At 38.3% G+C, this 144,179-nt stretch overlaps 3 protein-coding genes across 5 annotated transcripts; 1 reads left to right on the forward strand and 2 right to left on the reverse strand.

Moving 5' to 3' along the window:
• Window positions 1-7,349: 7,349 nt before the first annotated feature.
• PRRG4 (proline rich and Gla domain 4) lies at window positions 7,350-15,880 on the reverse strand. The gene is made up of 5 exons (XM_008928325.3): window positions 15,728-15,880; window positions 12,541-12,704; window positions 11,303-11,351; window positions 10,629-10,764; window positions 7,350-9,879 (listed from the first exon to the last, which is right to left on the reverse strand). The coding sequence occupies exons 1-5, from the start codon at window positions 15,831-15,833 to the stop codon at window positions 9,651-9,653; spliced, it is 684 nt and encodes a 227-aa protein (XP_008926573.1). The 5' UTR covers window positions 15,834-15,880; the 3' UTR covers window positions 7,350-9,650.
• A 26,210-nt stretch (window positions 15,881-42,090) lies between these two features.
• CCDC73 (coiled-coil domain containing 73) lies at window positions 42,091-95,713 on the forward strand. 3 transcript variants are annotated; one of them, XM_018081828.3, is made up of 18 exons: window positions 42,091-42,240; window positions 51,485-51,556; window positions 54,802-54,873; window positions 55,643-55,678; window positions 57,402-57,476; window positions 59,249-59,287; window positions 64,865-65,000; window positions 67,810-67,889; window positions 73,171-73,299; window positions 73,632-73,691; window positions 76,248-76,352; window positions 80,439-80,549; window positions 82,058-82,189; window positions 84,368-84,403; window positions 85,814-85,982; window positions 87,088-88,617; window positions 91,607-91,740; window positions 94,576-95,713. In XM_018081828.3, the coding sequence occupies exons 1-18, from the start codon at window positions 42,109-42,111 to the stop codon at window positions 94,780-94,782; spliced, it is 3,255 nt and encodes a 1,084-aa protein (XP_017937317.2). In that variant the 5' UTR covers window positions 42,091-42,108; the 3' UTR covers window positions 94,783-95,713. The 3 variants fall into 3 exon arrangements, with proteins under 3 accessions (XP_017937317.2, XP_017937319.2, XP_017937320.2); XM_018081830.3 differs by lacking the exon at window positions 91,607-91,740 and having other exon boundaries at window positions 94,576-94,783; XM_018081831.3 differs by lacking the exon at window positions 94,576-95,713 and having other exon boundaries at window positions 91,603-91,731.
• Window positions 95,587-112,130, reverse strand: EIF3M (eukaryotic translation initiation factor 3 subunit M). The gene is made up of 11 exons (XM_018081832.2): window positions 112,021-112,130; window positions 110,055-110,187; window positions 108,463-108,601; window positions 107,927-108,050; window positions 106,976-107,070; window positions 102,093-102,176; window positions 100,650-100,749; window positions 100,148-100,229; window positions 96,911-97,054; window positions 96,293-96,353; window positions 95,587-95,869 (listed from the first exon to the last, which is right to left on the reverse strand). The coding sequence occupies exons 1-11, from the start codon at window positions 112,060-112,062 to the stop codon at window positions 95,749-95,751; spliced, it is 1,125 nt and encodes a 374-aa protein (XP_017937321.1). The 5' UTR covers window positions 112,063-112,130; the 3' UTR covers window positions 95,587-95,748.
• Between the last annotated feature and the right edge of the window lie 32,049 nt (window positions 112,131-144,179).

A 144,179-nucleotide genomic window follows, 5' to 3' on the forward strand; every position in this document is an offset into this window, starting at 1 on the left:
ATTCATAACTGAGTGCCTAGAGCCAGTAATGATATTGTATGTGCTTCTCTCTCAAGTCAGGAATTTAATATAATACATATATTTTGCTGAAACATAAGCTAATACAATTTTTCACTCCATTTAAGACCAAAATCTTAAATTGAAGCACTGTAACACAGTGTGTGCAGCACACCAGCCTGGAGCTGTGCTGAATTTTGTGTCACTCATTTCCTTCTCTGAATGAACAGTCTCCACTTGGAAAAAATAAATCCTTTGTAGAGTAAAAAATATCATGTGATGGTTAGGAGACAGATTTGAGTACTTAAGGTAACAGTTTAATGGGAAGGTCCAAGGAATTGTCTCTCCAATTGTCTCATCTGCCTAAGGTCCAAGGAATTGTCTCTCCAGGTATGGTGTGGCAGCAGGGCTGGGCTGCCTCAGCTGCTTGCTGACACCCAAAGGAGAAGGCTTTACTCTCCCTCCTTCCCTCCTCTCACTCCTGGTGATGAGGTCTGGCCACAAGGTGAGCAATGAATTCACCCCACCGGCAAAAGCACATTTACTGCTTTTTTTGCCGGCGGTCATTTTTCTGTAATTGTGCTGAGCTGAGTCAGCTTGCCTTTGCATGAAATGAGAACTGGCTCAGGGCAAGCAGTCGTGGTGTGCAGCTGGAAGGAGATGTCAGGGATGAGCAGGGAACTTTTACTTTTGATGATGAGATGTTGTCTATGCTAATGGTATATTCAATATAGAAATCTCTAGGGTCTGGGAGTGCTGGAGGATATATCTCTGTAGACAGTGACTGGCTCCTCTGCCTGTGTGCCACTTCAGCCAGAATCAAGCCAGCTCTGTTGTGGAACTGTGTTAGCTAATATACATTGCTCCCTTAGGGAAACCTTCCTATTTTCCTCTTTCAGTTTAAATTATTTAATGCTACACAATGCAGAATGGCAATATTGCTTTCTGAGGTCTGGTTTTATGTTTAAAGTGACCGTATGCCAAATGAAATGCAGGATCAAATTAATGGGGAGTTGGCAGTTTTCTGTGGTTTGATCATAATTAAAGCACTATATCAATCACAAATCCAGGCCCGGAATAATGCTCCAGTTAATGATTGACATGGATTTATTTATCTGTATCTGGTTAATTAATTAATTATTTGGTTCATAATGTGCTATAGTTATTACTCATGTTAACAGAAAAATTTCAGCCAGTGTTTGAGTGTGATTGAATGTTTTGTATGTTGTGTATCATAGAATCATAGGATGGTTTGAGTTGGAAGGGACCTTAAAGATCATCCAGTTCCAATCCCTCTGCCACGGGAAGGGATACCTTCCATTAGACCACATTGCTCAAAGCCCCATCCAGCCTGTCCATGAACACTTCCAGGAATGGGGCATCCACATCTTCTCTGGGCAACCTGTTCCAGTGCCTCACCACTGTCACTGCAAAGAATTTCCTCCTAATATCTAATATAAACCTATTTTCTTTCAGTTTGAATCCATTCCCCCTTATCCTGTTACTCCAGGCCCTTATAAAAATTCCTTCTCCATCTTTCCTGTAGCGTTCCTTCAGGCTGCAATTAGGTCACCCTAGAACCTTCTCCAGGCTGAACAATCCTAATTCTCTCAGTCTTTCCTCATAGGAGAAGTGCTCCATCCCTCTGACTACCTTGGTGGCCTCCTCTGGACTTGCTCCAACAGGTCCATGTCCTTCTTGTGCTGTGGACCCCAGAGCTGGATGCAGCACTACAGGTGGGGTCTCATCAGAGCAGAGGGGCAGAATCCCCTCCTTCAACCTGCTGCCTACCCTGCTTTGGATGCAGCTCAGGATACATTTGGCTTTCTGGGCCCATGGCCAGCTCACATCCAGCCTCTCATCCACCAGCACCAGCAGGGCTGCTCCCCATCTTCATCCCCCAGCCTGGATCGATGCTGGGGTTTGCCCTGACCCAGGTGCAGCACCTTGGAGCACCTTGGTCTTATTAAACCTCATGAGGTTCTCAGGGGCCACTTCTCAAGCTTGTCCAGGTCCCTCTGGATGGCATCCTGTCCTTCAGGAGTGCCAACAGCACCACTGAAAGACAGGAGGTACAAGACTGGCCAGGCAGGAAGCCACATGGTGTGTTACAGCTTTATTGGTACTGTGGGTTTTCCCAATGTCACTCATATACCCATATGCCCTCTTCTTTCATGAAGAGCATTGCTCCTGTCCTTTGCCTTTCCATAACGGCTGATGCCTGGTTTTGGTCTTGTTCTGGCTCTTTCTTTGTGTTTAAGTGCTAAATGTATTTTTATTTTCTTGCTTTAAGAGGCTTTTGGCTAAATCAGCAAACTGGGCTTTGCAGCAAAATTCTTAGCAAAATACTTCAGGGAAAATTTCGATGGGCTGAAAAGAATCATGGAGAATAGTCTGAGGCACATGCTGGCTCAGCAGCTTCAGCTGCTGTTGATGGAAGAGGGTGGTTAAAGGCAGAGCATGCAGTTAATGGTGCAAGTCTGAGATTACAGCTTGGTTGTTGAAAGTGGGCAAAAAGGATTGTATTTCAGTTCATGATAGTACTCTGTTTTGGAACTATCACAGTATCATAAATAGTTTGCTAACATACTCAAACATCTTGGTGGTTAGTTTTCAGTGGCTAACCATTTGTCAACGAAAGCTCTAGAAATAAGCTTAGCAAATAGCCATGTGCTGAGAGAATGAATCTTCACAATTGTTTGGAAATAGTGTTTTGGAGACCTGAGGACATTCTTTTTTGAAAACTAGTGTTTCCAAGATAAAACACCCAAATAACTTGAACGTGTCCGTGTGAAGTTTGGAGAAGTTCAGACCAAAACTGAGCTGGGTCTGATGTATTAACAGATTCTGAAAAGTGCACAAAATGAAATTTCTGCAGTGCCTGTCTCAGTTGAATGCTGATGGATGGTAGACATCCCCTTACAGATCCTGGATGCTTCACCTTTGTGGAAGCTCTGTCTGTGCTGCCAGCCTACTTGAGCAGGAATGGGTAAGTAAATCAGATAGGCAGTAATAACATCAGTCTTGGTTAGGCCTGTTATTAATCACTGACTGTGTTGTTTGTTGTTGTAATTGTGATTCTGACCAAAGCATAAAATTGCAGTTGCTTAACAGATTAGATTTTGCATTTAATTTGGCACATGGCCTCTTTAAACATAAAGCTAGGCATTAAGGAATGTGTAAATAGGGAAGAAAGTGCTGCCTTTCAAAGAACACACTTGATCTTGGAGCCTCACAGCAAATACTCTCTTTCTTTGCATTTCTTCACTTCTATTACTCTGGTCATTTATTTGATAACTTAAGTATAGGTACAAACAAATGAAGCAAAATCTTCACCATTCATTCTATTGAACTAAAGTTGATCTATGAAATTGTGGTATATCTGACATGACTAGAGATGACTGAGCTGGTAGAAAGCTCACTGCAGCAATGAGTTGCTGTGGTTTCACACCTTCCAAGGTGCCACCACTGGCACTTGTGTTGTCTCAACTCACCCACTCTTGAGAAAGCTGTCTGTGTTTTTGCTGGATGATTTATGAGGGGATCTAGTAAGCACCAGAACCAGGTATAAGGTGAGTGGGAGAAATGTGCAGTGGCGTATAGGAAAAAGAAAACTTGAGTAAAACCTTTGCTCTTGAGCAAACTCATAGTTTTAACAGGGAGTATTTTATTTTAACTACTCTTAGTAGATATTTTCCTTTGTATCATATCTGTGCTGGTTATTTAACAGTAAGTACTGGATGTTTATGTGTTTGGTACTTAGGAGTTGCTGATCTTTAGAGAAATTAAACTGAAGCTGCTTGAACTACCTGAGTGATCACAGGTGTTTCTTATTTCCTAAATGAAGTAGCACTGCATCAGAAATTTAAAACCTGTTACAAGGCCATTTCAAAACTCATGTTTAACTGTACCAGTTTCTGGTACACTGGAATATTTTTCCTGACCTTTTTGTGAAGTCTGGCTGCTCCCTTTTAAGTGTGAGCTTCTGGAGGCTCCCAGAATGTAGGCAGCAATATGCCTGCATCTGATGGCCCCTTTTGTTTCAGTGTCTTATTACTCTGGGTGCTGTGGAAAAAGGTAGGAGTGAAAGAAGGAACTCCTTTCCCAAGACTTCTAATGGGAGTGAAGCATCCATCCCATCAAGTATCAGTTCAGTTGACTGATTAAAAAGATTCATTGAATGTTCAAATATAGGAGGAGATTCTGGTATTCTGTGGGGAGTTTTAACCAGCTAGCTCAGCTCAGCTCATCTTGTGTGGCTGGGAGAAAAAACATAAATCTGACTATTATTTTCCAGAGGGCAAATCAGGAGTGACTTAATTTAGTGTAATTTGCTGTGCTCCAGTATTTGCTCTGTCCAGTTGCCCTCATCTATCCCTCCTGCCTCTGTGTAGAAGTTCATTCTCATTGCACCACATATACCTCCACTTCAGAATGAAATCAGCATTACCAAACGAGGAACTTCTGCTTCCTGCCTTTTTTGCATGCCTGTTCTGGGAGGATCTTGCTCACTTCACTAAGCCTGGCAAAGTGGTATTTTTCAGCCACGCTGTTGTTGTTCAATCTTCTCACCAAAGGCATGACAAAAGGAAGATGGAAGGGTACAACACCTGCTTGAGTTGGCTTCTTTGTCTTGAAGACTTCATCTTCAGTGGCTGCAGTTGATGGTTCAGAACCTCAGGTGCTGAAGTGGAGCAGGAAGCTTCTGTCCAGAGTAGAAATTGCTGATGTTAAAGAAAACAAACTATGGCCCTTTTTCTCTGCTGATTAAATGCTACATGGCATGAAGAATCATAGAATAGCAGAATGGTTTGGGTTGGAAGGGACCTGTAATGGTCATCTAGTTCCAACCCCCTGCCATGGGAAGGGACATCTTCAACAGGACCAGGTTGTTCAGAGCCCCATCCAGCCTGGACTTGAATGTTTCCAGGGGTGGGGTACCTACAACCTCTCTGGGCAACCTGTGCCAATGTTTCACCACCCTCATGGTAAAAAAAAGTCTTTCTAATATCTAGCTTACATCTACCCTCTTTTAGTTTAAAACCATTACTGCTTCTCCTCTCACAACAGCCCTGCTAATAAGTTTGTCCCCATCTTTCTTGTAAGCCCTCTTTAAGTACTTCAAGAAGAGGGCATGTTGTTACCAACTCCATTTAAAAGAAAAAAAAAAGAAGGTTGTCAGAGGGTTTTTTTTAATTAGCATTTTCTCTTTTGCTGTGATTAACTGGTATAAATATTTATTTGGAAATTGTTTTACAAAACAGTATTGAGACTAGCAGAGTTTAAAACATTGCTGCCCCTCACCCAACAAAATGGCAGCACTTAACATCAAAGTGAGAATTAAATATAACCAGTGACAAATGCATTCAAAAGGTCCTGACAGATAAGTAGAAGGAAATATGTTCATAAGATTAATTAACAACTGTCTATACAGTTCAGAAATTACTGGAAACAGTCAAAATTACCACTTGAATAAAGAGCAGGGTATTTGGGAAGATCTGCTTAAGATTTTTGAGAGGAAAATACATCCAAGTCCTTGATTGTGGAAATGATAGTCATAAATTTGCATCTGATAGGAATCAACTGAAAGACATTTACAGTACAGAAAGAGCATGCTTGAAGTGTTTGAAAGATGGCTTTTAAACCTTGAATTTCCTTCTTGTTCTCTACACCCCATGAAACAAGTAAGGATATCAGCAGTAAAACTTTTGTTGGCAGGTGAGACTGTGGATAGAAAAGTTTGTTTTGTTGGTGGTGTTTTGCTTTTTATTACCTTGATGGTTCATTTAAACTTTAAACAGTGTTGATAATAGCCTGATAATTAAGGCATCTTATTCACAGCTGGTAATCTGAGGAGTGATAAGGTATTTTCCTATGCTTTCCAAATTTGAAATTTAACTTCTAAGGGCTGATCAGCCTCAAACATTCTAGTTAATATAAGCAGGCATCGTTGTAACAATAGAATACTCTAAATTGGGTTTGGCAACGACATTGTGGTAAATAATTTGGCAGAGCATTATACTTTTTATTACCTGAAATGATCAGTTATCTCATTTTTTGCTGCAATCTCAGTTCAGCTGAAGCCAATAAAAAGCTGCATAGACTTTGACAGAACCTGAATGAAATGCTTCATGACTCACATTTTCATGAACTGTGGTGAGGAAGTTCACTTCCATGTGGTACTTTGGTTTTGCTGTTCTAATGAATTCACAAAAAATCCAACCAAAAACCCCCCAAAACCTATACATGCATAATGCTTATAATACTATTCATCAGAGGATTTGATAAATCAAATAGCAGGCCTTCCTATTGCAGCAATAAACAGGTTCAGCCAGAGATCACTTTTCTGACTCTCAGTTATTTGCTCTAATTATTCAACTGTCCTGATTTATAAAAAGTTGCATGCTGTAATCTTGTATGATGCTAAAATGTCTAAGTTTTGGAAAGCTGTTCAAGGCAATGGCTAACAGTATTTAGTGTGAAATGTTTAAACCTACTCTGAGAGAAACAGAATACCAGTGTTAACCAGTGTTTTGTTTAGATATTTCTTTTTTCAACTATCATAGTAGATCTCTGTTAATTCACTTAAAATCCACTGTCTTTCCCAACAGTCCTCGAAAGAGAGTCCAAAATCAAACCACTAATGATCTACATCTCTGTACAAATTAAATTGCTTTGATCCTGAAAGTCTATGTCCTTCTCTCCCTGTTGAATCATAGAGTGGTGTTGGTTAGAAGAGACCTTGAAGATCATCCAGTTCCAACCTCCCTGCCATAGTCAGGGACATCTTCCACTAGAGCAAGTTGTTCAGAGCCCTGTCCAGCCTGGCCTTAGACACTTCCAGGGATGGGGCATCCACAACTTTTCTGGGCAACCTGTTCCAGTGCCTCACCACCCTCACAGCAAAGAACTTCCTCCCAGTACCTAATCTAACCCTGCCCTCTGTCAGCTTAAAGCCATCCCCCCTGGTCCATCTACATGCCTTTGTGAAGGCCACTTCAGGACAGTTATTTGCTGTTTCATGTATTCTAAGAGCAACTCCATTTCCAAAAGAAACTGCAGGTAAAATTTGAAGGTGTGGCAACACTTCCAAATTCACAAGTCACCGTAGTGTACCTCTTGTTGATTTTTCTCTCTGCTAACCCTGTTGAATCACAAGTTCTAAAAAGAGACAAGATATAAGGTAAGAGTGTCTCAGGCCAGCAGTCAGTGTATGAAAGGAGAAAACCAAACTCAACCCAAACAACTGCTGTTCAAAGGCATTTTCTCCCTCTACAAGGAGAGGTAAGTTTACACTGTATTCAACTAAATATTAAACTTTGCTCCTTATTTATAAAGGGCAGAATGTGTCTTGCAAATTGTTATGTTACATGCAACCAATATTTGAATGTCAGTCACTGCATTTTTTCAGTATATTCAGGGTCTAAAGTGCAGACTCTGAGTAAATTTGAGTGTTTTACTCTACTGAAGGTGCAGTTTACTCCCCAGAGCACCACAGCTGATGTTTAGGTTATACCATCTTAAGGTTTTTGATTAATTAAGAGGACAAGATTTTTGCTGGTATTGCATGGAATCATTTGCAAATGATTTGTAGGAATAGCAGAAAAATGAAATTTCCAGTGATTACATTGGATTCTGCACAATTTCTGTAGTGTACTGAAAACATGACTTTGCCAGATGGTAACTGTGGTATCATTAAAGAATCTCTGAACTCTTGCAAGCCCTGTGAAATGCCTTTCCTTGAAAGTCTTCCTATCAGTTCCATTAGGTTTGTAATTTTTGAATCCCAGGAAAAATCTAGAGATAAGTGTGCTCTAAAGCTGAAAATGCACATTCACGAATTTAAAAATTGTTACCTAAATGAAAAGGAACTATGGGAGAATGTTTTTGCAAGCTTGTAATTCCATAACTTCATCATAACCTTGTATTAAGTTATCAAAATACCTCACACGATTCAGTGATTTCAGTCTTACAGAACAGTAACCTCCAAGAACTTCAAAATGACTTCACAAGTCAGGTAAAAGTGAATTCTCTCAACAAGAAAGAAGCTGCAAAGGTATTTGTGACTTGTCAAAAGCCAAATCTGATGCTGAAGTTTCATGACTAAGAACACCAATGTCCACTGATATCAGCTGTGTTTTGTGTGTTTTTCATTGTGGAGTATTGTCAATGCACTCTCTTTATATTCCAAGACTTGGAGCATTTTCTTAATTACAAAAGCATTTAAAGATCTCAGACCAATCCTCTGCATCTCACTTAACAGCCCTGTAGGTTCTAGCATGTTAAAAAACATCAAATTAAGTGAAATGTTACATATAAATATCCAGCCTTTATTAAAGTGCACTTTAGGCACCAAATTAGGTGCCTTTAGGATTTGCTGCTGACAGCATTGATCCAATGAGGGGCAAAAAGGGGGACTTGTTTCTTTTTAAAAGACTTCATTGCATGTGTGTAACTGTATAGCCACTGTCAAACAGGAAAACACCAGCCCAACAGGTTGCCTGTGAGATCCTTGGATATGGTTTCCTGGGGCAGGGAGGTGAAGGGACACAAGTGTTGGTCAGCAACTTGCTCAGCAAGATCTGAAAGCCATATTTTAGCAAGTTGTAAAATTAATGGTGGCTACAACCATAGATACAGAAACTGTGTTGATACAGTTAATCAGTAATTCCCTGAAGTCCTCCACTAGTGCTCTGTGGATACTGGTTATTCATCTAATACAATCTTTCATTCTACTTAAATGATGTTTTTGTCATCCCATTAGTGCAATAGACACTTATCAACTGCCTTTGATTTGAAAATTAAATGTCTTTTCCAACATTTTAGTTTTTAAACTACAAAAATAACATTAGCTGTGAAACCTGAGGAATTTTTTATCAAGGGACAAATCTCGAGCTCTTTGCTTAACATCCCCTGATCCACAGTACTCTACCAAATTCTCTTTTACCTGGTGTTTACTGTTGAACATCAAAACCATTTGACAAAAGTATACTTTGTCTGAATTGGTAGCGTGCCATGTAATTAATGGTTCCTTTTGATCCAAAATTATAATCACAAAAATACAACAAATTAAGTCATGTGACCAGCAGTGTCTAAAATAAACCAGTATAATCCAGAAGCAGTACTTTCTTTCTGTCTATATATATATATTTGAAAGATCAAGTCATGAAATAATTTTCACACTCAAATCAATTATTAGAATGAATAGAAAATTCACACAGCAAGGAAGTGAACGTGTCAAACAACAAAGTGGACTTCTTATGGTGGTTTAAAGTACTAAGTCACAAAAAATGGTTAGGGTCAAGAAGAGCAATTAAAATACTGTTCCTTCTGAAGAAAAAAGATGAAACTCTTAATGAAACAGCAGTAGTTTGATGGGATGGCTCAAAGTGCATATGGAAGAGGGCAGCAGTACCAGCCTTGCTCTTTATGCACTGCCTCCTCTCAGCACAGTGGCTCTGTGCAAAGAATAGTCCTGCGGCCTTTGCAACAGGTGACCTCTTTTCCCAAATGGGAACTTCACTTGTTCCTCGTTGTCCTAAAGATCTTTCACATCTCTGTAAGTCATCTTGCAATATGCAAGGTAGCACACACTTTTCCAAAAGTATGTTATGCTTCAGTAATTCCCCCTCAGGCCAGAAGGAGGTCTGTGACTACGGGGCAGGAAGAGACATGGACTTTCTGAACACCCGTGTCCCTCTCGGGGGCCCTGGGTAAGGGGGTGGTGGCATGTCATGCTGTCCATCTGAAGTCACTGCTTGCTCATAACTGGGGAGTCCTGAATCATCAGTTCTGAGAGGAAGTGGGTTTAAAGAAAACTCTTCATGCCTTCTGAAGATGTTCGACGAACCACGTCTTCTGCTTCTTACGTAATCCAAGTACCTGAACAAAGGGAACAGCATAATAAGTGGCAACTTCTGTTTTAAAGGGAAGAAAGAATATAAAGTCTTAATCATAAAATAAACAAAAAACAAACCAACCCAAAAAACTCCCCACCAAAAACCCACAACACAGGAAAAAACATGCCTTCAATGATCATAAAGACCAGAAGCCAAATACTCTCTCCAAACCACAGGGTAAGAATAGCTCAGTAATGTGAAATTTATAAGAAAGAGGAACCACAGAATCCTCTTACATTCCTTTCAAGTTTAGGATAAAGGAACAAGCAGGAATAGAGAATTGGTAAAGAAGCATTTCCTCCAAACTACTTCATCTCCCATCTGAGGTTGACTACCTGCCACGAAAGGCATTCATCCTATTTTGAAGGGCAAACAGAACACATTAGACTTTCCACTGCAGGCCCTAATCTAGTAAAATGATTCCATCTTTTTTAGTAAGAATATTTTGGAACCAACAATACACACACACAAAGAGCAGAGCCAAATGTTTGGGTGTGCAAGTGTTGTTTTAAGTTTTTGTGTTATTAACTTCAGCATAACCACTGCTAGTGCTCACCTAACTTGGCTTCCAGGCAAGTACAAACGAGAACTCCCATTAGATTCTCTGAGAATACAGTTAGACCAACCCACAGTGATTTTTAAATTCCACTCTTAAGCAAGAGTTTGTTTTGGTGTGTGTTTGTTTTTTGGTTTTGTTTTTCTTTTTTTTTTTAAAGCAGTGAAATTCCTTACCCCGGTGGTTGCCTTGATTTGCATCTACTTTTGCAGCAGTAGAAGATAACCAGTGCAATTATAACCAACAGTACTCCAGCAGCAACCAGACTGACGAGAAGTCCTGTGACATTGATCTTTTGTAGTGTCTCATCTCCTGAAGATAAAACATTGTTTATTTTCATTATGTATTCTTTCCATCTACCCGGTTTACACTGTAAAATGCTGTTTGAGATGTCCATCTTTTAAGTATTACTTCCAAGTATTACTGCATGTACTTTTGACCTTGATCAGGCTGTAGATACCAGTTTTTCATTAAACATCTGGCATCAGACTACTCTGAGCCTAATTCAGACTGTTATATTACTGTTAAAGAAATGGGGGAGGGAACAAGCAAAATAAAACTACAGAAAGCAGTCACAGAATTATTGCAAAGTTTACCAATTGTGTAATAAAGCAATGGCCAAGAAAATGATATTGTTTTTACCTACAGAGTTATAATGGATCCCATTCTAAGATGCTTCAGTGAGTACCTTTTATTGCATCAGATAATGAAATATGCTTGCACAATTCACAGTGATCTTCAGTAAAAAAATCAATTGTGATTTTGCTGACTGAATGCACAGGGTATTGAGTGTACTATTATAACAAACAGAAAATACTGCAATATAAGAAAAAATAAGAAGATAACTTACCTATTTTTATTTTAGGGCCTTTAGTTAAATAGTCTTTCCAAAAATCCATCTATGAAAAACCAAAAAGAATCAGATTTATAACTGACAGGCCTATTGACTTTGTCTTTAATATGGTACGCTGGGCAAAATTTACCAATGGCATAAACAGAAGTAGCTCCTGCTGAAGGATTTGTACTTGCTCGTCCCACAATATTTTTCTTATATATTCAAGTTTGCATTGAAATTTCACAAAGAAAAATTGCCAGTTGGTGAAAGAGAAAAGTGTATTAAACTGTCCAGTGTTACATCATATTTCTGCCTGATTACAGTAGAAGTCAGCTTATATTCTGACATTAAAAAAATGCTTACAGTTAATCTTTGTAAATGCCTACAAAAGAGTATTTAAGAGGCAAAGTTCTTAAGAATCCTACATTTGCATGAACAGTATTTGAATTCATAGAAGCTAAGAAAAATAATGAGATTTATTTAAGAGAAAAACTTTTATGTTGCGTGACCATCAGGCATTAAATGTGTTTAGCTATAATTTCCACCTTTGCTACCCAGCAAGACTCCATCAAGATTCCAGTTTAACACTTGCACCTTTTTCTTAGGAAAATGCTTAGCAATGGCCAACTAACATTTCCACATTCAGAAGAGGAGTGTATTCCTTGCTCTTTCTGCAGCTTAGTGCAGAGCACAGCTACAATCACTAAGAGATTCTTGCTGCATGTGGCAAGGGCCAGCCTTCAGCCAATCATCACATTCCCTTATTGGGCTGAAGGGTTTCTTATATTTTTTTCTCATTTTTTATAGCAGGTTTCTTCCCATGCAGGTAGAGATTCAAAAGATAATGCTTTAGGAACACTCAGCAATAGCTGAACTGCAGATTTGCTCCGTACTGGTCTCTTCCAAAACACAAGGATGGGATCTGCCAATTAGTAATAATGATGAGAAGTTACTTAAAAAATAAAAAGTCTGAAAACATATTGGAATATCCACAAGTGGAACTTTTAAAGCTTCATTTCTGTTTGTTTGCAGAATTGGAGCCCTTATCTAAAGTCTTTAAAACTTTATTCAAGTACATATTCAAGTGCATTCACTGTGTATCTTGAGTAATAACCCCATCTAATTGTGGTATCTAGCTTTAGATACTTTTTGTCATCTTTAAGTGCTGTGTCAGAGGGGCTACAGTACTTGTGTACAATAACGATTTAGTCAGTAACCTCCCTCAGTACATTAAATTCAGTTTGAACTGCTACCGTTTTATCGTGGTCTTCAAAAATTTCTCTTGCTTCTTCATAATTGCACATCTCTTCATAGCACTCTCTTTCCAGGTTATCTGCTGTGAATGCTTCAAAATCAAATCTGTTGTTCAGAAGGTGTCGTCCAATGAATAAATTGGCCTCCTTTTCAGATGTGAACACTAATTAAAAAAAATAAAGTTGATTTAAAACAAGTTAGGGAAGCTGAACTTGACATTTGTAAAGAATGGTTAAGATCCCAAAGGAGCACATTGAGATCACTCCTTCCCCAAGTATCTCTCAGCTACATACAAGAAAAAGAAACATCCAGGTCTCCTCCTAAATGTCTTTTCCACTGCTATATCTTCTAACTATGTAATTAAAATAAACATATTTTCCTTTCAGCTATCCTTTATAGTGGCCAAGAGAATTTGATTCTCATGAGAGCTGTTGGTCAAGCTTTGGTGTTGTCCCTTCTGGGATGTGGGAGATGGTTTTTACTGGAGCTCTTAAGAGCAAAGTAACAGTCACATAAAGCAGAAATTCAGTCACATACGAACCAAGCACGACACTGATGTCCTGGAGGAAGGAGACAAGGGGGAGGACAGGGGGTGAGGGAAGGGAAAAACCAAAACAACTCTTCCTTCTAAATAATCCTCAATATGCATTTGTCAATATTTGGGTATCTGTAAGTACCAAATTTTATTCATGGAATCTGGTTTGTAAATCACGGCAGCAGTCTCCCATTCATTTTTCATTTGTTCTCTTTTCACAATTGTGGCATCAAGTTTTAACGTAACAGCTGCCATACTGCCAGGTTTATTTGTTCTCAATTAATCCACAATATGGATTTTACTGACTGCAGGCATTTCTGAGGACATTTAATTCTTCTTTTGTTCACATTACAGGCTTCACGAGGCCTCATGGAGTATGTTGTGAGGTGAGATTCCAGAACAGTGAGTGAAATTGTAGAAGGCTTTGGAATACAGGAATGTATTTCCTCACCAGGCATTTTCCATAGTCAAGTTTTAGCCTGCTCTTGCTACAGTTTCTTAGGAAAAAAAAAATTTAGAACATCTTTATATGACAAAACTAGTTTTCTAGATTGGTTTTCAGTGAAAGCCTAATCTGTTTCCAAGAAATTCAGACTATTTGGTTGAGCAAAATGACTAGAGGATTACTTTTGCAAGTGTAATGCAGAAACAGCATTGTTACATGCCAAGCCAGACAGCTAAAAAAGGAGATGAGATTCAGTATAAAGTTATTCAGTCACAAATTAGCTTTGTGTTCTTGTTAGCCTGTTTGGCTGGATTATCACATCATTCAGGAATTTTTACCCTAATTGTTACTGTTAGATCTTGCAATGGTATCTCAAAACAGTTTGCTCTCTGAAAATTGAGAAAACTGCAGTGTAACTTACATATTGGTTGTTTATTTATTTAATATTATAGTATATTTAAGGAATATTACAGCATATATTTATATAATTTACATACTATTACAGTATATATTGAAGGAGCCACATGTGTGGAAGGAAGGAAGGAAAGTCTGTTATTCTAAAGTAATTGCAAGAAAATCTGAGCTTAAAATATTTATACTATACCTAAAAAGAAGGGCCTAATATATCCAAAACAAAACCAGAACAACCCCAAACCCACAAGTGGAAAGGGAAAAGAATTACATGGGAAAACATATCATCAATATTCTTGGTTCAGTGCAAATCATGAAAACAAGTTCAGTCTTCTGCAACAGAGACCTCCAGTTTTGCTCAGTGGTGTTTCACTCCTTACCATGCAAGTGGTATTAGCTATAGTTCTGAATTAACTTGGATAACTGATGCATTTTAACTAACATGGAATGCATAGGCGAGCTGCCTGGAGCCTAGGACCCCCAATTCCCAGGGATACATAGATCCTCTTCTCTTTTCAAGATTCTTTTATCCATTTATCTGCACTTTTCCCCCCTTTGTCACGTGGTCAAAATACACTTATCTCCATCTCCAACTTACTTGCAACCTGGTGATTAAGAAAGTATGTGGAGAATGAAACAGCTGGACTGGAATTCTCTCCCATACATGAGGGACCTGAATGCAGTTCTGCAGACCTTGGTTTGAAAAAATCATCCATGAAGTTTTAGGATGCCCAGCATTTAACTAGAAATGCACCCACACAATGTGCTCAGTAAAGTAACTCTGCTGGTAAAAGATGTTCAGAAAATGCTGAAGGGGAAACCTCTCAATCCCCATACCCTTGACAACTGTTCTACTTGCTAAATTACTGAATAAAGAGAAGGGCCTTTCTCTTTCAAACTCCCTCTTTAAAGGTGGAATGGCCTGGGCCTGTTTTCAGGAGAACATTCTGTGCTATGAACTCACAAGAGAGAGGCAGCCTGACTTTTTATGCCTGGAGCAGTAAGGATTTTAACAAATAATCTGTCTGAAGCATTTTTCTGCTAGCCATGTTTTCTGCTCCACAGCCTTGAAGGAGCCTCATGCTCCATGTGATGACTTTTTAAAGTCCATCTTAAGGTTTCAGCACTCCTTATGCACTGAGGAGACTGGACAGCTAAGTTACAAACTCCTTTTTGAAGCCCTGATGCTTAAAATGTTAAGCATCACATGGTTCAGCATTGTAGTGCTTGAGTCCTTCTGGGGAACTTCATTTGTTTGTACATCAGTTCCTCTCCGCTTCTCTCCCTCCAAAGTGAAGAGCCACAATAGCAGCACTATGCTTGTCCTTCCAGGTGTTGTAAGAGGATTGGGTATTGAGAAAAGACATCCGTTTCAAAAAGCAACCAAATAAACCCTTTCAAATACAAAGCCACTTCAGATAAATGTGCTCCAGCAGTACCAAAGCAATACTGTCTTAATACAGGTTTAAAATTTTTTGAATGTTGATGTTACTTAAAGGATTCTGGTTATACCAATGACAATAACCCTGGAAACCTAGAGAAAGCTCAGTTGTCCCAATCTGTACTTACTACTGGATCTGATAAATACTTCATATTGACACCCAAGTCAATAAACAATCATGTCAGCAAAAGATATTCAAATATGCTAAAATTAAGCTAAAACCGCTTAATTTTTAAAATAAAGTAAAAAAAAAAAAAAACCACCACAAACAAACCAAATCCAGCAACAAACAAAACAAATCAAAGTTAGATACAATTTTGAAAAGGATAAAGTTATGTTAAAAAACTAAGTTACCGTCTTTCCATTCAGGTTGCTTCAAGTTACTTAATCTCCCCGGGCAGTGAGGAAACGCGAACATCATCACATGCAGTTGACACAGCACTACCAAAAACGCGAACATGGCCGGGATCTGTCAGACAGAAACTCGTGTGAGTTTAAAAAAATGATGACAACGCTGAACGACACTTCTGAAGTGTCACCGATGAACGCTGGATGAATCCTAACACGTGAAGTCATCTCGCGCAAGCACCTACACGCAGCTGAGGGTAAATGGGTCCCTGGAAGAAAGGCAGCGGCCCGAACAGGTCTTGCCTGTCTCCTGCGGAGTTCTCGTTGTGTAACACCCGCACATGTCACCGGGGCCGCTCTCGCCGCCTCCTGTCCTCCTCTCCCGGCTCAGCAGAGCGGCAGCCCCGAACTAACGGGGGAAGATCCCCCCACAAGGTGCCCCAGGTGCGCTCTGAAACCGCAGAGAGCTACGCCTTAGCTGCCGGAGGAGGTTGTAAAAGCGTCCCGACGGGAACAGGTACAAACCCCCTTTTGTCAGGGGACCGCCGCTGAGACCCTCCTCGCTCCCTGCGCCCCGAGGAGAACCTGCGCTCCCCCACCTCGGGCTGTAGAAATTAGGAGTCACATGAACCCTTCGAAGAGACCCCCCCGGAGGCGCCCGGCCCGGCAGCTCCGGGGAGCCGGAGGCGGCCACGGAAGCACGCCCATCCCCGCGGGAGCAGGAACGCCGCGTCCGCATCGCCCCCCGCTGCCCTCACCTGTCCCGGGGGCTCGGCGGCGGCCCGAGCGGAACAGCTGGAGGGGCAGCGTCTCCCAGGGCAGCGTCTCCCGGGGCTGCTCCAGCTTCCTGGAAGGGGCGCGGCGCAGTCACGGGACCGCACTCGGGCTGCCCCCGCCCGCGCTGCCCGAGCCGGGATGGGGCCGCCCGGGGGCGGGGGTGGGAACGCCCCTGAACCTGGAGAGAGAAGGGTCGGTGGGGAGAGACGGCGCGGGGCGATGGTGCTGCGGCTTTTCGCCGGCCGCCAGCCCGGGCTTTGTTTGCAAACACCTGTCTGTGCCCTCAGCCCCCGCCCAGGCTCCCCAGCGGAGAAAGCAGCAGGTCCTTCCGCCTTCTGCGAACCCTTTTTACCGCTGAACGCGACTTTTTGCTGGCTGGGTTAATCGTGGCGCTCCCCCACAGCCGAGCGCTGTGTGAGGACAGGCTGCCTGCGGAGCAGGACCCGCGCAGGGTGTGCTTCCCCAGCGAGTCACGGCCGCTTACCCAACACACCTGGAGAGGCTTGTCTACACCCAGCTTTCCTAGCCCGGCAGCTAACCGCGGCGGAGAGAGGACCAGCATAAGTTTTCACGCACGTGAAAATAACTTTTGATGGGTTCGTTGTTTGTTTTTTTTTTTAAATCAGTGAAGGTAAGCCTTAGCCTTAAAGGCTAGAGAGTGGCAGGGGTGGCGCCCTGAAATGCGTGAGGTTGGTCTGCACCAGCATGCACCTGCTCCAGGGGCTTCCTTCACTCTCCTTCCCAGTGCAGAGCAGCACATGGATCTGTGGCTCTTTTGGCTTCTCCAAAGGACAAGAGAGAAGCAGTTAAGTACTTCACATTTGCTGCAAGAATTTGTTTAATACTGTGTGCTGGGAACATTAAACATCTGAGAAATTCTGGGATAGGCTGGGTTGGGTTTAAAGCTGCACACCAGAGAAACTCTCGATGCACACGACTGGAATGATTTTGCTACCAGGAAACCCGGGGACTGCCCGTGATTTGTGTCTGTGCTTGCATGTCTCCAGTAGTGACCCTGGATTGTATTTTTTTATTTAAGTGCTGGAGTGACTTGTATATACAGAAGCAGGATAGAGTAGAATGAGAGGGTATTGAGTAACACTAGTGGAAGCGATCGGATGTTCTCTGGAGAAAACCAGAAACTTCTGATGTGTGAAACAAGGAGAACTGCTTGGAGGAATGATGACTGTAGTTAAATATTTACTTTATGACATCAACACACTACAATTAAGGGGTGCTTGATGAATATGTAACTTAAAAGCCAAGCTTTTTAGCTGGTGGAGATCTCAACAGAAAATTCTGTAGTATGGTTATGTATGTGCTTATAACACAGTGGTGAACTCAGATAACGGTATTTTATAAGAAAAGAGTAGTATGGATTGTTTATTATCTAGATAATACTGAGTAGACAAGGATACTTTGTTGCTACATGTTGGAAAACAGGAGAAAACTGCCATTAATTTGTTAAGGACCTTACAACTTTCTCCCATGCACCTCTGCTCAGCCCTCACCCTGAGTTCTTGCCTGCCTGTCTCAGTGAGGGTGGTGTCAATCAGCAAAATAGCTGCTGGCAGCTACAGTGCAAGGGCATGAATGCACAAGAACTCTGTGGTGCATCTGAGTGCAAGTAAAATACCTGCATGCACACGTGGGAACATTTAATGTGCCATAACAACTTTTTGTATGTGGAACCTCTGTTGTACAAGCAGCCGGTAAACCCCATTGTATTATGCCACCACTACATACCACCATTAATAGGAGGGGAAAAAGATTTTGGAATTGCTTATGTATGCCACGTGGGGAGTGGATGTGGATCCCACTCCTAATCCCAGCCCTGCCTGTATCAGAGGAGTGGACTCTGATACAGGTGTGGACTGAGAGATGGATCAGCCTCATCCAAAACTCTCTGCTGGACCTCACCCCTGCTCTGAAGATGGAGGAGTGATGGTGTAGAACTGTGGTGGGAGAGGACCTCAGAGCTCTAACATTCACCAGTGGTTACTCAAATGTTTTTGTGCAGTTTTTAGCAGAAAACTTGTGTCTTCTCTGTGTGTGTGCATGAGTGCTTGTGCAGGTGTGGTGGAGGCTTTTTAAACCATACCACACAAAACATAAATGGTATGAATTATTTATTATTGAGGCGCAATAAGAAAATATTAAGTCGTTATACAGTGGAAATCAGGACAGGGTAGTCTTTGCTTTGGAAAAGACTGTAACTTTCTCCTATGTGTCCCTCTGAGCTCAGGCTGTGTTGCAGTCTCTGTGATCTTGAGGACTTGTCAGTGAAATCCTCACTGAGGGTGACTGTCCAGGTAAATGGATGTGTGAAAACTCTGTAACATGTTTATGTGTTTGTCTCTACAGGAAAATGAGTGAGAAGCTTGTAACAGCAAGCACTGTAACAAGTGTGCAGGAGTCCTCTAGCTTCTTATATCTTCTTGTGCTAGGCCACCACTACACATCCTTATTGAGACACAACAACAAAGAAAGGCTCAGGAAGGTTTACCCCTGCCCACCCATCAAGTGTGGATTGATTCTGTTATTCCCAAGGTAGGAGCCACCCCTGTTTCAGAACCATACCTGAATTTTTGCTGTCCCAACCTTAAGACTCAAGTTTGCTGTTGAAAGCAGCATTACCACAGCAGGAATAAAGGCAACAGTGAACACAGCTCAAGTTAATTATTACATAAGGAAATATTAAAATTTTAGGGTTATGCTATAGGTAATGACTAAAAGTGTGCTGAAGTTCTCATTTGTTTTACAGATCATAGAAAAGATAGATATAAGTATAAAAGGGTGCAGTGAGTGCTCAGGGTAAATGGAGTGTTTCCTGTGTGTATGCAGTTTTTAACATGGCAGAAAGATAAGTATCTTCTGCATGTTACTTTCCTACTTGTGAAGTAATTTTTCAGGTAAAAGAGCCTTGATTAACAAGCTATCTGATGAAGAAGCTCAGCAAGATGGAATCACCATTAAAGATGTTATTTTCACCAACTTTTTCAGATAAATGCCAACGTACAGTATAGTAGATGTGTAATTAGAGGTATTCTGAGAGATGAAAAATAGGAAATTAATTTATATAACTTGATTTTAACATTGGGAGAATATATAATTCATATTTCTAAAAATATCTCTAATTTATTTGCCATACTAGCTAGCATGCTTGTTTACCTGTATTTTAAAACTTCACTTGTTACAGTGAAGTTTGGTAAAATAGTACTGGAGAAACCAAATATGGTGCTGTTGAATTGAACCAGAACTGTTGTATCACCTCACTAGAGGAGGATGGTGCCAATCTAAGATGTCTATGCACCAATTATTGGGTTTTGCATATATTGATTACTTTGCTGCAAATGAATAGTGGTGTATTCATTTTTAGTATTCATTTTATTTTTAGTATTCCTGTTTTATTTTTAGTATATTAAAGAACAATATGCTTTACTGATTTTTGATTGGGAGAACTTTGGGTCAGGAATGCATCTAATTCCTTGCTAGCAGTGTCCCATTCAGATCATCCTATTCAGGATTTTTTTTTTTTTTGATATTTGATATAGAATGATGAAAATTAACACCCTTTATCTCACCCCAATATGCAAATATATCCTACCATAATCTGAGTAATACATTTCTTATTGTTCAGTTTCTCATGTAGTATTTATCAGTTGATATGGTAATGAAATAACACAAATGTATAATTGAGAATGACCCTTCTCATCAAGGAAATCTGGAACTGAGTATATCTGGTTCATTCTTTGTAATGGTTTATTTGATGTCCTGAACCAAATGGTACAGATTTGTACTTTATTCAAAACTATTTGAAGTTCTTACATTTGTTAAATCAATTTTTGTCCGGGTAGCTCGATTTGGGAGTAATGCTTTTTTACTAGGGGTAATTGAACATAACAGATTTTAATTATTGATTTTATACAGGTAACATCAAAGGGCTTTGACTATCATATGCAGCAATAAACATGTCAACAAGCAAGTGAACCATATCAGTATCTTGGACAAACTTGTTGCCCCATTCCTCACAGAACATGTTCTAGGGAAGGGTTTTTCTAGACCAGGCCATATTTGAAAAAGGCAGTTTCTTTTTCAGGTACTCCCTGGTGTCCCTTATACCTTCCTGTAGAAGTGACTGTTTTTCCTGTTTACTGGTTGGTCTAATAAAAGACATGATAAATTGTTATATTGTTTGACAAACATATAATTGATTAAATCTTTACTTGGAATCAACATTATTATTGTAATGATGTTATAATAGATGTAATGATGTTATGTGTATTGTAAATGTGCTTTGATTTCAGATACACACCCTTTTTAGTTGAGGCTGTCACTTCATCCCCACAAGACATGACAAAGTCTTTTAAGTGTTGGTCATGAGATTCTTTGCAGTTAAGTTGAATTTAGCTGGTTAACTTTTGCTGAAGTTATTGCTTCTCTCCTTCAGAGGACTGTTGGTGATTTTTCTAATTGAAAAAAAAATTGTTGACACGAATATCCTATGGCACTGTAGGGGGAAAAGAAAGAAACATGAAAAAAATAGGGGTTTAGTAGCAAAATAGCTGATTTTAGGGACAGGTTGATAGATAAGTGTCATTTGTTAACTTTTAGGATGAGGCAGGATTTTTCAAAAACAATAAAAACAAAAGAAAGCCTTTACACAAATTTAAATATTTAATTGTTAACCACCAAGCTGTCAAGATAACTTTTATTGCTTGGAAATAATCACAGAAACTTGTAATAGCGCATAAATAACAAAACATGCAATTAACAAAGTTTGTTATTATCATAATACTAATCTTTATGGGAAACTTTTTCAACTAGAAATGCTTACAGAGGGTCAGTAAAAGCCTTGCAGGGCTCAGTTTCACACGTAATTGCTTTTGTGTTCAGCTGTTTGAAAGGAAATATAAATGTCACCAATGCTGAAGGGGACAGGAACCCCCACTCTGATTTCAGTGCTGTCAGCTCCCACTGCAGGCACTGACAACTCTGCTCATCCAACAGGATTCAAATTCTGCATTGTCAGTTGCTCAAAATATTTTTAGGTTGCAGCAAGTTTAATAAAGCCAAACTTTTTCTTGCCATAGGAAAGGCTAACAGGTCGTGAGACTTGTATGTACGTGAATTTTGATGCGAGAATTCCAGGAAATGCTCTCTGGAAAACTGTCAGCGTAAGTTGGTTCGTTTGGAACAATGTGCTCCCAAATTTACACAGGGTAAAAAAATATCATGTCAAAGCCTTCTAGCAGTGTAATAAAACTCTGCTCCTGGCTTCTCTTGGTACAGTTTTGTCTTGTTTTGGTGAGCTGCTTTTGGATTAGTGAAATGAGCCTCGTTGGGTTTGGTATTTAAGGTCGCTGGGCAAGGACAAAAGTTCTTGGCCTCAAGAGGTGGGAGTCTCATTGATGAAGGGAGGATGTAAAGCAGATGGAGCCAGGCTCTCTTCAGTGGTGCCCAGGGACAGGACCAGAGGCAACAGGTACAAACTGAAACATGAGAGGTTCCTCCTGAACACAAGGAAACGTTTTTACTGAGGAGATGATGAGGACTGGCACAAGCTGCCCAGGGAGGTTGTGGAGACTCTGGCCTTGGAGATATTCAAAGCTGGCAGTAGGTGGTCCTGCTATGGGGGGACCTGGGGACTAGATGACCAACCTCCAGAGGTCCCTTCCAACCTGAACCATCCTCTGATTCTGTGATACTGACTTCCAATAGAGCAAAACCCCTGATTTTTCCCCCCTTACTCCAACTTTCTGAGATCTGGGGCTCCTATTTAGCTCCTGAGCTATTTCTGTTGTGTTACTTTCTTGCCTCAGTGGCCCATTTCTCTGTACAGTTGAGATCTTGGACTTAAACGATTTCCTGTCCCTGCTCACACTAGAGGGAGCTCGGTGGTGGCCTTTCAGCTTTCTCCTACAACTCCACTTTCATTCGTGATTCTGAATGTTCCTGCTGAGGATCTGTTATCAAAGTAGACAAGACAGAGCTGTGCCTTGAAAAGGTTCAATTTTCTAACAAAACTGAGCTTTTGAGTTGTTTGTAGGTAAAGTAAGGTAAGAGCAGATTGATAGCTTTGGCTGTGTTTTAATTTTGCTCAGCTGCAGCAACAGTGCAGGATTCTGACGTGCATTGATGCAGCAGATATTGATATTTCTGTTATGCTTGGCTCTTATTTTGGTAGCTGTGGAGACGTATTTGTAAACTTTGTGTTTGTTGCTGTGATACAGGCAGTTTCTATCTGGTATGTATTTGGTTGATCCACAAGGAACTTGTTTGTGATTGTGGTAGGGCTGCTTGAAGGCTTAAGGTGAGAAAGGGAATTTTAAGTTTTCTTCAGACATGTAATCTTAAAAATTCAACTTATTTTCGTTGATGAGTAGAAGCCAACTTTAACTGCTTATTTTAGGTGCTTTAATCCAAGTAGATAGAATGATTTTTAGGGTTGATAACAGATCATGTTTTTACTGTTTTTCAAATTTAACAGATATTGGCATTAACTTTTTCTTTCCCCTGCATAGTGTGATATTGTGCTGCTCTTTTTATATTGATTTATATTGATTATAGTTTCTGGAAAATGGCTTAGGATGTTAAACCCAGATAAAAAGCAAAGTGAATATTGTTGAATTTCAGGAAGCAATCAGTGAGAGTCTTTGTGTTTTTAGTCCAAATGAGAGAATGCCCCATTTGTGAGGTAAAGCTCTGTTGAGGATGCAGTCATTATTTGTTGTGGTCTAAAAGCTGATTCTAAACACCCTTGAAGACTAGACAGAAGTTTTTCTGAAAAATGTTATTAAGATCAGTGATGACAAGCTGCCTAAATAGTCATTCTGCCCAAGAAAATATGCAGAAAATTTAGGTAAGCAATCTCCCTACAAAGACCAGTCCAGCAAGAAGCACTGGTACAAATTCTTCTGCCTCTTTTTGCTTTATGGATCCCACTTTGTTTCCAACAGAATAGTTTTAGTGACAGCATCTCAGGTGTGTATACAATTCTTGACATTTATATCAGAGGCAAAATATTTCAGAGTGGATGGCAAACTAATGCTTGGGGAGTGTTTCTTCTTCCTTGATTCTTGTTCTTGGGGAGCAATTTTTTGTAAATTTAACAAAAAATTACTGGAAGAAGGAAATAATATGGTGGGTTCTGTCAGACCTGTGACAGAAGGAGTTTTTGTGACATGGAGCATTGCAGGGCCTTCAGCAATCTCCTCCATGAATGCATTAAGCAATTAAAACAGCAATATTGGTGAAAGGCTATATCAGACTTCCAATTTTGGTAAATGCTAAACCATTGGAAAGGGCTTCCACAACAAAAGTAACCATTTTAATTATGATGTGGATCATAGATTTTTCTTCTGTAAGGAAGAGGGGCTTTGGTCATGCTTTCTTTGATTATTTCACCATTACCTCATTTCTTGAGGTAGTTGAGATCTTGTCTGTTACTTAAGTTTTATACGGACTTCCTTTTGTTCTGCTTCTTTCTGTTCCCCTAAAAGAGAGTTAGAGCTGAAGTTTGTTTTTACATCTCTATGCATTAATGTTAAATTCTTTCCTTGGCAAAGAATGCATCTTATTTTGTCTTTGTAAATTATTACTAACATATTCATGATGATGCTGGGTGGACTCCGATTTTTTTTTTTTTCTTAAGAAGTTACTAATCATGCAATAAATTACATAAGCAGGTGAAGAACTTGTTCTGCCTCTTCCTCTCAGCTGCATTTTGCCACTTCATTGTCAGCAGTTTTGAAAGAGCAGAGCTATGTCAGTGGAATGGATTAAGCAAGTAGGTTGAATCATGGTGTGTGAATGCTTCTGAGACAGTCTTGCTTTTGTTCAACATAAATCTTGTATATTTAATTCCTCTGCTCTCTGTGTCTACAATTAAGATGTTTGTTTAGTAAAACAAACAAGAACTTCCTATTAACTTCTCCTAAGGAGACCAGCTGTAATTTCCCCTCATTGTTTAACTACTTGCTGTTTTCCAGCTTTTTATTCTCTTACAATTAGGTTGGGTTTGTAGTAGCTGCAGTGCAATTTCAGAAATAAATGTCTTCTGATTTATTTATTAGATTTTCTTTAAGAGAAGAATAACACAGTAGCTCATGTGAAAGTTGCTAGAAGTCGAAAAGTTGGCCAGTTGAGTTTAAAAATAAAAAAGATGAAATTATAATAACCTGTGTCTCTATTGATACAGTTTGGGCCATGTTTACTGATTTGTGCAGGGAGGCAGAGGTCCCATGAAATATCGTGGACTTCTAATTGTCAATGAACAAGGCATGAGAAATTTTGTTCCCTGTTTAGTGCATTTGAAATGGAATGAAAGCACAAGAAAATTTAAGTTGTAGGATTCTGTTATGAATCTGTTATGAATTCTCTTACTCCTTTGAGCCTCTAGGCCAAAAGTGCACGAAGGACTTGCTGGTTCTAAAGGACTGACAAATCTGACTTCCCTTGTGTTGTAAGCTCTTGGATTCCACTGTGGTGGAATCATTATTGCCATCAGTAGTTTTTCTTCCAATGCTGAAGTGTCCAAGTTCTCTAGGAAAAGGCTTATGACATTTTTTTTTAGATAAGAAAGATGTTATATAAAATGATTATGCTATTTATGCAAGAGAAGCCTAAATTAAAAAATCCTGCTGGTATAAACTTGCTTTGAGTTTGTTGACTTTGCATAGAAGAGTATTAAAGAATAAAAATAAAAGAATATTGTGATGCACTGGTGGAAGTGCCCCACATGAAATAGATTTACAGTAAAAACAGATATAAAAACTGTGAAGGCACAGGAATGCTTTTGGATGCTTTGTAAATTCCTCTAAGTACCAATATGGACATGATGACACCTCGAGGTGCTTTGCTTCATTCTTCAAGCTAAGTCCATGATGGTTTTTAAAGCTATGGTTTCTTGTTAGAGCAACCAAAAGACATTTTTGATGCTTATGTATGAAAACACAGACACTTAGGTGCACAATACAAGCTGCAATAACAGAGGTACTAAAATAATACCGAGTAGGAAGAAAGGAAGGCTAAACAATATGCTATTTAATGGTACAAAAATTACTCTATAAAACTGTTTTCAGATACTTTTTTCTATAGACAGCTTTATGACATTGGGTTTATATGATCACTTTTTTTTTGCATTTTTTTGATAACGTCACAATATGAAACAACAAAAAAGTAACCACGTACTACCACCAAACTGCTTTGAAAATGTCTGTTTAGGATTAATTTAGAGAATTCTTTCAACCAAAAAGTATGTGTATATATTTATCACTTTAATAAAGATATATTCAATTAATTTTGAAAACCAGAGTAGAAAATTAATTTCCCTCCCACAGTCTTAATGAAGAAATAAAGAAACTAATTTCCCATTGCTGTTAGAGGGGTAATCCACTCCTTCACATATTAAGAAATTAATGTAACGCATCCAGTCAGCCCAAGAGCCTCTGATTCTTCCCCTTCCCCCAACCTCTTACACCAGCTTATTTTGTGCAACACAATTATGGAAAACAGAACTGAAGGAGACTTCAGTCTTTTTAAGTCTTTCAGATTTCAGTCTGGGCTAATTTGAGGTCTGGTGCTGTTTCCAACCAAAGCACCACCTGAATGTTATGGTACTTGTTAGTTTTGGTTTTCTTTTAACAAAAAAGTTAATAAATTTAATACTATTACTACTACTAATAATATAAACACCCCATACCCATTTTTTAAAAAATGCTAGAAAATGTTAAAGAAGAACTGTGACTGACTTTATATACCTTTGTGGGGTTTTATATGATAAAAAGTCATCCTCTTTATTTGAGCTAATTACAGAAGAAATATAGTTTCTTACCTTTATTTAATTTTATTTTAATCTGATGCCATTTTTTAAGGCTAGAAATATGTTTGAGCAGAGTTTTATTACTGAAAAATAGGTCAACATGTTATTTTAAGGTATTGGACATGAGTATTTGAGAGATGTTCAGAATTACAGTACTAGAAATTATGTTCCTAAGACAGACTGTATTTTACACACATAAGCAGCTTTATTTATTTGTTTATTAAATGACACTCCCTGCACAAGAGAGGCACCAGCTGACAGCGTGAGTGCAGTTTATGTCCTTAATGTAAGAAAACTATGAGATTATGTTCGTGTTCCTTTAAGGAGGCAGTTTACACTAAAAAAAAAAACAACTTGTTTTGAAACTTGTCGCTTGGAGCAGACATTTTTGAGGGCTAATCTTTTTTTGATGGTGAGTGTTCAGTGGAGCAGTTCATTGTGTGCACAACTTGTGAATGGCATCACTGATAGCAAAAAGCTACAGGGTAAGTATACATTTAATTGATTTCTTGATCAGAATTGCTGCTGCAACAGCCAGAACAATGGAGCTTTATTACCCATCGCTGGTTAGTTGGTTGGTTGGTTGGTGTGGATGTGGCATAATTCAGAGAATGGGGAGATGTCCAGAGCAAGGAGCAATGAAAATACAGCTGCTCTAAGATCATCTAGCACATAAAGCTTTTTGGAAAGACTTGAGACTGTAGAAACAACAAGGATTTAAAAACCAAAGATAGGAGTCCATGGACAATTTTTTGGTATGGAGAGATGATGGAAAGAAATTAGTTTCCCTCCTTTTTTTCCCTTTTTCCCACTCCCTGGTTTGAGCAAAAGTAACCAAAACAGTGTAGGAAGAGCTACAGACGTACAGAAAAGGGAAAATAACAACACAAAGGTCCATTGCACCAGACAAAGGGGTGCCTAGGCTGTAATACATTAATTTTATTCATTTGGGCTGTCGTGAATGTGAGGGGCTAGTGCAGGGGAGTAATTGTGGTACCTGCAGACACAGTCTCTTCTGCAGAGGCAAAAGGAGAAGAGAGGCTAAAGTCAACCCCCTCTGGTAAATTCTCAACAAACAATTCCTTCCCTGTGTGCCGAACCAAAGGAAGGCAAGACTTTTTGAATCTTACTTTCTTCTTCAAAGATAAGTATTTATTCTCTCCATTAAGGGAATATTTTCTTTAATTTTCCCTCCATAACATGTGCAACATTATTATGTCTCAGCAGTTAACCTTATCATCTGTAAGAACCATTGATTCCAACAGGAGTGCTCTATGAGAAGAGCACCGTGCCTTTCAGGACTGTATTCCTGGTTTTGCTCTGTTATTGTTTTGATATTTGTGTGCAGCTGTATTAACTATTTTCAAAAAATAGTTCCAGTGGTTAGTTCTTCTAACATCTCTGGTAGATCTTGTTCACAGTATTTCAGTCTCTACGTGTTCTGATATTTTCTTCTATAGATTTATTTCTTGTAAACTTATCTTAGTTATAAACCATCACAAAAAAGCTGATGCTGAATTAAGAAGCAGAGGTCTAAATGCAGTAGTTAATAACTTGGAAGAACAAATCAAAAGTGTTTGGGGACAAATGTTCTGTTGTGGTTCTGAGAGCTTGACACAAAAAAAGGTGAAAGTCTGGGGAACAGTCCACTTGCTGCAGTCCATCTGGAATGGAATTTTCCTTCCAGATGCATTGGTCTGATCATGTTAAGGAGTTACAGAAAAATTGTTATGAATGGGACAATAAAGTTTTGTAAACACAAAACTTTTGTAAGTAGGAGAACTGTTCCCATTTTCTCTCTTGGGCATCTTTCACCATTTGACCAATTGTATGCACCAACTGCATTTTCTGTAAGAATTTGTGGTTCCATGCTCTAATTTTAAAATATATTTTTAATATTTTCCTTTAGTGTACTATGTTCAAATTACCTCAGAGGGATAAGTTTGTGCATAAGGAACTTTAAAACAAATCAACCAGTGCAACACAAATGGATATAACTGCAAATATCACTTTCTAAAAATATGACTTGATGGATTCCAAAATTGCTAAATGAATGTCACATTACTATTTTATGAAATATCTCACGTTAACAATGATACTGTCAGTTTTAAGTGTAACTTAACTGAATTTGGGTTAAATCTAGCAATAGCATCTGCTGAGAAAGAAAAGGCATTTATTGAAACATAGCCTGTGATTGGCATATTTCCTTATCAAGTATACATTGTGCTTAAAACATGGGCACATGATCTAAAGCAAGTATTTACAATAGATGGATGCAGATTTGAGATGACACTGAAGATTTTAAAATTAACTTGTTTTTCCTTCAGAAAGGGATTTTTTTCTTTTTTTTTTAAGTATACCTTTGCACGATTAACATTTGGAATTCCTGGTGAAAACCATCAGAGCAGTGATAAAGGTTCACTTAGTATGTCAATCTACTGAGACTGCCAAATGTATTTGGAAGACTGGAGTGCTGTGCTGAATCACAAACATCCTGATTTCCAGCAGCAGCCCTGGCCAATATGTGCTGATCTGTTTTCATTTGTAGCACTGTCTATAAACTCCAGTAGGAAGGTCAGCCCTCTGCTCTGTTCCTTACACAGCTTCCAGCTGTGGCCTTGGCAGGAATAAGTCTCATGTTACTGGTGACAGTCCAAATTATGTCCCCATCTAGGAGATCTAGATTACCCATTTCCAAACTTCTGCAGAAGAATGCTTTCTGACTTGCACTTCGGAAAATATTACATTTCCAGGTATCGTTGTTTCAAAGAAATATCTTTGGATTTGCCAAGTAAATCATTGGATTTTGGAGGGGGAAAAGGCAACTCATTCCACAGTGACTATGTTATTTTTCCATAAAATGTGATTTATTTGTAACACTGAATATACATAACTATTTGCTATCAACTTTCTTGAAAACACAGCATGCAATGTACAGAAATGATGCTTTCGTGGAAGTTCATGCTGTTGTTGAGGGCAGTAATCCAGGTGAAATGCAAACAATCTTGAGTTAAAAACAAGTAACTTTTTTTGTACATTTATATTTGAATTTTAGCATAGAGAGTATCTTCAAATTTGTTTTTTGTTTTCTTTGAAGATAGGACATACATTTCTGCAAGTTAGTTTTATTCCCTATTGTCCGGGAAACGAAATAGTTACTGGAAACCCATTTATTTCTCATGTTCTTCATCCCATTTATTTTTGCCTCTTTCATGTTTGACCAAGCAAAAGTAATGAATCCTAATAGGCAGTTATTGGATGACTTCAGCTTGCATTCCACGTTAAATGTAAACCCTTGATAAAGAAGTTCCTGCATACCTTTTCATTATAGCACATTGTACTCCTATTATACTTTGCCTGACTTGTATGACTTTGTATCCCCTTTCTTCCTCTTATATCTAGGCCTTCTTCCATCCAGCAGTTCAGCATTGATTAATTAATGATATGAAGACAATTATAAAGATGAATGTTAAGTTTGGCAGAGAACTGCTTAGTTGATAAATTCACAAGATGACACCGTGGTTGCCACGTAGGTAAGAACTAACAGCATACAATTTTGACACTGTTCTTAATGAAACTTTAAAATGTTGTGGTATTTCGTATATAGTATTTCCAGTTTTAATTCTCTTAGCATTTTGTATGAATATTGCAAAGCAGAGTTGGACAAACCATTTCATACTGTCTGATCTTTAAATAATTCAGTTGTATTTAATGTGTTATGCTTGTGTTATTTGGTTCTATTTATCTTGAAGTCAGTGAGAGAGGAGGGTTGATTAGATTCTTCAGTCCAACTAAGTATTTGCGTAAATAAAAGATCAATTCCACTGAAAAGTGAAGATTCCCTGGCAGATCTTCCTGAACAGATAATATATTCCAATTGTGTATTTCCAGTAGTCATCCAGTAATACTCAAAAAAGCCATGACCTATGGGGAAAAAACATTCTCAACCAACCCACTGCTCAGCTGCTCCACCAGCTGAAGCCTTGTGTGTGTTAGCTGAAGATTTTTGTTGTAATACATCTGTAAAGTCCATTTGTGACAGACAAACCCTGGGACTCTGACTCATGAGGATTAACTTGACCATGTATTGAAAAGGACATCCAGTGTTATATCGGCACATGGAGCGTTCCGGAGGGTCAGTGTCACTGCAGCTTTCTGGCATTACTGGAATAAGCCTTCTTGGGAATATTCCTTCTCCTTAGTGTCACGTGTGCTTTAACTAGCCGTAAAAACCAAATGATATTGTTACGGTTTAAAACGAAATAGAGAAATCTAATTTTTTGCGCAAAAAGAAAAAAAAAGAAAAAAAAAAGCCAAAACAATACAATCAAATCTCCGGGGAAAAATAGTACAAAGCTTGTAGTAAAATACTCATACACAAAGAACTACATACGGGATGAGGACAAACGCTATCTGGTATGTCTCAAACCCCAGACTGTCTTCTGGGTTCCTTTCACTTTAAAATGAGTTTACATGGTGTCAGCAGAGAGCAAAGGATTTGGGGTATATTAACTGTATTTCTGTGCTTTGCTACATTATGAGCGTGCCCAGCACAGAGCCCTTCTGCCCCGAGGGTGTCAGCCCCCAGCCCTTCTCCCCTCACGGCGTCTGCCCCGAAGCCTTTCCACCCTCATGGTGTCAGCCCCAAGCCTTTCTGCCCTCACTGTGCCTGTCCCAAGCCTTTCTGCCCTCACTGTGCCAGCCCCAAAGCCTTTCTGCCCTCACTGTGCCTGCCCCAAAGCCTTTCTGCCCTCACTGTGCCTGTCCCAAGCCTTTCTGCCCTCACTGTGCCTGTCCCAAGCCTTTCTGCCCTCACTGTGCCTGTCCCAAGCCTTTCTGCCCTCACTGTGCCAGCCCCAAAGCCTTTCTGCCCTCATGGTGCCAGCCCCAAAGCCTTTCTGCCCTCACTGTGCCAGTCCCAAAGCCTTTCTGCCCTCACGGTGTCCTCCCCGAGCCTTCCTGCCCTGTCGCTGTCTCCCCTCCCTTGCGCTCCCTCAGGGCGCCTTGGCCTTGAGGGCGGCCGCGGTCGGGCCTGGGAAGGGGGCGGGTGCTTGGAAATACGTCTCGTTTCCAGGGAGATTTACACTTCGGAGGGGAAAGCGTGAAGTGTTCTGTTTTTGCGTGGTGGGAGCAAAGTGAAATTAGCTGCGTTACGGGCGCGTTGCTGTCTCTGCCCGTGCTCCGCCGGCTCCCTAAGGGGGCGCGGCCCCGTTTCTGCCCTGGAGCCGCGGCTGCTGCCCTGCAGAGCTGGGTAAGGTGTCGGTGCTGTTCCTGCTGGAACCTCTGCTCCGGTGAAATTGGGCGGAACAAGGTGTGTGTGTGTGTGTGTGGTTTGGAATTTTTTTAAAAAGGCAGTTTTCCAGCTGAGCACAGGAAGCCACCACGCTCTTGGGCCTGTCCTGGAGAGAGCGGTGTCTCTTTCCTTATTTTTAATATGTAGGGCTTGGTCTCTTGCTTTTTGTATGGATTGTTTATGCAGCGCCCGTTCCAAAGTCTGGAAATACTTATTTGATCTAGTCAGGCTGCTTGATTCGTGGCATTATGAAAAGTTTTGTCCTGCCACAGGTCTGCGAGGAAACTCCATCAGCGCGTTAACTGCATTAACATCTCTGTCAGCAGCTCTTCCAAGGCTGTTCTGAATCCAGATGGACCAGAAAGTACGGGAAAGTTTCTCCTGCTTTCACTGTGAGCCTCTCCTTGCCTGTATATCCTCACACAGTTCACCTGATGCTCATTCCATTCATTGCTTGTGTCTGGTTTCCCCCATGTTCCAGCCCTCATTTGAAACCCTGGTGCCCTTTCTGGTTTAGTTTCCTTGGATGCCCCAGTGCCAGTTGTCATAACCATGGTAATGTATTTTTTTAGCTGAAAAAATAGCATGTAACCAACAGTAGAGTGCTTCGAGCTGCAAAATTTTTCTCAGTAGGAAAATTTAAATTTGTCATTCACTCAGGAATTCCTACAAATATGTAAAACATCCACATTTATTGAGTATTTTGAGTAAGATCTCAGTCGTGTGCCTCGTGTTCATGGTAAAGGCTAACAGGAAAAAAAGCTCTAAAAGTATGTGTTCAGTGTGTTTGTGTCATCTTTAAAGTGTTGCTGTTTTTTGGTTTCCTATGTCTTTTGAATTCAATTTTTTATCACTGTGTCACGTAACTGTGGTCTTCTAATGCTCTTTACAGGAAGCTCATGCATTCTGTCCTGCAAAAGTGCTGTACCCTTTCATGTATTAGGTTGGGTACCCAAAGAGGGAGGAGAACCCCTGCCTGCTTTCTTGCAGTCTCTGTTGTTCTGGAGTTTTGGGGGCGCTGTGGCGTGAGCAGGAGATATAAAACTTTTTGTTCTGGTTATAAGGCTGTTCCTTGCCTTCTCCTGCCCTTCCTGATCTCCTGTGGGAGCTGTTCCAAACCCGGTGCTGCAGAGATTTTCTTACTCTAAACAAGAGCTAGATGCACATATATAGAATTAGGGAGTCGTTTCTATGATGAGAGAGGATTTTCTTTGATCACTAGTATTAACGTTATCTATGATGCTCAGGCAGCAAATAAACAATTTTCATATGTTATGCCCCACTGAGATAATAATTGAGTTCCTTTTGAAGCTTTGCCATAGGGATACCAAAATATTTAATATTTAATTAGTTGAGGAATGGTTTGTAGAGGAAAATGTGGTACTTCTTGTCAGACACCTTTAAAAGGAAGAGGGAAGAAAAAAAAGAAACAAACCAGCCTTCAGGGAAATAATTTTTTTCTGGATATAACATAGATACTTCCAAAATGTTGGAAAGAGGTTCCATATCAGCAGTGAGTGAACCTGCTGACACAGGAGATTGTTTGCTCCTCCTGCTTCTGTGTCCCTAATCTTTTGGATTAGATTTAGGCAAGAGAGCAATTTATTCCCCTTAATGAGTCTGTCATGTAAGAAACCCTCCACAGCTCAGTGTGGTTCTGAGTGATGCAGTCAGCCTCCCTTAACTGATAAAACTAAATTTCACAGGTCTTTATGTTTCTCGTCTATGGGGATGGTTTTCTTCATTCCTCAGCGAGAATATTTTGAACGTTCATATTATATTTGTTTGGACTGATCCCTTAATTGATGGCACCGTGTCTATTTATTTCCTTGTTCTACACTTGGTGTAGATGTTTCACGACTATAACCACGAGCAAGTAGCAGCTGCCACGTGGGAATGCTGCCTGAATAAATCCGTATTTTTTGCAGTGAATCACATGTGAATGAGCTCTGAAAGCTGCAGTTCTGCTTGCTTTGTGCTGGCAGAGTGCTGCTGCTGGACGGGGAGATTAATTTGGGCTCTCATTGCTTCTAAAACCTTAGTCCTTGCACAGACGTGCGTTTGGGAAACGCTTCGATTTCTGTTCCATGGCTTCAGCTGCAATTACGGTGCATGGAGGACGGCACAGTTCGGTAGGTTGTCGACTAGGTGGCAGCATGGTGTTTAAAACGGGCATAAACGGCTTTTCGTCTCGCTAAAACTCCTCTGGCTTTTTCTGTGCCTGTAAAATTTGGGTAAATCCATGTTCTGTTAATACCTTCAACAGCTAATGCCTCTATACTAATAGTTAACGGGATGCTGATTAAATATTGAAAAATATTAGGATTGAAAGGTTAGGGAGAAGGAGAATTTAATCCCACATACAAACATGTTATAAGTAGAGAACAATTTTGCAGTCTTAATTAGAGTGCAGCTCATATAGTTTCCTCTTTTAATTTGAGCTGAAATGAGTTATCTTTTTTTTCCTAGTTTCTTAATAGTATTTTTACTTGTGGTTGAAAACACCTTCAGTTATTACCTGTGGTCTTACCATAGTATTGCCCTATACAAGACAGACACAATATATTTTGTAATTATTTTTGATTACAGAAAGTAAGGATCCTGATAATGTGTTTATGTGTTAGCCCTACTAACCAACTAACATGACATGAAAATTTTATATCACCCATTTTTGGGACATGCTTGGGCTGGCTAGCTTGTGAAAGGTTATGTATTTTCCTCAAAAGAATTCAAATTACTGAAGGCAACCTCTTGTTCAGTGGTAGGAAAAATTCACGTTCCAAGCAATGTAGTGCTTGGACATTCAGCTCCAATCTCCTGAATGTCATCCAGAATCCAACAGGTAGCTAATACAGACTCTGGAGGAACTGACAAAACATAACTCTTCAAGTTATGTTTCCTAGAGCTCTGTATTTGATGGGAGTAATCTTTACTGGGTTATGATCTAAAAAGCTGAATTGGAGCACCGCAATAATTGCTTGAAATACTTACTATCACATCAAAATGAAGTATTGCTGATTGAATAAAGACTCTCAAAGGGACTTTCCCATATGCTTTCTGGGTCATCAGTTTGGTCTTCTCAGCTTTCCTTCTTTTTTGTTCTTTTTTTGTTGTGGTTTTTTTGGCATCATATGATGAGTGTCCATATAACAAGCTTAGCTGGTTTATTTAACTGGGTATGAAAGATAGATGAAGATGTTAACCATAGCACTGTATTTTATAATAATTAACTTACCTGCACTCCCTAACAGTTAGTTAACATGTTGAAACAGAGTTGGAAATGTGGAGGAAAAAAAAGAAGAGGGAAAAAAAGAGGAAAAAACGCAACTAAAACCTTCCAGGCAAACTAGTAGAAGTAAACAACCAAACGAGACCAATTGCTTCTTGACAAAGAAAACCTGAGGGTTCTAACAGTGGAGAGTTCTTTATCCAATACTTTTCCCACAGTTTTATTAAACTCTGAAACTTTGGAAGGTGATATGTCACCAACCAGGTTGTTTCAGATTACTGGTGACTAATGATGGTTTTGTCAGCAAAGATCCTAAACGTTTTTGAGGACAGTTCTTGTGCTGTCTTGTGGAGGTAACATTGGTTTCCACCTGGACAGGACATGATACTTTCCCAGGCTTTGACAAAGGTAGCTGTAGAAGAGGTGCAGAGCTTCCACAATTAAAATCTCTACACTTATCAAGAAGTTAAACAAATGCCATTGAATTTAGGCCAGAAACTGCTGGTTCCATAGATAAGGGCAGTTTGATGTGACTGTGGCTGTTCTGTCTTTGGAAAATAAGAAGCACTTGCACATTCACAAATCTCTTCCTTGGCTAAGATGAGCTGAAGTGTAGGATGTGTACTGTCAGGAATAAGTCTGTTATTTTAAGTATTCAGCTGTTAGAGTGGCAAAGAACAACATCTTTGCTTTCTTTGGTAACAGGCTTTATGTTTTATGCCCTGTTTCAGAATTCCTGCCACGAGTCCTCTAGACAATTCTGCCCTGGTGTTGCTAAGGTAAGCTAAAAAAAAGTGTAACCTCAAACTTTGGGAAAGAGCATGAAAAAGGGTAGATAGAGCCACTTAATGAGAGAGTAGGTACAGCAAAGTGTGATGATGATGATGATGATGATTAATCCATTAGTAAAGGGATGGGGAGTGTTCTCCAGAAAAGCCTGGAAGAAACAATCTGGTTCCACCAGTGTTCAAAGGTGTATTGTCCAAATTGCACACCAATGGTAATGTTGTACTTGACTCTCACAGTATAAAAAGCAACACACGATCCAGATCTATGCTCTTGGCTCATTTAAAAATCCTGTAGTTGCAAGGTCAAGGAGAAGAATTTCTGTTCACTTTAATTCAGTAGAAGAGAATTTTTGTTTTTGTTCATTATAGACGAATAGAGAGGTAGAAGGACCCAACCTAGGACAGCTATTCTTTCATTATGTGTGCTTATGTAATGTATGAATAAGAGGAAATCCCATGGAACTTTAGTAAAAATCAATATTTATTTAGAATGAAAATTAGCATAAGGCAGTCCTTTAAAATTAGTACTTTGCATTGGCAGTACTACTTGATTTGCTGTGAAATTTCAATAAGTCGTATAATTTCCTGCATTCAAAAACCACGAACCTGCCTCATCCCTCCTCCAAATGATTTTTGATTTAATATCACCACTACAGAAATACAAATATCAGATTTTTATTGTCTTATGGTTTTGAGTCTTTAAAAGGGTCTCCATCTCGATATTCTGTTTTGAGGGAGAACATAATTGCTTGTAAATGAAAACCAATATATTTGTATATTAATCTTAGCTTTTAGAAAGAAATTGTCTTATGAGGTTGACAATACATTTTTGAAAACTGAAAAGTTTGGGATTTTTTGAAATTTGATTAAAGAGTTGCACTTCTGGATCTGTACAGATGGATTCTGGGTGGGAAAATTCACTGTGTTGGTTGAGTTTGGGTGATGTCTGGTGTACACAAATAGCTGTTTTTCCGAAAAAAAGACGGTATAACTCTTGTTGGAAGATGTAGGAGACAATGAAAAATAACATTTATCTATAAATCCCTAAATTGAAAAATTAATTAAGGCACGATTGAACATAACTGCATACAGTATTTTTCAGCCTGTAAAAGTTTGAAAATAAATAAACCTATCTACAGAAGAATGTCTGAATCTAAAGTGTATATATATAAAAAAAAAAGCCAATTGTGATAGGGAGAGTGCTGTCTTCAAAAATTATTTTTTTTTAATTCAAAGTGATCCCAAGAAATTTAAGATGGGTAAAACAGGTGGTAGGCCACCTAAAGGCCACCTTTACATTTGGGTTCTTAACAAGTCAATGGTCCTTAAAAAATGTAGCTTATTCTGGATTTCTTTTCTGCACTTGCCTTTACATGGGCAACGTACCAAGTTGTCTTATAGCCCACATTTTAGGGCACTGTGTGCCAGGAGATTTTCTTACCCAGGAATCTTACCAGGAATCCCACCTGGCTTCTGCAGCCAAGGTGTGAGACAGACATGATGTGTGGAATCTGGAAAAGGGTGAACACCTGCTTTTGCTTTCATGGTTTTTTTCTGGTGAGCTTTTCCTGGCAGAATCCTGGAGTCTGGGCTTTTAGATGCCTTTGGTACAACTGGCTGCTTGTTTTCTGATTCCTAAACTTATTGTGTAAGCTATAACTTCAGAAAATTGTAATTGAACTTGAGGATTTATCTCGTCTTTATTTTTTTGAAGATAACAGTGGGTTGTAGTAAAATCTGGTTTTAGTTCTCTCCAATAAAGGAAGACGTTTGAACAGTATAAAAAAGACATTTCCTTGGAAAGTGAAAATGTGTGTGAGACTTATTGTCTTGTGTTTTTATGAACCACACAGTGCCTCTAAATGTATTTTGGTCTTTAATGGTCATAAAGTTAACTTTATGTCGTTATTTATTTATAATACTTATGACATCTCGTATAAAACTCAGTCATACTATGCCATTTCTGTGTGTAAATATTTTTTCAAAATAATTTTATTTAAAAGCAAACAGTGTTCTATGCTCTTCAGTTTAACATGACAAAAATCTGAAGCATGATTGTTAAACTGCAATCTGACTTGATGGTTCCACAGCAGGACTGACATCTTGAAAATACAGTAACTCATCACATTTAGATTTAAATTCCAGCTCTTGACTGGACACAGCTATGTCTGTGGGTGTATTAGGTGCCCTGTGTACCTGGATGAATTTATTGCAGTTTTGTACTGTTGTACTGCAGTACTTTTGTCCTTTTTTCCCCAAACAGTTGTAGGAATGTTTCTTGCAGGTAAGAAGTCAGTTTTAGTGGGCTGCACCTGAAACACAGAGGTGATAGAGTTCATTCTTATTCCCCATTCTGCATCTTATGGGGACAGACATATTTTTATGGCCATCCCTTTGATCAGAAGTGACTGAACTTAAGCAGGTAAAGTTTGTCCAATAATAATTTCATTCCTGAGCTTCACCAAGCACAGATTTAATCCTTCTGCTCCAGTGTAACTTTTCTGGAGGCAGCATTGGCAAACGCCTTGGATTATTTTAGGGCAGATGTTTTGCCTCCTTCTTGTGTGTAAGTGCTGATAAACAAACAAATGAAAATCAATAATTACTTACCAAGGTTGATACGTCCTTAAAAATTGATCCAGCCTCTGCTGAAACGCCATAAATTACCCCGTTTCTAAAAAGAAACTCGGGGTGTTGCAACAATTTACCTGAGGGGGGTTTTGTAGAGAAATATTATGGAATTCTGCACACATGCAATATTGGAATGTGTGAAGTGAAATAGCAGGGGCACCCTATTTCCAAATAGTTTTTTTTTTAAGATATTGCTCTCAGTTGCACTTGGGGCATCTGAATGCCTTAGTTAATATCCAAGCCTGCAGTTGTTATTGTGGTAAAATGATAGTGTGAAATTGCTGCTGTTATACTATAACAATAAGGACGTGACTCATGTATTTTATGTACACATGCATTCAACTGTAGTGACAAATGGCTTCATGCTGTGTGATTAAATGCATATTAGCATTTGCCCTAGGCATTTGATTATTACCATCTTTACTTCATTACATTACCACACTGTATGGCCATATAATTTATAAGATAATACAGACATCACTTTGTTGCTGATAGGAATTATTCTGTTTTATGGATGGTGTCCTTTAATTTTGCCTTTCATGGATTATAAAATTGGTTAATATCTGCTGAAGTGAATCACTGGAGAAGCAAATAAAGATGTTGGCCTCGGGTCACAGTGTCATTTGTGATACTGGCAAAATCTTACAGCCTCATTTATCCCTGTACATGATTGATAACACCATGGGTTAAATGGAGAAAGCTTTGCTTCCATTAAAGGATCATCATGAATGAAGACCTCCCACTTAAAAGTCAGGCATGATGAGAAGACAAGAGACTATCTACAGGTCAAATTAAATAACTTAAATAATTTAAGTGGAATGACAGTGTAATTTGTTCATTCTGTGTTATTACCCTGACCCCTATCAGGCTTATAGGCTAACTTACTTTCTAGTGTAGGGTATTTAAGATGTAATTTTTAATAAGTGCTTTTCAAAGATATAAAGCCCTTTATAACACTTAAAAATGTGTTAAAATGGATTTTTTTAATGTGCTTTTTAAAAAGTAATTTTTGTCCTTATTTTGTTAAACGTAAAGCAAATAATAGGAAAGCAAATATAGTAAATGCTTCAAAATAGGAACTTCAATCTTTCCTTTTCAGACAGTTATCATATATATGCTTCAGATTTTTTTTTTTAATTATTTTCCAGGTATTCTGACAAATACCAATTGCTAAAGTAAAAATGCATCTCTTTGGAAATATCTTTTGATTACACAAGAATTTTTTTAAATTTTCTGGGATGAAGGGCATTTATTATTTATCACGTAGCTCTGCAGTGGCTCTAGAGGATTGTATTGATGTGTGATATCGAAAGTAGGCATTTTATCAGCCTGGTAGGTATTTTATTTTGTGTATTTTAGTTTCTAGCCAAGCAAACTCGTGTGCAGGTAACTGAGTTCTTTGATCTCTCAGCGGTGGAAGAGACCACGGAGGTGTCCGGCGCTGAATTCCGAGGAGGGCAGGAGGGAGTGTGTCTAACACACACTGTCCCTTGCAGATTCCAGCAGTAGGCTGGGAAGCATTTTTTGTTGCAGTTTTGGAAAAGCTGCCTGAGTACAAATTGCCCGTGAGAAAATAGTACTGTCAGGCTGAAGGGATGGGGGAAGACTCAATGAGCTTCGCTCAGGAAAGAGGGAAGGTGTTTATCCTCACTCACGGCTTAGGGAGGGGAAGCCTTGTTTGTTAAGTGCTCCTGCTGAGATCACTGAGCTGAGAGAAAGCCCATGGATGCCTGAGGCCCTTTTTCTTCTGTCCCTCAGAGTATAGCCTTGGTTTGAAAACATCCCCTTGAGAAAATAATTCTCAGATTGCTTCTGTGATGGGAAGGAAAAATCAGAAGCCCCGGTGTGTATCAGTTAATGTACATTCTTCTACTGGCTGACCTGAACAGAGATTATTTCATAGCTGAAGTTCACTTCTTCAAGTGCACCTGCCTTTGTGGGATGGATCCTTTTTCTGAGCCAGGTTTTTCACAGGCACTTTTAATTTTTTTTTCCCCTTATTAACACAGGCTACCAGGATTCTCCATGTGGTACCAGCACTGTCTTGTAGAAATCCATCGCTTTAGGATTGCCTAACTCCAAACCTGTAATGTCACCTGACAGCAATGGAATTAGAGCATGCATCATTATATTTGCAAAAGTGTCCTCTTCAGATCAAAATATAGGATGAGTGAAAGTGAAATCAAATGGCTCTCTGCCTAATCTATTGGGCATAATATGACCATTTTTATTGGATTTATAGCTATGATCATCTCCCAGTACTTGATATCAGAAGTTTGTTTGTGGTAGTTCTTCATCAGTTATTGGTGCAACATCTCAGTAAGGAAACAGTTTTGAAAACTTGAGTGAAGCAAACAAAATTTTCAATGTGCTTTTGGGAGAGTGTGAGTTCACCGATTCTAAATTCTTTGGCTAAAATATAAGTAGTGGTTTTTTTATCCTAATGTTTTTCTTTAAAAAAACCCCGTGTCTAAAATGTATGCAGATTGCCTGCACAGTGCCTGATTCATGTTGGCACATTGACACAACAGATTTGCTGCCTGAAGTGGTGCTTGTTTATACATGGTTCTTATTCAGACTTGATTTGCTGCCTCTTCAGAAGTCCTTCAAACACACACATTTTGACACCGACAAAAGAATTTATATATTTCATACTGAGCAGTTCAGTGTTGGTCATATGTTTGAAAATGAAAGGCAAAAATGAGCCTGATTTGTCTGTTTTTAGCAAACCCATTGTTTCACTAACAAAATAACTTTGGTGGTGGGGCAACTGAGCAAGGAGTCAATCTATTATCCATGACCAGCAGCTTAAACGTGATCTATGTGAGGGGTTTATTTAGACAACAGCAGAAAAAGTGGTGAGCCCTGATTTGTAGTTGTTATGGCCCCATGATACAGACCAGGTCTCTGTTCTTCCTGCAGGAATTCTTTCCTAGAGGTTCTGTGGCAGCAGCCAGGTCAGTCATAACTCCTGTACTCTAACCCTACCTCTGTAATTCTTAGTGCAGAGACACACACGGGGTGTCTCTGGGAGGGACAGGGTCCTGTATTCTAGTGGACTGGTGAAAATTCAGGCTCAAGAATTAAAAATTATAATCTGGGAAGTACAGATGAAGTGTGTGCACTTGTTCTGGTTTTGTGAATAAAATGTGAAATAAAATTTTTATGAATAAATCACCTCTGATGTCACTAACAAACACGCTTCATTCTAACAGAGGCACCTGGGGCTCATGTTAGCACAACTCCTTGCTTGACAACAGTTGATGCAGCTGGCTTAGAGTGCAACATTTTGATACTTGATCTAGTAGTAGCAGAATCAGAAAGTTTCCTTGTTAAAATTCAGAAGCAAGGACTGTGAGTATTACCTTGAGTTCTTAATTTCAGGCCAGTCTGAAGGTTTCCTTTAAAAGTGAGCCCGTGTTGTGATTTTTGAAATCTTGTAGGTAGGCAGTTACTTTTTCATGGCCTGATGCATTAACTGCAGCACCTTCATGCCAGTGCAGGGCAGGAGATCTAGAAAACAGCCCGTGCTATTTCTTTGTGCTCATAGTCTTTGTTTTTAAAACTAAAACCAAACCAAAAAATAAAGGAGAGAAGGAAAGGAATACTCCTTTCACAGAAATCACAGAAATCCTGTGGATTACTGATAAAGCTGTTTGTTTTCTTTTACAATATTGCACACAAATTTGAAATGGAAATGTTGCTAACTGCACAATGGCTGCAGTTGGTAGTTTTACTCTTTTCAAAAATGAGTTCGCTTCCATATTTGCGAGTTTTGCAGTTTGAATGTTCTCTTAAACCGGAGAGGAAATGCACATCTTAGTTTTGCAGAAGCAAGTTGGAAGAATGGATGAAGACTTCAAAGCCCAGGCACTTGACTCCACTCTGCAGAGTCCATCGGAGACGTTACTTTCCATTCGACTGTTGGACTTCAAGACGAGTTTGTTGGAGGCAATAGAAGAGCTGCGGATCAGAAGGGTAAATTTGTTTGTATTGGTTTTAGTGTCTTTGTCTTGTCTCTGTCTCCCTGTGTGTGTAATCAGAGAAAATGCTGCAGAAGTGTGCCTGTATTTTAAGTAACTCACCAGCCAGGGTTTTGTTTAAAAATATCCTAGGCTTAGGTAGTGTCTGTATGACAGATTTCTCTGTAGACACCACAAAGACAACAGGGTGGTAGGGGAATGAATTTGGTTTTCCTGTGCTAGTGTGTAGAGTTGATGGTTGATGACCAGGCTATTGACAAAATTATCTGCATTAAATTTTTGCATTTCATTGTAGTTCTTCTCTTTAAGAACAGACTTTGACAGAAAAGAAAGAATCCAAGTAATTGCCAAGTCCCTAAGTCTTTCTCTTTTCATAATTGATTTGGCATTTGGCAGAAGAGCAGTGATTTTTTACTTATTTTTGTCCATTTATTTGTGCTCTTCAGAATTACATAAGAGGGCAAAGAGCTACTGTGATAACTTTATTTCACCATTTTTAAATTGCTAGACTATTAAGCTAGATCCCTGCAATAACAGTGCATTGAGTATTCAGGGTGGGGGTATTTTTTTTTTTAACTGTGAGTTGAATCATCTTGTAGTACCAAGGTAAAATTGATTCTGCACTGGTGAAGGCAGCTGTGTTTTCCTGTAGTTAATTTTTCAGTTGTATTTTTCCCTGGTTCCTTTTTTAGTTGTGTGTGTGTGTGTAAACATTTGGTTCTATTTCCCCCCTCAGTGTTCCTGAACTGTATATTGTGTATATGGAAAGACCCAAAGTGTATCTTGCTTCATTTGATGAATTTGACCTGTTCAAAATATCTGTATTATTACTTTTAAAATATTAGTATTGATGACATGCTTGATTTATGCTTATTTTGATCTAAGTTAAATGCTATAATCCTCTCTTCAAAAGCCATAAACAAAAGAATGACTGCCATAAACAAAAGAATGACTGCCATAAAATAAAAAGTAGAAAAAGGCTGCATGATGCTGCCTTCTTGGTGCAGTATTGTTGAAATCCAGCATGGTCTGATCCCCAGACCTGTGTTACAATGGTAGTGTTTGCTCCAGCCTAACTATTCTTGTATTAAAAAGTAAAGACTGAGTAGTTTATTCTAATAATTGCAGTATATTTTCTTTATAAGATCTGTTAGCTGAATTCCATTTACATTGTTAACTTAACCTTGCATTTTTGATGCACTTGGTCAGAGCCTGCAGTCTTTATGGAGTGCTCTGGAGTTTCATCTTTGGGGATTTTTTTTTGGTTTTTTTGGTCTGTTTTTGTTTGTCTGCTATACTACAAGATTACATGACTGTGATTTTATAAAATTACTTCACCCTGTGAAGGTGAGTAATTTTTTACCTTAAAGGTATTTTTAGTTTCAAAACTGATGCAAATGCCAATTCCACAGTTAAGACGTGGCCCTAAGGTCCTAAAATAGCTGTGCTTTCCTTTACCCTAAAAATATATATATTTTTTTATATTTACCTGTTTAGGTGGAAATTTAGGTAAAAAAAAGGTTGAGCGTTTTACAGGCAGCCAGTTTGAAATCTTCAAGTATCCCTGGATGCATCTTGTTTTGTTTTGATTTAACAATCATTTCAGGGCTGCTTGCTTAGTATGTTTGAAATTTGGAATATAAAGCATTAATATTTTGAACAAGCAAGGGTTATAGAATAATATGGCTGTGCCTGATGCCATCTTTTTAAGTAGAACTTTGTATGGATGTTTTTGCCCAAAAAAAAGCCATCTACAAAATCCTCTCCTGATTTTAGGCATGAATTTTTTTACAAATTCAACCAACATGAGGTTATTCTGTCAACCAGCCCTGAGAAGAAGGTAGTACAGGGGTAACTCAGAGGATTACTGTACTTGTCCTGCACCCTGCTCATTTTTCCACGGACAAGAAAGAAACATAAAAACTGTGTCATCTGCTCCATAAGAAAGCAAAGGAAAAGTTGCAGTTCTGCAGGTTTCTTGCTACTTTTACCACTTCTTTTCCAGGTTCTAGTGGGGTTCAGGAGACTTGACAGCCTGAGGGAGGCAGCAGAGCCAGTAGGGTGCATTTCACTCTCAATTTTGTCTTTGACCTCTGGCTTGACCTTAGATGAGATTACTTTACATCTGTTTGCTTCTGTTTTTCTTCCCGTTGTTGGTCTTGCTTGTCACTTGGGAGATTCTTCAGGACAGGAACTTTTGTGTATTTTGAATTTAATAAACTGCCTTGGATGGTTGGTTAAGCTGCAGTATAAATTCAGATTAATAAAAATAAATTTGGAGATGAAATTAGCAGTGTGAAGATAGACAGATGAAAATCAAACTCTTAAATATGAAAATATTTTGAGAGACTTGATGCAGTCCTTACTTGATGTCATCAGATACTATTTTAAAGTAGAAATATCTTTTTTTTTTTTCCTGAATATGCTTATTCAAATCATGGAGTTACTTCAAAGCATCTCTCAGTTTTTCTTGGTTAAATGTATAGTTGTATTAAATTCTCAAAAATAGTTTGAGGATTTTCTCAAAGTAAGTGAGATGAAATCCCAGGCAGATGAAATCCCAGTCACTGATAGCTGTGGCTGTTTGTTCTAAAGAATAAATTGCTTAAATGCTAATACTTGATACAGCTTCACTTTATTCTTTTGGCTGTTCCATAGGGTCTTTGTTCTCAATATGAATTGACATAATATGAATATGTATGTAATTAAAACCTACCAAAAATTACATTTCTATTTCTTCTTCCCCCCCAGGGATTACTTCACACTCCAGTAGTTTGAATGTCCTATTTTTTTTTTTTCCAGTTTAGCTTTCCCACTCATCAAACACTGATCAGGGATTCTTTTGTGCTGGGTATCCCATTCACTTTGTTCCAGGTCTGCCAGCCTCGATCCACAGTCAGCTGAGTGCATCTTATTGGGTTATAAGAGATGATCCTTTGCTTAAGGGATAAATATAATCAATTTTGGCAGCATGAAGCTGTGGAGTAATAGGTCAAATTGGAAGTCTTTAATGCTTTCTGAAGTATAATACATGTAGGACAACTGACATTAGGTCTAAGAAAAATGTTTACAAGGACAAGAAAGCAGATATATTGTGTGATTTTCTTCCTTGTCCTAGATACCAAAAAAACATCCTTAGGCAGAAAAGCATGTAAACATAAGAAATCAAGGGAATTCTAACACCCTGGGGGCATGGATGGTTTTAAGTAGCAGTTGAAGCACCGTGGATGTTGATTGGCTGAACACAAGGAAGATAAATTTTAGTGATGATTTGTAAAATTTTAGTAATGTTTTATTTGGTGCAAAGGATAAGCGTCAGTGACCTGTTTCCATACCTGAAAACAAGCAGCTGTTGAGGCTCTTTCTGGTGTTAACTGAGACCTCATAAAGCCTGGGTGATGCTATAGATTCTGTCCTTTGTGCCTTGAATTTATTAACTTTGATACTCTTCTGTTTAGTCAAAGTGACAAACAATAAATTTTACTCTTTTCTCTTTGAGCAGTTATGATATAGGTATAACTTGGTAGTGCTTCTCTTTTAACTAAAATACTTAGTAATTTTTTCCAGCTCTCAAATTTTCTTGTGTTTCTCGCAAGGGTAATATTTGCCATAAAAGAAAACTGTTATATTAAAGAACATTAGATTTCCAAAGAGCATTGATTTTACCCATAAAAAACATTTTCTGTGTTCAAATAAAGATTTTAATATAGGATTCTTTAGAATCCTGGACAAACTCTCACCTCCCACCCCAAAAAACCCACGACCCTTTGTAAATTGAAGCCATATTGACTTGCTGTTACTGGTACTTACCACTCTACTATTTGACATCAAGCACTACATGAAACTTTGGCCTTGCTTGAGCCAAAGGAGTGTGTTGATGTAGCAGGTGGCATTAGAACCAGCCACCAGAAGGGGGGATAAGATGTCTGATTGGCTAAGATTTTCTACCTGTGCTCACAGGAGTTTCATATCTGATCACAGCACAGAAATGTGGGGTCTCAGAATTCATTCTGCAATCAGTTCCATGTTGTGGACAGGAATATTCTTTAAAAGCTGGTTGGTGCTATCATTTTGCTGTTCACTCACTTTCCCTGCCCTTATTGCTCTTTTCCCCTCTTTCTTTCCCCTGTTTTTCTGAGTTTCTGTTGCTTTCTGTCTTCTACCTTCTTCTGTTTTGATATGTGAGACCTTTTGGTGCTTACCCATTTCCATGCTGATGCCAGTGAGCAGCCACTGAGGAAGAAAACACAAGAAGGATATTTACTTATTTGCTAAAATAAGTAAATCCTGACTCACATCTCTTGCCATGCTGCAGACAGACATTATGGCTCTCACAACACCTCTCCTGGATTTTTTTTTCCTGGTTGCTGTTCTCAGATGCCACAGTTCACCCTGGTGCTGCAGAGCTAGATGTGCTCTTCTTTTCAGAGAGTTTTGAGCAATTTATCTCAAATTCCTCCTACTCTAACTTTGCTGTGGCTTTGGCTCTTCTAACCTGTGTCCTTCAGCACAGAGGCCTGTTTTTAGTTCTTCTTAGAGGCAGGACATGAAGGAGCTTTGCTCACCCTTGACTACTCTCTCCCTTTCCTAAAATGTGCTTCTGCTTTGCACTGCAAAATGGGACTGGAAATGTCACTTGGACCCAAAAGACAAATTGCTTTTTGAGATATTAAGTGAAGAAAGTTGATGAAACCATAAACTTCTCAGAATGGGCAAAGCAGAGGGACTGAACTTGAGTTATCAGTGGCATTACAATATCGGTGGACATGCCAGTTATGATCATAATGGTCATATTTGTTGGCTTATATCTAGACCTAAAAAAAATCCCTAGAAACATTACGATATACTAAGTGCTAAATCTTGTTCGAGGTGTGTTCTGCAGAAGAAGAACCTCCTTCAGAGGTGTAGAACAGCAGAAAAGTTAAAAAGGTCACCAGAGGCACCTGTAGCTCTGTAGGCAGCTCTGTGGCAACCATCTACAGTGACCAAAACCATGAGATTGAATGAAATTATTGCATAAATACAGATTTACTTTTTTTCTTTTTAATTAAACAGAGCTTGGTTTTAAGTTATTTTCAGGCTACTGCATAGGATAAGTATAGAATCATGAAAGAAAGGTTTTAATACTGTATGTTTTAATACTTGTTCATGAGAAGGACAATTAGTACTTTAGAAAGTAAGGGAGAAACATTTTCTGGAAATAAAGAGACTGCTATGAAAATGCAAGATTTTAGTGAGGTTTATTGCAAGGAACAATTCTAACTGCTAACAAACAATAGGAATGGTGAAGAGTTTGATTTCATTTTCTGAATGGGTAGAGAAAAAAAAGAAATTAAAGAGGGGAGAAACAATTCTTGCAGTTGGAGAGCACTAGAAGTATCAACGCAATGCATATCTAGGAATACATTTCAATAGATGAGATTTATTTAAATATAGAACAATTGCAGCCTGTGCAGTGGAGTCAAGGACAGAGCAATGAAAGATTTCCAAAGGAAAAAGGTGGTTGGGATACATTTCTGTGTCTCTGCTTCTGGAAGTTTTGAGAACAGGTTCCAAACATATGGTTGCTACAGTTTTTTGTTAACTGTCATAACTATTAAGATCCAAAAATGTTTTATCAGGAACTAAAGTTAGAATAACTCTGCTATAAATATTTTCTCTCCCTTTGAAATCTGTGCTGGAAACCAAACTTAAAAATGATATCCATAAAGTCCACTAAAAGTTATACTGCTCTGTTTAGTTCATGAAGGGAATTCTAATTATAGTATGAGACAATGGGAAACTGTAGTTTCAGTGAGTAGTATTTGATTGACCTGCATGAGAATTGGATGTGCAATTTTGTAGGAGGTAGATTGTGAGTTTGAAAAAGATAATAAAAGTACCTAGCAGCAGTTTTGGCTGCTTGGACATGAGCCAGCTGTACTCTGTTCCTAAATCTGTTCAGGGTCAGGAACCGAGGGGGCTTGACCAATCCACAGCCCATCTTGTAAAACCACAGCCTGAAGCAAACACTTTAAAGAAGGCTTGACACTTTCTAAAGGTTATAACGAGTAAATAAACCATCAAATTACTCCTCTTTTATTGTTATGGTAGTCTTTTTTATAAAAACACTTAAATCCATGTAGTCCTAAGGCGCCTAATAAAAAATGAACACTTCTAAGGTTTTGTGGGTTTTTGATACCTCATCAGAGTTATATACAATATACAATATCATTCTCCTAAGTATAACAAAAATGTTTTTGTCTTATTAAACAGCTGAGAGAACTTCTAAAAAAAAAAGTGCTTCACACAAGTTTTAAAAGCTTTCCATTCAAAATGGGTAAACTGTAAATGTCCTTTGAAAGATGTAAAAATGATGGATAAGGCTTATAACTGTTGGCGATTTCACATGAGAACGTTTTTGTCATGTAATTGTCATTCTCAGTTTAAGTATTTATGATGTTTATTTTTTTCAACAGTAGTTACATACATTCACATTTTTGATAGTTTCCAGATTTTCCTTTATAATCTGGGAGTAGGTTGGAGGAGTGTTGTTCACTTAGAACTTTGGTTCTTAGCCTGTTTAGTGCTCCCAGCAAAGGACTTGCTTAAAATGGAATTTAATGCCATTTTCTTAAGATGTTGAGCAACACTTTTCCTAATAATATATCATTTTAATAGCATTTGTTGCTTAATGACATAAATGGTTTAAGATTACACCTTTATAAGAAGCTCTAAGTCAAACTTGTTTGGTTTTAACACTCCAGGGAAATGAAGGGGATGTATTTTCATTCAGTACTTATAGATTAGTATCAGAAGACAGTGTCATTGCAACTCTGAAGTACTATTTGTTAGGGCAGAACTGGGAAGCATTGATAATCTCTCAAGTTCTCTTAATTTTAATTTTTTTTTGCCTTAAAGCATATGAAATCTTTAGGTCTCTTCTCCATCTATATTCTACTGGTACTTACCAGAGAAGCAAAAGCTAAAGAACTTTTCTCTAGTTTTCTGTAAGCCAAATTTTAATTTTGTAGTTGTGTTTAGTGTTTTGTAAAATGCAAAAATTCACGTGAGTGTTGAGGTATATTTTTAGACCCTGCAAGAATCTCTTGAAATGCTCAGGAGTAGCCTCCTGTGGATAGAAGTGTGTTTCCATCCACACATGTACCTGTAAACTGTCAATCAAGGAAGTCAGTTTTGACCCTAGACCCTCTAAAAGATGTCAAAAACCTAATTTAAATCACCCCGGGATGTATTTTGCCATTTTATTTTCTATTGATGATACAGTGGGACCATGAATCAAACATTATACTAAGCAGAAGGGGTTGCAAAATCTTCTTTAGAACTGTTTTGCACCAGTTGTTGAAGGGTTGAAAATACCCCTGTATCAAAAACTTGGAACCCTCACTTGTACTGAGTTCAGGAAAGAATTGCATTTCTTAAAGATGCAGCATACTTGATAACCAAAGCATTTGTATTATTTGCTTCACTGTGGAAGGAGAAAGAGCCCCAGTTTGTTCTTTCAGTCTGTCAGGAAATGTATTATTTCGTCCAGAGGGGATTTTTTTTTTTCCTCCTGGTAAGTAATAGTTGTTCATGGTACTGCAATTCAGTAGAATTTTACTTAAACCCCAGTTTTAAGGCAATAATTTTTTTCGAGGCCTACTTTTAATTTTTTACTAGGAAAATCTGGTTTTTTTTTTTTCTGAGATGTCACTGTTTTTCTAAGGATTATAATCACTTCTTGACATGTGAGTCATTTCAAGAGCACTAATTTATTCATGAATTTACATTGCAGGTTTTAAACTCTAGTGGGGAAGTTGAACTCAAAAGAGCATAAATGTGCACATAATATATCAAAATACACTGTTCAAGTATTGGGAATATTCTTTTACCCTCACACAGTCAGCTTGGCCCTTGTTGGAGCATGTCCAACACAAGACCTCAACAAATGTTATTAGTGCAACAATTCATCAAAGAGAAGTCTGTCTTACCTTAATGTGGTCCCCTTTTCAAGCTGATCATCAGTGTGCAGAGAAAAGGCAGGAAATCTGCCTTTTGAGGCTCAGAGTGACACATTAGTGTAGCTCCCTAGGTCTTTAAGGGATATTCATTATTTTGACTACATGCAATAAAAGGACAGTGGTGAATTGCTTATGACATGTATCAAAGCCTGTTCTTGCAAGAAGTCGTGACTGTTCCACAGGGAAACCTGGTTTTCCTTTTTTTTTTTTTTGATTATTGTGTTTGTAAAAGAAAGGCCCATGCTCATAAAAATTTGGTTCAGAAGGGAAGCTGATTCCTGTTGGGAAAATTTGACTTTAATACCAGAATGTTTCAGGGAAATTCTCCTAATTTTTTACCATCTGTGATTATCAGCAGATAAGGCTCATTTATTATCACAGTAATAGTTTGAATCTTGATAAGGTGATTCTGAAAGAACAGGGAAACTGGAGAACACACCTTCCTGTTGCTAGTACCTCTTCTGAATTGTGAAGGAAACTTCAGACTTCAGTTATGGTCTTCTCAGATTTTCTGATAGCTCATTTTATCAAAAGTGTGTTTGTTATCCATGATTCTGTTTAACTTCTTTTATTTGATAGGTCTGGAGGCTTCTCGGCACGAAGGTTATGATAAACATTTAGCTTTTTCCATAATAACAGAAGTTATTATTGCTGACACAAACCTTTCACTTGTCCCTAGGAGATGTCAAAAAGCATAAAGGTTCAAATGCTGTGAGTGGAATATTTCAGAAGTCCTGAAGATTCTGAGTCATTAACCACGATTATCTGTATCATTGACTACAGTGGATCCATAAAGCATTTTGCAGCTTGCTGAATTTCTCTTCATCTCCTTGTTTTGACTCTCTTCATCAGAATCATTTTTCAGTGGTGAAGTCAAGTCTGGTTTATTCCCTTTGAGTCTGGTTTTGTTGTAAGGTGCAGAAGATAATATGTGTGAAGAGGGAACCATTCCTGCTAATTAAGAGAGCTGTAATCCCAGCTCCTAATCTTCTGCTATGCATTTCAATAGATGTTATTTGTTCTGCAAATTTTCTGACCAAACCACCTGAACTCATCTGCTATTTTGCCATATCCAGAGAGCTTCTGTTTCCTTTTTATCTGTGTGGTGTGCAGATACATGCTGTTGTGTGTACTGGACTGTAAAGCAAGAAGAAATATGAATACATGACTTATGTTGGTGTTTGATTTGCTGGTACTGTTTTATATTTGTTTTTTTGTTTGTTTTTTTTTAACCAGGAAACAGAGACTAATTATGAAGATCAAATAAATAAAATTGTTGTAGAGAAACAGGAACTTGAATGGCAGAAGGTAACTTTCCTACATGCTCTTAGAGTTTGACCTGCAGAGATTTAATTTTAATGTATTAACATAAATTGTGATTTGCTACCATTCCTCTTTTGAAGGCTGTTGTTATTTCTAGTAGCAGAATGTGGTAGCCAGGAGTTTATTGTTTAGCCATGAACATGTGTAGCTTTTTTATTTGATTTGGATTGTGCCTGGCCTAGAACTGTGTTTAACAAAAAACTATCAAAATATTTGGCATGACTGGAAATCTCCAGTCCAGAAGGAGGGAAGTATTGAAACAATAAGATATTTAGCTTAACGTGAGGCATGTTGACATATTAGTGTGGGGGAAGCTGTGCAGCAGCTTCTCTGTATTATGCTTGACTTTGGCAAGTGCAAATACAACAAACAACTTCCCTTGCAATGTTCTGGAAGTGACAATTTTTCCAAAAAGAATTCTTTTAGACGAGAACTTGTATGTTAGACATACTCAAAAGCAGTTTGTCAGCTTTTAAACATTCAGAATGAAGTTTTTGGTAACAGAAGTCTAACATTCTTCTTGGAGTTCGGGCTCCTGAGGTTATGCTTTCATAGGAAATCCATTCCCTTCTCTAATACAATCAAACTTATGACCCCTGTCAGTGGGTCACAGGATAAAAGGCTTCACTCTGTATATTTTATGATCACAGAAAAAACAATAATTTCAGCTCTATCCTTGATCTTGGGATTTTTAACATAGTAGTAGTAAAGGAAGACTATTTCATCTTGGAGTTCATCCTAACAATCTTAAATTAATAATCCTAACTATGTGCTTTTCTTTCCTGAAAGATATATATGTGCACAGAGAAACAGGAAACATTTTATATTTGTAAAAGCAACAGTGCTTTCAGTTTGTAAGCCTTCTTTGCTTTTCTTACCTAGCACTGCAGTTCTTAATAATCTGGGTTGAAAAGAGGTGATTTCCACCCATTCTGAGACCTTAAACAGCAATTTACCATTAATAAAAAGGTGGGACTTACAGGTAATTAGGTAAACTCTCTCTTTTTTTTCCTGCACATTGGCACATGGCAAAGGTAATGTAAAACAACAAGGTGTAGATTTGGGGAACTTCGTGTGAGCACATGTTCTGGAACTTCAAAGAACAAGTTCATACAACTTTCCTGGAGATTCCAGTAAGATGAAAATTCTAAGTCTGGCATTTAAATTGAATTAGTGTCCTGATGCTTTCTGAATGCAGGCTCACACTGACCTCAGTAGTAGTTCAGTGCATAGACAAGTTATCAAAGATTCCATTATGTTTTTTACTTCAGAGATTTCCCCTTCAGTCAACATTTCTGTCATTCATTTTATTTTACCTTAAATTTAACAAACTAGTTTAAAATAAAGACATGACTTCAGCTAAGTTTCTGGTTTAACATTACAATTTCAAAGCAAGTATTTGTCTACATTTTATGAAAACTGTTGCTGCTCTTGAGAAAAATGTGCTAGAGTAGGGAAAACAGAATAACTGGAGAAAATACTGCTTTACATATAATGAGCATACTCATTGTACTTGCTATAACATCACTATATCAAAGCTGATTTTGCCTTTATTTTTAAAAAATAACTTAGTTCTTCAGTCTCCCTGCACCACGCATACATGCCATATATGGAAAATATATTCCAAAACTGAATTTCTGGGAGAGTTATATATAATCATTGTCTTTGATAGTCTTACCTGTGAGGCTTTTTAGGAAAGGAATATTTGTAGACACTCCCCTGTCTCTTTTTAAGAGTAAAATGCATCACTTGAACATACAGTACAAGGAAGTGGTATGTTATGAAGACTTCAGTAATGCTTTTTTTTTTCATTACATCTGTGACAAAATTATGTAAAGGATGACTGTTTTATGAAGCCAAACCTATATCTCCATAAATTACTATATGATATCAACTTGAATTCCTATTATTTAAAGTAGTGTGATCTTAATTTGACAATACAGTGGATATAAAATTTTATTCCTGTGGTGAGTAGGAAAAGTCCACTGAGAGCAGTCAATTTGCTGTCCCTGCTTCTGGTTCTCTTACCTTTCTCAAGACTTCTGTTTTCATGTTTTGGAATATTCATTTATGTAGTATGTATTGTTTGTCAGATGCAGAGCAAAACTTTCCCTACTTATCTTACAATGAGTTAATGAGTAAGTACATGACTGTAAACCACCATGGATTCTACTCTTGTATCAAAGGGCAACACCTCTCACTTATAGAATATGAAAGCAACACCAATTTGCTGCAGGAAAGCAATTTTGGAATGGGCTTTATGTTTAAAAAGCTCTCACTTTCTCAATTAAGGCAGAAGAAGAAATTAGACTTCTTGTGTGTGAAACAAATGTTCAATTTATTTTCTCCCATTCATTCTTTTTAATAGTCTCGATTTATATTTGGTTTTGTGCAGCCATTTCTGATTTGTTTCCTATTTCACACTAATACATCTTACCTAAACTCATCTATATTTTGAGATAGCTATTCGAGGACAGAGCCTTTTGACTACCTTTACCTAATATATTTTAGTGTCTAGGACTTAGAAAACCTGATCTTCCATATTTGCCTTCCTTGGTAAAGGTGAAGTATCTTGAACAGAAGCATGATGCTTAAAGATGTTTGAGATTTCTAACTTGCAGAGTGTAGTATCAATCTATAAGATCATGACATGAAATAATAACAAAAAAAAGTACATCCTAACTAATTTTCTTGTTTTGATAGGTAAGAGTAAAGCCAGGCAGGAGGATGATAAAAATTTTATACTATGGCCTTACACTTAGTCTTTTCTGCCCTCCCTCAGCTCTTTCTTGTAGCTTGATAAGTGACTAAAGTTTTAACTAAAAGCAGAATAACAGATTGTTATTTTAAATGGGATTATACTTTTAAATGGGTATTAAAATTCTATTATAAGTACCTGGAACAGTGTCCAGATGCTGTGTTAAGATGGCAGTGGATGTGGATTTGGATTACATCTGCAGGTTGGTGGGATGGGTAAGGATTTGCTTACAGAAGTCTTAGCAACAGGTCTGTATTCCAGGGGTGAGAATTGTTACCTGTTAAGAATTAAAAGAGAAGCTGCTACCAAAGAGATGATTATCAGTTAATAAATGCCTCTTTTAAGTCTTCAGGGTTTTTTAATCAGTCATGTCTTTCTTAGCCAGGAATCAGGTTTTTTTCTGGAAATGCTACATATATGCTTTGCTGTAAGAAAATATTTAAATAACACTGGTGTTATTTCTCGTGAGCAGGAGACTCTGCAGCATCAGACAGACACGTTGCAGCAGCAGAACAAAGAAGCTATGGCAGCTTTTAAAAAACAGGTAGCAAAATAAGACTTTCTAGGTTTGACTGTGAGATTTTTCTAATATGATGGCAACATAGCAAGTTACCAGTTGGTGTGAAAATATTTTTCTGTTGCATAGAAAATGTTAGAATATACAGCTCAGAGAAATCATGTCCTTTTCTTTTTTCTGGACACAGTATAATGCTTGTATTTTGACAGATCTTCCCAATAAGCCACTCCTCCTGGGATTTTTCTTTCTTTCCCCCCCCCCAAAAAACTCCTAAAGAAGAAAATGCTTCTTATAATACTTTTCTTGTTCTGTTTTGGTGTTGTTTTTTTTTTTCCCCTCTAAGATGGCATGACCTCTGCAAGGATAGATTCATAAACCACAGTAAAAGATCTGCCACAGAATTTACTCTGGCCAACATGTGTCAATCTTGCATTTTACTCTCCATAATATATAATGAGTAAATATTAAATGCTGAAAGACCTTGCAGAGAACAGTCATAGGAACTGAAACTGTTGCACATGGTGATGAAGAATTTATCACCAATGCTGCATCTCAATCCTGTCACACAAAAAAAGAAACTGGCAAGCAATTAATTTTTTGTCTTGAAAAAATAATTTGAGATTCACAGATCTCTGTTTGTGACTGTGGTTTAAAAAAGAATCAGATATTACACTGTGGAGGGTAATAGAACTATATTGTCTTGTCAAGTTGCATGAATAAAATTGATGTCATGTGTTGTATTGACTTTGTTTGTTTGTTTCTTGTTTTTCTTTTTCCCATGCCACTGATAATCAAGCTACAGGCAAGGATGTTTGCCATGGAAGAAGAGAAGGTACTCTGTAACTATTTGTTTTTGTCATCCAGAGAAGTGCATAAGCAAATCATAATGCCATATAACTTACCAAACAAGTATAAACGAAGTAAATTGCAATTAAGTTATTTTTCTTGCAAAAGGAATTTACTTCTGGGGGGTTTTTTTGTTTGTTTATAACCTATGGAACTTTACTCCTGAATTGTCACTTTAAAATTGGTTTATGCTAAAATTCAGTGGGGGAAAGAGTGTTCTTTGATATTTCTGTATTGAAGCTATACAAAATTTACTTTATTAGGGGTTGGGGTTTGGACAAACTGTCTTTGGCCTTTCCAAGTACTAGTGAAAAATAACATTTCTAACTGGTTTAGGGAAACCAGATTTTAATAGGGCTTTTCTTGACTTAGCTGAGCCAGTTTCATAAGAAACTTGAACTAAACTGAAGCAAGATATACTTAACCCTGAATTTATGTGATTTTTCTTAACCACGTGAGTTTTTATACCAAGTTGAGTGCCTGTTTCCTCCTCTGAATGAAGGATTTGCATTTAGTGTACCAGGAGCCTGTTTCAAAGAGTGAAATCAATGAATGTATGTGTGTGGATTCTATTGTTTCACTCAAATTTCCCAGTAGTTAAGAGCAGATGAGTATCTGCACGTTCCATAGCAGCTTGCATAGAAATTTTCAAACTGGTCAAATGGTTTTAAAGTGCATCAAAGTAAACTTTGTTTGCTGCATTTATATTTTCTGGTTATTTTCTTGGTTGTATTTGAAGTTTCTTCTTGCCAAGACTTTCTGTTTGCCCACACATACCCACTTATTAGTCTCTGATTTGTGTTTTCAGTGGCAGCTACCATTTCAGAATTAAATTGTATACTGATTAATTTTTCCTTCTAAATACTTCCATTGAATTGAATAGTACTTTCAGTACTTTTATACCAAAGTAACTGAAAGAATAAATGAAGCTTTCATGTTTCAAGACAGAGTTGAAAGACCAATATTTGCTCCAGTTGAAATTAGGTGTACTATTAATCATCAGGATGGTTTCAGGAGATTGCCCAGCCAGCACTATGTTAGAAATGTCTGGAACATGCAGGGGTGGTTGAATGGATGCATTTGTGTTCCCTGGTGTATTCTCTGATATTTGATTCTGCTCTCCACTAGATTACTGCCTAAGATTCTTATCTGATTTAATTCTACTGAGGTCCTTTGACTTTGTTCACGTGCTCATTTTATACATATGTGTGTGTGTGTATATGAGCACACATGTATTTTTATATTTATATATAGAAAAATACAAACTGTACTTAGTAATTCTGTTGATAGCAGCTTACAGTTCAGTCTTTGTGGTTTGGAAAAACTGAGGGAGTTGCTTCTGTGAAGACCCTTCTACAGCAGATAAGAAAATGGATTTACCTGAAACTTTTTTTTTTATATTTAGTGTCTTTGTTCTAAATTAAAATAACTTATTAATTCTGCCTTTGTCAGGCTTGTCTCTCCAAGAACAGGAAATTTTAAGACTTGCTGAGTATGGTCATAAGTGGTGAAAATATGCTATTGTATTTTCACTTTTCTTTGTATACCAATATATTTCTACAGTTTAAGATTATTTACCTGAATTTTTCACCAGTGACTTGTTCTGTCATAGCAGAGTCCAAATTCATTTTTGTAACATTCTTTTTGATGAATTCTTAATGTAAATGCATTTATCCCACCCAAATCCTGAAGTACAGTTTTGTTGAAAGGGAAAATACCAACTTGCTGTAGAAACAAAAGAAAAAGAGATTGATGGACTGAAAGAAACCTTAAAAGCATTACAGGTAAGCTATTATTTTTGTTAAATGACTTTTTTTTTGGTATTGCAAGTGTTTTGGGTTTAGTTTTCTTGCTAGTAAGAAAATAGTTGTTTTTAAGAGGGTCTTTAAGGCCTTGTCATCTAATCTTTCTAGGACATGTAGACATGTGACACCTGACTAACACTGAGCTTCTGTTCTAATCTTCAGTGCCAAGGCTACTCTAAGGCAGCCCCTTCCAACTAATGTTCTCTTCCTCCAGAAGAACTGCAGGCCCAAAGGTTCAGATAGTGTGTGAAGTGGGCTTTCTTTTCACTTCCACAGCCTTCCTGTTTCTTTCTGTTCTTGTCATCTTACTTCTCACCTGTCTGGAATCTCTGGCTTTGGACTCCTAAACAGAAATAAGCATTTGTTCTGGGCCTCCAACTTGCAGGGCCACCTGTGGTTTTGGGTATTTTCCTTTGTTTCACTGGGAGGTGTCTGTATTTACCACTTAATCCATGGTTTAAGACCAAAGCAGATATGTTGAAAATTGATTATAAGCATTGTAATTCATTGTCAGATTTCAGGTATTACCAGGAACTAATTATTTTTATGCTCAAAACTGAGTGGGATAATAATTAATTCTATTGAAAGCAAATTAGTTACAATGGATTATAACCATGATTTTGCAACTTGCTTTGGTTCTTATCAACATTCTGTTGTGATGGGATGCATTTACATGGTATCAGATTGTTTATTTAACCATGTAGTTAGCACTGAATGTATCTTGGGAGCAAAAATTAATTCCCATGGTTGACCTTCTGTGCAGTATCTGTAAGGATTTTGTTGCCTTGTTCAAACCCTGGCATAGCACAGATGATGTAGAATATCCCTCCATGGTCTGCTGAACATAATATGGGGACAGCAGGAGGAATAAAAGATTCCACTGGCCTTTCTCTTGTAGGATTAAACAGAAATTTAAAAGAAGCTTAACTGAAATGTTTAGTGTTCACAGATCAAACATTTGTGTTACAGTTTAGTTCATATCTAGGAAATTCTGCTGTGGCTTGAGGAAGCAGGAGGTCACAATGAGCATGTGATCCCAGGAAAATTGTTTGGAGGAATTTTAAATTTGATTCTGTGTTCCTCTCTATCCAGAGAGTCAGAATTCTACCTTAAAATGATGGTTCTCTTGGTTTTTCCTGGAAATAATGTTTTCTGTATAAGATTTGCACACACTGGGTTCTTTGAAGTGACTCTTTTTTTTTCCTTTTACTCTTCAGTGTTGTTCAAATCAAAATACTCTCTCAATGGTGTATTAAAATAGTGTTAATGGCTTCTAATGTCAGCTGAATATTATTAAAGCATGTGAGATTGATACAATATCTCTTTATAGGCTACCATTCAGAATATCTAACTAGATGGTTTGGGGCTTTTTTTTTCCAACAGGGAACAGACATATATTCCTGTAGGAGTTGAGGGAATACTTTAATTACTATCTCTGTTTTCTTCTTTCTAAGAGTCCATTTACACTTTTTTTTTATACCTGTCAGAAAACACAAGGTTTTATGCATTTTTTCAAAACTCCTCTGGTAACAAATCAGTGTAAAGTGGTTTTACGTAATTTAAATATTGAAGTGAAATTATGTAAAATGAATCTAATAATAGTGTCATCATTAATTCAAAACTAGTACTACTCTGTTGGATGGATTGGCAACAAATGCAATTGAATGTTAGGTATAACAATACCTAAATATGCAGGTTGTTGTCAGAAAAAATGTGATTACAATTCATTGACTAACTCTCTTGTTTTACAGATTTCAAAATACACTTTACAAAAGAAACTGAATGAAATGGTAAGAGATTAATAAAAGTAAGAAAATAAGGAAGAATTTTTATGTAAAGAGAATGTCTGCTTAGAGCATAAATCAATGCTAACCAACTTTAATACTTAAATGATGTGTGATAATTATTGCAAATAATGCAAGGAAGTGCCTCAGCTTCAAATGTGAAAAACTTACAAATGCAATGTTTTCAGGTTTTTATAGTGTGATAGCTACTGTTTAGCACGTGGCATTCTTTCTCATTGAATTCAAGTAGAATAGGTACATTTGTTCTCTTTATAGATTAAAGATTTTTTACAAACTGTGATTTGAATAATATAATTATATTTCTGATACGATCTAGCATATTCTTCTCAAAAAGTAATAGGTAATTCCAAGAAGTTTTTTGTTTTGTTTTTAAGAAAAAATGCTGGTTTTCCTCTCGCTCTTTTTCACTCCTTTTCTCAGAATTACTTCTTGACATCAGTTCCCCTGAACAGTTTAGATTTCGCCCAGTCCAGCTCACTCCCTTTGACACAGAGAATAAATTTATACAGAGTGACAGCATAGTTGCTCTGAACCCTGTTGTCTGTTTTAGGAAGCGAAAGAGTGAGCTGCAGAAACACTGCTAGGCTTGATTGAATAAATGCTGTGAAAATTCTGCTGCTGCTCAACTGGAAAGGATAAAGATAATATTGTCAGACCATTACAAACTGGGATTTTAATTAAGAAGCTCAAAAAACTAGAGTCCAGCTTAGCTTTAAGTACCATGACATTTGTACTGAAAGTCATCTTCAACGCTACAGTGGTTTTACACAAAATATGGTGAAATTGAATAATGTGCCCTCTGACCTGGGAGATAAGGCTACAAGTTAAAGATCAAAGGCAACATAAAATGTGGTTTGTCTTACTTCACTTTTAACTTGTATTTGTTCTTCAAATGCAGCTGATCTAAAAATGTGTTAAAAATTTACGAAATTATTGGACTTACATTTAGGTCATTTCACATATTATCTTTCTTTCATAACTTACAAGCTCAGTCTTCCATGTGAGTGAGAATATTTAAATGACAACACCTTTTCTATAAGCTGGAAATGCATCTGTGTTGCTTAAACAAATATCTTCCTTTCTTACGTTTGGAAACTTTTCAATAATTGATTATTTGAATATTTTGAAAACATTGGGGTACTGTACCTTTGATACAGAGTGTGGTAATTAAAAACACTATTGAGTGGGGCACGAGATCCTAGAAATCCTGTTTTGCAGGTAGCATTCCATGTAACATGTACAGTTTGGACTTATTTATGGGAAGATGCCCTGATATGAAATGATGCAAACAAAAAACCCACAAGGTAGACAGAAGTGAATTCTTCCCTGCAGCCTTATGCAGGTTTTAGACCAGGTCAAATTCTACCAACTTTACTCCTTGAGTAGTTGCACTGAAAAAGCTGATACGTTCAAGGTGTCAGAGTAGCAGGTGCCCACGTAGACTCTTGGTCATTGCAAATGGCAGGGTGTTTAAAAGTAAAATTGGTTGGAACTCCAAACCATTCATTTATTTGAGGTCCATTTCTAATTCAGTTTTAGCTTTGTTAAAGACAGATTGGATCATGCCCTGGCTTGTGTTTTGAGAGTAAGCAGATGTGCTGTTCAGTTTATATCTGGCACTTTAGAAACCCTGCCAGGCAGTGAAGGAGCTTCTGTGCATGCCAGGGACTGAGCATGCCTTACTGATGGAGCATTTCATTCTGGTTTTGTTCCTTTAATTCTGTTCTTCTAGTCTAATATATGCAATGTTAATACTTCACATACACACCATATTTTAGCATGCTATCCACTGAAGTTTATGTGAAAATTTAGTGCTGGTATAAATTTTACAATACACACTATAATTTTGAGATAGTGGAAGCTTTTGTTTCATATTGAAAGACTGCACAGAGACAAAGAAATAAAAGATTTCTTTTTCATCCATCTTTATTTTGTTGTTTCCACAATAGAAGTGTTGACTGTTGCATGCTGTGTAGTGGCTTTGCACCTCACTGCATATGGACAGTAGTGCTTGTGCAGTCAGGAGGCTACGGGGTGGTTACTGCAAAACCAGTTCTCTTGACAGAGTACACTTGAGTGTGAGCTCTGTATTGCATTCTTTAATTGCTGCTGAAATAAGGGCATCACTGCCCAGAAATGGCTGTGGTTGGGTTTTGGTTACCTGGCAGGTGATCCACTGTAGAATGCCAGAACTCTCTATGTGTAGCATCTGTTCTTGTCTTCCCTTAGGAACTCACGTTGGCTGATCCTGGGCGTGTCTGAGAGAGTGAGCATTTGGGGTTGTTTGTCTTCTGCAGTACCTAAATCTTAAATATATATATATATATATATATGTTGTAGTGCTAAAATGTTAAAAAATCCCAAGAATGAGATTGAGGCTGGGGTTGACTGCTTTAGAAACCAAATCTGTGCCATTCAGAAGAGCAAATTTGGAGTGCAAGATCTCTAGGTAGTCAATGAGGGACAGTGAGTACAGTAGATGGGGTGGGTGCCTCTGTGCAAGACTGCTAACTAGTCCAGTTTCACTTGCTGGCTGTATTTGTCCTGGTAAACTAAATGTGTGTGAAACCACTTTGTGAAGCTGCAATGAAATGGTCTAGGTCGAATAAACTCTATTACTCTTCAGAAAAGAGGGAAGCTGGATCTAAATAACCCACATTGTTCCCAGCAGACAGTCCCTCAACTCTGCCCAGGACCTCCTTGCATGAGTCCTACCTGGCATAGGCCAACATGTGTCAGGGATATTTTAACAACAATACTGGCATTTCCTGAGAGCTTCCCTGCCACCATTTAGTTTTCTAATACAGATGTAGTTGCCACGTGAATTGTGAAATAATTACTGCAAAATGTATAAAATATATGAATGTATTAAGTATATGAAACTTTAAAAGTTGGTTTGTTCTTAATAATCTATGATAGGAATGTTATTTTTATTTCCTTCCTGCATTTTTAGGAGTTTGCCTGTATTCATACTGTGTTGTTTAAAAACACAGTGAGAAGGCAGTGATATAGGATAAATTATTTTAAAGTAGAAAAATGGTAGGAACTAAAGGATCTGTTGTGGAAAAAAAAAAATCCCTGTTTCGAAGATTTACAATTGGTAACCCTTTGCATAATTTTCACATGATCTTGCCTTAGGTCTCCGTGCCACTACATCTCCTTTGTTTCTCTGACACTTTCACCTCCCAATTACCACCTTCTGCTTCACTGAGTACCTCTGACTAGTGACTCAATTTCCAGAATATCTTTGAGATATGAGCAATTCCCTCTTTGTGTTCCTCCAGTCACCTACTTGACCCTGAGCTATTTCTCTGGTCTGGTTCCACCAAGAAATCATTGTGCCTCAACAAACCATATGGCCACAATCAATTCCACTCCCCATCCCAGCTTATCTTTATTACTAGTGGAGGGCAGGGCAATAATTCCTGTTCTTGCAGTATCAGACGTTAGGAAGAGGAACCAAGATTCTGTGGGTCTTACTCCAGCTCCAGGGTCATCCCCTCCCTATCCTGCAGTGTCTCCTGATGTTTCTTGCTTGTCTTCTATGGAAAATATTTTATGACCTTTTCACTGTGAGCAGAGGAATCATATACTCAGGCTTTTATTTTATAGTGCACTAAGCCTAGAGAGCAGCTTGCCATCAAAAATCATATTTAGGCAAGTGGTGAGCTCTTAATAAAACTCTTGCAGAGAGAGCAGGCCAGTTCCTTTTTTTTTTTCCCCTGGAAAGAGCCTTGTGAAATAGCAAAGCATATTTCTACTTTTTGAGAGAGGAGGAGGGAGCATTAACACTGTCTTGCTGACTTAAGAAATAAATTGGGATAACACTAAGAAAAAATCCATATTAAAAAAGTGCAAACCCCCTCAGATCTTGCCACAAGTCTCAAATCAGCGATGCCTCCTGTTCCTCAGTCCCTTAGAATAAATACACCTGATGAGGGACTATCAGGAAAAACAAAGAAAATTTTTCCTTTTAATTTTTCTGTTATAAAATCCCCCTCCTGGCATTAGTTAAGCACAGTTCTTCAACAGTTAACTTCTGATTAGGGAAAAGAGAAAGTATATGAACATTCAAAACCTACATTCCTTGCAGTGATTCTGTAAGTGGTGGTGTTTCTTTACCAGTGCTTCCATTATGACTTTCCATTTGCTGTAGTGTGTTTAATTTCATACCTTATAAAACATGAGAAATTTGTATTGTATATCCTGTTTTGCTGGCCTTATGGTGGTCATTTCTTTTGATTACTCTCAGCTTTTATTATCCTCTGATGCTTGGACATGTATTGCATTTGTTACTGTGTGGAAATGGAGCCTTGCATAACCCAACCAGACTGGGCCAGATGCATCCTTGTGTAACCTGAATTTACACACAGGGATGAATTTGGCCCAAGTAATTTTAATTGCTGTGTTGCTTTAATGTAGATTAGAAATGGATTAGATATCTAAATAAATGGTTATCCTTTCTGAGGAATTAATTTAACCCATTCTCTTCAGAAAAAAATTAATTTTAAAACTGACCAAATAGTACCTACACAGCTATTAACAACAAAACAATACAAAGAGGAACACAAAAAATTTAGTACATGTGAAAGAAAGGATAACAAATAGCTTTAAAAAAAATCAGTGGCATGTGTCACTGAATAGTTTGCTGTGAATATGTATTTTCAGTTGCTCCCCACAAAATGAGAGATTGGTAAAAGTCAGTAAATACATTTTAATGAATTACCATGTGGGTTTCATTGTGGTAAAATATTACTTAGGCCAACATGTCAATAGAAGTAAAAATAAAGTGCTAGATATTTATGAAAGTAGTTAGAAACTTCCCTACAGATACATATTGTTAAAGTAGAAGCGAATTTGAGCACGTGTCAGGTGCTCAAAGCCCTTGATTACCATATTTGCAAGCACCATATTACAAAGCACCCTGTACTCTGAACAGTGCTGTTGTTGGTAAAAAACCTGTTTGAGTGTTTATTGCAATATAACCTAAAAAGTTGTCATTGTTGATTAAAAGCATGTTATGCCGGAGAGCGTTTCAGAGCATAAAAGGAAGACAGTGCTTTTACTAATGGCTTTGCAAATGTGGCTTTGAAGGATGGCTTGCTTCTGTTGTGTAACAGGAGACAATAAATGTCCATAGGCCTTTATTTTCACCATGAGTACACTGGCACTGATGCCAAAGTTTGAGGAGCTTGTTTTCTTACCTATCTTCACTTACTAGTTTGTGCCCTGGGCTCCTCTGTGAAGCTGCTGAGACAGTGGGTTGTGGGGAAAACTTGAGATCAGGATTTGAAAGCAGTTTGTACAGTTCTACAGGCATTTACATGAAGGTTCTTCTAAATATAAGGGCTGACAGACGAAAATATGTAAAAGTGCATTTTTGGTAATCTGGCACACAGGTGAAGGTCTTCCTGCTATCTGAAAATGGGAACTGATAACTAGGTATGAAGTAAACAACTGAGATATTCTGGGAATGATTTTGCATTTGTGCTGTTCCATTCAAAAGCATTTGGAGAGCTACTTACTGTCAGTAAATGTGTGCTTCATTTATGTCCCTGACAGGATCAGAAATTACAGATGCACCTGACAGCGAAAGAGGAGCATCATAAGAAGCTGAACGAAGTCGAGAGGTGTTATGCTACTATTGCATCTCAGTTTGGAGTCATAAAGGGGGTCCATGGAAAACTAGAGCACAGTGGTATGTATGTCTTAAATGTCCTCCTGAATTTGATTTTTCTGTGTTTTGACAGCACTGAGTTGGAGACACCTGACAACTCAAAAAAATAGCAGCTGCCCTGGGCCAAGTGCTGCTCTTTGCTGATGCACCACTACAGTTGTGTGTGGGACCACACAGGAAATTATACTGAGGAGCTGATTTGTGATCAGAACAATCCAGCAGTAGATCCATCCCTTTCCAAAAAAAAAAAACAACCCCAGAATAAACCCAATCAAAAAACACTCAAAAAAGCAGCTTAATTTGGACCAACTCCCTGTTGCCATTCAGCATAATCAGCTTAAAGCAGTTGTACCAGTAAAAATGAGGGGGTGAAAGTAAAGGAATTAGCAAATAGGAGAAAATGAATGCTTTTAAGTGTAGATTTAATGTTGGAAAATGGATGAAAACCATTAATGAAATAATAAAAATTATTTTCTTGTAAAGAAATATAAAATCTTAAACCAGTTCAATAAATAAATAGGGTGTTATGAATAATTTTATGCAGTTAACATTGTTATGTAGATTCTTGCTATATGTCTATTCAAGCTTTATAAATCTCTACCACATCCCCATTCATGTGCTGACACATAACAAAATTATTTGTGAAACTACCAACAGGCAAAAATACTATTCCACACACTTTTATTTTCTATAAATATTTAATTTTTATCTGTCAAATAATTACTCAGGTAACCAGGTGATAAAAATACCTCATTGAAATGAAGTTTTGTAGGTGTTAATTTGAGAGAGAGATCCTTGTTTCTCATAGCAAAGTGATAAATTTCCATGCAAACATCACAGTGTATGTTTAGAATATAGACTTTTGTATTGTTTCATGTGCCTGGAGTTTACATCCATGTAAACACATACACAGGACATAAACAAAAATAAGTGTTATTAAGGAAAAGAAGTAGTTGTATCACTGAAAACAAAATCAACCACCAACAAAAACAACAAACCCAATCAATCAAACAAACAAAAAAAACATCCAGAACACCAAAAAACTTTTCAAATACTGAATCTTACTAAATTTTTAGTTTCTACCTGAAACTAAAAATTTTATTTTCAGATCTAGTTTGAATAAACTGGTGACATATTCAGTGTATATTAGTGATATTTCAGTACCTCCAGTTATTTTTTGTATTCCATTTTTTATGATGTTAATTTTTAATACTAAAAACATATAAAGATAAAATATTGCTGTGTTTTGCTTTTATTTCCATTGGACAGGGGTTTACTGTTATATCAAATACGAAAATCTTTTTGCAATGTCTTGGAAAAATAACAATTACTCTCAGTACTTATTACATTTGAATGATAAAAAAACCTTTTTTTTTTACCGTGTTTCTACTTACATTTATCAATAATTGCAAAGTGAACCTCTAGAAAAGATTAAGTGGGTTGCTAACTGCTTCTGTTCAAGGAGCCAATATCTTCACCAGTTTGACTCTAGTGTGCCTTTACTGCAGAGAGTTCAATTTGCATGGCAGTGTGTGAGATGTGCAATAGGCATGGAGGTGACCTGTAAATTCTGAGCAAGAGACTGCTCTCAGTGGGAAGGTCAGGCAGGAAAGGGGATGAACAATTTTGTGCAAATGGTTTAAATTTATAAACTGCTTGTTCTTTATCTGCAGTATTAAAGCAATATGTAGGGACACAAGGAAGTGGAAATCGATGTGTTATAGTGCTGTAGAGGGAAAATACCAGAATTGGTAATAAATCCAGAGCTTTATTGGCTAACTAATGTCCCACTATTAGTACTGTAAAGCAAGAGAGTGAGCACATGACTCTTGTTGAAGGATAGGAGAGAGTTTTGCCAATTTTTGCTTGCTTGTATATGTATGGGCTTTTCCTAAGCTGTATCAGAAGATAGCTGTTACATTCTTCAGTATTTTAATGTTTTAAGCACATATTCTCACACAAAACTGCAAAATTGCTTCTTGTGTTGTAAGGCTGATGTCCATCTTCCCCCATGATGGAGCATCTTTAGCAGAAAAGGGAAGGACTTTCTGGGTGTGATGGAGTGTGCAGAGCTCCTGTATTCAAGTGTGGTGCCAGAAGAAAAAAGATTAGGAGTGAATGAAGAGGAATCAGAAAATAGAAAATGCTAAAGAGACACCTCAGAGGATGAAAATACTAAGATTGAATAGAGGTGACTGAAAAAGTCCAGAGGCCAGTGAATATCTTCAGTTTTTCATTGTGGAATTTCAAGCAATTTCCCAGTTATATCTTGACTTGTATAAAGTCTGAGAGAAAATTCCCTTCCCTTTCAGAAGAGACAGAGGTTACTCTTAGGGTTTTCTGCTGCATTATCCCCTGCTGTTTGCTTTCTCCCATGGCCTACATGCATATAACTCTGTACATCTGTTAATTCAATTATTTGTATGTTCTGTCCATTATGGCCCATTGTGCTCTGTGTTCCTCTGAAAATTATGACAAAGCCTTAGTTAAAAAACAAAACTAGGATTCAAAGTTCATGGACAAGCGATCCTAAAAAAATGTCATCAAGTTACACTAAAAATTAAATTACAATTAAAAACAAAAAAGGCAAACCAACACAGAGAAGAGTCTTCTCTCATTGTTTGAGGTACAGAACAACTGGTACCACCTGGTGTAATCCTCCAGTGTTGTATCACACTACACAGAAAAAGTAAATGAATCATATTTTCAGTTTTAGTCTCCTTTCCACGAAGATGTTTAGTTCTTTTATGAATTGCATATGCGTACGTTGCAGTTATAGATCAAATATTGATAGAAGTCTTCATTAACATGCTCTCACTTTTGTTTGAAGTGCAGGAAGCCATACAGCACAATAAGAAGCTGTCAGCAGTGAACAGAAGACAAGAGACTGAAATAAGTAATCTGAAGGAAGTAAGTATGGGATGCATTTCTGAAAGTAGAACCAGGATTCTCTGGGACTTCCAAAAGCCTCTGCAGTATTAATGGGAGTAGTGGGCAAGCAGCAGAGCAGTTTTTCATTCTGTGACATGGCTAAATTAGTCTCATGCTTCCACAGATACTTCAGTTAAAATTGGAGCAGCTCTGAATAATTTCTCTAACTTGGGAACTTTTATTTACCTCTACAGCATCCTGCTTGTTTCTTGCTAATTATTAATGACCTCTCTTCTTCCTGTGCTGTGTTGTCATTGCTTCTCCCATCTGATGTGGAAAGGTGTTTCCAGTCTAGTCAGAGGTGATAAACTGTGTAAGTGAATCTCTGACAGAAGTGGGAGAGTTTTGTGACAGGCAGCTGAGACATTGGATTATAATAATTTTATTTATGAAGAAGTTGTCTGGCCACTGAGCTCTTTTCTCTCTGCATCTCTTCAGAAGGTACTATTTGTCAGGTACATTTTTGAGTTACACTGTTGAACATATGTGACAGTGGGAAGGATAAAGTTCTCTTTTCCTTTTGAGCTGTTTCTTAAGGGCTGACAGGAGAAGAACCAAAGGATCCTCTTAAGTCAGACTTATTCTGTACACTCAGTATCTTACCCCAACACATCTTTTTTATATCTCCTTATCTTTCTATTTCCCTCTTCTTTTAAATTTTTTTTTCTCCCTTAGATTCTCTAATGATTTTAGATAGGGAACATGATTGTCTTGGCTTCTTGGCCTCATGTTAATTCCCAGTTTCCAGATGAATGCTTTGAGCTACCATGGAATATTTGTAAAGATTGTGATTCTTTTGGAAAACAAAAAGGGTCAGGGGAAGAAGGTAATTTGTACACGAGGAACAGGGACTATATACATTTTATATTTATGTTTATATCTATATTGATCAAAAATGGATGCTTACCTGCCACTACCTGTCTTTCCCTGAAAAATGGGGTTTGAAGTTACAGAAGTATTTGAACAGTCTCCCTGAATCTAGTGCTGGTTTTTGTTCTTAAGAGCATGCAGCTTCTTGTTGTTAAGGTTCTTTGGAGTTTGATGCCATTAAAAGCCTGACTTAAAATTTACCTTTATCTTGAAATATAAACAGTTTGAGATTTTTTTTTTCATTTGTTTCATTCCTACCTTCTCTAGTGCTTTACTTAATTCTTATATTTATTACATAGCTACATTAAAAATTAGTGAGGGACTCAATCTAGGTTTGCTTAGTTACATACTAGAATATAACATGCCAGATCTCAGTATCAAAAAGATCAAGTTTTGAAGTGATTGTTGGATCTCAAAATTTCAGAACTCTTACCATCATAAAAGCAGACTGAGAAACACAATAATAGTAAAGCAAAACACTGGAAAAATTCTCAGATTAATGTCTAAATCACAGTTAGGCTTTGTGGAATTTAAAAACGTTTATTTAGCTACATAATTCAAATGATAGGTTATATATAAAAGCTATATATATTTATATGAAATATTTGATGGATGGAAGAGCAACAGAAAAATATCAGAAGGTGTCAATGGCACAACTTTGTTTGCATTGGGTACACTTCAACTGTGCAATTCCTTTAAAGAAGGGTAAATAATTTGTATGTGACAAAAGGAGGGACATTCATCTAAAATGCAGCATATCTTTATTGTAATATATTGTATATAAAAAAATGTAGGCATTTTAGAAATATTTAGGCATCACAGTAAATTGGATTTGTTGCTTTTGGTAAGAAACCAAGACTAATTAATTACTTAGCATTCTCTGAGGGGAAGTCATTTGAGAGATAAGAAAATAGAAATGTTTAAGGAAATTTTACGTAGTGAAATTTGTGAGTAACATAGGTGTGAGAAACTTGATAGTGATTTATGTACTCCAACAATTAAACATATTGCTTGATCCACTCTTTTTTCAACTGTACTCTTGATTCTTAAGGTCATGGGTGATGAATTTTAAATAAAATACTGTTAGATAAGCAGAAGAAGGGGCCAACTGAAACTTAATCTGGCTGCTTCAGTTCACCAGGAAATGCCTTTATTTCTGTTATTTCTGAATTTCTTATTGTTTTTTTAGTGTTTGATTATCCTGTTCTGAACAATCTGAACTGGACTGTTGAGAAGAGTTTGGAAAAGGGATTAGCAGGCTATTTTCACTTGCTACATAGCTGAAAGAAGTCCTGATATCTACAGCACAAGTTTGGACAACTTCTAAAGCTGTTTTTATCTGCCTTGGAGACTTGACTGAACTCTAACAGCTCTGACAACTTATGGGTTCAAACTTCTTTCCTCTGTAGCCTCAGTGCTGGAGCAGGAATGACTGTCCATAGTACTAAAATCTTAATTTGGTTGTCAGCTCTTATCACAGCCATTACTTTGACTCAGAGCAGGATGATCTCACAGGTTTGTTCTTAATGGGAATATGAAGTTAGTGAATGCAATTCAACATTTATGGATAAAAAGCCCCTAATCTCCAATATAATGAAATTGCATGTATGTTCTGGATGGTGTTAAATATGTACAACAGTAAACTTGGGTTAAGCTGCAGTCTACTCTGCACAGGTTTAGTCTTCTGGGATGTCAGGAAAGAAATGTTATTTGGAGAGGTTGTAGTTGTCTCTTGGCATTGCCAGCTTCAATTCCAGTTCCTAAATTTTAATGTAATGGACTGTGGCAAAATTTCCTTTTAGGTAACAGTTGCTTTTGGATTTGAACATTTTGATATTCAGTGTGTTAGGATTCTTTTCAACCACTGTGAAAACGCTTGCATTGAAATCTGGCCAAGAAAAAGGTTTCTTTCTCTCTGCTGCTTAAAAAAACCAACTAATGCTGCTCAAGACCCAAAAGATGACAAAAGAGCAGCACCAATCTAGGAAGAGAGCAAAAAGATGTAGTTATAATTTTAGGACAGTTAAAGTTTGCATAAGGTGTCAGCGTAGTCCTGGGAAGTGGTTACATCTGCCTGCCCTGGCTGCTTTTCCAGTCCTTTTCCATCTGGAAAATGGATTTATGAGCCTTGAGGTGGTGTAGAATTAAAATTTCATATTGATCAAAACTACATTCGACAAAAAAAAAAAAAAGGTGGAAGTTTTAGCTTAGATCAACATGCAATAGGAAAACAGGTTTAAGGTGCAGACAGGGTTTTTGTGACACTCTTGACTTAGGCTGGCATGAAGTGTTTTTGAAGCCACGTCCCTCAGCGTGTGCTTCTGGGAACACATCAAAGGAATGGGCTTAAAGCCTTGTCATTCTTTCTTGGCACACCTCGAAAACTGATAAAATATGTTCCATGGTCAATTTAATTTATATGTTTTTGAACACTGCTAGTAACTTTAATAATAAGAGAAATCTACTAGAATAAAGCAGAAGCTCTGAGGGTGAAATTTTAAGAAAATATATGTAAGTATGTACGTATAAAATTATTTTATATTAATTTTACAGCTACACAGGTTGCAATTTAACTCACTATGGAAAACTTTGCTGTTGTTTTTGGTGGTCTCATTTGTGTTGGTTTTTTGGGAGTTTGTGTTGGGTTTTGATTGTTAGCTGGTTTTGGCTTTTCCTGCCTACAGTTTTATATTAGCAAATCTGGGTTTGGTTCCAGATGGATTGTACACATCCACCTGCTAATTACAAAGAAGAAAATCCAGGCATCTTTTCTACCTCAAGGGCACGATTTACTTCGTGTGACTTGTTCTTTCCCCGTGACAAAATAAGTAGTAAGATTTTTTTTTCTCCACACTGTAAAGCCTGAGTTTTGGAAAATACATGGTACCATATCCATGGCAGGCTTTTGCACCTGCTTGTGTGGCCACAGCCTGTCAGGTGTGTTCTCTATCCCTTTATTCCAGTTCTCTGTGCAGATTGGCACAGGGCACATTTTCACCTGTACAAAGTTAAAACTGCTTGCACCTTCTGCCACTTAACTGCAGCAACTCTCCTTGCACATTTCTTTACAGAGCCTTCTAGTAAAAACACTGCTACTAATGCATGTTTTTATTGTAAAAAATGGGGAAAAGCCTTACTAGCTTACAGAATATCATGATTTTAAAGCGTTGCTGTCTTTGGGTTTTGTAATTGATTCTGCAATTGCACTTAGTACTTACTAGATAATTTTAGATTTATTTATGGCTAAAATACATGAAAAATAAAGCTTCTAGCAAAAAAAAAAAAAAAAATAATTGCTTTTTTTGAAAGTAGTACCTATACTTATATTTTTCCATAAAACTTTGTGAATTTCAGCTACAACATAATCTTTCCTTCTTCTTTTGTGCTGTTCTATGATTTTGTCCAGAACAGTCAAAACCATTGGTGTGTGATAATTCTGTCTGTGATAACTGGAATTCCAGTTTTGTGAAGAAAAGTTAAACAGACCAAACTTTGGTTGTTAGATAAAACTATTGCCATTCTGAATGCTTGGTTCACCACTATGGCATCATGAAGAATTCTTGATACTATCTGTGAGCAGCATTCATAACCTCTGCTGTTTGTCTGAGTAAACGTCAGGGCACTCAAGGAGAGAGAGATATTAAACAGACTACCTTGTACCAGAATGGGAGGGGTGGGGGAGAACAGGGCACAATATTTATGGCTCCAGGAACTATAAGTTGTAATTTAATGAGATCAAAGCATTTGCTGTTTATTTGCTGCACTAGGAGCTTGGAATAAACTGGTTACGAAACAGATACCAAAACCAAAAAAAAGGATATTTAAAAGAGCACAAAGACTATAAAATCAAAGGCATCATGTTATAGAAGCTTCTAATATAAAATTAATTTAGCATTCTCCTGAGAGTAAGTAATTAATGTTACAGGAAAAGCAAAGATCCTTCAAATTTATAGCCAGTTCCTGTTTTTACCAGATAATCACTGTTCTTTCTTTTCCCCTCCTCATTCCAGGAACATACACAGTAGTTATAATAGTACTTTATTCCTATTATATGTCTCAGTGTAGGAGGTTTTACCAATACCAACTCAATGTCCACTTCTGATATACTTCTTGGAAGAGAAAATAACAAAATGACCAAGTAAATACTTCAAACAGAGTAAAATCAGCACAATAACATGTTACCTCCGAAAATAAACTTTTAGTCACCTGTGACAAGTTTAAAGTTTAGCAAGTCAGTCTTACAAATTTTGGTACCTCTAACTTGTTCTGTTGTTTCCATGCATTATTTAAAAGTAGAGCCTGAACTCAGGATAGTTTAAAAGATTTGTCTGTGTTTTGAATTGCAATGCCTATACTGGATGAACTATTTATACGTGTTTCCTGTGTTAAGGAACTGAAGAAAGTAACTACAGACTTGATAAGGTCCAAGGTCACATCTCAGTACAGGGTGGGAGAAGAAAACATCAATCTTGCAGCGAAGGAAAAACAGTTTCAAGAACTGCAGCAAAAAATCAGAATGGTATTTTGGAATTTAAACAAGTTAAATTTTTGGTGATTATTTTCTGGAAGTTATCTCTGATGTACAGATCAGTGACTCCTTTCTATTAACTCCATATACAATACAATGAAACTATTTCCAGCACAACCTTTTCTAGGGAAATAAATATTCTATGAATATCAGTATCATTTCATAGTTAAATAAAATGGGTAAGAAGACACTTCAACATAATTCAATTTCTTTAAATAGCCTCATGATGATTCGCTATTTCACATTAATACAATATTACTAAGGAAAATTGACACTAATTTTAGATGCCTTTTACTGTTCTTCATGCTCCTTTTTTTTTTAAGGAGACTGCAGTTAGTAAAAAAATTCAAGAAGAAAACATTCACATTAAAGAAGAAAAGCTGGTGAGTTAATACAGCTTTGCTGCTTTAAATAACTTAAGAACTCTGAGTGCTATATTTCATGTTTAAGTTTCTTTAATTATTATACTAAGCTACAAAAATTAGTTAAATTCAGTTGTTTACTCAACAGGAATATTTTAATAGTAGCATAAGTGGGATTTTACTGCTCAGATTTTAGAAAGAGTATTACCAGAACAAAGTCTATTTGTTTGTCACTTTATTTCATTTCAAGTCTTAAATTTTTGGTTTTGAATTCAGATGGGAGAAACTTGGTATTCCCATGAAACAGTTGTCTCCATGTCAGCTGAGTACAGATAAGCATAAAGGCTGGCGTAACATGCTTGTTGTTCTGCTTTCTGGTGGCCAACAGTTCACTATTTACCTTATTATTTATTATAATAATGGTTGAAATTGGTGTTGAAACCAGGTAAAATTGGAATAATTTGTCAATTGTATGCAAAGGGAATAATGTTCCATTCATACAGAACATAAACATTTTGACTGTAAAATGCCATCTACACTTGCCTGAACAGAGTTAAGACTCTCTTCTATTGCTAACTCAGGTATGTTCCAGAGCAAATGCTGGTATTCAAACCAAGGTATATGGAGTCAAGTATCAAACACAGCAAAAGAACCTTTGTTCCCTGCAATAACAGCATAATACACTGCTTTGCAGAATATTAAGCCTAAAAAGGGTGGTTGTTTATTTTGTTTTCTTCAGCAGTTGTAGAGTTTTCAGTCTACAGGGAACATGTCAGGGAAGTGTCTCATTCTTGTTCTCAGGGAAGGACAAAAGCAGTAGCTTGCTTGTGTACCCACAGAGGTACACACTGGAGGCTCATCCAGCAGCACTCTTCCAGTCTGTAAAACCCTGGTTTTTTAAAAAAAACAAAACACTTGCCAATAAACAAAGGGAAAAAAAAATGAGAGACAAATTCAGACCTCATTACTCTCACAGCCCTGAATGCTCTAAAAGCATTTCTGTGGAGATGCATGTAGCATAATTCACATGCATATTTGATATGTGTTATCTAAGAGAAGGACTCTGCTTTGTGTCTCTGTTTTGTTCGGTGTGAACTGCTGGGGTTGGTTTGGTAGGTTAGTTTTAACATATGGAGGAGTTGGGTATGAGTCTGGGGAGGGCTCTAGTGTAGAGATGCACTTTGTGTTTTCTCCAAGAGCTTGGGTTAGAAGACATGGATTTCTGTGTTATGGAGCACTAATAATTCACCATCTGGATCAGCTGAAACCTTGGCTTCAGTGGTTCTTGGGCTGAGGCTGGAAATGCTGCTAAATTGTAGCTGATTTGCACTGAACTGTGTACAGAGAAGCAATCTGGTCTAGTTGGGTGAACACTGTACTAGATTTAAAAATCATGACCAGCTCTGCCACTGACCTGTCAGATGACACTCCACAGCTCTGCAGTTCAGTTTTCTAGATGTAAAATTAAAGCAAAAATTAAGTGAGGCTCAGTGCAAAAACATTTATTTCTGCATAAGAGTATACGTGCATGAAAAACAATGAGCACACTCAAAATAATGATTTTATTTTAGTAGTCAGCTGTTTCTATGTATCCAATAGAACCAAAAATAGAGTAATTTGAAAGCACTTGGCAAGTATGTGAAAGTGTTTGTTTTAATAATATGTTGCTCTCAATGTATTTTGAAGCCACTGAGCACATTCAAGACTGGCTTCTGTCTGAAACTCAGTGTTTTTTCCTGTGCAGGTCATCTTTTAGCAACTGCTGTAACTGTTCTTTAGGGAGTAGAGGTTGCCTTGTCTGGATCATTCACTCTTGTCTTTGAAACCCTGGGAATGTGTTCTGTAGTGTTTGATACAAAATGACTCCCCCTCTCAGTTTTCAGCTAACTGCAACAAACTTAACAGCAGCACCCATGGGTTTGTAAATGCATGGCACTTTAATCAACTCATTATAGGTGGCTCTTTTTTTAGAATTCACTCTTCATGAAGTAACAATATACCTTCTTGATGAAGGTACCACAGAAGTTCACATAGTGACAGCAAAATCTGATATACTTGCACCATATGATGCAAGGCTAATATGTGACAGTTCACATCTATTAGGGTTTACATCAGGTGATACAGAATAATGTCACATAAGAGTAATCCATTAATGGAGTAATTTCTTTGGGATTTTCCATATTTTTCACAACTTTGATATGGTAACGTAAGATTACTCTGTCCTGAACTGAACTCACAGTGGGGTTGGATTTGATATATTTTATTTAGATTTGCACTGAAGTGTGTTTAAAGTATTAGTGGATTTCATTTTAATTATAAGAAAATTCTCTGAAAAGGAGTAAGTTATAGTAAGTCATAATAATGTTGTCTTCTCCAAGGCAAAAGGCCAGAAAAACTGGGCATTGTTTTGATTTCTCCCTACAAACTCTTCCCCAGTGCTGATTTTGGAGTATTTTTTTTATAGGCCTGATTTTGTAAACACTGACAGAAACAAAAAATAATCTAAAAGACACACATTAATGTTTAAACTGTAGAAACAAAAATCTTAATATATCCTCTTCTGTTTGTATTAACAAGGAAATTCTCAGCTCTCTCCAGTGTGTGCAGGAGCTCCTTCAGCGAATAACCCAAACAAATGCCAGAATGGAAAGTGAATTAAATGCACTGAAAGAGGAATATCAGGTCAGATTTTTCTTGATTAGACAAGCTGCTACTATCTTTTCTGTAATTTTTGAGTTCAGGGCTGTTAAAGACATCAGTGTGCTTTTCAGAACTTTTGACCTCACTTCCATTGCTCCCTCAGCTCCTTAACTGTCAGCATGAACCTTGAAGCACAGGCTGTGGTTTCCCTCTTTTACTTCTCTCCCAAAAGTAAATCATGGTTGCCATTCTTAGCAACCATTTCTGGAGGGTAAAACCAAAACATCTTTGGGCTTGCTTTCAAGTATTTTGAAATCAAATAATTTTATGACTTTTTTTTTCCTTGTAATTTGCGTATTGGTATAAATTTCTGGAAAACACTTCAAATTTCAGATTTTCAGTCATAGCTAGTGCTTGCCCTCAGTTTTATTAGAGCAGAGGGCCTAAGAAAGAGCATATCCTTGGCCCTTTCTTGCTGTGCTGTCTGGTGTCATATTTATTCTAGAGGTGCTAAGTGGTCACATGGAGAGTGTGGAGTTCCAGCACTCCTTAGTTCCTCTTTCAGCACATAAAAGTAGCTCAGAACAGTTTGGATTCTACATTTCAGTAGCAGATTGGCCCACGGTGCACTAAAGATTGAGGTCATATCTGTTCCCACCAGATGTGCCATGCAGAGTTCAGGTACAACCATTAATTGGTCTGTTAATAATTATTATCTAGTATTTGTCCATGCATGACCACAACTATTCCATTCTTTGGCCTGTGAGGCCAAGGTTTTGAACTAAGATAGATAATTTCAAATTAAACTTCCAGTGTGCATGTATACTTTTGTTTCTAAGTAAATGCTTCTATGCTAATTTTAAATAAGATTAACTTCCCTTAAGTCTTACTTTGATTTTTAACAGTTGTAAGTATTTTGCCTTATGCCACAAATATAGCACTTTTGCATCTTGATTAAACAAGTAAGGTTAAAGGTGAGCTATGTTTTCCATCAGAAACTAGCTACAATTTCTCTAGGAATTAAAAGATTAATTGAACAGTCCCTTGGCTGTAGAATTGCCTAAAGCAGCAGGATTTCCTGTAACTTCTCTTATTTATATGTTGGGTCCAGTGAAACAGCTGGATTCCTTGCTGTTCATACAATACTGTTTTCTGGTAGAGTAAGAAGGTAATGTGCTTTTTATTTTTTTGAGATCATTGAAATTACTTGGTAAATTAAACCAGCAGCTAATTTAATTGGTATATAACCTTACTGATGATGACTTACATACTATGGGAGCCCTTTAGAATCTTTGTGTCAGCATTACTGAATAGCAGGTGTATTCTAAAAGTGCTTTTTTCTGATAGTATTTCTGAGCTATTGTTTCCCATCTCAGATAAAGTTTATAGTGTGCCTTAAAGCTCCAGCTAAAACTGTAAATGGTATCTGTGAATCTTCCCTTTGAAGACTGCACATAAATGTCTACAAGTATAGCTTGTTTTCTTCTTGTTAAGGTATGAATTGAGTGCAAGTCTCTGTTGTGCAGCCTGTTCAGGCCAAAAATTGATATCTGATTGTGATTATACTAATTCTGATTGGAGACCCTGCTTTGGTTTGGGTCTGTTTATTTTAGATTGGGGAGTTATTACTGTTTCCTGCTGTTCCAAGTACAGCACAAACCATTGCTAATCACCAAAGCTTCAGTGCAGCCTTCAAAGGCAATTTCTTGCAGGCATAAGTACTTTAAATGAAATTGGTGTTACAAGACATGGATAACTAATAAGAGGCTCTTGGTTTGATGGTTAGTTTGATGTAAATATTCCTTCTTAGGCTCCACTGTGTCACTTAAGTTCAGCCAAGATTTGATCCCAGTTGAGTTTTGTGAGATGATTCTGTGCATTCTCAAAACCAAGATGTTCTCACTTGAGAATGGGAATGAAAGGATTCATAACATTTGTAAAAGCACATATGAGTGATAAGCTTTCATGAGAACACATCTGGAGACATAAAAGTGGCTAGATGTTTTAATAGGTCTATTTTTTTGTAAACATTATAAATACATGCATAAAATGCAGTGATTCCTTTAAACAGCATGATGTAAATCCAGTGTGATATTAAAAGTGAATGTCACAGGTTCTTGTTCCTTCCAGATGAACTCATGGGATTGTTTTGATTTATCAGAAGTGTCTGTCTTTCAGTTAAAACAGTGGTCATAAAATATTGTTGCTTTTTTATAGCTACTTGTTTGGCTGACAGTTTGATACAATTACCAGGATATTCCAGGGAATGAGACAAAGTTAGCATCTTATTTTGCATTGTCACTTTTTTAAAACATCAAATGAAACTTAAAAAATAGGGAGCTGAATATATAACTCGAACATCTATGCACTTTCATTCCAATTTGGGAACTATTGATTTCATCTGTATTGAGTCTAGAGCCTCAATATGATAAATGGGATCTAAAGCTTATGTACTACTCTTGTGCTCTGTTCCACTTCCCTGTCAAATTTGTGGGCCTTGCTCATCGAGCAAAAAAATGCCTTCAGAATAACCCAAAACCGAAAGGAGTGATTGTACAGTCCCGTGGAAATGTTTTTATTCTTATACTCACAAGAAATGACCATTTATTTTTAGGCTTAAGATGACAGAACACTTGCAAGGTCATATTCCAAAGGATCCTTTCTCATTCTGCCTATGCATACCTAGTGCTAGGATGCCAATGCCATTATGACTTCAGAAAAACAAGTTCTTTACCAGATAACAGAATACTTGAGAATGCCAGGAATTCAGGTATCCCCCCCTCTCTGCACAAGTGGCTTTAACATATGATCAGTTCAGGTATTTTGCCCTAAGAGCTGTGTTGTGAATAACTATAATATTCCATCTTTGAGGAGGTTGCATGTGAGATGCAAGTAAAAGCATCCTTGGAGTTAAGAGCAGGGTCTATCCAAGAGAGGAGGTCTTGGATTCCTTGTTTATACAACAGGATGAAAGATGCTACATCAGTGTGATTATTCAGGCTATGTATTGTTGAATTGTCTCATCTTTTTAATTGTATAATCTATCAAAGAAGGTCCATTATGTTCTTACACAGAACTTCTCCCAAGTGTACAAAAGTGCAAGGTAGTTTGAATTTTCCCAGTGTTAATATCTGTAAGACATATTTTTTATTAATAGTGTAGCTAAATTAACGCAGGCATTTTAAAATTGATGCTAAGTGAATCAAGTAGACTCATTTTTAGTTAAAAGATTTAGTAAAAACGAGTTGCTTTGGAGTCTTGCCTCTGTAACTTAACATTTTTCAAGTGGACTTTCAAAGAAGCTCAGCAGAGTCATAAATATGTAGCTGGCCATATAGCTGCATGCATTAAAGTTGTGTTTACATTATCAAGCATATAGCAGGTCATGGATGCAGTGAGTCTTTTATCTTCCATATTGTTTGCTAGAAAAATGTGATGGGATAAAAATTCCAAGAGTACCTGAAATGCATGTGAAGACTCTGTTGGTTTACACGAGCTTGCTTTGATTTATCACGGGAAAGCTGAAAGAGTTAACCCCAAAATGTTGCAAGTACAGTTATGATTGTATAAAACTTAGTATTACTGTTATTTCAGTGCACTCCTATGTCAGTGATCTAATAAAAATAAATTAAAGGATAATCAGATGTATACTTCATGTTCCAGTAGATATGTTTTAGAATATAAAGACTATACAGTTTATAAGAGAGGTTAATAAAGAATTTAGGACAGAAAAACTGTTCAGAAAAATAATTTTTTTTCTTTCAGTATACAGTAGTTTTTTCCTTTAAGTACAGCAGGTCTAGATATGCTACATTTCATATTTCTCATCTCTGGACTTTATATTACTTTTTCAGAACATTAAAACTTATGCAGTGAAACTGAATAATGGCAAGTGTTTTTATACCCTTTTATAGCCATTTCTTTTTTCATAACCTCCCCCTGTTCCCTGTTAGCTAAACTATAAGCACCTTTCTGTTAATTTATGAAAATTATTGTTGAGATAGCACATTATCACTGATCTGTATGGCACTTCCAGCATGTTAGAAGCAAAGGTCCAAGCAACATAAAACACATCAAAATTCATTAATGTGGTATTGATTATTTTTTGGATAATTAATTTTATTGCAGGCCCTTGAAAGAGATAATGAGCTGCAAAGGGAGAAGGCAAAGGAAAATGAAGAAAAGTTCCTTAATCTTCAGAATGAGCATGAGAAAGCACTAAGAACTTGGAAAAAAGATGTAGGTTTATTAAATTAAATGTTAGAGTATTAAAAGGTTTTTGAAATAGTCATCAAGCATTTCAGGCAATTCCTAAAAGCCAAGAAAATATTGCAGAAATAATACAATAAAACCAATTTCTTTTCCAGTAACACAGATTCTTCTAGAGATGAGTATTTTTTAAAGGTAGATTTAGGTTGACTTCTGTGCTCTAAAAGGTCAGTGCTCTTCCTGCAGTTCTGATTTGACAGGAATTCTTCAGTGTGGACTGAGGGTGAAAGGGGATAAGAAAAGGTGTATGTCTTGTATGTCCTCTCAGTGAATTCACTTCTGTCTACACCTAAACAATAATTTGTCTTCAATTTGACATTCTTTCTACAACTTCATTACTTTTAAAGAGTCCTTCTGTAATTATTTAATCCAAAACAATTAGCAAAACACTGTAGCTGTAAAAATTGTCTGCAATAATAAATGCATGTTTACAAGTAGGAAAGATTGATACCTCTTCAATAGGACAAGATCTGCTTAGTGTGTGGAAACCAGACTCTAAGCAGCATTTGTTTAATAGTCTGTCTTTTTTATTTCTATGTATTTGGCACCTTCTGCCAGAAAGGTTTTGATTGTGGTAGATGGATTTCCAGGGAAGCTGTGGGGAAATAATGCAAAGTTGTCCTTGTAATCCTGTTGTCTAGGGCTAACTCCTTTGAGTGCAGCCACCATGGAGATGACTGCAACCATGAGGCTACAAAATAACTAAACTGTTCTGATGCTCAGTTCCCTGAGAGAATTTGATGTCCCTGATTCCTTGGAGAGTTTTATACCATAGTTTCATGTATAGACATTGGATCTGCCCTGCTTATTTCTCAGGAATGTTTGCAACTGTTCTTTAGAAGATTTTTTTTTTCCTTTTCATATTTCTGCTATGGCTAACTAGAAATTTGGTCCCTTAAAGTATAGCAGCATCACTGGTAAAGTTAACATTATACACTGCTCTGGAGATCTTTGTAAATGAAGTGAAGGTATTTCTGTAAAATTGCCCTTCTTACAACTTGTGGTTTGGACCATCCTGCTTGTTCTAAATACAAAAATTTAATTGTTACATATTCACTGAAGAAGAATAGCCTCACCTGAGGCTATTTACAGGAGTAAAGTGCCAGGCAAATTATTTGCTGTTGTAGTTTCCTGACAGTGTAGGTAGAGAATCATGTTTATCTTTGAGCCAAAAAAGGAAGAAAGCTACAAATACAAACCTCACTTATTTTGAGTGTTGCTACTTGCAGTAAATGGTGGGGAAAAAAACCAAACCCAATTAATAAAAGGTATAATCTGTAATGGAAACGTGCTTAAAAATTTGATTTGAATTAAAGAGCTCAATTACTTTGTGCAAAGAAATTCCTCAGCATCTATACTTTTCTTTTAAGGATTTACTTTAATTTTCTGAGCTGTTGATACCCTTGTAAAATGCTGGTTTACATATCTGCACATGCAGTAAAGTGTTTGTGTGCTCTGTGTACTCTCAATTATTACAGGAGGAAAACATGAGAAGAGAAATAGATACTATTAAAAATGAGCTGAATTCCCTTAAAGGACTTCATGGACATCCTGAAGATTATCATCCTCCTCAGGGAAATCAGCATTCTGAGCAAGTGGAAAATCTGCAGGTAAGTGTCTCTACCAACTGCAGTACCATCCATGTCTTCTAAAAATTTTAGAGAATAAGAGATATGACAGTTTTTCTGATCTTGTCTGTCATGTCCACTGATCTTCCTTTGACATTGGTAAACCTAAAAATTTATCTGTGATATTTATCAATGATCCAAAATACTATTAAAATTTACTGTACCCAGAGAATGTTCCTTTTTCATCCAGAGGGGTGCTTATATCATAGAAACCTGAGATATTACTTCATTAATAAATTTATACATAACAGTTAGCAGTTATCTTAAACAACCCGTCTTCACTAAATCCTATTTCACAGACATATTTTGCAGGCATGTTTCTCAAATCAGAAGATTCTTTTTAATCAATATACAGGTTACAGAAGTTCTAGTTTTAGTTTAACTACTCCAACCTTTATGTCACTTAGAGCCTTTAAAAGGCACAGCAAACTCAACAGGTGATGAATATAGGAGGTGAAAGACTGTTTTATGTGGTGCAGGTTCAACTAGAATTGAGCTTGCATTGCTGGGTGAACCAAGTCCATGTTCAGCTCTGGATTCAGAGCACATATGAGAAGTCAGCAAGTGGTTAAGCACATGAAGATGGTCTTTTGGGACAAAAGGAAGAGCCCTGCAGCTCTGTGTTATCCCAAGATTAAACTGGATTGCAAATTTGTATTCCAGCTTTTTATAAAATTGAAAAAAATGGGAAGAGTCAGAAGCCATAAGAAACTTTCCCTGTGCAATGAGTGTATTCTCCTGTTCTGTTGAATATTGGTTATATTCATTAACTTTTACATCCAAATAATGACTTACCCTTCAAAGAAGAGAAAACTCATTTTTCATGTATACGATTTTGCTTTCAGTATTGAGGAAAATAGGAAGACACTAGGACTGAAAAGACAGATTATTTTTTTTTTTTAGAATTAGTCTATTAATTGTTAATAAAACTACAAACTGCAAAAATATTTTAGAATCTGGAAGAACTTAAAATAAATTTCTTCACAATGTATGTTTATAGCTCATACTCAAGCACACACAGAAGCATATCTGCTGCTTTGTGCTTAATAATGCAAGGGAAGTTAGACTTACTCATTGTGCCAAAGCTGTATGAACTCTATGTGGTATAATGCAGAAGGTGTAACTTTTAAAAACCATTGATTCCTTGAATGAAAACAAAATATCAATTCTGTTTAGGATGCAGAATCAATGCAATGAGTCGTTCATGATAAGCACTGTGGGTTTGAAAGCAGAAAAGCTTAAAGCTATGCTCATAAATGGAAAAAAAAGTCTGAGATGTCTTCTAAATATACATCTCACACTACCTTATGGCAAATTGCCACACCACTTTGTGTTGTACAATCACTAGATTTCCAAAGCTAGGCAGGCTGGACTGAGTCAAATCTCCAGTGGGACACTGCCAAGAAACTACAGGAGCTGCAGCAGATCATATTGATTGTACTGATTTGTGGAATTCCACCTTGTATCAGTAATGAGTCAGTGTGTAGTGAAACATAAAAGGGAAAGGGGTTGGCTGCAATTTAGATCTTGACTGTGGTTCCAAGTGTAGTAAGGAAATATGCATATATTTATTTTTACACCTAGTGCAATCTGAAATCCCTGCAGTTATTTGTGGGGCATGAAACTTAGAATGTATGTAAACTTCTTTATATCGATCACCTCTGGAATAGTAATTAAGCAAAGGGCCTCCTTAAAAGACAGATACAGTATCAGACCTCATTACAGACTTGGATTGCAATTTAGTTTAACCTTACCGTGCTTAACATTTAATTTAATATGATTTTTAATACAGCTGTGCACCAACAGAGAATAGGGCTACACCTACTAATGGGTTGCTGTAATTCTTTTGTTTGTATATGTAGAGAGGGATCTGGTTTTGAGCAGCTTTTGAATTTCCTAGTATGAAATAATCTGTTGAGGGAAAGGTCATCTTAGGTATATGTATGTAACTTATTTAGATTTTACTAAATCACAGGCAAAAAGTTAAAATCCAGGTTTAATAGTTTTGATATTTAGGTATTTTAGTTTATGCATCTTGGACCTGTTTTTGAAGGGCTGAACAGCCATTTGAAGTTATTGAAAAGTAGGTTTATTCAACCCATCTGAAAATCTGGAAAGGAATCGTAACCTTTTTGCCTTTCTTTATCCTGTTTATTTCAGATGCATTCAGCAGTTCAGCCCATGCCAACAAACATGGTAAGTTCCACTCCAGTAGCTGTTTTATAACTGTATAAAAGAGTTATACTGTGGTGTTTGGTGTTTCTGTCTAAGGAAACAGCTCCTAGAAGCAAAAGATTATAAAAGAGTTACAGCTTTCCTGAAATAAAAAGGAAATTTCTAGTATGTGTGTTCAGAAAGCTTGAAAATGTGGTGCCAAGGCTATACAGAGCAAAGAAGAAAAACTTAGAAAATAAAAAGATGTAGTGCATAAAATTTCCAAATCAGAATGACAGGGAAGCTGATAATAAAAAGATGTGAAAAAGAGGAAGAAATTTCAACTGAAACTTGAATTTGAAGGATCAGGATGTTTCTGTGACCTCTATAAAACTGTTTCTTGCAGATTTGTGTTCTGCATCACCTCCTCTGCCACCACTGCAGTAGTCCCATTTTTACCAGTGCTGTCCACGTGCCTCCCTCCATTTTGCAATACACTCTGTGTGTCCTCCCCACACATCCAGTGCCCAAGCACAGAACTTGTAGCCCCCTCCCACATCCCAGCCTTCCTTCTGCAACACCTCCACTCACCCAAGTACCCTCAGCTTTTTCTCACATCTTTTATGACTAAGCTCCCTCCCACACGTGCCTACTTTTACATCCTGTCTTTAGGGCAGGAGCCAGCACGTGCTTCTGTCTTCAGCTGCTGAACAGTTGATGAAAAAAGATGCATCTCCTTTTCCTTTTGTTTTGGTGGGGTTTTATTAAGTTGTTTCTTCACTATTCAGCTCCTAGTTTTCACAGAGCTTTATTGACTGTAGCTTTCAAAAATACACAAATACAGGTGCAGTAGTGGATCAGTGATTTAGACAGTGATGTAGACACATCCTTCAGGCTTCTACTCCTGTTGAATTTGGCTCAAATTTGGGTTAAAAAGCCACCTGGGAGGGAATGAGGAACTGCATTACAGGGATTACAAATTCCTGAGCCTTATTTGCTTGTGAAATTAAGTTAAAAGTCCTAGGTGGTTTGTTAGAAAAAATGGTGCTAATAGGTGTGTGTATGCACATGTGTTGGGTGTCAACAGCAATCCTGCAGGCTTTTCCTGCATGGAATTACTGAGCAGGTCACTGATTTGGCCACCAGAGAGAGGGAGTGATCCAGTCAGCACGTGTACAACACAAATTCCTTCCACTGAGAAATTCTGTCAGTCTTTGTAACTTTGTGGACTGTAATAGCAGGACCTAATTTCTTTCCTACTCTTCTAGGGTATTAGTCTGCTTTTTTATTCCCTCTTATTAACGTTAACTTTTTATACTTCAGGTGAGTGGTCTTTGTTTTCCAGCAGAATTGTAAAATTAATTTTAAGTCAAAGTCCTGAACTTTAGATCTAATCAGTGAGTGGAGTAAATTATTAAAATACGTATAATCATTTGTTCCCTCTTATGCTAGAGTGGTCAAGAACAATCAAAAGACAGTGAAATACAGGCTATTCAGAAAGAAAATGAGTTCATACAATCTGTAATAAGAAAATATGGTAATTGTGGACGTGAAGAAGAAACTGAAGTAAAAACCACAAGAGACCACTCTTCAAACACTGAGGAATTACAGACAGAACAAAGTAATAACCTTACATGGATAGCAGAGATAAGTAGTATTGTTGAAGGAATGATAAATGTTTGCAGGTACAGTGCATGATGAGAATGAGTTAAGTGATTTTGTACTAACAACAGGAAAATTCTTGGTGAGAGTAGTGCTCATCTGTGATAAATTCACCAGTACTTCCAGTGGCTGCCCTGGGACACTGAGAAGGGTCAGTGTGCTCTAACCCCTCAGGCTGTTGCAGTGTTCTGTGTGCTTTGTTCAGAAGGAAACAGGGCTTGGGAAGAACTGTAAGGTGTATAGAAATGTTTGAAAGCAAAACCAATGACCTTCCCTTTCCCAAAAGACAATGAAAAAGGCTGAGAGTGGTTGTGCTGCCCTAGGGCAGGGAAGGTCTGCTCATGTAGATGATATAACAATACCTATCACAATCTGTACAAAGCACTTTGTAACTCCAGTAAGTAATTTTTTGAAGCCACCTAAAGGAAATGCACTTAGTCTCTAATGCTCAGTCTCTAAAATGTAGCAAAGATAAGCAGAAGTTTAAAAGCTTATTAACTGCAAAGTGACTGGTTTAAAAGATCAGTGCTCACAGCCTTCAATGCATCTTTTGGAAAACACCCTTCTGGTATTGAAATGGCCCACTGCTATCAAGTCCCAGCATGTTGCTTTTGGTGTGTCCCTTAAACAGCTATTTTGGCTTTGTTTTCCATTTAGTTAAAAATGCCACTTTCAAAAATAAAGACAAATACAGTTGCAGTAGTAATGAGTGGATTAAACTTTACATAGCCTCACATTATTATGAAATAATGTTATAATTTCATTATGAAGACCCCTTTCAATAATAAGGCTGACAGATATCAGTTGAGAACTATTTCAACTATAAGCCATATCTAAAATATACAGAACGTTAATATATTTTCTGTTTTATCAGTTTATAAGTATTTTGCAAGCTACCATAGTGCAATACTTATCTTCAGTAACTTTTTGTTAGGCTTGTATGTGTAATATAAGATAAGAAAAATCAGTATCAATATTAATCTTGAGTCCATCTCTTTGGAAATTATGAACTATAAAAATAAAGCATTATATAACCTCTGGGTTATCATTTACCAACCCTACAGATTTACAAGTTCTTGAAAACAGTTCTAAGGATGAAATTAATGTTGCTAGTGCTTGTGAAGAAAAGCAAAGGGAGGCTTCTCCCAGGAATACCCTCTGCACAGATACTGATTTAATTACCCAAGGACAGAGCTTGGAAATGCATGTCACTGGGAGCAAAGAGGCAGAAAATCCAGGAGCAACACAGAGAATGTTAGTGGATGAAAACAACACAAATTTAGAACAAAAGCCACAGGCCAGCACTGAGCCATTGGCAGGAGGCCACACGCAAAGAAAGGCCTTTTTAGACAGTACTGAGCCTGTAGGTGCTGACAAGAAAAATGGGAATCAGGAGACCAGCTCCAGCAAGCAAGAACTGTGCAATGCTACAGCTGAATCAACTTCTGCTAAGGCAGACACAAAATCAGACAGCATACAACACAGCAAAAGTGTCCTTACACCTGAAGCTTTCAGTCCTGAGCCTGAAGTGGTTCTTTGCACTGAGAAGAACTCTCTGTGTGAGAGAAGTACAGGTGACCATCAAGCCAAGGAGTTAAGTTTTGGCATCCTGCCTTACACTAAAGAAAGTTCTCAAGCAGATTACCAAAAATGTAGCTTGCTGACCAGTGACAATTATGTGGGCAACAGATTACATAGAACAGAAAAAAACTTAAATTGGAGTGGTTTCCATAAACTTCCTCTTAAACAGATACATGCAGATGCTGAAGACAGAAATGATGCCAGAAACATAAACACAAATGGTGCACTGGGGAGCAGTGGAGTTCCAGCAACTGATGCTCAAAATCTGCCAACTGTGTGTGGTGATAATGCAAGTGGTGATGACGCTGTGAAAGAACACAGTGACAATATGTCTGCCTTAGCTACTTTCAATTTATGCCCCCCAAAAACTGAACGAGGAATAAATGCAGGTGACATGCCCAGCAAGCAGCCCCAACAAGACACTACTAAACAAACAGGGAATGCTACAAATACAAGCACGTCCAGTGCTGAAACCACACCTCCAGTAAAGGCTGATGGTCTTGAAATTGCTCATAAAAAACCCCCAACAGATAGAGCTGGTACAGATAAACTAATTCCATGCAAAACAATTAATGATGATACTCAGATACACTCCATCAAAAGTGGACATTCCCTGGAGATTAATAATTCAACAAATAACACATTGTTAAAAGAGAAAAAAGACTTGCTGAACAGTACAGTTCCAGGAAGGAAGTTTGCTGAGGGTCACCTGAAAGAATCATGCTCTTTACCCATGAGAACATCTGGAAATTTAGTAAACATAAGTGGAAGGTCATCCTTTGATCTTTCAACCTCAGATAAAAAAGCTGAGAAAACTCCACTATACTTCAATTTTTTAGACCTCGTTTCTTGTTCAAGAGTAAATCAAATGAGAGGTCAAGCTACATGGACTTCAGCCTCCAAGGAACCTTCCCTTTTGAAACTACCATGCTTGGTGGAAAACACAAAGGTTATTTCAAAAACACAGTGTCAAAATCTCAGTGAAAATGTGGACACAGGAGAAGCAGGACAAGGTGAGAAAACAATAAACATTTATGCTTTGAACCATATACTGAATAAGCTTAGAAAAATTATGAAAATGTGAAATTTCTGTATCTCAGTGTAGAAAAATGTAAACCTGACATTTTAGTTATATGGCAAAAAAATTGAAAGGTGCTATTTCTCTGTTTATAGTATGAATGCAACTAACAAGCTTTCGTTAGTTTAATTAGTTGATTAAATAATTTTTTCTCATATTTCTCTTTCTAAAAGAACATCAGTGCAATGACAAACTGAATTTTGACAGAGATTTCTAACCCTAATATAGAACATAATCTATCAGTTCTCTGCATGGATCTAAAAAACACTGAGCAGCTTTTGGAGTTTATTCAGTGCTCTCATTTTGCATCAGAATTTAGGGTAGCTAAACCAGTAGATGCTTCTTTGAATGGGGTTTAGAGGTGGTTTACTTTTTATTTTATTGTACATCTCTAATTCAGATGGACACTTCCAACTATCAGTGTACTGAACATGTGAAAAGACTTTATATTCTTTCAAGCTCTGGAAAACACACTGAGCTTCAGGAGCGCCCAAAGAGTTTTTTTTATCTCCTACAGTTGGCACTTGGCTATTATTTGTTGAGCAATATTTTGCATATGGAAAACAGTAAATATGAGCTTTATTCCACGTGTTTCTAAATTATTACTGAAATGTGGAAAAACTGTATTTTAGGTTTGTTTTGCAGTAACATTAGCTTCCAGATTACCCCTAGGTTTATTTACCAAAAGAGCCATTTCTAAACCCAATCTTTGAGCAAAGTAACAAAAGCATCATTTTTATTTCCACAGTAATCTGACTCCAATGCATTTGCAGATGTTCCTCTACTTCAGTAACTGGACAGAGCAAAAGACAGTACAAGTGGTGCCTTCCTTTCTCACAACAGAGCTTGCATGCAGATTCTATTCTTAATGCCTGCTGTAAGCTTAAAAAGGCAGGTCTTTTGGGGTCTTGAACAGAAAGCCCCTGATTTTATACAAAACTGGAGCCTTGAGTGCTTAGATGTTTTTCAGAAGAGCAGGACCCACAGTACAGGGTGTTTGTGTCTACTTGAGGTTTTGTTGGTGTAGTGTTTTCAGCTTTGCCCCTTGAACAAACCAAGAGAAGGAGGAACTCCCATCCCTTACTTTTGCAGCCAGTGGCAATGAGACAGAAAACCAGCAGTTTGGTTTCTTTACATTGTTCTGGTGTTATGAATTTAGCTTTGCAGGCAAATTTGTTTGTGTACTTGTGTCCTGCCTATGCATATTTGTGTTCAGATGCACCATTTTTTGAAGCTCAGTTTCAGAAGTATCTTTGTCCCTAAAACAATAGTGGTGGTAGCAAGGCAGCAGGACCCCAATCTCACATGGTACATTAATTCTTGTAGTAATGTGAATTTTGATTGTTATTATTCTTCCAATCAAATGAAAGAATAATAACACACAGTTATGTGCTGTTCTGCATGGATCTTTTCTGGAAGAACAGACAGCACTATCTGAAGTTCTTCCATGTGTTCCTCCTGCTCTCCTCGTCAGAAACCTTTCTGTATGCAAAACACTGGAATTCCAAGAAGTTACTCGTGACTCAAAGTTTATCCTAAGGAGTTTGTAGGGGATTTTAATCTAACTCTTATTCCCAAATGAGCTGCCTAGTGACCACACTTCTTGGATTCTAGTGAGGATCTTGGTCTGCATCCCAGGTGTGCCTCATTCTGCTTAATTTAGATAGGCCCCTACTTGAGCCTGCTCACCTCTCCGAATCCTGCACCTCTTTTGGAGACTGGAGAACCTCCCTGTCAGGGCACCTATGAGTCACTGCAGCTCCCAACATTTATTGTGGTTGGGTTTTGTATTGTTTTGTGTCCAGATCTTTTCCCAAAAGGCAAACCTGGAGTAGAATCCATGTGGATCCCTATATTTTTTTAAATTTTGCCATATGAAAGATCTAGAGGTGAAGAGCATTGGTGAACAAGCTGAGTAAACCAATCTGAGGGAATTCCTTTTACTGCCTTACCACAATGCAGTTTGCTGTTTAGACCACTCTGGTTCCCAGAGAGCAGCCACTCCACATCAGTAAACAGAGGAATGAACTGGGAATGGGATAGATCTTCCTGGAGAGTGCTTGAAGAAGAAAACAAACCCATAACCATTTTCCTGCCCAGATAAAATGACAGTATTCTTCAAGAACTATTACATACCCACAAAGTAACATGTATTTTCATAGCAAAACAAAGATTTTTACTATTGATGCAGTGATCACAGGCATCTGTGTAGTGACAAAACAGCTCCTGTTTGCACTGGAATTGTGAAAGTATGCTTGTGTTTTCATCCTGCAAGGAACTTGATATTGCTTTCAACAGAGTCTGTTACAGTGCATAAAACCTCTGCAGGACTGGACAGTTATACTTTGCCAAGATTAATCTACTTATCTGTCCTTCCTACCTTTGGTAGATGGCTACAGCCTGACCTCTTGAAACATTAGATACAGGCACTAACAAAAAAACCTCCTTAATTTTTTTTGTTTGTCTAAATGTTTTTTGATTGTCTAAAAAACTTTGTATTAAGAATGTCTTTTTTTATTACAAGTCGCCCTGGAATATCATGTAAGGATGGCAGTACTTGTGTATTTTACTATAATTATCAGAAGGTGAGTTTAAAATAAGTGTTTGAAAAAAAATGTATTCACTTATAATATTTAGAATACACACATTTTCTATAAATCACTATTTTGTCATTAGCTTAATATGTGAAAATGTCAGGAAACATTTTTAATCAAAGTAGAAACATACCACATCTTTAGAGAAAAAGAGATGCAGAAGTATGTGAAAGAAAAAAAAATGAAGGAGAAAAGCCTACAACAGAGATCCAGTGATTTAAACCAAAAATATTTGATATTTTAAGATCAGAGGTAAACCAGTTTAGTTACTTTACGATTAGTGCCTGGAGATTAAATTGCAGTTGTTACCATTTCCTTTTTGTCAATCAGGTTCTACCAGTTCTAACAGAGCTACCAACACTTTGAATACCTCTAATATCCACCAAGACCCCCAGGGAGACCCTAGTGAAGAATGGAATGCTATAGCAAAGACTTTTTATGATTCCTCTTTTCCCACAGAACATGTAAGTCAATTAAAAATATTGCAGACCAGACCTCAGTGAGCTAATTCCACAGATATTTGTACAACTGTACCCATCTGGATACTTTAAGGCTGAGTCAATCTCCAAAATAATATCAGAAGGGCAACAAGACACCATTTTTCACAATTTAAGGTTGATAGAAAGCAGCAGGAAAAAGTCACAGCATATGAATCAAACAGATGCTAACCAGTCTGTTTGGGAGGGGAGGAAGAGGGTAGTTCATTGTGGACCCTAATAAAAATCATCACCTACAGTAAAAGTAGGGGCTAAAAAAAAGATAGTATAATGCAAAAGTATAAAAACATTGTTTCATTTATTACTTGATAAGACTATGTTATTTAAAAGAATATGTAAAAGAACAAAAATTCAGCACATCTATGAATTAGAGCCTATCTGTTTATCTTATGCTGCAGTTCTGGGATGTCCTATTTAGTTACTTCTTACTATTTAGTAGGATGACATTACACAAATGTGTAAAAGCAGAAAATTAAATAGAAGCCTGTTGTTTCCCTGTAAGACAACTTCATCCAGGATGGCACCAGCAAGGGCATTTTCAGATCTGTGTTAGACTGGAGCCTGAACAGCTGTAACTGCTGTATGAGAATTTGACCTAATGCTAAACATATTATTCAAAAGTGATACAATTATTTACAGCTGCAGTTGACCTTTCTTTTTAGAAGAGGTTCTAGAGCTATTTCTCAGGTAGTTAAGGCTGTCTCTGGCTGAGGTCTGAGGTCAGGGTGTACAGTGTTTTCAGTGACAACATTGCCTGACTTCTGAAGACTCAATCAGCTCAATGCCATCAACGTTCACATTCCCTAAAATTTGGAAGACTGTTTTAAATTACTCACCTTTCCTAGTCTGACTCTATTTGTGAATGACACGGGGGTGGATTTTTCACCATGGTGGTGGTATTTACTGTGTCTCTATTTTACTGAGTGAACTACACTACATAACCTACAGCTGAAGCAAAGCTGTATTTCACTATCTGATTGTGGTTATGTCTGCTTTGTCACCTCCAAACTAAAGCTCCTTATCCAGTAGCTAAGTAAAAGTGGAGATGGACAAGAACAGAGTATTTTCCAAATACTTAATCTATGAAATCTCAGCCTGGGATATTGCAGGCCACTCCCTCCCTTCTCTGTTGGTGTCATTCTAGTACCTTCTGTCCTCAAATCCATCATTTTCGTGACGGAGATGAAAAAGCTGCTGGGAGATTAAAAATGGGCTGAGCAGTTTGTTTTGACTAATATGTATGATTGTAATTAGAGCAGACTTAAGCCTTCTACAGTTTGGGTAATCTCATTCAACCACAGCACAGTACTCTGAAAAGGGATAAAAGCTATAAACAAATGCTACAGGTGCACTCAAAATTCTAGTAAAAATATTAAGAACTGTTTTAAACATTGGTCTGTCCTTGCCTAAATACCAAGGTAGGAATAACCATCCTCAGCTCAGTTTAAACACAAATCCCTCAACGTGCAATCACTGTTCAGCAATGAATGGCTTTTACACGTGTCCCATATGTTGCCATATTAGTGCTGGCACTAAGACACATTTTATTTGTATTTTATTATGAAAATGCTGAGGCCTTTTAGTTTTGACAGCTGAGATTATGTTTTTATTCTAAACCCACTGTCACAGAACTATATTAAAATTATATATATCTATATTATATGTGTGTGTGCGTGTGACCTAACTGCAATTACTTGTCCAAAGAGGTCCAAACACTTGTCTTCAGTAAAATCCAAGTAACGTGGCATGGTTGTATATCACTAGAAAATTTCACTTCCACATGTGGAAGACCAAAATGACCTTGGATTATCAGACCAGGTTCAGCCCCACATGGAATTCCATAGAGATTTTGACTAGTGGCTTGCAATGAAATATGATTTATTTCTTGCTGAGGCCTTAGGAAAATTCTAGTGCTCCAATGAAGAAGTTGCTTCCTCGTGGAAATGGAGTCATTAAGGACAGTCATTATTGCCCTGAAGTATCAGTACCTTCAGCTGCATGGCAGTAACACTGTTACAAATGCAACAGGCCAAGCCAACAATTTGCATGAATTCTGTTGTTCACATTTCAAGCTTTCAGAAATGCTTGTGCACCGAGGGAAGGAAGGTTTTAGCATAAAATTCATGTGCTAAAATAGAGCAGGTGGCTGGTGCTGTGTTGGCCTCCACGAGAGCCAGAGGGTCTCAGACTGCAAGCGGAGAACTCATCGTGCAAACGCAAGTTTTTTTGCTCATCGAGCAAAAAACTTGTTTCCCTACTGTGTTGCCATCTGTCTTTGATTTGCATGAATATGAAGTATCTATCAAACAGTAATTAAAACTATTAAAAGAACAAAAAGATCTTTAACATAAAAAGCCAACCTATTGCAGACCTTGCATTAATGATTTTTGCTTTCTAATCTATACAGCGAAGCGGAGAGGGAGTTAACACTATAAACCTCATGGTTTTGGGTTTTGTTAATCAAATGCTTGCATAGCCATAGAAATGTCAATTGCAACATTAAACTCTTTAATTAAGCTATTTATTTTGCTAATCTGCATTCTCATACAAGGTTGTCCTTTTTTAGATCATACTCCTGTACTAAGTCTTACGTTAAGGTTTGGTTCATAAAAGTGTATTTGTCATTATCAAGTTTTCTAAATTAAATATGAAGCAAACACTTCAAATTAATTTTTTTTCCAACTGATTTATTGTCCTGTTCACGTTTCCTTGCTTGCTTAGTGCTTAACAAAATTCAATGATCTAAACACTTTGCACCTGAATTTCACTGGATTATCAACTGCTACTTTTGTATTCTGTCAGGTGAAAGAAGGATTTACTGCTTTACAGCAGAAGCAGAAGTCTTCTCCCGTGACTGTAACTCCAGCAAGAAGTGAAAAAGCACCCAGAGATGAGGACAGCTCTGCTCTTCAGAACTCCATTATACAAAGCCAAATAGAGACTGAGAAATTCCTGAATTTGGAGATACTTCATTCAGCAAGAAAAAGAAAATATGAAGAAGGCCAGTGAAAATGAGTGTCAGGAGATAAGCATGTCTTTTAGGCATAGCCAGATCACTTACCTAAACCACATTTGTAGAGGTATTCCTATAGAATATGGTATATATGTGTACTTTCACGTTTAATACAGCATATAAACATTTCTTTTGTTCAAAAATTGATACAGTTCCTACTAATTATGTTAGTTCTGTTTCTGCAATCAAATTCAAGTTACTATTGGCTTTGCCCAAAGTTAAAAAGTTCCTAAGTTAATGTTTTAATATATGTTAAGTAAAATTAAATGACTGCTTAACTGTACTCTTTTCCTGTTGAGCAGAAGTTTTGGCTGAAATAGTTCAATTCATTTTCTCTGCCAGACTGCTCAGTTTTCAAGCAAGATCACATTCAACTGTTTCAGAATACAATGGTTTCTACACTTACAACTAATTCCAGCAGTTCTGAGTGGCGGAAGAACAGAAAACTCTTCTGCTTCCCTTTACTGCCAAATTATTTAAGCATATCTGTCCTAGTAGATTCTGTATCAATAAGGTTTCTTTCAACACTGAAGCACCAGGTATGATTACAGAGATAAGGCAGCAGATCTGGCTTCATAAAGCTTCACTTCTAACTGGGTCACTGTAGTGGGTTTCTCCTCCCTTGGAAGGGAAATTTTCTCTTACTTTACAATTACTTGCACTACATTTTTTGGACCTCCCTCCCTTCCTCCCCACAACTCTTGCAAAGAAAGATCCTCATACTGTAAACCTAAACATGAACAAAAGAACCAATATTGCCAGTTTGTTGCTGCTAATTATGTAAGAAAATCAACAGAAGATATTTTCCCATGGTAGTTTTATTGCCTTTTTTTTTTGTGTTGCAATTTAAAATATTTAGCTTGTTTAAACCAATTGCATACATTTTTTAGAAACATTTCACAAATTGTCAAAGTTTTGAATAAAATTCCTCTGTACTGATATTACTAGGTCAAAAAAAATTCTTAGGTGTCTGAGAGACTGAGGAGACTGTTTTTCACTTGATTCAAATTTTGTTTCCAGGTGTTTAGAGTGTCATACAATTGCTGCCACTGCTGCTTTCCAAAAGTCCGATGTGTGCTGTGACTAGAGAAGTAAAACAAAATTGGAAGATGATTACAAGATGTCACACTCACCTCATAATTCTTTTACAGCATTACTTCACTCTCACAAATGGGAAAATTTTTATTTTCTCTACAGAAAAGGCTTCCCTTTACCAGTTAAGAGAATTCTGTAGCCTTCCCAAATATTTAAAGCAACAACAGTCATTAGTATTCTTGTCACTATTAGGTCATTAAATGAAATGTGCTGGAAAGTAGGACTCTTTCATTAAATAAGCTAATCACATTCAGTGTGAGCTTTAATAAAATTATGATAAATAGCAACTATTTAACTACCAGCAATTGATAGGAACAATACCTGGCTCCTAGTTAAAATATTCTACAAATGTAAGTGAAATAATTAGAACACACTAAGTTCTGCAAAATGCTGTGAAGAATTAAGTCTTACCTGACAACTACTTTCCTCTGTGTCTGATCTATTTTGCAGTACACCATCTTTGTCTTTACAGCTGCAAAAAACCAGTGCTGTTTTAAGAAACGTTTTCATGATAGTGCAAAGGTATTAAACATCATAAAAAACTGTTCAAAATGAGATCAATACAAACACAAGAACATGGCAGTTCCCTTAATATGTTTTACTGTTGGTTTTAACAGCCTGGTAGGGCAGAAAAGCAAAATGATGTAACAAGGTGAAGGTCATGCACGAACCCTATTGTTTTGTGCCAGTCTATTAAAGCAATATCCTGTACAGTTTTTATGAACTTCTCTCCCCTACAAACACATCCTGTTTTAATGACAGCAAACAAAACCAGATGACAAATTAAACCTGCAAACAGTTTATTAGTTCTGTAAAGAATCACATGAGATGCGGTTCCCGTCACCGAGAAGAAAAACACTGTTTAAGACCCAGCAGTTAGGCATGCCTTTAAGCACGAAGCTGTGCAGCTCTATCATGTAAAAAAGACAGAAAAACTAATATTTTTTCTGAATATTTCACATTAGCTTAGGAGACTGTAAGAGGTGTTGTGCATGAGCAGTGTGTAAAGGGTGGTACTGCAGTTCTTACCGTCGATAACGAACGCTTCGACATCATCAGCTCCGATCTGAAGTTCCTGTTGCATTGTGTCAAAAGAGATTTCTTTATTCTCTACAGCCATCCCCATGAAAGTAAGTAGCCTCATTTTTGCCATATTGTGTTCGTGCAACAAGCCTGAGTAAAAGTGTTGACAGTTTAATTAATTATAGTTCATATCAAGAATTTGCTTTGCACGCTATTTTTACTATAAAACTTCCAATAATTTATTTCATATCAATAAATATTCCACCTTTCCTTATCAACAGGGTTTTTGAGGTAAAATATCAAATCCTGCGTTTTCCTGCCTTTTGCTAAAATAGCTGTTTTAGTTGTGAATTCATCAAGACTCAGTCATTTTCAGTAAAAAAGTATTATCTACAAAAGTGAAGCACATAGGGGGTTTTTTGAGCAGTAAAAACATCACCTTAAGAGAATTTTAGGTGGTGAGCATGCAAGTGAATTTTTCAGTTGCATCACCTGGAAGAACAACAATGCACCAACAAATGGAGAGTACGTGGCTGGTAATGTCAAAACCTTCCTTCAGCCTCACCACTCACTCTCATGTAGTTTCTGGAAAATAAACCTCTCACAGTAATGGTTTAGGAACATAACATTGTGGTGCCAGAAGAATGTGTTTTGGTACTGAATTAACTGTCTGTACCACAGCAAAGCAAACATCACGAGCCCCATATGTGCTTACAGCATCCACTGTGGCAAAGAAAAGTGCTCTCCAAAACCAGCAGAACAGATACCGAAGTCAGGGTACATCTTTTACATGATGTTGCATGAATGGCAACACAAGGAATTGAGCCAAGGGCTTGCACATCTAAATCAGAGACCATTTTCTTGGAAAAAAGTCTAGGTTGGCCAAAAGACATTGAGATGAAACAAGGCATTTCTTAATCCTGAGTTCCATCAGGTACCAACTAAGACTCTGTGGAAGTTTCTTTAAAATGAATGTCACTCGTTTTGTTCCAGAATGACCTTATAAACATCCACATTGCTTCAGTAAATATTTAAGTTTGGAATTTATAACACCCATGCACTAACAGGAAAGCACATTAGTGCAGGGCATCATGTTGTGTTAATTAGCTGTAATTATGATGCAGGTTCCCTGTTTGGCACCGATTCAACAAAAATCACCATAATTCATACGAACGAGGAGCACCAGCAACTATACCTAACTGGGTTTAATGGAACTCTACAAGCATCAAAAAATCAATTAGCACACATTAACCCTAATTAACAAATGCAAATGAGATGCTGATTAACTTTCCGAAAAAGACTGCTGATAATACCAGATTAACTGTGGCCATGTTAGGGCGATTCAGTTGACACAGTTGTCAGCATTAATAAAACAACAAATTGTAACAAACTGATGCCACCTGTAGGAGCCTTTGCTTGCAGGGCTTTTGTGAGCCAGTTGTAACTGGTCCTGATCCAGGAAAGGTTACAACTACACCACTGAAATCCTATCATTAAATACCCTTTATTTTAAAGCCTGGTATCTTGGCAAGTAATTAAAAAAAAAAAGAAAAAAAAAATCTGTAAAGCATGGTTAAAAATTGGGGACCAGATTGTTTTTGAATGCCTCGTCTAATAACTGTGTTGTTGTGCCTACCAAAGTGCCCTTGTTTTTCAAAGGCTTGGCCGAACCGCTCAGTTCCCAGCAGTACCATCTGTGCTGCCCCCCAGTCTCTGCCTGTCCACTGCTCAAAGACACACAGAATTTCTGAGTACACCATATAAAGCAGGTAAGAAATCAAGGCAAGTGGAAGACAAGACCGTCTTTCAAAACAGTTACACAGATATTTCAGGATTTCACTAAGATTCTGTGAATCGCAGATACATTTAGAGTTCACACGCCGTGAATTCACAGAGGGAAACATAAACAGGGAGGCAAAGCAAAAGAAATCATGACTGTTGTGTATGATACAATTAATGCTACATATGTCTGTAGTTAATCTTCCATAAATTTATTCAAATGTTAGTGTAACATTCAGCAAATACTTCTGTGGACAAATAGCTAACAGATAAGCCATCTCAGTACACAAAAATAATTACAATATAAAACCTGCTTTCCCCTGAGAGAGAAAAAGCATAAGATGTCTGCACAACTAATGTTCAAGTACACGTGACAGAAAGTACACTAACCCTATATACATATTTACAAGCTACCAAAAACTTGCTGCTAATTTTATCCACCAAAAATCTCACTGATATTTCCATCATTTTAATCCCCAAAGTACCACCATTTTAAGCCTTGGAGGGTAATTATTCTCAAAATTGTATCACACTCCATTAAACAAAATAATGCATCTGTTAAAAGGCTGCAGTAAACTCTGTTTTATCAAAACTATGCCTTTCCTCAAATGCATTCAGCCAATGCTCAAGTGTCATTTCAAAATCAAAATTATAAAAAAATAAAAATCGTATTTTTATGGAAACATTTATTCATTACCAATATGTCAAAACCTTAATGCAGTAATAAAAAAATCTGCATCATTGAGCAATTTCTGCATTGTCACTGACCCCTGTCCTAAAAAGCTGGAATATAAAAAACGTAATTTTAATGCATGCAATAGCTTATGAACCAGTGCTCCTTTGAAACAGTCAATTACACATCAACGGGGGAGTGTCAAAGTGTTAATTACTACTCCTTTTTTCCACAGTGTGTAAATAAAGAGGGTGCTGACATTAACATTCCATCACATTGCTTCATGTGATGAAACAAATTAACTGGGACAGACTGTGGCTTGCCAGGTCTAATGCATCAGCACATGCAGACACACACACACACATACACACACAGTTTGCATGTTTTAGCTCACTGTTCAGCACAAGTATTTGCTGTTATATAAAGTTATTCATCATAAAAAAAAAATTAGAACAAGCTGGTGGTTTACTCAATAATGTTGTGATCTCAAGCCTAGCCCAGAGTATGAATGCACTAAAACTCCCCTCCTGAAAGCTTTAAGAGAAAAAACAGTGGGTAGAAGCACAGTTCTCTTCCAAACCCATAAACCAGCTTGGTTTAGTAGAACAAACCACAGTTAGATGGTCCAATTATGACCTAGCAGAGATTACAGTCTACAAACTCTAATCCATTCTTACAAATTCCTATTACAGTTCCTTGGCTTCAATAGATGGGCTCAAAGTGAAGCACTCTGTGACTTCCATATCTTAAGCCACATAAATAGTCAGAAATGTAATGATCTGAAAACTTACCAAGGGAGTCAATGAAGTCTTTGTTGTTCTGATAAAACTTGACATAGGATGCTAGTTTAGCACTTACAAAAATTGTCAAAAGCTAGAAGATGGAAAACAAATAGAAGAACAGTTTAAATATTTATCTTAGTTTCCCTCCCTACAGGCTGGACAGATGTAAACTACTGCTAATTGAACACAAGAATAAACTGTCTAGAGCTAAAATTCTGTCTCCAATAGCTGTGGACAATCTATGCTGAGCTTACTTCCTTTTCTCAGACTTGAAAGGCAGATTTTGTACAGAACTCATGTGAGGGCAGGACTTGTAAATGAGTTTCTGAAACTTTGAAAGGAAACATTCACATGCAATTTTTTTAAATTCTGAAGACATTAAAAGAAATAGCACATGGCAGCTCAGGATTACTGACAAAGATATAACTATCCCAATGGATTTCGAAAGACACTAATAAAACAAAGCACTCTATATGTATAAAACCATCTTGCTAAAAACAAAGTTACTTACATCGTGAATGAGTTCCCCTTCCAAAAATTTGACTGGTTTTAAGGCAAGAAGATGATCAAAGAGAAAGGTATTTGGATCCTTCAATGCTCGTACAATACATCTAATTGGAAAAGGAAAATGGTTACTTTTACAGCAATACACATTTTTATGACTAAGTGCAATTCAATTTATTGTTCCTTGCTTTCTAGGAAACACCCAAGGGTTTTCAACTGGTCTTAAATATAAGACATGTCACATTCCAATTTTAATCTTCATTTTATAGATGGAAAAAAGCAAGGAACAGAAAGCATTAAGTAATTTGCCCACAAATGAAATGTGCCAGGTGGTAACACCACAGATTCACCCTACTGCTTCCATCTATGCCTTTATTTCCAGCCCAGCCTTCATTCCTAGAGGCATTTTTACCGTCCTCCAAAAATCTCATAGAATTAAGTTGTTTAGGAAGATTAATTATACTTGAATATGTGACCCCAACACCAAACAGTGCAAGGCCTATGATTTATTAGTTGCAGCTCCAGCCTACAAACAGCCCTGTGTGTTTCTAGGATGCCAGATGAAAGCTTTTGTCAGCAGCACATCAGAGGCCTCGGTGCTCCACTCCTGATGGCCCAGCCCACAGCCTTTCCATACATGGAACATCAGGAGAACCCAAGGAGAACCCACGCTCTGCCTGGACACAGCACGACACCAGCTCTGGGCACACGTGTCCCTTCAGATGGGACAGCCCCAGGTCACTGCAGGGGACCCACTGAAGTTCTCACTTATGCACAGACATTCAAATTTTCAAAAGGACTCATCCTGATTTTCCTCCATGGTTAAGGATAAACAACTCCCTTGAGAACTACTGGTTGTACACACCTGGCAGAGCTACACAACTTATTAAAAAACTAATCCCTAAGAAAAATCATGACTGATAGAACATCAAAATACAAGCTTTTACTCATTTTAGCCAGTGGGGAAATTACAGTTCTGAATCAATTTAGTACAGCTTGTCCAACAAGTAAGTTTATTTCTGTGCAGTTCACATCCTTTGTACTTGCCCATAGAGAAGAGAGCAAGAATGTCTTTCTAACAGACAGTTCTATTTGAAAAGAAAACTCAAGTTTAGATAATAAAACATGCAGTAAGCAAAAAATCTGAAATAAAGGATACCAGTTCAAACTTTGATTGCACAGTTGATGTAAACAAAGTCCTTACCCAAGGCTGATCTCTCTCAGCAGTGACCAGAAATGCTCCCGTGCACTTGCACACTGGAGTAAACCTGGCTCTGCCCACAAACCACCACACCTCTGCAGACTGCACAGGTTAACTCTTGATTGAGTCAGCAGTGCTACAGAACAGAGGCTGGGGCAGGGCCTTTGCCTGCCAGGCCATTCAGGCAACCAAAATAGTTTGTCAGTTGAGAAAAAACTACTTTTAAGGAAACTGGGAGGTCAGTATTACCTGTGAGCATCAACTCTAGCCTGGGAAGCGTTGTCCTCTGTGTAACTTCCCAGTAGCTCCACCATTACTTTTGCTGCAGTGTCACTATAGGAAAAAAAAATTAAAGTTACCTCAAGATTGCTGAAAAAATAGTTCAAACGAGACACTCAAATATTTAAATAATTCCGTTATGATGTTATAGGTCAAATTAAATTACACTTGAAAAAGATGTAGATGATTCATTTTGATTCTAGTGGAGAGAACAAATTAACTAGATGTATTCTTTCAATTCTTGTTCTACAAAATGTTTATCTTCACCCTTCATTTCATTCTCTTAAATTGATAAATTACCTGCTGGTTATGGAAAAAGCTTTCTGAGCTAGGAACAGCTTTATATGGTTCACTAGAATGCTCCTCTTATGCACATCTGGATTTAATCATTGCAGAATAAGTAGCGCTGCAAAGTTTATTTCAAATGTAAAATGGCACATCTTAAGGAATATTTATGGTCAGGAAAATGACTGTATAAGAGCTGCTTTCTTCTTTCACAGAATCTCTCTTCAAGTATTCAGAGTGGAGCTGCTCATTTTACTGACACAATTACACAGCCAGCAATTAAACTGGTTCAGGCTGCTGGGAAGCAAACAGCTTCCAACACTGCTCTGACAGACTGACTTTGGAAAAACAATTCATTCTCAGCCTTGTCTACCCAGATTATTTGGTAAACAACATCAGTGTTACTGCAAACCAGCTCTGAGACCGTTATAGTGTCATTTAACAGAGTTTGATTTATTTACCACTAACGAGGTCAGCAATTGCTGATGCTTTTTACAAAATTTTCAGCAAAAAACGTACACAATCTAAGTGCTGTGTGTATACACACACAGGGCTATATCCTATTTCTCATGGAATTATTGTTAACTCTTACAATAGAAGGCTGTGTCAGTTCTTCTTACAGAGAACAGATTTTGCTGATGGCCATGTCACTACCTCCTTTGAACAAGACAGGGTGTGGATGTCGATATGACCAAAACTCCATGTGAGAGCACAACCCAACTCAGTACTGTGAGCATGTGCTTTGCAGAAGTCTCCATGCACAGACACACTGGTGACTGCCTTCCTAAGAGGTACTTTCTCAGTGGGGGAAGGCTGGATACTACTCTCCAGAGTTGCAGTGTAAAGTGAAGCTCTGCCCCTCAAAGTCGCTCATTTGCAGACACAGCAAATTTTTCCTACGTGGTCTAAAAGCATAGACAATTTTCCTTAAAACAAACAAACTGCAAGAATAAAGTTTTTCAATTCACTTTAATTACTTAAGTTAATGGCATAAACTGCACAGGGAAGGAGCACAAAAACACAACACACCCAATATGTTCTGTGCTGTGACAGAGGTTTAACCCATCCAGCAGCACAGGTCTGAATGGTTTCTGCAGTACAATAACACTATCTTTATATGGGTATTTATTTCAAATCTCACCATACTAATGTCTGACAACCACTCTCTAGGGAGAGGTTTGTTCTCTTAGAGAATTTACCAGATCTCAGAGATGTGCAGTACAAATATTAACACATCATGAGCACTATAAAATCTGAATGTCCACTGAATGATGACAGTTTGTGCCCAAGGCAGGGGAATTTTCTATAGGTCCCAGAACATTCCAGAACCACGTTCAGGGATGTAAGCTTGAATGAAACATTTGTTTTAAAACTCCAGCAAGAGGTCAGCTTATGTTTTGTCACAGTAACCAGTACTGTGTAGAGGAATTGACAGCTCTATATCAGTGAAAAAAAAAAAAATCACTTAGACAGCTTTACATATGAGAGAAGCATTTACATATAAGTAAGCCTATGACAGACTATGATTTTAGCACTGGTGAAATCAACACTAGATGTTCCAGTGGAGAGAAAGGACTAGTCTAATACAGACATGGTATAGACATTTAAACAAAGAATCTCAGCTCACGTGCTATTCGACCTAACAATACACAACTCTTTATTTAACAGAAGCTTCCAGTAGTTGTTCTAGTACACTTCGGACCTATGTTACAGTTTTCTGGAGGTTTTCCTCTCCTAATCTTCCCCTTAGGAACAAAAATTGAAAACTATCACTTAACTAATTTCAAATAGTATTTGCAGCACCCCTCCCTTCTTTTTTTTTGAAGTGGGGAAGCAGTGGAGTCTTTCACTTGTATCTCGAGGAAACATCAGAAGGCTACAAGACTCCCAAACTTCCTGTGCTAAATTTTGTGAGCCTCAGCAAATATGGCAGGCCTTTGGTCTTACTCATTCTATTCAGTGTCAGGTTACTACCATAAATAAGGACTAATACAGATCACTATTTTACTAAAAGCTCATTGCTAAATGTGTTTCACCTAACATGCAAATGTGAACATTTTTTCTAGCATTTACAAAAGTGCTCTTGGCTCCACTTGCCATCTAGATGCACAACTTGACAAAAAGCCAGTGAGAATTAAAGAGTGATGGGAGATAAAAGGAAGGAAAAAAAAACACAACAAAACATTCAGAGACAGTAGTAGGATGTTGGGAGTCCCACTACATTACCTGATATTAAATGGAACTAAAATTAAATGAAACAATTACTTTGCAGGTGCCTGACATGCTGAGCTTTTTGCTACAGGTATGAATAACCAGACTTGCCAGACCTGTTTGAATTTAACTTGGGCAGGACTAATGCTGCTCTGAATCCTGCCAGGTCAAAGGCAGAGACCAGCTGGAAGCTGCATCAGGCTGGCTGGAAAAGATTTCATACAACAAGCTTTTACCTGACACCACAGGAAGAGGGATACCACACATAACATCTGCATTCAGGAGCTACCCATCTATAAACTACCAACTTATCCACTGGGAGATAGTTTATCAACTATGAAAAACCGTCTCTTTGCCATACTGAGCAAAGTTTAAACATAAACAGACAAAAAAATTAATTTGTGTTCAATAACGCAGTTATTTTCCCTTGATTATAAAATCAACGTGATAGCCGAGATATGATTTTTATTTCTTATTTTTCAGTTCCCACTTATCTTCCCATACCACTAGATAGAGCAACATTCCTCAGTGCTACAGCTGGAATGCTGCTGTGAGTTTCCCATACTATTGCAAACACTGCCCACTGATCCAGGAGAGTGAACCAGGTCAAAGGTGCCAGGGTCACTTCTTGTTTTCTTTTCTGGAGAGAAGAGCAAGCGCTCTGAAACACTGCTCTGTTCAGTGCACAGCTTGCTGCAACTGATGGTAAGGACATGGAGTGAGGGAGTAATGTCTTACAGGGTTTGGGGAAGGTTTTAATGCCTAACTTAAAAATATCACCCATGATTGGTGAGCAAAAACCATTTAGTAGCAAGGTTACAAGGCAGCAGTGGAAACAAAACCTAGGAGTTTAATCCACTGATTTGACAGCAAGACTAGCTAAACATAGTTAGCTCTTGGTTATGGGAGTTAAACTAGTTAAAACCTCACAATAAATCAACAGAATGAGAAATTTTTAAAAGAGTAGGAGCATTATCAGTGTAATATTTCTGAAACAAAGTAAGCACCAAGCCGTGGCTGAGATCTGTGACTAACATTTCTGAGTCTATTTTGGCCATCTGAGATCTGCCATACAGTTCTATCCACGCAAGAGCATTTTAACGTTACCAACAGGAATTCACAGTAATGCAGCTGACGGTGTAACCACTCCGTGAGGATTAATCACCCCTAAACTGAGGTTAGTTAAAGATGATCCTGCTGTGCTGATGCAGCATTTCCAGGCTAATTTCAGCAGGCCAGAATAAGCCAACTTGTCTGACAGAAGGAACTCTTCTCCACCTGTGACAGCTTCACACTTGCCTTTTCTAACCCCTAGCAAGGTCACGTCCCCAGCCCAACCCACTGTGCAGTCACACAGATGCTACACCAGCACAAACACAGGTACTGGCAGCAGGAGGGGACAGGCAGGAACAGGGGGACAGGACAGAACCCCTTCCTTCTGCAGCAGCACAAGGTTATGCAAATGTAGGAAATGCAAGCCCAGTTCTGGTACCAATGTGAGCCAGCAGTGGAGAGGTCCTGGTGCTGCCTCACTGCAAACATCGAAAAAACCTAGAAAAGTAACTCAGAAAACAGACTGAAAGGGAAGGGCAGGGGGAAGCAACACACACACCACATCCCCATCCCAAACTACAGGGACAGTTCAGATAGGCTCCAACTGTTGTGGAACTACATGCTGACACTACTGGATCCCAGCCCATGTGTGCAGCCCTGGCCAAAGCAGTCAATACACTTATCACATCTGTAAGATAAACTGATGACAGCTCTCACTTAAGGCTTGCATTAATTTACAGGCACGACACACACAGGATTACTTTACATGCCAGAAGACAGTGGTCTGCCAAGTTTGTTAGATCAAAGATGATCCAGGATAATAATTCAAAATGGCCAAGCAGGTATTCTGTGGACATTAATTTCCATGACTAGTGGAAAGCTCTGTCCTAAAGGTAATGTTTACTTAAAAAGACTGATTCTGTTTGCTGTGATTGATAAGCCTCCCCACATCATTAAGTAAGAGATAGCACTACCATGCACTAAAATGTCAGAAGTGCAATTAAATAATAAACTTGGCATTATGCTACAATGCTCTAAGATTAGTATTTATAGAAAGGAATAGTGTTATTTTGTGAGTCTGTAGTTTGCAGCTAATTCCCTACTAACTTTAATTTTCTTGGGAATACTTGTTTAATATAAGACTGCTTAAAAACACCAAAAAAACCCCACCTGAGTATATTTGGACTGAATTATCAGTAAAGGTTAATTTTAAAAGTGGTGTGAGAAACTTTCCTTATAGATCACCTATAGTACATCAACTTATAATACACAGTTATCTAGTGTCTATGACTTGTCTTTTATACCTTTTCTTGCAGTCTACTAGGACATCATAGAGCAGTCTCAGCAGAGTATGCTTTTTCTCTGTGGCCAGATTCCAGTCAGAAATCCATTTTCGGACCTAGGCAGAATACAAATGAAAAAGAAGCATTGGGGTAAAGACTAAAATAACACTGTTAATATTTTTCATTTTCTCCCTACTAGAAAAGGATTGTAAAGTTTCATGCACAGGGATTTCTCTTTTAGGTCCTCTGGGTCTCAGGCTCTCCATGCAGAACCTGGAAGTCTTCCTGTGAGAGGCCAAAAGTCTGTGCTCTCCATGTTACTTCCTAAATAAGGATGAGTGACTCTCATACATGTTGATTCCAGAGCAACTTGACTGCTCACTCCTGATCAAAGCTTCTCAGTTTGATTTCTATCACAGGAATCAAACAGACACACCTAACTACGATCAGCATCAGAAATGAGGAATAAATAGCAACTTCACTTCGATTCTGTAGCCAGGCCTTTAAAAGATAAATTCTGTATTCTGTGTTTCTTATTTAGAACGCTGCCAGGGATGGGGTATCCCCAGCTTTTCTGGGTAACCTGTTCAGTGCTTCACTACCCTCACAGTCGAGAATTTATTCTTAACATGTAAAATCTTAATCTCTCCTCTTTTAGTTTAAAACCATTACCCCTTGCCCTATCACTATTTGCCCACGTCAAAAGTAGCCCTCCCTCTTTTTAATAAGCCCTCTTTAAAGTAGAAGGCCGCAACAAGGGCACCCCAGAGCCTTCTCTTCTCCAGGCTGAACAACCCCAATTCTCTCATTCTTTCCTCATAGGAGAGGTGTTGCATTTCCCTAATCAGCTTCCTGGCAACATCACTAGGCTCTGGCAGTGTGTAACACAGACAGTCTGTATCAGCTCTGACTAATGTTCACTGAGGTGCAACACAGTTACAGCCTCAACTCGAAGGCCTTAGCATGAATTACCTGATCTAGTTCAGTTGGAATGTACTGGATGGCACCACAGGACGAGGCCACTTTGAGAAGGCTGCAGTACACTGTGTACCTCACAGGAGTGTTCTTGTCCATGCCATGGAAGAGGTTGCTCAGGCTACACCGCAGACAAGGAAAAACGGAGTTAAAGAGGTTTCAAAAAACATCACTGCAGTGCAGGTAAATGGTCTCATTAAGGTACATGCTAGTACAGACAAAGCACACCTAGCTGCACCTTACAATCCTGATGAATTGTAACAGCTTCCAGTTTTGTAATTGTTTTCAGCCAAGAAGCTGAAAAACATGCATTTTAATTTTCTAATACCCAAGGAAAAAAACCTATCTATTGGTACTTCTATTTTATGATAAAGAAGGTAAAAAGAGAGTGCTTCCTGCAACAGAGAGACAGACACCCCACACTTTGATTTAAAGATATACAAGATAATCCTTCCTCTTTAGAGGCACAGTTGCTTTGCAAGGGGCCATTGTCCCACATTCCTTTGTCCCACTTTCCTCTGTACAATACTTACAGCTGCAGTCTAAGAGACGGGCGCTCTCCTTCCCGAAATTTTACTAACTTCTCACACAGGTTTTCAATCAGTGCCTCTTGTTTGTCAGGTTCCAGGATAAGAAGCAAAGAGACTACACTGTTCATCACACTCTCAACATCTGCATAAAACAAAACAGAGAGCTGCTGAAAACTGCAAGCAACAGTTTTATCATCAGTAGCTACCTACTGCTGGAGAGTTACTTCTGCTATGAATGATGATTTTCCAACAGCAAGAACTGTAAAAGGGAGAAAATGCCAAGATAACCAACCTGGATATTCATTAGAATGTACCAGAGATTTGGCTCAAGTGGTCTTAGACCAACACATCTCCATGTAAGAATTACCACTCTAAGGTCAACACCGAATGTGGTATTTGATATCACGCTTGCTCTGAATTCTGTTTACACATAAGAGAAATCAGAGGAGCTTCAGGTTTTGGTCTTAAAAACAGTGGCTTCCTCCTGCACATCCAGAAAACTGCCCAGAGTTCTACAGTGAAAATACTAACACCTAGTGCTCAACTACAGTAAAACATTCCACCAGCAGTAAAACATTCCACCAGCAGTAAAACATTCCACCAGCAGAAGGGATTCCCAGACCACAGGGAAAATGTCCACAGGAAGAATGAAGCATATTCAAAATCCTCCCTGGCTCCTGTTTTAAGTGTAGTGTTCCATCCTTCCCAAACAGAGCCAGACAGGTCTTGTGTTTCCTTTTCAGTCTGCCCAAATATCAGTCATACAAAGGATAAGAACAAAATTCATTACACATGGAATATACTTATTCCCCAAAATATCTGAGCATCAAAAAGCAGAGCAATAAGCTGCTCCTGTATTTCCTACTCATTTGCCTACAGTAAAAAGCAACATAAAAAATAACCTCAAGTTGTCCTTCTTAGATGAACCAAGCATTCTTTCAAACAACACATATTACTCATACTAGCAGTTGATTTTTCACATGTAAAAGTTTTAGATGGAATTTGCATGTTGGTACAGAGCACAGCAGGCACAGGAAGATCACTGAAGGCCACTGCAGCATTATCAGTGTAATTAAAAAATATTAGCAGTTTCTAAGGATCTACAGCCCTAACTAAAAGAGTTACTGACTACTGAAAATCACAGTGCTTCAGACAATAATAATCATTTCATGTTTAGGACTTAAACTTTCTATTTACAGATATCCAGGCCTAATTTTTGTTGTTACTTTAATTTTTCTTGATCTGCAGCATCACAGCCACTATTTGACAGTGAGTCTTACTTTTATAATACTTCTTCTTTTCCAGAGAGAAAACCCTGTTTTACATAAACCTTGCTATGCCCTCAGGCATACAAGGCACAGTGGAGCTCCATTCCTGACTTTCTTCAAAGGGCTCTGGATGTTTGGAGAAGGGAGGGGCAGTGAGTACATGCAAATTTTCCATGGCAACAATGGAAATAAGCAGTTCCAGTTTCATGAAGGTATATGGCTTGTGTATTAACACATGCTACACACTTCTAAACTCTGCCAGCTCTTACTGTTTGACAGCATTAGTGGTGATGTTCAGCAAAACCAACAAGACTCAAAGGGGCAAACCTTTGTCATCCTCTTTCAGGCACACATCACACACTTCAATGATCTGTGCCAAGTCCACATGGAGTCCACCTTCAGCGTTTTCTTCAGAGATTTCTGCTCCTTTGGATTTCAGGTAAGCTCGCAGTTCTGCAGCCTTAAAAAAAAAGGAAGACGATACAAAACAAAACAGTTGTTTTGTAAACAGCAAGGTCAAAGTAATTAAATTTCATACAGATTTCTGTTCTGCAACCAATCCTCTGCCCCCAGCACTCACTCACACTTCCTCTTACTGCTCCCTGCCACCCTGTACCCTACAAGACTCCCTTTCCTTCACTTTAGGGTAGAACCCACAGACCAATTTGGTGCCAGATTGTAGCACTTGCTAGAGCTGTTTTGTCAGTGACTGAATAGGTCACACAACTGTTGGACTTTATCTTATAGTGTGAAGGTGTCATTACAACTGGTTCCTGCACAGCAGGCCTAGTAAGTTTTTGTGACAAAGATGCTTTCTTACAAATTTTTATTATCTTTTACTCCCTTTGAAAACTTTAAACAGTAAAACCCCTTAGTTGCTTCTTCACCAGAAATGGGAGGTATAAACCAGAAAAAGGGTATAAATTTTAGAGAGATCAGAACTTACAGTCTTCACACAACTTTAAAGACAGTTTCCAATTTATCACAGAATGGTTTGTGTTGGAAAGGGCCTTAAAGATCATCTTGTTCCAACCTCGCTGCCATGAACAGGGAACCTTCCAACAGACCAGGTTGCTCAGAGCCCCCTCCAACCTGGTCTTATAATGCTACAACCTGCCTTACACTGTTAGGATTTAAACCTGCACTAAGAAAACACCTTTTCCTCAGCGACATGCCTTCACAATCCACAGTTTCAGCAGCAAAACCATAACCCTTAAAAAACAACAGTTTGTTTTGTGTGAGGCCACACAACGTTTGGCACAGGGCACCTCTGACCAGGATGCTGCTGTGATGACAAGTGTCATTTACATCCAGTTCAAAGCCAAACCATTACAGAACCATCAGATACAGCTAAATTAATGCTCTGGGACCCTTTGCTGCACCTAGGATGTTTCAAATCAACGACTTGATAGAGCTGTACCACTATGAGGAGAGGCTGAGGGAGCTGGGGCTGTTCAGCCTGAAGAAGAGGAGGCTCAGGGGAGACCTCATCACTCTCTACAACTCCCTGAAAGGAGGCTGTAGCCAGGTGGGGGTTGGTCTCTTTTCCCAGGCAACTATCAGCAAGACAAGAGAGCATGGTCTCAAGTTGTGCCAGGGGAGGTTTAGGTTAGATATTAGAAAGAATTTCTTTACAGAGAGCGTGGTCAGACATTGGAATGGGCTGCCCAGGGAAGTGGTGGATTCTCCATCCCTGGAGATTTTTAAAAAGAGACTGGATGTGGCACTTAGTGCCATGGTCTAGTAACTGCAGTGGTAGTGGATCAAGGGTTGGACTTGATGATCTCGGAGGTCCCTTCCAACCCAGCTGATTCTATGATTCTATGAAAAGTGGATGAAGGCTGTGTGTGCAGCTGTGTGTGCAGGCTTTCTTGCAGACTTCCAGCTGTGTGTATATACACCCCCTCAAAGACACTGGCATCAACAAACCCGAAACTCCAAGGTCACAGCAAAGAAGCAGCCCAAAGACAGAACTCCCAGTTCCCACGCCCGTAGCACCGAGAACCCCGCAACACCAAGGCGCGTAAGTAACGCCCGTACGCGAACCGTCTTCTCCTAAATAAAAAGCAGGGGTGGGAGGGCTGAAAACAACATGACGAGCACTGAAGAGGGAGCAGCAAACACAGCAATCACGTTCAGTGTCCCTAAATCGCCCGTTTGATCTCGGTGGGGAAGAGCCCGGAGGAGCCCACGGAGCGCCCGCGGCCCCGGCGGGGAAAGCTCGCCGCGCCCCGCCGCCCGCCCGGCGCGGCCCCCCGGCCCGGCCCAGCCTTTGCCGCGGTGCGGCGCTGACCTGATCCTCCTCGGTGATGTCGATGAAGGCCGGGACGCTCATGGCTCCTGAGCACGCCGCGCTCCGGAAAGGCGGATCGGCTTCCCGCGCCGCGCCCGCCCGCTCCCCTTCCGCTTCCCGCCCGCAGGCGGCGGCCGCCGTCCCACCGCCATCCCACAGCCCAGGCCCGGCCCTGCCCCTGCCCCTGCCCCGGGCCCGGGCGGAGTCTGAACCTCGGGTTGGTGCGGCCCAGCCGCGGCACCCACTGCCCCCCTTCCCTCGTTAACAGCTTAAGTGCGTTCCTAGTGATTTTTCCTGGGACGGGATGAATAACAAGACTTCGTTTAGGCGTGTCGGGAGCGAAAGGCGGTCGGACCAGATGCCGGTCCCCTGATCATTACTTTGCCTCAGCCCCTGAGCTCGAACTTGCAGTTAAAAAGTGGCGAGCCGCCGCTCGGTGTTGCCGGTGTGTCCCACGTGTGTTCTCCCTAAAGAAATTTCCCGTTCGGCTCAGGAAGACCCCCGCGAACATAGGTTGACTTTCCCCATGTTGCAAAGGCTAAAATGAAAACAAAGAAAATTGTAACATCGCTGAGGTCGGATCCAAGATCACCATGACCGAGCAGTGACCCAGCACTGCCGTGTTTACCTCTGAACCGTGTCCCCAGGCGCCACATGCAGGCGTTTTTTGGACACTTCCAGTGATGGTGACTCCACCACTTCCCATTCCGGTACCTGGCCGCCCTTTCAGTGAAGAAGTGTTTCATAATATCTAATCTAAACCTGCCCTGGTGCGACTTGAGGCTGTTTCCTCTTGCCCTGCCCCCTGTTACCTGGGAGAAGAGGCAGACATCCACCTCGCTGCCACCTCCTTCCAGGTTGTTGGTCACACCTCTCAGTGCCTTCCTGGTGTTACCTCTTTTTAGCAAAGAGAGACTGCTCTGCTGTCAGTGAAACACTCAGCCCCAGTTTTACCAGTGAGATTTGAGATATAAATATGGAAACACAACTAAAAAGGGGCCTTAAGCACAATACTTGGTGTTCTCAGTGGTTTGTATTTAGAAATTCAGAGACTCATCGAGTATCAATGACAGCCTTGGAGTTTTCAGAGGGGTTTGCCAATATATTGGAAGGTAACTAGAAAGAACTAGCAACTGATAATGAACACAAGGTATGTATTTAAAAGGATTCCACTGCAGACAGTTGCTGTGCTTGAAAAGTATTTTTGTGGTCCTGGAAATTCCCTATGAAAATCTTCATCCCAGTGGCTGGTGGGTGGGAGTTCCACCCCTTCTGCAAAAGCTGAAAAGAATTAATTCCGCTGTGGAGTTGATGGGCAATTTGTAGGGATATAAAATCCCTACTCTGAGGGATATAAAAGCCACACTGAGGTTTGGGGGAATATGCAAAGGACAGCCTTTGCATCTCTTGGCTCTGTACTCTGACCTTTTCACGTTTGTATCAACGCTGACACACAGAGTGTGATTCTATCCATAGCCTGTCTTTGTTTTGGATCCTCACACATTTGGGGGAATGTTTCTAATACTGGTTTTGTATAAAATATGTAGAAGATACTGAAAGCACCAGCAGTTTCAACCTTTTATCAGTAAAGGCTGAATTAATTTTTAGTCCCATCACCTTATTATCATTATATCCACCATAGTTTGCAGAGATAAAAGTGTCTTTTAAAAGCTTCTTACGTTTCCTAAGTTAGTAAGACTGCTGTGCACAAACCTCTTTTTTTTTTAAATATAAACCTGACCAAATAATGACTAAACTTCTTTATTGAGTCTAATACCAGAGTAGGGGTAATGCCTGCTTCTGAGTTTCTACAGCACTGAGCACGCTGAACCTTATAAAGCCCCACACTGCCTTTATTAAATGTCATGGCTCAAATTAGTTTTGATCATCTATGTGGTTGTGTGACTTTTGAATAATAGTTCAACTTTTAATTTTTCTATCATCCAAATCCTGCCTAATTAATTTATTCTACTTTGGGCAGTATTTTAAAAATATTATCCTTACCGTAACTGATTAATTATCTTTACTAAGAGTGGTTTAAAACAGAATATTTTAATACTGTCTGATTGATAGACTTACAAGTATTTTGTATTTCACAGGTCAGCATTCTGGAAGTTACAGATAGATGTAGAGAGAGGTCTCATCTTTATCTGATCTGGAAGGGGATCTGATTTTCAGAGAATGAGAGCTTGAGCATTTTTAAAGTGCAGGTGACTTTCATCTAGTACTGCTTAACATGGTCCTGTGAGAATAAAGGTGATTCGGGATCCAGCACCCCAGGGGGGATAGGGATACATTATATAATGTATTTGTACACATCTTTAGGAGACATTTCAGGTGCTGAAGTACATTCCTAACGCCAGTTTACATTCTGGAATGTGCCTACATGCCTTCAAGCTGCCATGAATCTCCTATAGATCCCATACTGTGTCTGAGATTCCTCTGCAGATGCCTCAGACACCCCAGGGCATAAAAATGTCCCAAGTCACACGGGGACCTCCCAGCCCCAGTGTCTCTTTTGTGTTTAGGTAGTGCACCCAGGCGGAGGTTTGTCATGTATTATTCTGAATGTACAAAAATAAAATAGCCATTGATCACACTGGGTAGACAGGACATGACTCTAAAGAGCTCTGCTGAAATATCCACATATGGTCTGTTGCATGATACTTTATTTGTCCCAGAAGAATTAAGATGATAGATGATAGCTGGGGTTTGAACTTGTGCATCAGGAAGGCCACTTTGAATATAAAGGGGGCAGTATGTGTTTTGTGAAACTACCGATGGAAAGAGGATGTAGTGGGGGAATGGGTTTCAGTTTTATTGGAATTATGACATTTCTGTGGAAACGAGGCAGTTGTTTATAGTCCTGTCTGCAGCTCGTGAAGCCAGCTCTGGAACGGGGCGTGGATGGGGTTAAAGCGCTGCCGAGGGAGCCAGAGGTCCCTGTGGAGGCTGCCGGGACTGGTGCTCCCAGCGCTCCCGGGATGGGGAGCCCCGGGGCAGGCAGGTCTGCAGGGAGGGGCGGGAGCGGCACCTCGGGGACACCCCGGAGCAGGAACCCAAAGGAGGCCACCACAACTGGCTAATGTGTGTTTGTCTGCGTGTCTCTGTAAACACATGGAGGAAGTCTTAAAACCCAGGCAAAAGATGAATTTTGGCTGGCACCCACCGTAAATTGTTTGGTTTCCTTTCTGCAGGCAAACCACAGAGAGAGATGGAGCCTAAAGAAGTGATATTCCGCCCTGCGTGCTTTGAACGTGGTGACTGAAGAAAACAAAGTCCTTCAGGTGACACATCTTTAAAAGCATTTTTAATGGAGGCTCTTTGAAATCAGCAGACAGCTTTCGAAAAGGAAGGGTTGAAGGCTGACTCAAGAAACTGAGCCTCTTTTGTTAAAAGCATCGATGAAACAGATCTCCAGCACAGAAAAGAAATGAGGGCTTTATGATGGCATAATTTTTCCTCTTCGGATTTTTTTTTTTTCCCTTACAGTTTTCTCTCTGTAGGCAGAGCTGAGAGCTGAGTTGTCTCTCTGGGAAGCTGTGTAAGGATAAGTGGAATTGCAGCCCCCTTTCCTCAGCGCAGTCCGTTTTGTGCTGAGTGCCCTCTGGAGGTCTTGGGCACGCAGTGACCCGGACGAATCCCGGGTACCGCCACTGTACCTGGGCTGTTCATGCCTCCTTCCTTCAAAGGTTTTCCCTCTCATTTTTCCTCCTTTGGGAGAGTTGTTCTAGGCAACCTAGACGGGGTGGGGGGAGCACAGTTAAGTCAGCTATTAGTTAAAGTCAGAATTATGGCCTATGAGTTACTCAGAAAAGGTAAAAAATAATTCAAAACTTTGTCCAAATTCCCACTCAGCCAAACTAAATCTGTTTCGTATTTAGGAGCTTTGATTAGCTTTATCAATGCATGGAAATGTGCTTCTTACTTATGTTTCTGGTTTTTCCCTAGATCTCTCTGGGACTAAAGGGAAACTGCTAAAATACCCTTTGAGCCTCTTCTTGCAAGACATATCAGAGATCTCAGGGGAAGCTTGTTGTCCTTCTTCTTCCAGCCAAGTTCCATAGTCAGAGGAACTCTGGATAACTTCTGTAAGTATAGTAACTTTTGGGTTTTTATCTGATTTTCTTGTAATTTGTAAATTCTCTACTTTTTTCCACTTACTCCAGTTCCCCTGGAGTAACTGTAGAGTTAAAAAAAACTCCTGCACTCATCCTGACCAACATGCTCTCTTCATTCAAAATATGTAGTAAAATTTTTGAGCTGAAGAAGCAAACTTCAATATTGCATTATTATTAATAATATTAGGTTCTGACATGGAGTTTTGCCTTTGAAAAGTATTTAGCAATATATTTTTTTTCGACTCTTGATGTGCTTATTTTGCTGCTAGTGTAGCAGGTGTTTTTCTTAACCATTTTTAAGGAGAAATCCTAAGTTTAGAGGAAATGAGCACTCAATTATTTAAATTTCCTGAGATTAGAGGAAGAACACTTTGCCAAACAATGCCTCTTCACTTCAAAACCTCTCCCCATAAATTATGTTAGGAGATCTTATTAAAAGTCTGTAAAAATTTCCTATTAAAAATGGTTGATTGCAGTCCAGACCATCACAGCTTTTGTGCTTGCAGTGAAATACCACAGCTGTCGCAAAGAAATATGTGTGAGACAAAAGGTTTTGTTTCCTTAGTCATAAATTATTTTTGGGATATCTGAGGTAAGATAAAACTTTCACTTACGTTTGAGTGAAGGAAGATTCCAGTGATAACTTGTTCAAAAATCTATAAAAAGAATATAAGAATGTAGATCTAGATAGCAAATTAGAATCAGACTTCCTTTTTGTTTAAGGAAAGCAATTATTTCTGAAGTCAGTGAAGATTATAACCAGGGATAATGGCATAACTTTGCAAAGCACAGTGCCTTTATCTCAGTAGAACCTGAAGTTTAAACTTTCAAGTCTGACCTTTGAGAACTATACAATAGAAACCTCTAGTGTTGGACAGTTTTTAAACCAAAGTTAAAAAATAGTAAGTACTCTGTTTACTGATTATACTGTGTTATATTATATTATGCTATACACGTTATACTACAATTAACCAAAAATTAGACTTTTTTATATTTTAAAAGAGTATCAAACAAATTGGTTTTGACCATACTTGTTTTTCTATCAGCAAATGAGTTTTCTGCTAAGGGATTCTGCAGAAACAGCAGCCCTTTAGAGAGGGAAGGGTTCAATGTACACTGAATAGACTGTGAAGTGTTTGCTGTCAGGACTGGATTCCAACTATGTTCATCCAGTCAAAGAGTAGAAGCATATTCCAGATATGACCTGTGTATGTTCAAAATAATTTGCCAAAGAATTTTGAATGAAAGATAAGTTAGGGCATTCACTATTTGCTCATCCGTCATTTCTTTATGCATAAAGGTCAAATTTCTCAGCCTCCTCCCCTGTTAGAGAGATTACTGAATAAAGAAACATAGTACAGGTGCTAGAGTTTGAGAGATATTTTAGGTTATTTGTGGAAAAAATCCATATTCTTTTTCTAACTATCAACAGCATTTATAGCTAAACCAGTTCTCTTTACCCGGTGCCATCACAAGAGTTTACTGGAATTTGTTTAGTTGCATATTTAAATCAGGAGTGTACAAAACAAAAACACAGGATGGCCTTCTCTTCTGCTGTGTAATTTAGAGAAATGGATATGCAGCCATGATCCCTTAATAGCCCCCTATTTTTTTCCCCTCTGAGTGACTTTTCTCATAACTTAAAATTCATCTTCATAGTGCTTTTTTATGGCAACATGTGCTCTGCATTCTTCAGGTCAAGCTTACTCAGACTGAAAGACCTATGAAGATCAGTATCTTCAGCATAAGGTCTAAAGCAAAATAATCAGCACTTGGGAATTATTTCCCTTGTGAGGATGAGGAAATATATTTCACATCCCGTGTACCTGGGGCAGGGACGAGGTGAGTCAGGTTTTTGGGAGACCAGTGGAGATGAAGTGCCTCAGGCACACAATTCCATCCTGGTCCAGCCATTCCCAAAGGGTGTGTGGAGCACCTGGGGGTCAGGGAGGAGAACCAAAAACCTCTGTAGTCATCTGTACCCTGTTAGGCTCTAGTTCTGTGTTCTCACTCATGCTGAAGGGTCTTTTACAAGTAATCCCACTGATGTCAGCGAGACTTTTCTGTAATAAAATGCTGTCTGACAAGAATATAGATATCAGAATCTGGCCCTCTGTGTACTAATTCCATTTTAATGAATACTTAAATGGAGTTATTATTAAAAAAGTCTATTTCCTAATATTCAATAAATCAAAACTATAAAATCAGTTTACTGGTTGTTGCCACTCTAGTCAAAGCCAGTTTCTCTCATATTGAAAATAATAGTACATACTGTCTCCATTCAGGAGGGATTAATTGTAATACTTTTATCTGCTTCATAAGATTTATTTCTAATAATGAAGAGCAGAGAAAAGTAGGAGAGCTTTAAACATTTATTGTTTTTATTAAAGCGCCATATATTCATGAGATGTTTCATAAACATGGAATTTGAGCTTAACATGAGAAGCTTGTTTCATGAATGAGCAACTTCAAAACAGAATTTTAAAAACCATTATTCGTTTCTCTGATCATATCCCTTTAATTTTGTAAGCTGGAGCCTTGGGCACTATGTGATAATGCTGAGATACACATTAAAAGCCTGCTAAGATTCTGTAGGCCTGTCATCTGATGAAGACTGTTAGAGCAGTATTGTGATGTGTTGCTACTGGGGAAACTACCTGACATCAGTCCCCACTGTTGTGAAACACGGTGGGACTATATGGAAAAATATTTTGGATTTGAGGTGGTTTCTCCCTACGTGTAGAAGAAGACAGATCTGCTTAACTTCCATGGTGACATTCACACCAAGGAGTAGGAAATTTGCTTATGGTGCTGTTTGACTTCGTTGCACAGTAACAAAATGCAAATAAAAAGCAGCAAAGGGAGGGCAAAGAGAGAAACTGAATTCTCTTTAGTCAAAGATAAATCTGCCATTGTATTGAGAGCCTGGCAGAAAAATTCTAGCAGAGTATTATTTCCTTGGAATTTGCTAAATCTTTGAAATCCGAATGTTTCACAAGGGTGGGGGATTGTTCAGCTCCCTCAAGACGTTCTTCTAGGCAACAGGCAAGTTTTCTGATTTTATGCCTTTACACATGCCAGGTTTCCAGAGTCTCTAGCTTTGATGCAGTCCACTAGACACCCTGATGTGGGGCCAAGGATGCCAACTCCTCCATTGCTCTGCAGCAGCCTACCAAGTTGCTTTTACAAATTATGCATTTTCTCCAACCATAAATATTGCTCCTAAAAGGGATACTGAAATGAAGATAATATGACTTTTCTGAAATAGGTCTTCTAATGTCAGCCATTCTGTTTAAACTGTTCAATTTTCAACAGAATTAAAGATCTACACAGTATATTCTACCTCCTGCAGACTGTAGTTGTTAAAAGAAAATAAATCACTTAAACAGGGTCATGAGCAACAAAGGCCAATGTGGGTTCAAAGTTTACAGGTCTCTGCATTTATCAGGTAGAAATATGCTACATTTCACTATTTCATAAAATATCCTTTTATGAAAAAGCCATCAATCTTTGTATGGCCTACTAAAACTGATTTCTCAAATGAAAGAAATGAATGATGACACCAAATCAAAAAATCGTTTATGAGTTTATATTTTTGCAAGACCACCATGACTTTCACATACGTTTTCAATTTTGGGAAGGATGTGATTATCATGTGGATATGTTTTACTCCCACCATTTGTACTAAGGGATCTGTCAGAACTGTGTACCCTTCCCTGGGCAGCTCAGGATTTGTTCAGATTTTTTCATTAATCTATAGTGGTTTTTATCCAGTGATCGTTATCATTTCTGTACGTTGTCTACAGATTTTCTGGGTTATACATAGATACGTATAAAATCACATCTATCATGTGCAAGTTCACATTTAAACTAAAACTGCATCTAAATGACTTAATTATTTCTCAAAGGTTTTTAGCATTTTTGTGGAATGATTTTTGTGTGATTTCTGTCACACACTCTACAAAATATCATATTAAAAACATCGTACTTATTACAGATTTTTCATTATCCTTCTGATCTCTCCTTACCATTGTCAGGCTTCCTCTGGGAGTCACCAAACTCCTTGACCAAAACTGGACAATTTAAGACACTTGAAAACAGTATTGTATATTTATGCTTCAGATATTGTAGAACTGCTGGGTTTGGGGCAGGAATGATATAAAAACCTACTTTATTTCTCATCTGATAATGACAACCAATACAACAACCAGCCTGCTGCGCTGGAATAGGGAAAAGTGATTTCTGTTCTGGTAAATGGTGTGGTCTCCCCTTGGGTTTGCACAGAGAAAATGAGCTTGGCCTTTCTGGGTCTCCAGTGAAAACAGAGACAAACAAATTAATACAATTTATTAAGTATCAGTCTCATAAGAAGAAGACTGTATGGGGAAGTGGATCTGAACTTCTGAGAAAGAACTTGGTGCTTGGGTTTTTAAGAGGAGCATTTTGCTCCATTTGCTGAGGAGTTCATTTTGGAAAAAACTTGTCATTCTTGCACAGTTTTTTTAGGAATTTTACTTTTTTTTAAGCTTATTTAGGAATTATCTTTTTTATCTATTTTTGATTCAGGAATGAAAATTTGAAGTTAAGGAGTGTTCTGTGCTTCCTTTTTAACTGAGAAGTTAGAACTTTTAGTCAAATAATGCATCATATATTATCCCTATCAACCTCCTCTAGTCCCTCCTAGGGGAAAAAAAAAAAAGACAAAAGCATTAAAAGAATGGGGTTTAGTTGTAAATAATGGAATTTAGTTGTAATTAATGTAATTCTTTTGGGAAGAACCTTTTGCCAAGTCACACACGGAGTGTTTGATGCAGAGTCAGCACTGTCAGGACACAAACCTTGCTGCACCATGGCTGGCACTGCTCTCCTGCAGCCTTATGGTGGTGACAGGGTCTCACAGAGTCATTTCACAGCCTGCTGTGAAATACAGCTCATGCCACCACCAAAGACTCTGGAAAACCTTACATATAGAGAAAACATAAACATTTTTCAATGAGCACTTTACGTTACAAACCAAACATCTTCTCAAAACGAAATCTGTCTTATTTGATTAGACTGAAAGGTAAACAAAATATCCTGTTTGTCTGGGGAAGACCTTAGAGAAAATGTTGCTGTTAGAGCAGGCAAGATAGGAAGTTCTGGGTTTTAAATTTTCTTAAAATGAATCTCAGAAGAATGGTACTTACAGGAAATCTGAGAGCTTTTGTTCCATGTGCTCCTCAAAGAATCCTGAAAAAATTCACAGAATTCTGTAACAGCTCCCTCAGATACAAAAAAAAATGCCCCCAAATCCACAGACCGAGTCGTGGAGTTCTGTGTGCTTTGCCTTCACATCTCAGTACAGTTCTCTGTGGTTCTTGCAGCCGAGGGCCCAGGGCTGATTCACACATCAGAAACATTCAAAGTAGCTGGAAGAAGCTGAGGCCGTGTGCATAAAGTGTAAAGAGCTCATAACCCTTTTTGAGAAGTTTTTCATCAACTTAATGGATTCTCTACCTGAGGAAAAGCAGATCAAGAACTCGGCAGCTTTAGGTGTGAGAAAGGCACTTTCCATTCTAAGGGAAATGGAAGTGTTATCTTAAAAGTATCTTAGGAGCACTTTCCCTCCCTTTGACCCATATAAAATCTGTGGAAACCTTATTAAAAGCCCAAGATATAACAATATTTTTCAAATGGCTAAGATAGTTAAATTCCATTCTGGTGACCGTCTACACTGTAAACAGCGTGTGTAATCTTAAATTTGAAGTTTTCTCTGAAGAAAACTTTATTAATGTGTTCTGTAAATGAATGCACTTTTGCAAGTGCGTTAGGATGGTCACATAGGAGTGTGTCATAATGTGTCATGTAGTTTGGTATGCTGCATCTGATCATGGCTTTGGGGGATGGTTTGGAGGATGATAGATGGAGCTCCAAAGCAGCCTGTCAGAACAAGTTGTCCAAGGAAGGCAGGGAAAAAAAGAGTGGAAAGGTTCTTCCTTGTCTCTTTACAGCCACTGTTTGACATGCCATGAAATGTAAACATAATTTCCCTCTCCAATAAAACACTGAATGTTTTCATAATCTGTCATTGATTACCAAATCGCAATGGTAAGAGGTCTGTAGCTGATCCATTGAATCACACCATTTTTATAGTGTTTTCAATTACAATTTTATTAAAGAGTGAAAGATATTCTGTGAGGAGTATTGAGAAATATCCATTCCAAGAGGAGTGGGAAGCTTGTCTTTGCAGTGTTTTAAATTCCACTTCCAACCCTAGTAAAGCCAGGGGTTTCTCTAGTTAGTGATATGCTGTTACACTTTAGTTTCATTAGAAGTCATTTATGATACAGACTAAATACCAAGTGCCCGTTTTCTCTGTATCTTTCATTATTTAATATGCCTTTGCTGAATACCCCCTTTAGCCAACAATGGTCCTCTTCATGGCTGTTTCTGCTCATGAAGAAATCTTTTCAGACTTCTATTCATTTGTCTGTGGCTCTGCCCCTCTTTGTGCAAGAGGTCCCATAAGTTGTCTTGAAGCAAAGGTTTTGAAGGATATACCCCTCTCTGAGGTACCAGAAGTACAACGAGCTACTATTGTATGAAACTCTCACAAGAGAGCAGAGATATCTCGAAAACAGGGCAGATTTCCATTGCTGAAGAATCCATCTCTCTCTAGGAGTTACACTGCCATTGTTATTCTCCCTTGCTCTTTAATTCTAAAAGCACAGTGATACGTGATATGTGCTTCTCTTGCTCTGTCCTCAAGGACATACTAATGTGCTGCTGGGCTAGAAATACTTTCTTTAAAAGTACTCAAATGCTGGAAAGCAATTTTTTTCAGGAGAGCTGCAACCTGAGAATATCTTTTCTTAGGGAAAAGAACACTTCAGAAACTTCTTAACCATTTAAATGCACTGTGAGTTTTTGTAATTTAACTTTTTTTTTCAAGTTACAGTATGCGTAATTACATGAGCTATGTATTTCAAATAAGTAATGTATAACTATGTTTTTCTTTATTTTCTGTAAATTTTTATGATAAATTTCATTTTTTTAAAGAGCTCTATCTTGCTTCCATAACTTGGGCATAGGCACTACCCTTCATGTTATTATATTTTTTTAAGTTTACTACATCTTGTTGTGCTTCTTGCATGAGAAATATCTTCAGGGAGCCACGTGACTCACAGAATCAGACACTTACAGAAGCATCTTCAAGGAAGCTTTGCTTACTTGTTGCTGCTACCAAACTTGATATTGCTCCTAGCAAGGCTACTAAACGGAGTGCACAGTTTCAGAAGTTTAGTTCCAACTGATGTTTTCCTTTTAAATCTCATATTCCTGACATAAACCTAGCATTAGGGTTGGACTCAATGATCCTTGTGGGTCCCTTCCAACTCAGCATATTCTGTGACTCTGTGTGATTCTGGAAAGTGAGCTTTTTTCACTGGATAACCATGGTCAGAGGTAATTTGTACTGGTGAGTAGCTTTGAATGTGAACAGCATAGGAAGGGATGTTCTTACCAGTTCAGAATTCTGCACTCAAAGAGAGCCTTAATAGAAATAGCTGGGTTTGTTGTTTTTACTCCTGTTAGCATTTGGCTGGATTTTGTGTGGGTTGCCTGGTGTGTATTGGTGGAGCTTTACATTTGGTCTCCTGCTTTCCAAATCACCAAGAAAACTATCTGCCTAAAGAGCAATTACCTGGCTGTGCATGTTCAGTCACCCGATGGCTCTGAGCAAAAGTCATCAGTTATGTCACGGCGTGTGTTAGTTTTGTAAGTGTCGTGTGAAGGCTGACAGAGATCACATTTCTGTGTTTTGCTGCTTGGTCCAGCCCGTGGCCTCTAGAGGTAATGGATCTCTGCAGAACCTCGCTGGAGCAGGTCACCAAACAGTGCAGGATTTCAAGAGCTGGTGCACTTTTATTGCTACAATGTTCTTGTCACGAAGGTGACGGGGTTTGTATTGTGGTTTCATGTATCAGTGTGGCTTTACGTCTGAAAGCTGAGCCCTGTTGGTAAGCTGGATTAATCTTCTTTTTTCTTTTAAAGAGGTTTTTCTTCTGTTCTTAGAAATGAATTGCTTCTAAGTAATAGGTTTCTGAGTGTACAGATTCATATATGCTATAGTGAAAAGGGCAGATGCCTGTATATGCAGAACAGCTGGACTCCAACACTGGCAATGGAAGGGAGGCTCTGCTGTTACTGAGGTCTCCAGATCTCAGAAACTCCTGTGAGAAGCATCAAAAAATTTATCAGAGCATGGCTCACTCACAAATTACATGAATTTGGCCAAGAGAGTGACACCTACAACCATCCACAACCCTGGGCCAACTGCTGTTGGCAAAGTTTTGCTCTGAAGGTACATTGTAAGCACTGTGTTTGCTGTGTTTTACCCTTAGAACTAGGCAAGCTGCAAGTGCTTGCTAGATGGGCAGGGTCTCAGAGCATTGTAGCCTCAATATAGCATTATAAAAAACCAGAATAACCCAGCCAATTTAGGATGAAACTACTTAGGACATCTGTTTATTACTCTAAAAACTCATGTAGTTGTTTTCCTTCCTTTTTTTAAAAGGAACACAATGGAAGACTGGGATTTTATATCCCATCTTCGTTGAAGCACGTGTTTACAGGCAAGTTATAAAGTCCTGGAATGGGTGTTTTATTAGATGTCTGTGCTACTGTTATTTATGTACACATTTCTCTATTAATTATTTAATGAAGCAGAGGGCTTGACTAACCCCACTCTTACAGTTATGGTGGTTCAATTCCAGACTCACCAGTGATGATTCAGGTTTTCTCATAACTGCCTTTTGACATCAGTGGGATTTACATCTGCATGACTGTTCCAGCATGATTTGGGACTGACACCAGGGGTCACAGCATGGCACTGCACTAAGTAATCACAGTCTCCCATGGCCAACTTATGGGAGGAGCTGGGCTGTTTTGGAATTCCAGTGTTGCCCTAGAATGTCATTGCCCTGGAAGGTCAGGCCACAAGTGCCAGAGGCAAGTGCCAGGTTTGGATTTGCACGGAGCAGACAGGGAATCCTGGCAATCTGGGAGAGTCATCTGTGGCAGCTCCTGTTCTGTGGTTCCCTGGTCCACAGGGATCCCTGGAGATCCCAGCTTAACTGCCACTGCCAGAAGCCTTGGTCACATGTGCTTACAACTGGCAGCATCTTGTGGCCCCAGTGATATTCCTACCAGGAAAATAACCCTTGAATTAAATCCAGCATTTCACCAGTGACTTCTGACTTTGAAGGCTTCCTCTTTGCTGTCTTTAGCATGGATTTCCAGATGCAGTAGCCACATTACTCTGACAGGTGATGCTGTTTTTATGGTCACATCTGTGCTTTGTTTGTTGCAAAGTGGAGGAGCTGAGCCCCCAAGGGATGGATTCTGGGAGTGCCAATCTCCAGGCTCTTCAGCAGGAAATCAGGAAGGATGTTCTTTCCCTCAGAGTAAGCACTGCTGCTACCACTGAAACACCTTGGGTAACAGTTTTAACTGGAATGTGACAAAATTTGAAGGGACAGAATTTGGACCCAAACACTTGGAAATACTTGAGGGTTATTTTCTCTTTAATTGCTTTTAAAATAGTTGTTGTTGAAGAATTTTTTTTTCTGTGCAGTATAGTAAGGTGAGGCCTATAAAACTTGCTTCCCTATTTTCTGTGTTAAATGTATATGTTAAAGGTTTTTTAGTGGCACTGAGTCTATTTTATGTACTCTTTAAAAAAATAAGACATGAAGACTTTTAAAAGCTGTTGTTTTTCTTGACTTCGCCTTCATTAATCTTATTTAGTTTCTGTAAGGGGCTATTTTGTGAGCTCCACCGATGGGTAATGTTTTCTTTTCCAAAGTTCATGATTCTTCTATTCAAATCACTAATTTTCACTGTTACACTTCAGTGGTTTAGTGCTTCCCAGGCCTCAAGGAATGAGTTTAATTAGCAATGCTGAATAAATTCGGAGACGTGATTCATCTTTCTTGTCACTCAGATCTAAGTAACAAAAATGCAATTTTAAGATGTACTTAAAAGCCTTGAGAGAATGGCTTCTTCTGTGTGATTGGGAAAAGATTCAGATGTAAATTTGGAAAAGAGGATTTTACCTGTCTGCCTGTTTTCAATTTAGCTAAAAGTTGCAGGATTCAGCCATATATCCTTGAAGCCACTGCTGTGTTGTTTTCAAAATACTGAGCTCTGAGCAGTACTTGGCACATACATTCCAAGTTAAAACTCTGCATTAGAGCTTTTTTTTAGATTAAGTAATTTACTTGACAAATTTCAAAACTATCCTAGATTTAATGGGATTTAATTTGCCTCTGGATTTTTATACTTTGAGCTGAACATACAGAAGGGAAAATGCCATTCTCCAGTGATCCCAGCTGTTGCAGTGCAGAGGTCCAGATTTTGTCACGTTCTTTTCTCTGCACCAAGAGAAGGTGTATTTCTAAGACATGAGGGGAAAATAGGGAATGCAGAAAGGGAAAGAAGGAGTGAAGTCAGGAGAGTGGTGGTTGTATTTAAAACCTTGTTTTGGCCGTGCCCCTGTGGGCACTGCCAGCAGTACAGAGAGCAAAAGTGTTTTACCATGAAGGATCAGAGCATTTTGCAACGTCAGTGGATGACAACTCTTCCTCAAAACAGCTGTGGGAAGAATTAAATGTAGTTTCCCAGAATTTACAAAAATGGATCAAAATAGTAAGAAGGAGAGCTGGAAGCCAAGTCAAGCTGAACTGCCTAAATCCCAAGTTTAATTCTGAGACTGCTTTCTCTAGTCCAGCACGTGGAGCACTGTGGATAAAAAATATGGATTGTTTGGCACCTTTTTTAAGTAGGAACAAAGAATTTAAGGAAAAATTGTGGCTCTAGCCAGTTCCCTGGATTTTGTCAGATTCAGACAGATCCCAAACGTTATTTTTTATGTAACCCTAAAAGAAACCCCTTGCTATTAATTTTGTATTTATTGCAGTTACACTGACCCTAATGAATTTTTTAAAATTAATTTGACAGATGTCACAAATATTTTAGTGCTGTTTAACATAATTAAATATAACCTTTCTTAGAAAAAAAAAAATTCTGTGAAGTGAAGATAGAGTAAGTGCAAATGCTGGATTCTGGAAAGTTGTAGGTGTTGCATATTACTTAGAACACAAAATAGATGATAGGGAATAATGTTTTCAGGGCAAAATTACAAGGTTCTGCCTCTTATGTGTCATCAGTACATCTCACCTAGAAGGACAAGCTCCTTTAGAAGGGAACCTGTTTATTAATTTAGGGTTAAGCTGTTGGTTGTGCCCTAAGAACCAAACTCAGTGACCTTAGGAACTTTTTCCATGATTTTTATTATTATTATTATTTTTTTTTTTTAATTACTTTGCTTCCGTGTGAGAACCAAGAGGGCTAAATGGAGCCTCTCACAAGGAAGGGTTATTCCACTTCCTTGGAGACATAATCTTGTTTTCTGTGAAGCTTGCACAGTTTTTTTGCACCTGGTGGGCCTAGTTCTGCTTGGAAGGACAAAGAATAAATCATAGTTCTTTACCTTGTATGTGGACCTGTGGAGCACTGCAAATATGTAGTTATAATAATCCAGGCCATGAGAAATATAAAATAAATTATCTGAGGCCTGGATTCTACTGGATTCCAGTACTCTATAAACTTTAGAGCATTGGTAGGATCCCCAACTGGAATATAAATAAAGCAAACCCTTGCAAAGGTTTATAGGACTGTACTTGGTCCTCTCTTACTGCCCTAATTTATGATTGGTGGGAATTCACAAGCTGTGAAATGTGCTGGTCACAGAGCTGATGGCAATAACTTCAGAATATGAACGAGAGCATCTGGGTTGCTATTTACCTTTGTTTCACAAAGTCAGCTTTTTATCTTTGCATCATTTAACCTCAGAAATATGGCTGGGTTAGACAGGCATGTGGAGCCTTCTGTGGAACAGAACATTTGCTTCCTGTAACTTCGGTAGTTTCTTCTATAAAAAAATATACCTTTCGCTTTCCCATCCCTGTGCTGTTCCTCTACAAGAACACAAAACAAATTAATGTAAATAAAAATAAGCAGTAGCTTTCCCCTGTAAAAGAAATAACGGTGCTGAGACTTGGAAATTCTTTATTTTATGACTCTATAGTGGGTTGGGTAAGGTGAAGGCCCAGGCAGCAATCCTGGGCACAGAAATCTCATTTAGACCCCACTTTCCAGACTTTCATAAGTGCATATAAATTTGCTTTGTTTTAATTACAGTTTAATTTCTCTGTGCCTAACTTTGATGCCTTTGAGTTTCAGTTTCCATGTTTGTCAAATGGCAGAGAGATGATAAAGCTGTCAAAAATTTCTCAATTGCCATGAGTTGTCCTTGGCCTGAAAACTATGGTATTGAGTCTTGTTATTGTTCACCAAAAATGGGAATCCAATGGAGATGGTTCCTGTGTGCTAACAATTCTTCTGTGCTTGATGTCCAGAATATTTGAGACTAATTCAGGAATAGTTTGGTGTAATGTAATGGTCTGTGTTATGTGTGGGTTCAGACTAGGTAATGACAATGGCTACTTTGAATCTTTGGCCCAGTAAGTTTTTTTACCAGAAAAAAGGAAAACCTTAAACTTCTTTGGTGATTAGTGGGTCTGAATCAAGGTACTACCACCAAATCAGGATCATTCTTTTATTGTGGTGTGACTGGATGTAACAGCCCAGCCTGCATTTGTTTGCAGAGCCTCTTGAGGCTTTTCTGAATTGATGGGTTGGTATAAAAGAAACTTAGAGGTTGTTGTCACCATATTTCATTTTCTGTTCTTGCTTGACTTGTGTCAGCTCTGCTGAGTTTATAGTAAATGTTATTTGTGATGAATCCCCTTGCTTGGCTTCAGCTGTATTTATGGAGACAATTTTGGCTGCTTAGTACTACTTTTACTGCTCACTGCCCCCAGGTGTCCTTGTACAACACATGCATATTAAGCACCATGTTAAGGACTGGTCAGCTCTAAGGGAATGGATTGAGGACAAAAAAGATAGAAATAAAATTCTCTTGTAAGAGCAAAGGAGTTTTGCATCCAGTGAGACATGAAACTCTTTCCTTCCACTTTCAGAAGGGTCCTGTCTCTTATGGCCAGCACTGGAAGTTGGAACAGCTTCCTCCTTCCTCTCTGACTGGCAGTGCAGAGAAAGCAGGAGGCTGGTGCAGCCTGGAACTTCTCATTCTTTCACTTCAAGCATGTAAGTTTATTAGTTGTTCTGTATTGACTCCAGAGCAAACAAAAAAAAAAGTTCATTGATCATTCCTTGTTTATGTGTTTCTAATTCTTTTTGAGAGCTTATTTACAGAGGTGCCAGCTTGAAATTGATAATTTAGCATACATAGGATTTGATTAAAGTGCCAGTGAGATGAGTTACAAAGCTAGTCTTCCTCTGTCTGGTTGAGGTTTGTTTATTTTGCACCCTTCTTTTGAGTTTTTGGGTCAAGCCACAGACTGGGAGTGCCTTTCTAGAGTTTAGATACTGAAAAGCTCTTAGAAATTATGTTAGAGGAACTCTATGAACATTTTCAACTATCCTGAGTGGCAAATGGTTTTGAAGAAAATTTATTGTTAGAGATCATAGGTAGTTTTGAATCCAGAGTTTATTCTTCCCAAGCAGAGTGTATACAGCATGTGATATGTTCCTCAATGTCATTGTTTTATCATGCCTGGTGTGATGTGGAGATAATTGAAATAGCTCTGGAACGTGCTACTGATAAGGATGTGTGTAGCAAATATATATATACATATTTATTTATGTTTTGACATGTTTGAAAATATCAATTGACAGTATTCTGTATGTTTTCTTCCCCAGCCTGTAAATGGTTTTAGTTCCACCTTCTTTTCTTGGCTAAGAAATTTTTTTCTGTTTTTCTTAGCTGTCACAGGACATCATGCTCGGGTGGCCTATAACAAATATCTCTTATTTATATATATCATTAAAACTGCCAAATTCCTCTTCTTTTAGATGTTGAGAATTTAGGCAGGATTCTAGGCAGGATTCTCAGTTTATATTCATGATCAGAGCAAGCCTCTCCCAAGCAGGGTACGTTTCTTTTTTACTGTTTCTGTTTTCAAGAACTTTTAAAGTGAGTATTTTACTCAGCTGGTGGGTGGGTGATTCTAACTTAGTGTTTCATTACTCTGTTATGTTTTTATTTCCTCTGCTGAATGCTAGAACTGGAATTGCAGAGAAGTTCATCCAAGATTCTCTGTCTTTTACTGTACAATTAATCTTCTAATAAACTTGGGTAATGTATTTCTAATTTGGATCCCTGTTCATTTATTTTACCATTGAAAGGAAGAACTCACAAGAGAGGCTCGAGTTCATGTCAGTATTTTCTTCTTCTTCTAAGTTTTCCACAGCCCACCTGGTGGTCCCTGACCACCACATATGGCTCAAGAGTCTTTCCAAACCTAGTGACCTTTGGTAGATCCAAAAAAAATCCATTCTAGAGCCTGAATCCCATTGGGCCTCCACTGGTGGAGGAGTGGTGGATACCATACTGAGCCCCAGCCTTTTTCCTTACTGCAGAATCTGTAGAAACAAATGCAATCTAAGCAAAGATTAGATTAATTTTCATCCCATTGCCAACTTAATTTCACCTGATTAGGCTGTGTGTGCATGCAACAGTGAAAAAGGTCGGCTAACAGTCTTGCAAATACTGTATTCTGAAAACTTTCTGTTTCTTCCTTTTTCTGACCGTATGATGGGCAACCAAAAGTGATTAATTGTACACAACTACAGTGGCAGCTTTTCCCCCAATTGTTGATAAAATGCTGATAAATGTTGATAAAATTCCTGATGTTGCTGGTCACATAGTCCATTTAAATTCTAAGAAGAAAGAATTTTTATTAATTAAAATAATGATGGCATTTATTTAGCAACGGGAAACTTGTGATCAGAACTTTGAAGTTTTACATTCTTTCCCCCGTCAAATCCAAAATGCAGCTGGGGGTTTCTCACAGTAAGGACTGAACAAACAGTGAGGTCCCAGTGAAAACAATAACCCTGGTGTGATGCAGTATATCTTGCTGTTTTGCATAGTAGCTTTTGTAAATATCGAAGGATTTTGTCTACAGTTTATAAATAACTTTCCTTCAACAACAGCTGCAGCGGAGAGGCTCAGATTATGCAACTGCCTTAGAAGAGTCTGGAGTAAACTGAGTAATCAGGTTGAAAATTTGTTACCTGGGAGTTGAGAAATGAGCCTGGAAGAGGCAGGAAATTGCTTCATAGGGGTAACTGAGATCCAAATAGTCGGGAAGAGAGCTGGAGCGGGCGGGAGCTGTGCCTGGGACAGGACTGTGGTGTTGAACACTCCATTGGCAGTGATGGGAGCTCAGCTCAGCAGGGCCTGCAGTTCAGCAGGGCCCACAGCCAGCAGGTGCCAGTGCAGCCAACTGGGATGAGCAGTCACAGCAGGGAAGGATGATTTGTCAGGGTGCAGGGTGGGAGAGGGGGAAACCCAAGTCAGAGTCCGTGATTTCAAAGCTGTAAATCTACGAGCTCTTTCGGAAAAGGATGCCCCTACTCATGTTTAGATTTCTCCAAGTAAGAAAATGGTGATGTCTCATCACCAGCCCGACACTTTCAGAGACATCTGTGTTTAGTTTACTGCAGATTACAAAAAAAAAAAAAAAAAAAAATCAAAAACAAGTAAAATTTTCAATCCCTCCCTCTGATTTTTTTTTTTTTTTTTAGAATAAAAATGAGCAGGTTTTGTATGTAAAGGAAAGATTAAGTCCACCTAAGTTAGAACTGTGATGAATTGTTATCAAAAAGGTTATTTTAATCTGCAGTGGTCGATCTACAACTGGCAAATACTGCCTTGGAGAAAGTAATCGTGGGCCATAAAGCTGGAATAGTAGTGCTACATTCAGAGTCATGGTTTTGTCTTATAGGGACTTTTTCTTATGATTTGGTTTAATACAGAAGCCAATAGGAATACTCACAGGTGTAAGAATAGTTCACATGAATTAGAACAACATCTGTAAGCCATATCTTCATACGTGGTGCTGGTGACAATGGCATAAAACAATATTTAAAGATAAGTACTTGAGACTTCAGGTTGCAGAGTTATACATTAGACAATTTTTTTTTAAAATGCAATTCTTTTTTTCTCCTGTGGCTACTCCTGAATTCAGATGTGGAGCTGAATGTGTTTCTGAATTAATCACAGTAGCAGTTGTTATAGCATGTGTAAGGATTTGGCCTATTCTTTTAGAAATTTCTTCAAACACCTTGAGAAGTCGTGTTTTAATTAAAAACTGGGAAGTGACTCATACCTGTGACTTCAACATATTTTAAAATCCAAACCATTCATAGACAGATGATCTTGATCCATTCAGGAGTTACCTGAGTTCCCTTCAAAGGATCAATTTCTATCTGTGTCATTCAAAGGATTGTATGTTTAAGTTAAAATTAGATGTTTGGGAATGCAGCGTGTTGTGCACCCCACCTCCCCAGTTGTATTTGGGCTAAGATTAAAGGTGTAGATTCCCTTGAAGCACATTTTGAGGTGTTTTCCTCAACACTTGCACGGCTCCAGACTATAAACTGTCTAGACAGCCTTTCAGAGTTTATTTACAGCAGACAGTGCAGCAGAAGCAGCCATACATGATCGCTGCAGATGAGTTATTCATGTTAATATTTACCAAATAATACTACCTAAACCAAGGAGATTATGAGCTTAATTTAGAAAAGATATTTGTCCTGCAGCACACTACGTCCAGTAGTGCCTCCAGCAGAGGCACAGGAGCATGGAATGGCAGATAACAGCTGCCTTTGGTCTCCCTGGAAAACGCTGGGACTACACGAGCAGTCCGTGCTCCTTCTGTGGAAACAAAAGATGTGCCCCGAAAAAAAATTCCTGGGAGGTGAAAATAACAAAAATAACTTAAAGTATACTTAGGAGATATTGGGCCAGTTCCACAAAGACATAAGTAAGCAGAACTTTAAAAACAAGTGGAGCTGTTTATCAGTGGAGAGATTTTCAAAATGGCATAACTGCAGCCAGCCCTTGGTGTGATGATACAAAATCCTTTCTCTGCAATACTGCACCCTTCAAGTGAGTTGGGAATGTGGTCAGACTGATTTGAAAATACATCTTTTTAGTGAAGTACCCTGTTACAATTTGTTATAATTGGCACTTCCTCTTGCTGCTTTTAATCTATATAATTGCAAACTTTCTACCAAAACAACTTTTGTTTTAGAAGACACTAACAGAGCAAGAACACATACAGTTTCCACAGGAGGTGTAGCTGTGATCTTCCCTGAGTCCCAGGAGACCAGGACATTCCTGCTACCAACATGAAAATTCTGTACATGGTGTGGAAAGGAAAAGCATCTGCCCAGGTCCCACAGGATGAGTTTGTTTAACTGCTCGGTTTTCTTCAGACCAGGACGTACTAATGCAGTTTTGCTAAAAGGTGCATGTTGTCGATACATAAACCCTGCAATTCCACCAAGGAGATGATAGACCCAGTCCCCAGAGCTCCTGACACTCCCAGGAAGCAGCTCCTAACCTAAGTAAATCTGGGGGCTCACACCCTCTGTGATGCACAGTAGAGGCACCGTGCCTGCCACACGTTGCTTCAGTTTAAACGGCTCCTCTGCGCCAGTGTTTGCTTTCCAAACCTGCTGTGCTCCTTTCCCCCTCTTCCCACAGCCTTCCAAGGACAGCTGTAGGACAATGCATGGCAGGTGATTCTCTTGGTGAGGAATGGACAGTGTTGTTGGAGAGCTGAACACAGCTTGTTTCTGAGTACTGGCTGTGCTTGATTTACCGCTGTGCTGGGTTCTGTGCACCTGTGCCAGGTCAGGGATCACACCTTTCTCCTGCATTTTGAAGGCCTAAAACAGATTAGCATCCCTCTCTAAAGTGTGGATTTGTTGATATTAACACAGAAAGTGGCATCAGATGGAGGCACTGCTCCTGACTGCATGCAAACAGTTATGCTTAGCTGGAGGGGTAAAACCATTCAACAATTAAAACAAACAGCTAAGTAAAGAACAAGTAAAAGAGCAAACAAATCTAATATCAGATGAACATTCATATAAAAGAATTATACACAGATACAAATGATTTATCGCTTACAGATTACTTTGACTTGGATCCAAGTGAAAATACTGTTCCCATCTGAATCTTTCGGTTTAGTTTTGTTTAGAATTCCCTTTTCCAAGCCCTGAATAGGGCTAATATTTGAGATGGCTAGTTTGTTAATATTTTACCATGTGAGCTAAGATAAATTTTGATCCCTTCCTATGAGGAGAAGAGAAAATTGTGCATATTTCTTAAAAATCAACTTTTTGCATATAGCTTTTATGTATCTGCTATTCAGTGGACAGTGTGATTAAATGTTCAAAAGAACATCTTCAGTGAAATAGGACTTTGGTTTATTATTGGTTGGACTAGAAATCTTTCATGTGGTGCTTACTCAGATCAGCTTTATCTCTCTGTTGATCAATAGTTCATCTCTTAAAACTGGAATACTGGGCTGATAACTGTAATCCTGCTTTTTAACTTTGATAACTCTTTTGAGCTCCAGAGCTAACGATGCTGGAGAATCACTTGCACACTGCAAAGATTATTTGCAAGATTAAGTTGGCCCTGCACACCTTGGCTTAAAAAGTTTTATATTCTCCTGTAGAAATGTTGAGGTTGTTCTGCTGTATGTTTTTTGAATAATGGATGTTAAGTGACAAAATTTCAGTCAATGAGAAACAGTTTGCATAAACATACTGATTTTTTTTTTTTAATTTAAACCTTTAACCAGTGAGGATGTGTGCTCTGAATTTCAGAGATTTTTTAAGTGGTAGGTTGGAGTAAGAAGTTGTTAAAATCTACAGCTTTGCAACTATAACCAAGTTAGAAATCCCTTCAGATCTGGCAGTGTCCATATTTTCTTTGTTTGTTTCTCTTTTTCTGTGCTACCAATGTGAAGTGGTATTTGGTAGCAAACAAGTAATCCAAATTCTGATATAATCCAGAAGGAAATTCTAACAGAGATCACTGATAGAAATGAAAGCTCAGGTGATATGGCTGGCTGCACAGTCCTTCCAAAGAGCTGCACAAACCACATAGAAAGAAATCAGCATAAAGACCAGCTCTATAATTCCCACATTTCTGGGAGTGCTGAGATTAATTATTAAAAAAAAAAAAAAAACCAAACAAAAATGAAACGAAATTCTGCCCAAAATCTCTCTTGTTATTTCAACCTGAATTTAGGAAAATGGTCAGTCCCAGCTAACACCAACTCTGGATCAACCTGCCTGTGGCAGGAGGACCAGATGACCTCCAGAAGTCCCTTCCAACCTCAACCATCCTGTGATTCTGTGAAGAGCAGAATATTACTGGGATGTGAGTTGAAATGTTCTGTATATAAAACAGTCAGTAGAATTTATTCTTTTTTTTTATTATCATTATTATTGTATTCACCTGCCCAATAAACCTGTACTATCATTTTATATTTGATCACATAGTGGAAACTTACCGAAAACAAAGAGACCGCATTTGTTTGTTTTTAAAAATCCATTTATAAATGGCTACAGAACATAAAAAAGCCACTGGCCCAGGGTGTTCTGAGTGCCACAGAATGCTGTGTCTTTGCCTCTTCAGCTCTGAGCCGTAGACCAAACAGTTGTGTGCTGAGCACTATGAGCTTTTAGCAAATACTGATCAAAAAACAAAGGGGGAGAACAGCAGAGAAAGAATTATACATTTATTTTCAGGAAATTGTCTGACCTTGTTTGTGCTAATTATTAGTTCCAGAAGAAAAACATTTCATTCTTTGATTCTAGTCCTTCAGCTTGGAGATTACTGTTATTTGCACAAATCAGTCTTTGTTTGCTCATTGATACACACATAAGGTGAAGTTCTTTTTTCTGTAGTATTTTGAAATCCAAACTGTCTAACCTTCCATATTGTCATTAAAAGGCTTGCATGATTTTTTTTTCCATGGAGATTCCAGCTTAGGCTGGATGGCTCTTCTAAGGCAGGGATTTATTATGATTTTGGAGTGTAAAATCTAATAAACACGTCATAATTTAGTTAGCTGTTTTTAGAGAGATTCGAGTTTTTGCACTGAAGGTGCTTAAATTCCTGAGTTCCTGGTATCACTGCTGGTACCAGGTGAAATTACTTAAGCCCAGAGAAAGGCCTTTGAATTCAGGGACTGAGTAAGAGACCAGAATTTAACCTTTCGACAGGGGAAGGGAGCATTTAAAACATGCTTACCCTGGGATGGCAACAAGAACAGTATAACAAGCACAGTGTCTGCACAAGCTGTAAATCTGGTGGTGGAACACTCAGCAAAGGCTGAGAAGTTGAACACTTCCCTGAATTAGCTGGAGCAGGGGAGGAATCCAGTCGGTCATGAACCTGTCTCTGTTGCTCCTTGCTGCCTCAGAGCCTCCTGGAGTAAGTACTCTGGGACAAGCTCTCCCTTTGCCTCGGTTTTCATTTGTTGGGGGAATAAAGGTAAAATTCTATTGAACTCTCGGTCCTGGTTAGATAATACCTTCCTTCCCTTTGCCTTGTTTGAAGGGGATTTTTTTTTTGTTTAATTTAAGAAATGCTTTTTGTTCCTCTCCTAAAATTCCAAATGGTTTTCAGGGATGAAAGTGGAAAAAAAAAAGTTGTCCCTATGGCACTGAAGGTTTTTCCCTGCTGAGCATCCCAAAGGCAGGAGACAAAATATAACAATTCTTTCTGCAAAAAACAAACTCTGGCTACTTCATCAGTCAGGAGTCTACAAGCAACAGCACGAGGCTTACAGAAACAATCACACACACGTGCTCACACACTCTGTGCTTACCTCCCCACACCTAAAATGTGCTGCAAAACTTTCAATTCAATTATCTGCTGGTTTCTTGAACGTTTCTGAGAACATTCCTGTGCAGCCTGTAGGACTTCTGTGAAAAAGATTCAGTTTTGTGAACGGTGAGTGCTTAAATTCAGGCAGAATTGAACAAGAAAATGTTTTTCTACAAGGATGTAGTCTCACTCTGGTATTGCTCAACAAAGTGAAACAAGGACTTAGCCTCTGTAGTGATATGTAGTATTTACTTAGTGTCATATGTAGGTGTGGCTATCAGGGAAAATCATTGAACATATTTTTGCTTTACAAAGTGCAATTGAGAGTGATATTATTTGTAATTAGTTTGGACTGAGATTTTTTCCAAAGCTACTCATTATTAGCTTCGTATTTACACATCAGTGGCTTTTTCTTCTCCTGAGAAGCACAGCTGAATCTCAGTGTAGTGCTATGGCAGTGTAAAGCGATTGGAAAATCCCTGCAGCTGGTAGAGGAGGAGGCAGACACTCCCTAAAAATCTCCCTTCTGGGGTTTTATTAGTGGTCATGCTCAGTAACTGACCTCATCACATAGTGCATGTTGGAAGTGAGAGGGTTTGGTGGGAAGAAGAGGTGCTCTTAGTGGCCTGTAGTTGGTCTGGGGAGACAGAAGTGAGTTAAGCCCTTAGGATTCCTAAAACTGTGTCAAGCACCAGTCTGTGTGACAAACCAGCCACAACCTTGGAGTGAAAAAAATAAATTAAATCTATTACTCGTGTGGGCAAAGGAGTATTGTGTTTTCCAGATGTATTGCAGCAGCAGAGTCACACCAGCACTAAATCCTGAGCACTGTCTGTGCAGAGAGAGGGGATCCTGGCTGTGCCTGTCACCCTGGGGTAGGAGCCAGGCCTGTCCTGCACCAGTGTTGGCTTCTCCCACATCAGCTCGTGCTGTCTGGGATACCCCAGTGGGAACTGCAGGGTGAGATCCAGTTTAGATAAAACAGTATTATTATTTGTGTTGTTAATGAGCTGTCTTACACTATCTCGTGGTAAATATGATTAAGAAAGAAAACACGACAAAGAGTGGCCACGGCCTGTTCCTTTTAGTTTTGGTTTTCAAAACACTTGTTTTGTTTCTTTGGCAAAAAAATGGGGGAGAACTTAGCCTGGAGTATAGTTTCCTTTTGCCAAGAGCAAAGAAATTATAAAAACAAATTCTTGGCCGCAAACTTAAAAGGATAGGTTTGGAATGTTATCTTAAAGGACGTTACAATCTTGGAGCTTCCAGTCATACTCCAGATAAAGCACTTTGTTTATACATTACCCCATTTCACATACAATAGCTTCTATGGGAGATGAGGTATAAGTGTTCATCCTGGGTTTGGAAGACACAGAATTTAATTAGGGGTTTGCTTTTCTTTTTTTTTTCCTTTCTATAATCTGCTAGTTTTATACATCACACATATGATCTACACTTTTGCAGCAAGTACTAATTAAATTGTTCAGACAGATTTTGTATTGTTCTAGGATTTATTCCCTTTCAGGTGTAAATGCTAAGGAAGCCAAGAGACACTTTAGAAATATACAGTATTTATTTCCAGTGTGACCTGGAGAAGAATCCAGGAGAGAGTTTTTGGTAACACCTTTAACATCTACTTTAGACTTTGATTTTAGACTTTGTGTTTTGTTTTAAAGAAAACAAGACTTTTAGAGCTGTCAGGACTAAATTAGTATTGCCATTTCTATACTGATGAATTATCTAAAGTGTGCATACCTTCATGACTGAGAGAGATCACAGTTTGAATTGTGTTTAGCCCAACCAGTAGCAAGTAGGAAAAACTCACTGCCTTACAGCAAGTGTTGACACCCCTTTTTGTTGTTGAAAACAAACCACAAAAGGCTAAATTTTGGGCTTGTGGGCTTAGATAATAAAAACTGGGTACAGTTCAGGCTTCCACTGAAGTTGATAGCAAAGCTTCCATTGTCTACACTAGCAGCAGGATTTCTCTCTGTACAGCAAAGCGTGGGAGAGTTGCAGAGGATCTGTAAATGTTTTTGAAACTCAATACTAACTTTGCTTCTCCTCAGTGCTGAGGAAAAAACCAGTTTTCTGCCTTGAATGCATAGCATTTTCATGCCTTTAAATTCTGCTTGGTAATTTGCTCTTACTTGTGCCTAGCAGTGCTAGAGGCCTACAGAACAGAAGGTGTGGTCTTGTCAAATAAACTTGTGTTGTTTTTGTGGTATCCGCTTGATGCTTCACACTTTTGCTTTAGCAGTAAAAGTGACTTGTGCTGACAGCTGGAGTAATTGCTGTGCATGGGATAAAACTGATTGTCTTTGCTCCAGTTCTAAAATATAAGTGTATTCTTGCAGATCTAAGCTGAAATACGTAGATAAATTTTTGCTGTATGCAATAAAAATGGTTTATATGTTTTTCTGATGCTTGAATGTGCAGAAGACACACGTAGCCACTATTAAAAGGTAAAAAAGAGAATGGGGCAGATTTGGAGGCAATGAATTTTATTTTTATATCCTATTCTTTTTCATTGTTTGTTATTTTTATAAGCTCTACTAGTGCTTTTTCCAACTCCCCTTGAAATTAATGAGAGCCAGACCAAGTCCAAAGAGACTTTTGTAGATGTTTGAAAGGTGAAACGCTCTTTCGAGAGGTGACAGAGCTCTAACTTTAAAATGTGTCCTGCTAAGGGGAGTTAGGAGCTGTCTGCTGGTGCAACAGGTAGGCATTTGCTCTGAGGGAGGTAGAGCTTTAAGCAAATATCAGTAAGTGATGGTCCTGTCATGACATTCATGGAAATTTCTGCCTGCTTCCACATTTGAACATGTGGGAAAATATGGCAAAGGTTTGTACTGGATGCCACTGAAGACAGGTAGTGGATTTTCATAGTGATGAACTCACTTCTGAATTCAGCAAACCACATATTTTGAAGGTCACACATTGTCTTGTGAATCTTCTTATCTCACTAGTCGTTTCTGTCATGTCATTACGAGCTGGCTACTACAAAAGTTCCTTTTTTTGTTGTTGTTTTTTGGCTTCTTCTTCTACAATGCTGTCTCAGAAAGCGATGGGAGGATCTGTTTTTAATGCAGCATACTTGAGAAAGATAGCAATGCTATTTAAGCTTCGTGCTGTTTGGCAGTGGGAATGAGTTCCAAGGATCTTTTGCACTAGTTTAGGTATTAGCTGTAGGAATAGTTGTATCCTTAGCAATCACCACTGGTAGCAGCTCAGGGGGAGTTTTCCTCAGAAGTTCCCTGGCATCCCTTTGTTCACATTGGCATCAGTACAAGCAGGTTTTAGCCACAGGTGGGGGCACTGGAAAAGTCAATGCTTTGTGACTCTTTGGAGAGACAGAAAAACACACAGTAACACAAGGAGGCTTTTTGGCTGATCATTACTGGTCATGCTAAATTGGTATAAAGAGCTACAGAAAACACAACTGCATGTGATAAATTTGACAAAACTGCTGGATTCTGTTACACCAGGCTGTGGTAGGAGAGATTCTCAGACACCATCAAGTTGCATGTCAGATATGCCCAGTATATTCAGGCTCGCACAGCCAGAAAAAGAAATGCGTGTTCCTAACTGTGACTTTTAATTTTTCTTTAAAAGGCAGTGCTGGCTGCCTTTTAAAGCATCTTCATTTAATTTCCATTCTTTCATAAAGAGTGATGTTTATTTTGTGAAGCTGTCCAGCCGAACCACATGCATGGGGGGTGAATGCTTTTGCCTAGAATGTAGCAAAGCTTGTGATCAGCGTAAAAGGAAAAACCCGCATTCTTGCTGCCTGCTGGAATGCACAGCTGCATTCCCGGAAGAACCAGCCAGTCCAAAAACCTTCTCCTGTCTTTTCTTCTTTTATTTGGCCTTGAGTTAGGTGACTACTTTTTGTTTGTCTGTTGATTTCATTTGCAAGACTACCTATCTGTTGTCCTGCAGGTAGGCGCTGGGTTTTGGTCAGAGAAGTGGTTCCTTTCTGGCCCTTACTGAGAAACAAGAAAACAGAAACTGCTAAATGCAATACATGTTAAGTGTCCACCATCTGCACAACACAGACAAGTTGTATTCTGCAGTTGGAGGTAAACATTGTTCTCTTGGATCAGTACAATAACTTTGACTCAGGCTGTTAAGTTCACAACTACCAGAACAATCTGGCTCTGGAAGGAGTGAGTAGCTGATGTGTGTAACTGCTGTTCCCTGACTGATGTTGGTGTGGAGGCTCTCTTGTAGAGGGGGGAGTGGGACAGCAAGGTATAGGACACCAAAGGGACAAGGAAAATTAATATTTGTAAAAGAGGATGTAGAGCATGACTGAATGCCACTCCATGACTAAAGGCTACGTCCAGCATAAGGATCCAAAACCCTGGAGCTCTTTCTGCTGGGGGATTGCACCCAGTGACTCTCTTAGCTCACGTCCAGTGAGTTGCTGCTGTTTACACAAGTCAGTGCTGTCAGTGAAGCTGTAGAATTTTGCTCTGTAGCCGCTATCGGTACTTTATTCAAAATGATTCATAAAACTAGAGTTAGGGTATGTTAACATAGTTTATTGTAGCTGTCATACTTTCCCCTTTAAGCAGATAAAGTTGCCATTCCTTTCAATTTAAAAGAAGAACAGCAAAAAGAGGAAATCTGTATTCTAGTGCAGCGTGCTGTTACCCACAGAACTGTAGTTTTCAGTTACATTGCTTAAGTTGCAGAGAAACACTTATTTATCTAAACTAATGTAATTTTATGGATCTGCATTTTCTCTCGTGTTCCTCTCTCCTCAGTTTTAGGCATTCAGAGAAAACCCCAAACTGTAAACTAAAACTTCAAATGCTGCAGAAGGCTGAGCACAGCCTTTTACTACATACCTTTGCAATTAGAACTAATTTACTGCCCTGTGAGACGGGGGGAAATGTGCAAGGTACTTCTTGGATAAGTATACCACAGTAAGAAAAGCATAGCTGCTCTGTAAAAGTTATCTGCTCGTATTCAACAATTATCAGGGTCATTCTTACAGCCACATACCGCAGAGAGTTAATTAATGGGGCCGCAGCTGGTGGTACCACTTTGGCTGCTTCAGCCCAGCCTCTTATTCCATATTTCTCAGGTTCGTATGACCATTCTTGGACCACTTCCCATCAATTTTTTTCCCCCCAAAGTACAAAAAGTACTTAAGTCTCTACTGGAAAACTGCCAGGCTTTCATAAAAAGAACAGAGCTGTCGTTTCTTTGCTATTTTTATCTTCTCTGCCAAAAAAAGACACCATGTTGCATTGGCAGTTGTGTATTTTAAATTGCCTTCTCTGTTGAGCCTCTCGGGTCAAACCCAAGCCTTTCTAGAACCAGGGGATGTCCAGCATGTTGTGGCTCCACCATGAATCTCAGAGCACTGGGTTCCCACACACAGCAGGACTGCACTTCTCGGTTTCCTAATGTCAGGAGGCACACGAGTTTGAAAAAGAGCTGGTGGGGCAGGTGTATGGAGGAAAGCATGTGAGCCTGTGGTAAAAAGCTGTTTCCAGTCCTGATGCCTTTTTCAGCAAAGGAAGGTGCAGTCATGACTAGGTTTGGCACAGTGGCAAAGTTCCCTGACCTTAATGGAAGAAGGATCTCGTGGTCTGAGGGGCTGCAGTGGGCACAGAGTGGTTCTGTCCTCCTGTGGTGTGTGAGAGGGAGCGTCCTGCTGTGAAAGCCAAGTCACTTCATCCCCACTCTGCCAGGTTCTGTTCCTCAGGAATTCTTGAAATGGAAACAGAAAGGAGGTAAATCTATTCCCGTTGCTTTATGTCCTTTCAGCGTAGAAGGCAATTTCACATAAGTGTAATGTGATTTAAAGATGAAGGAGTTACCTGCCAAAAGCATTTAAAAATAAGGTTGTATGCAAAGCCCAAAATACTTACTTTGCCAGTGCTTTTCATTCTGATGAATTATCATTTAAGATACTGCTTTGGACTGTGAGAGGTAAGATTTCATTGCCAAGATTTCATTGCCGTTCCTACAAATACTGACTCTTGTATTTAAATTTAAATTAATAATATGAGTGGCCTCTGCTGTGATTGCTACAACCTAATTTGGGATGTGCAGAAAACTTGTGAGATTAAAACTTTTTGGACGCTATTGTTAATGCAGACACAGTCTTCAGCTTCAAACTGCCTTGGAAATACATGTATTTAATGGTACAGCACCTCAATGTGTGTTTTTACTGTAACTTATAATTTTGTTAGTTAGTGTCTCTTAAATATGTATGTTTCATAGGTGTATGTACAGAATCACACCAGAGAAATGTTTGAAAAAAGACTAGCAATCTCTGGAATAGAGAGAGATGGTGAAAGGCTTCATGAAAGCTGTCCTACCACAGGAAACACAGTTTACTGTAAAATGTTCAGTGGTGAAAAATGTGACCACACTTACTCTCTACTGTTTGAAATATTCCTTTCCCCCTCCTCCCCCAACATTCTCTTGGCTCTTCGAAATCCTTATAACAACAGGGTTTTTTTAAGGTCACTTTCATCCCACAGTTCCTACTGAAAAATGCTTTGTAGGTGAACACCTGCTTTATTTACACAAAGATGAGCTAACTTTCATGCTTTAAAAAAAAAAAAAAAAAGGCTTCATCATCTTTGGTGTTTATGCCAGATAGAATACAGCAAGTGATTCCTCTGCTTCAGAATGGAGAATGAACTTTCTGAGTATTTATACTGAGTAAATTTGATAAACAGCACGTGTCTAAGGCACTCTTTACAAAGTGTAGTAACTGAGAGGTGGCTCACGATGCCCTGAAGAGGATTAGCAAATAGAGGGATTAGTGGGTTAGAAGCTTTAACTTCTTACATGCTGCTTTTAATCTTTTACTGGGACCACACTGCAAGGAAGCAGATCTTTCAGCTCTTAACCCACATGCAAAGCACACACTCTGGCTTTTATTTCTGATTTTTTTTTTATTCAATACCCTCTATGCCAGCTTGCCTTAATGTGGAATTTGGTCCTCGGAGCTGAGGGGTCTTTTGCCTTCCTCCCTGTAAATCAGCTAATCCAGAATCCTGGGCAGGCTGCCTTCCCCACGCACAAGTGCTGAGGGAAGTGATACTTGAGGGAGCTTACAGGCTCCCTCTTTAACTGAGCAATGATTTATGGCTTTTCACTGAGGTCATTGCTTGGCACATGGTGATGACCAATTTGATGGATTAAGGCCTCAAGCAACTCAAGGGCCCTTAACATTTGTA

This window comes from Manacus vitellinus, unplaced genomic scaffold (assembly GCF_001715985.3).
Source record: "Manacus vitellinus isolate BGI_N305 unplaced genomic scaffold, ASM171598v3 scaffold_57_pilon, whole genome shotgun sequence".
NCBI lineage: Eukaryota > Metazoa > Chordata > Aves > Passeriformes > Pipridae > Manacus > Manacus vitellinus.

Excerpts from the sequence above, each read along its gene's own strand:
- EIF3M (XM_018081832.2), bottom strand. The coding sequence starts at position 112,062 with ATGAGCGTCCCGGCCTTCATCGACATCACCGAGGAGGATCAG. Across the intron at positions 110,188-112,020 it reads ACATCACCGAGGAGGATCAG|GCTGCAGAACTGCGAGCTTA; the intron begins GTCAGCGCCGCA and ends TTTTTTTTTAAG. Across the intron at positions 96,354-96,910 it reads CGAAGCGTTCGTTATCGACG|CTGTAAAGACAAAGATGGTG; the intron begins GTAAGAACTGCA and ends GGTTTTTTGCAG.
- PRRG4 (XM_008928325.3), bottom strand. The coding sequence starts at position 15,833 with ATGTTCGCGTTTTTGGTAGTGCTGTGTCAACTGCATGTGATGATGTTC. Across the intron at positions 11,352-12,540 it reads TTGAAGACCACGATAAAACG|ATGGATTTTTGGAAAGACTA; the intron begins GTAGCAGTTCAA and ends GGTTTTTCATAG. Across the intron at positions 9,880-10,628 it reads AAATCAAGGCAACCACCGGG|GTACTTGGATTACGTAAGAA; the intron begins GTAAGGAATTTC and ends CCCTTTGTTCAG.
- CCDC73 (XM_018081828.3), top strand. The coding sequence starts at position 42,109 with ATGGATGAAGACTTCAAAGCCCAGGCACTTGACTCCACTCTGCAGAGT. Across the intron at positions 54,874-55,642 it reads TGGCAGCTTTTAAAAAACAG|CTACAGGCAAGGATGTTTGC; the intron begins GTAGCAAAATAA and ends CTGATAATCAAG. Across the intron at positions 91,741-94,575 it reads CCTCTTTTCCCACAGAACAT|GTGAAAGAAGGATTTACTGC; the intron begins GTAAGTCAATTA and ends GTATTCTGTCAG.